The sequence below is a fragment of the Culicoides brevitarsis genome, chromosome 2, assembly GCF_036172545.1.
Source record: "Culicoides brevitarsis isolate CSIRO-B50_1 chromosome 2, AGI_CSIRO_Cbre_v1, whole genome shotgun sequence".
Classification (NCBI taxonomy): domain Eukaryota; kingdom Metazoa; phylum Arthropoda; class Insecta; order Diptera; family Ceratopogonidae; genus Culicoides; species Culicoides brevitarsis.
This window is the reverse complement of record NC_087086.1, coordinates 40,069,821-40,191,213: the sequence shown is the minus strand read 5'-3', so window position 1 is coordinate 40,191,213 and position 121,393 is coordinate 40,069,821. Positions and strand designations below refer to the sequence as shown.

The 121,393-nt window shown below is 25.4% G+C and overlaps 18 protein-coding genes across 28 annotated transcripts; 6 read left to right on the top strand and 12 right to left on the bottom strand.

The window, feature by feature from the left end:
- Positions 1 to 3,367: 3,367 nt before the first annotated feature.
- Positions 3,368 to 4,233, bottom strand: LOC134829144 (alcohol dehydrogenase 1-like). Its single transcript, XM_063842140.1, has 3 exons — positions 4,141 to 4,233; positions 3,879 to 4,091; positions 3,368 to 3,823 (listed from the first exon to the last, which is right to left on the bottom strand). Exons 1-3 carry the CDS (start codon positions 4,231 to 4,233, stop codon positions 3,368 to 3,370), a joined length of 762 nt encoding a protein of 253 aa, XP_063698210.1.
- Positions 4,234 to 4,777: 544 nt separating this feature from the next.
- Positions 4,778 to 7,762, bottom strand: LOC134829143 (alcohol dehydrogenase-like). Its single transcript, XM_063842139.1, has 6 exons — positions 7,594 to 7,762; positions 7,304 to 7,534; positions 6,907 to 7,244; positions 6,766 to 6,856; positions 5,370 to 5,495; positions 4,778 to 5,236 (listed from the first exon to the last, which is right to left on the bottom strand). Exons 1-6 carry the CDS (start codon positions 7,687 to 7,689, stop codon positions 4,778 to 4,780), a joined length of 1,341 nt encoding a protein of 446 aa, XP_063698209.1. The 5' UTR covers positions 7,690 to 7,762.
- Positions 7,763 to 12,133: 4,371 nt separating this feature from the next.
- On the bottom strand, positions 12,134 to 18,096 carry LOC134832076 (kinesin-like protein KIF18A). The gene is made up of 4 exons (XM_063845975.1): positions 16,657 to 18,096; positions 15,280 to 15,527; positions 13,059 to 14,004; positions 12,134 to 12,657 (listed from the first exon to the last, which is right to left on the bottom strand). Exons 1-4 carry the CDS (start codon positions 17,828 to 17,830, stop codon positions 12,554 to 12,556), a joined length of 2,472 nt encoding a protein of 823 aa, XP_063702045.1. The 5' UTR covers positions 17,831 to 18,096; the 3' UTR covers positions 12,134 to 12,553.
- On the top strand, positions 14,394 to 15,278 carry LOC134832080 (ribosome-recycling factor, mitochondrial). The gene has a single exon (XM_063845978.1). It carries the CDS (start codon positions 14,432 to 14,434, stop codon positions 15,221 to 15,223), a length of 792 nt encoding a protein of 263 aa, XP_063702048.1. The 5' UTR covers positions 14,394 to 14,431; the 3' UTR covers positions 15,224 to 15,278.
- A 1,270-nt stretch (positions 18,097 to 19,366) lies between the features above and the next one.
- On the bottom strand, positions 19,367 to 20,487 carry LOC134832079 (small ribosomal subunit protein mS35). Its single transcript, XM_063845977.1, has one exon. It carries the CDS (start codon positions 20,431 to 20,433, stop codon positions 19,426 to 19,428), a length of 1,008 nt encoding a protein of 335 aa, XP_063702047.1. The 5' UTR covers positions 20,434 to 20,487; the 3' UTR covers positions 19,367 to 19,425.
- A 75-nt stretch (positions 20,488 to 20,562) lies between these two features.
- Positions 20,563 to 24,049, top strand: LOC134832078 (protein FAM76A). Its single transcript, XM_063845976.1, has 5 exons — positions 20,563 to 20,722; positions 21,207 to 21,271; positions 21,334 to 21,453; positions 21,736 to 21,823; positions 23,016 to 24,049. The coding sequence occupies exons 1-5, from the start codon at positions 20,633 to 20,635 to the stop codon at positions 23,913 to 23,915; spliced, it is 1,263 nt and encodes a 420-aa protein (XP_063702046.1). The 5' UTR covers positions 20,563 to 20,632; the 3' UTR covers positions 23,916 to 24,049.
- Positions 24,050 to 24,771: 722 nt separating this feature from the next.
- LOC134829141 (zinc finger CCCH domain-containing protein 13-like) lies at positions 24,772 to 26,561 on the bottom strand. The gene is made up of 2 exons (XM_063842138.1): positions 25,009 to 26,561; positions 24,772 to 24,937 (listed from the first exon to the last, which is right to left on the bottom strand). Exons 1-2 carry the CDS (start codon positions 26,559 to 26,561, stop codon positions 24,892 to 24,894), a joined length of 1,599 nt encoding a protein of 532 aa, XP_063698208.1. The 3' UTR covers positions 24,772 to 24,891.
- A 1,715-nt stretch (positions 26,562 to 28,276) lies between these two features.
- On the top strand, positions 28,277 to 29,356 carry LOC134829140 (basic helix-loop-helix neural transcription factor TAP). The gene has a single exon (XM_063842136.1). It carries the CDS (start codon positions 28,277 to 28,279, stop codon positions 29,354 to 29,356), a length of 1,080 nt encoding a protein of 359 aa, XP_063698206.1.
- A 14,865-nt stretch (positions 29,357 to 44,221) lies between these two features.
- LOC134832075 (cadherin-23) lies at positions 44,222 to 54,457 on the top strand. The gene is made up of 6 exons (XM_063845974.1): positions 44,222 to 44,339; positions 45,792 to 46,213; positions 46,646 to 47,831; positions 48,809 to 50,952; positions 51,769 to 53,192; positions 54,204 to 54,457. Exons 1-6 carry the CDS (start codon positions 44,243 to 44,245, stop codon positions 54,331 to 54,333), a joined length of 5,403 nt encoding a protein of 1,800 aa, XP_063702044.1. The 5' UTR covers positions 44,222 to 44,242; the 3' UTR covers positions 54,334 to 54,457.
- Positions 54,458 to 54,878: 421 nt separating this feature from the next.
- LOC134829139 (retinol dehydrogenase 12-like) lies at positions 54,879 to 55,973 on the bottom strand. Its single transcript, XM_063842135.1, has 2 exons — positions 55,162 to 55,973; positions 54,879 to 55,101 (listed from the first exon to the last, which is right to left on the bottom strand). The coding sequence occupies exons 1-2, from the start codon at positions 55,971 to 55,973 to the stop codon at positions 54,879 to 54,881; spliced, it is 1,035 nt and encodes a 344-aa protein (XP_063698205.1).
- Positions 55,974 to 62,463: 6,490 nt separating this feature from the next.
- Positions 62,464 to 81,686, top strand: LOC134829340 (mitogen-activated protein kinase kinase kinase 13-B). 2 transcript variants are annotated; one of them, XM_063842379.1, is made up of 5 exons: positions 62,464 to 62,757; positions 75,870 to 76,316; positions 77,340 to 77,531; positions 77,591 to 79,309; positions 80,519 to 81,686. In XM_063842379.1, the coding sequence occupies exons 1-5, from the start codon at positions 62,588 to 62,590 to the stop codon at positions 80,934 to 80,936; spliced, it is 2,946 nt and encodes a 981-aa protein (XP_063698449.1). In that variant the 5' UTR covers positions 62,464 to 62,587; the 3' UTR covers positions 80,937 to 81,686. The 2 variants fall into 2 exon arrangements, with proteins under 2 accessions (XP_063698449.1, XP_063698450.1); XM_063842380.1 differs by lacking the exon at positions 62,464 to 62,757 and adding an exon at positions 72,506 to 72,971.
- On the bottom strand, positions 62,785 to 69,686 carry LOC134829940 (PDZ and LIM domain protein 7-like). 9 transcript variants are annotated; one of them, XM_063843245.1, is made up of 7 exons: positions 69,572 to 69,686; positions 68,898 to 69,088; positions 65,976 to 66,127; positions 64,866 to 64,924; positions 63,130 to 63,449; positions 62,971 to 63,074; positions 62,785 to 62,910 (listed from the first exon to the last, which is right to left on the bottom strand). In XM_063843245.1, the coding sequence occupies exons 2-7, from the start codon at positions 69,039 to 69,041 to the stop codon at positions 62,847 to 62,849; spliced, it is 843 nt and encodes a 280-aa protein (XP_063699315.1). In that variant the 5' UTR covers positions 69,042 to 69,088; positions 69,572 to 69,686; the 3' UTR covers positions 62,785 to 62,846. The 9 variants fall into 9 exon arrangements, with proteins under 9 accessions (XP_063699315.1, XP_063699319.1, XP_063699318.1 ...); XM_063843249.1 differs by lacking the exon at positions 69,572 to 69,686 and having other exon boundaries at positions 65,976 to 66,068; positions 68,898 to 69,033; XM_063843248.1 differs by lacking the exons at positions 68,898 to 69,088; positions 69,572 to 69,686 and adding an exon at positions 67,015 to 67,133.
- A 1,077-nt stretch (positions 81,687 to 82,763) lies between the features above and the next one.
- LOC134831254 (monocarboxylate transporter 12-like) lies at positions 82,764 to 84,918 on the bottom strand. The gene is made up of 3 exons (XM_063844934.1): positions 83,987 to 84,918; positions 82,974 to 83,406; positions 82,764 to 82,915 (listed from the first exon to the last, which is right to left on the bottom strand). The coding sequence occupies exons 1-3, from the start codon at positions 84,845 to 84,847 to the stop codon at positions 82,800 to 82,802; spliced, it is 1,410 nt and encodes a 469-aa protein (XP_063701004.1). The 5' UTR covers positions 84,848 to 84,918; the 3' UTR covers positions 82,764 to 82,799.
- Positions 84,919 to 86,198: 1,280 nt separating this feature from the next.
- On the top strand, positions 86,199 to 87,255 carry LOC134830966 (ATPase inhibitor mai-2, mitochondrial-like). 2 transcript variants are annotated; one of them, XM_063844587.1, is made up of 3 exons: positions 86,199 to 86,339; positions 86,726 to 86,781; positions 86,842 to 87,255. In XM_063844587.1, exons 1-3 carry the CDS (start codon positions 86,290 to 86,292, stop codon positions 87,054 to 87,056), a joined length of 321 nt encoding a protein of 106 aa, XP_063700657.1. In that variant the 5' UTR covers positions 86,199 to 86,289; the 3' UTR covers positions 87,057 to 87,255. The 2 variants fall into 2 exon arrangements, with proteins under 2 accessions (XP_063700657.1, XP_063700658.1); XM_063844588.1 differs by lacking the exon at positions 86,199 to 86,339 and adding an exon at positions 86,409 to 86,484.
- A 721-nt stretch (positions 87,256 to 87,976) lies between these two features.
- Positions 87,977 to 91,095, bottom strand: LOC134829670 (carboxypeptidase B1-like). Its single transcript, XM_063842876.1, has 3 exons — positions 90,871 to 91,095; positions 89,142 to 89,657; positions 87,977 to 88,755 (listed from the first exon to the last, which is right to left on the bottom strand). The coding sequence occupies exons 1-3, from the start codon at positions 90,969 to 90,971 to the stop codon at positions 88,023 to 88,025; spliced, it is 1,350 nt and encodes a 449-aa protein (XP_063698946.1). The 5' UTR covers positions 90,972 to 91,095; the 3' UTR covers positions 87,977 to 88,022.
- Positions 91,096 to 92,205: 1,110 nt separating this feature from the next.
- Positions 92,206 to 93,280, bottom strand: LOC134829138 (carboxypeptidase B1-like). Its single transcript, XM_063842134.1, has 2 exons — positions 93,093 to 93,280; positions 92,206 to 92,896 (listed from the first exon to the last, which is right to left on the bottom strand). The coding sequence occupies exons 1-2, from the start codon at positions 93,278 to 93,280 to the stop codon at positions 92,206 to 92,208; spliced, it is 879 nt and encodes a 292-aa protein (XP_063698204.1).
- A 1,522-nt stretch (positions 93,281 to 94,802) lies between these two features.
- Positions 94,803 to 97,422, bottom strand: LOC134829136 (carboxypeptidase B1-like). The gene is made up of 3 exons (XM_063842133.1): positions 97,384 to 97,422; positions 96,486 to 97,063; positions 94,803 to 95,595 (listed from the first exon to the last, which is right to left on the bottom strand). The coding sequence occupies exons 1-3, from the start codon at positions 97,420 to 97,422 to the stop codon at positions 94,803 to 94,805; spliced, it is 1,410 nt and encodes a 469-aa protein (XP_063698203.1).
- A 16,206-nt stretch (positions 97,423 to 113,628) lies between these two features.
- LOC134829135 (tabserin-like) lies at positions 113,629 to 114,463 on the bottom strand. Its single transcript, XM_063842132.1, has 2 exons — positions 114,243 to 114,463; positions 113,629 to 114,184 (listed from the first exon to the last, which is right to left on the bottom strand). Exons 1-2 carry the CDS (start codon positions 114,461 to 114,463, stop codon positions 113,629 to 113,631), a joined length of 777 nt encoding a protein of 258 aa, XP_063698202.1.
- Positions 114,464 to 121,393: the final 6,930 nt, after the last annotated feature.

The following is a 121,393-nucleotide window of genomic DNA, read 5'->3' as shown; positions in this document are numbered from 1 at the left end:
AAAATTGACACTTTCCCTTTCATCAACGAGAAAAAAAGTGTCAAAAAGTTAAGCAACTCGACAACATGCGCCCACAAGTTGCAAGCAGAGAATGAATAAGCAAATAAAAAGCGGCAATTAGGTAAGCGTTGTTATACATTTCAGTAGTTAGATCAACTTTTTATTACTTTTTTTGTTATTTTTTTAGCAGCAGCAGCATGACACGACAATTCAATGCTAATTTTTATTATCAAAAAATTACGTGAAAATCTGATTATATCTCGTTCGAAGTAGAGTGCGGAGATTACTGTGATTAGCATTACAGGCTATGATTTTACAAAATTGTGCTTTTTATGACTGATGGCGACGATGATAGTGTTTGACACATTAATTAGAGTAATAAAATGTAATTGAAGGCGAATTGGAGCAAAGAAACGACGAGATTAAGGACGAAGCGATGTGAGATGAAAATAACAAGGCTGCTCCATTGAGGAACTTTTTCTACAAATTTTCATAAAATACCGAAAATAGCCTACAAATTATCATAAAATACCGAAAACAGCCTAAAAATCATCATAAAATACCGAAAACAGCCTAAAAACTTCTAAAACAAAAATTTCTTTTCAGCATTTTTCGTATTTTTGACATAAATTCGTAAATGTCAATTCAAAAATTGACCGTTAAAAATTTATTTTTTTTTTTAAATTTAAAAAAACTCAAAAAATCTTTAATTTTTTTTTTATTTTATTCAAAAAATAATTTTTCATCACTTTTCAATCTCTTAACTTTATAACTTTTGTAAAAATGACCGTTAAATATTTAAAAAAAATTTAAAAATATTTAAAAAAAAACTCAAAAAATCTTTAAAATCGTTTCAAAAAAATTTTTTCATCACTTTTAAAGCACTTACTTTTGTAACTTTCCATCGTCTTATCATTCGTAGATCGCGTTTGCTAAATACAAAACATCGTAAAATGCCTCATAAACTTTTATCATGTTCCATTAAAAAAATTTTTTTGAGTCATCATCTCAATTCCATTTTCTGACACAATTTCTCATGGAATTTGTTGAAGAAAAATTACAGAGCGTTAAAAAACTGCAATTCGCGCTCATATTTATTAATTTAATTTCCTCCAGCTCATAAATTAACTGTCTATGTTGCGGTAGGTCAGCTTTTAACTCACAGAACGCGTACACTTGCGTCGTTTTATGTTACGGTCTTGACTGACTTTTTGACGTAATATTGATAAAAAAAAATAATAAAAACATTAAAAACAACACACGAAACCAGTTGCATTGTGAGTCAGTCAACAGAGAAAGGTACATTTTTTCGTAAAAGTAGACAGGAACATTTTTCTAAAAATTAAAAAAGTTCTTATTTGTCTAAAAAAAATAATTTTCTAAAAAATTTTTTTTTTTAAATTTAAAAAAATTAAAATTCTTTCACGAAACGTTTCTGTCTACTTAAAAAAAAATCCACACATGATCAACCACTTTCACAACATATACAAAAATTTTTAACACTACTACATGGCTCGATGGTAACATAACACGAGAAGTATTTAGCAAACTTAACTTACAATTAAACATCAATGAATTTTATGGAAATTTGGCCTCTAATTCACTTGAAGCCCTTCTATTTTTTTTTCAATTTGTCTATTTTTGGTCAACTTTTTTTTTATTTATTAAATTTTTGCACTCAAAAATTTACATTACTTTGTTTTGACCAATTTTTTCGTATTTTAATTTTTTTATTTTATTTGTGTTATCAAATATTTAAATTAATTTCAGGCAAAAAAAAATCGTCGCAGACACTGATTCATGTAATTTTTAATCAATTTTTCCTTTGTGATTTTTTTTTACAATTTTTTTTCTTCAGCGAACGAAAACACGTTTGTTTGTTTGTTTTTTAATTTTTAGATTATTTTTTTTAATAAATATTTATTTATTTTGTTATGAAATGAAATTTAACGTCTGAACATTAATGAGTCTCGACATAAACTGAGTGGTTTTCTTCCAAATAAAATGCTTTTCTATGTTTTGTGTGAGCGACGCACGCTGTTGATACGATCGATGTGCGATGGAAAAAAGAGAGCGTTGAGCAAAAATAATGAGTGTGAATGCAGTTTTTGGATCGTTGAGAGATCGTGTGTGTTTCTATATATTTTATTTATCAGTTGTTTTGGACAAGAAAAAAAAATATTAAAAAATTTCGTACAGGTCTCTTGATAAAATGTGAGCATAAAATATGGGTTAGAGAGGGAGTAATATTTTAAAATTTTTTTTATCATTTTTTTTGACCTAATTTTATTTTTTTTATTTTTAATTAATTTATTTATTTTAATTTAATTTTTAAATTATTTTAATAACTATTAATTTTTAAATTTAATTTTTTGAAATTAATAATTTTTTTAATAATTTAAAAAATTAAATTTATTATTAAAATAAAATTTTTTTTTAAATAAAAAATAAAAATTAAAAAATTTAAATTTAAATTTTTTTAAAATTTTTTTTTTTAATAATTTAATAAAAATTAATTTAAATTTTTAAATAATATTTTAATAAATTTTTAATTAATTTTTATTAATTTTTTTTAATAAAAATTAATTAAATAATAAAATTTAAATTTTTAATAATTTTTTAATTAAATTATTTAAAAATTTAAATTTATTTAATTAAAATAAATTTTTTTTTAAATAAATTAATTTTAAATTAAAAAAAATTTAAATTTTTAAATAAAATTAATTAAAAAAAATTAAATAATAAAAATTAATTAATTAAAATAATTTAAAATTATTTTAAATTTAAAATTAATTTAAAAATTTAATTTTAAAAAAATTGTCTAGACTTTTACATGGAAAAATAATAAAAAATAAAATAAAAAAAAATTAAATTAAAAATAATTAAATTAAAAATTTTAAATAATTTTGGTAATTAAAAAAAAAATATTTTTTTATCCCTCTCTACTTTTTGGTGAGAAATCAATGGACAAGACTACCCCTCAAAATGATGTTGCAACGAAATTCGCTCAAGTTAAACATTACCTACTACAAAAAAAAAATTTTTTTCTCTACTTCTGGAAGTTTCTTCGATAAAATATGTGCAACTACGGATCAACGACTCGCGTGCTCATTAGATTGCTCGCTGTCCAAATATGTTCGAGTGCAGTATTTTTCCTCGCGCTGCGCGGCAACTTAATAAAAACTAACATTGACATACAATAGATCAAAATAAATGCCATAAGTTTTGTGCAATGCGCGCAATCGCAAAATCCAAAACGTGACAACATTTTTTACGATCAATTATCGAGTCATTTATGATTTTATTCAAATAGTAAAAACATGTGCATTTTGTGCGCGCCGCTCAAACAAATGAGGTCACATCGCGATTATTCGAATTCAGAAAAATCTTGCAATTCAATTTTTTGGTAACGACTATCCTGAACGCGCCAAACGGCGCCATTTTGGGCATCATCCAAAGCAGCGAGAATGCATTTTCCCACGAAATCCGCTTTTTGCATCGGAAGACGATTCCAAATTGCAACTGTCTCTTCTGTCATTTCAGGAAAATGATGAACAAAGTCATTATTGCTAACCAAAGGAGTTTCTGTGGGTCCCGGACAAATTGTGATAAAACGTAATCCAGTTTTTTCAATGAAACCCGAATTATTGAAACTTCTCGTGAATCCAAGAACAGCATGTTTACTTCCCGCGTAAATTGGACACATAAAAAATCCTCCCAAGGCAGAAGTTGATGCAATATTGATGATAAAGCCTCCCGTGTTGCCATTCTGATCTTTGCGCATCAGTTTAATGGCGGCAAAAGTTGAGTTGACAACACCGCCCTTGAAGAAAATTTTAAATTTTAAAGAAATTCTCGCAAAAATTCATGAAACTCACGTAATTGATGTCAATAAGTGCCTTTCGGTTATGTTCATTGCTTATTCCAGCAGAATTAATTACAATATCAAGTCCTTCCATTTCATCTTTGAGACTTTTCATGGCGGATTCAAGTTCAATCTCGTCAGTTACTGAACATTTTTTGTAAAAAACTTCAGTTTTGAATAATTTTGAAGCTTTTTCTTCTTCTAACATGTCAATTACAGCCAATTTCTGTTAAAAAATTGGTTATTGAAGAGTTAAAATTAATTTAAAATGTTACCTGAATGCCTCGTTGAACTAAATTTTCAACAATGGCAACTCCGATGCCTCCAGCGCCCCCTATAACGATCGCTTTTTTGGTTGAAAGATCCATTTTTAATATTTTTTTAAAATTAGATTTTTTAATTATTAATATTTATTTTTAATTTATTTTTAATTTATTTTTAAATTATTTTTTTTTAATTAAAATTTTTTATTTTCTTTTTTCTATTTTTTTTAAAATTCATTTTAAATTAATTTAATTTAATTTTTTTTCAAATTTTTTTTTATTAAAAAAAAATTTAATTTAATTTTTTTATTTAAAAAATTATTATTTTAATTAATTTTTTAAAAAATTTTTTAAAATATTTCAATGAAAAATTTAGAAATTTTTTGAAAAAAAAAAAAAATTTTTTTTTTTATTTAAAATTTTTTTAATTAAATTTTTAAAAATATTTTTAATGAAAAATTAAAAAATGATGCTTATCGGTTGAAGTTTTACAATAAAATGATTATTCTAAAGTCGATTTTCGATCATTTATGGAGAAAATTCAACAATTCTAAAAAGATTTCCATACAAAAAATTATTTCAATGTCAAGGAATTTTACAAAAATGGATAAAAATGTAATTTATTAATGAAATTCAAGCGAGAAAATGTTCATTTTAAAATCGGAAATTGTTTCAGCTCAACTTTTTCACTGCGATTATTCTCAATTTGCCACACAGCGCCATTTTCGCCGTCATCTAATGCCGCTAAAATGCCTTTTCCAACGGCATCAGGTCCCTGCGATGGATACGGACTCAAAATATTCTGCACTTCATCCAACATTTCTGGAAATAGATGATCTCCAAAGAGCGAATCTGGGTTTGTCATTGGAGTTTCTGTCAATCCGGGGCAAATTGTGATGAATTTCAAGCCAGTTTTCGCGTAAAAAGCTTCATTGCACAAACTTTGAGTGAATCCAAGCACGGCATGTTTGGTCCCGGAGTAGATTGGAAGGAGAAAAGTTCCGTGTAAGCCAGCTACGGATGCGATATTGATGATAAAACCTCCGTTTCCTGAATGATCTTTGCGCATTAGTTTGATCGCAGTGAGGGTAGAGTTGACAACACCGCCCTAAAAAAAATTTTTTTATTAAATAAAAATAAAAATTAAATCTTATCTTAATTGAATATTGATAAAAATGACAAAAAAATTGCCCGATAAGCGATTTTTTGATATTTTTATCAATATTTTGACTTAAACTCACGTAATTGATCTCGATCATTAATTTCGGATTTTGTTCCTTTAAGACTCCAACAGCGTTAATGACGATATCGAGACCTCCCATCTCAGATTTTAAATTTGTCATGAGAGTTTCCAACTCATTTTTGTTCTGTCACGGAACATTTTTTGTAAATCACGTCATTTTTGAATAAATTTTTGGCTTTTTCTTCGTCTATCACGTCAATAACAGACAATTTCTGTCAAATTCCATTAAAAAATTTATTATTAAAATTATTTTTTGTAAATTTTCTTACCTTTATGCCTCGTTGAGATAAATTCTCGCAAATAGCTTTGCCAATTCCGCCTGCGCCTCCAAGTACAATCGCTCTTTTGGTACGAAAATCCATTTTTAAAATTTTTTAATAAAAAATTTGATGTTTTTAGCTTGAATGATACTCAAAGAATGACTCGCAAGATAAGAGAGAATAAAAAAAAACAAACAAAAACGACGCGAATTTTTTTATGTGTTCGTTCTCATATATTCGGAAGCGTAGATAAAAAATTAAAGGTCAAGAAATTCTACTTTGAATTAATTGGATGTTAATTTATTCGCTCTAACAAACGAAATTCTCTCAAAATTGTCTTGTTTTAGAATATTGGGAAGTCTTTTACTTCAAATTTTTCACTTCGATTGTTGTCAACTTGCTAAACGGATCCATTTTCGCTAAGAAAAGGAATAAAAACCATTAACTCTAAAAATAAAAATAAAAATTTGTTTAAAATTCGAAAATTGACGAAAATGAACTCTAAAAATATAAAAAAATTTTAATTAAAAAAAAATTAAATTACTTTTTAGGAATGAAACTAAAATAAATTAAATAAAAAAATAATTAATTGAATAAAATTATGGGAAAAAAATAAAATAAAAATAAAAATTATTTTAAAAAAATTATTTTTTTTTTATTTTTTTTTTAATAAAAAAAATTATTTATAAAAAAAATTAATTTAAAATAATTTTAAAAAATAAAATAAAAAAATTAATTAAAAATAAAATAATTATAATTTAAAAAAATAAATCTTTAAATAAAAAAAAAAATTTAAAAAATAATTTAAAAAAAAAATTAAATTTTTAAAATTTTTAAAATAAATTAAATAAATAAAAAAAATAATTTTAAAAAAAAAAAAAAAAAATTAAAAAATTTTAAATTTTTTGTAGATTTTTGTTTAAAATCCATTTTTTATGAGAGTCAAGTATAAAAAACGAAAAAATCGTTTTTTTTATTTTTATTTGATTTTCTTATCGAAAAAGGGGCTTAACTGACGTTACAAAATAATTATCAGTGATAACTTATCACAAAACCTCTAAAAATAACTAATTTTCGGTCGTAATATTTTTTATTGATTCAAAATTAGAAGAAATTCAAAGAAAGTTTAATCACTTTTTCGATGCGATTATTCTCACATTGCCATGTTGATCCATTTTCGCCGTCATCTAATGCTTTAAGGACACATTTTCCAACGCAATCGACACTAAAATATAAATTTTTAATTAAAAATCGTTTTTAGCTCGCAAAACTTACTCTTGAACCGGATAAGTATTAAGAATTCGTTCAACTTCCTCTTTCATCTCGGGAAAGCAATGTTTATCCACGAACGCTTCTCTCGTCGCCAATGGAGTACGCGTCACGCCGGGACAAATAACCATAAATTTAACTCCTGTCAGTTCGAGGAACTTGTCATTCTTCAAAGAACGCGTGAACCCTAAAACGGCATGTTTTGTTCCCGCGTAAACAGGAAGCCAAAAATGCGCGCCAAAAGATGTGATCGACGCGATATTGATCACAACGCCGCCATTCCCGCCATTTTTGTCTTTGCGCATCAAATCGATCGCCGCAAATGTTGAGTTAACGACGCCACCCTGTGTCATAAAAACAAATTAAATGAAAAAAAATCAAAATTTGCGAGATAACCTCATACATAGTTGATATCAATTGTTTGTTCGGATCTCTGTTCATCCAAAATGCCAACGGAATTGATGACGATATCCAAGCCATCCATCCAGAGCTTTAAGTAGTTCATGACTTCGGCAAGGCGTTTCTTGTCCGTTACTGAACATTGTTTATAGGCGAAGGAAACACTGTTGAAATTTTCGTCAATAAAAGTTTTCTTTGCTGTAGATTCGCAAATGACGTCAATTACTGCTAATTTCTATCAAAAAAAAAATATTTTTTAAAAAAAATTCAAAATTTCTAAAAACATAACCTCACTTTCAACCCTTGTTGAATCAATTGAATGCAAATTTCCTTGCCAATGGCTCCAGCGCCGCCCAAAACGAGCACTTTCTTGTCCGTCAAATCAAACATTTTGCCTCAGAATTTCGTTTTAGACTGAACTTTCTCGCCAAAGTCTTCGCGGCAAACATCTGTTGATGCCTCTTATCGCGCTTTCGTTATAAATATTTGTTTATTTTTTGGGGCTTTGATAACGATAATAAATAAATTTGAGTGAACTTTGCCATCGAATGAGTTCTCTCTCTCTCGATTGTCGTGTCGTCTTAGAGTTGAGCAATAATAATCAAGTGAGTGCGCTTCGATGTAACACAAAAAAAAATAAAAAAAAAGTTACGTGTGAAAATAAAAATATGTTAAAAATTACATATTATTTTGTTATTACTTACAATATCTTCCTCATTAAAGACCTTTTGACCTGTAACACAGCAAAAAACAAAAAAAAAAAATTGAAGAAACTACAATAGAATCATTACGCATACGGTGCAATGTTTAGAGCTGTGAGTTAAGTGTTTAAGTTGAATTAAGTGAAATTAGCAAAATTGGTAATTTTCCATTAGAAAATTGAAAGGTTTCTTATTGAAGGTATTTTTAGTGCTAATTTTATTTAATTTGATATGAAATCATTTTTTAGAGAATTTAAAAAAAAATAAAAATTTAGTGAAAAAGTTTTATTAAATGTTTTTAATTAATTTTTGCAAGCCTTTAAAATATTATTTCAAAAAATTTTGATACTTTAAAAAAAATAAAAATTTTAATTAATTAAATTTTTCAAAATCATTATTAAATTAATTTTTTTTCTTTTTATTTAATTGAAATTAAATTATTTAATTTTATTAATAATTAAAAATTCATTAATTTTTTAGAGGCTTTTTAAAAAATTGTTAAAATTTTCATTTTTTTAGAAAAAAAAATTATTAATTGTTTTCACTTTTTTGCTTTCGAAAAAATATTTTCAATATTTTGATTCATTTTTCAAAAAAAAAAAAAAAATCAAATCAATAAAATAAAAAATTATTTTTTTTTAATTAAACAAATAAATAGTTTCTACAATAAAAAAATTAACATTTTAATAATTTAAATTTTTCAAAATTTTTATCAAATTTATTATTTTTTAATTAAATGAAATTTAATTATCTAATTGAAATAATTAATAAAATTTTAAAAAAGTTCTGATTAATTTAAAAAAAAAATAATTAAAAAAAAAATAAAATACTTTTTTAATTATTTAATTAATGAAATTATATTAAAGTTCATTTAATAAATAAATTAATAAAAATTCCCAAGAGTTTAGTTTAAAAATTTTAATTTTTTCATTAAAAAAGTTTAATTTATTATTTTCAAATTTTTAATTAATTTTTGCAAAAATTAAAATAAATAAAAAAAATTAAAAACTTTTATTAATTAATTTTTTAAAATTAAATAAATAAATAAAATTAAAAATAAAAAATATGTCCCAAAAGTTTTAAGTCAGTTTAAAAAAAATTAATAAAAAATTTATTTAATTTTTTTAATTAATTTTTAAAATTTTTTTTTTAATTTATTTTTAACTTTTTATATTAAATTTAGTCAAAATAAAATATGAAACTTTTTAAACATAAAAATGATAAATAATTTATTATAAAATGAACGATTCGAACTCTTTTTTAAAAAAATACTTTTAAACTAATTTTAATGGAATTTTTTTTAAACTTAAAAAAATCTTAAAAAATATTTTTATTTTAATTATTAATTTTTTTTATTTTGAAATTCGAAAAAAAAAATAATAAAAAATTATCTTCATTTCAAAAAAAAATTTTGAAATTCGATTTTTTTTATAATTTTTTTATTTTAAAATTCATAACTTTTTATATTAAAAAAAAATAATAAAAAATTATCTTCATTTCAAAAAAAATCTTTAATAAATTTTCAAACAATTACCTTAAAAATCTCCCATGAACTCCAACAAATTCGCACAAAAAGGTCATCCATCAGGTTTTTCTTCACTTCTCAATCGTTCAATACTCAAATAACTAATATTTACTTTAAATCTAGCTTCAAACCTACTTTAAACGGTTCAAAATCGACCCAGACACAAAATTTACAGTTTATTAACACCCCGAAAATTATTTGTTGTTACAATTAACGGCACCATTACTCAATATTCACAACATTCACGTGCATTCTTCTCCATATACTGAAATTTTTTTCACCTGTTTTCTGCGTCATTCTTGAAATTTATTACAGCAGCAACTTAAAAAAAGTGTTTGTGGCTGGCATGGCGCCAAATTACGTAACAACTTCTTGTTTATCTCGCAGGTATGAGCCGTCTCGTCTCGTCATAAAAATGTGAGAGTAATGAAAACCAGTACAACTTACTCTCGTTTTTAATTTTTTTTTTGTTTGGTTCATGGCGTGATCCATTTTTTCTGCGCAATTGACTTTTTTTATGGTGCGAGGGGAGACCCAGTTTTTTTTTTTTGACAAATTTTCGAGTTAATCAAGGTTACTGAATTAATTTCAGATGCAAAACAGAAATTTCTTAATAATTTTTGAATTTTTTGACATCCATTCACCTCTCGATGCGTCGTAAAGATGACAGTGCACTTCACTTCTTTTTACGAAAAATATTTCAATGCCAAGGGTAATCAGCTTTAATTGGTTGCATCGTTAGATGCTCTTGACCTCCTCTCATAAATTTATAAAAAAATTAATTTTTTTCGAGAGGCATCTTCGTTTATTGCTCTCTCTTCGCGCGTTTTGTAAATAAATAAATAAACGATCGTTACACCCATCGACGAGACAGTGATAAAGTACAATTTTATACCGGCTTCAAGGTCATCCGAGATATGTTTCAAGAGCATTTACATAACTTTTTATCTCTCGTGTAAATAACTTGTAAATTTTGTCGCGTGACCAACACGGGACTCGATTTCAACGGATTACTGCAATAACCACAAAAAGGGTCTGTCTCGTTATTTTTATTGCTTTATTATTACTTTCTATCTAAAAATAGATTTAAAAAAAAAAAAAAAAATTTTTTTTTTTTCAGAAATTTTTCTCGAAACTTCCTTCTTTCATCAAAGAAAAAAAATCAGGTCGAGGTTGAGACGACGAGCAATTATTACATTCCAACATAAAATAAATCGATTAAGCCGATCAGATTGCATGTTGATCTAAATATGCATAAATATAAAAAAAAAGTTAATAATAATAATAAAATCTCTGTATAAAAAAAATTAACCGGCATCGAATACGACGACAAATGGAATGCGGCACACATTGCTTAATTTTCTTCGATATTTTTTTTTTCTTTTTATTATTTTCAATAAAATTATTTTTTTTTTGTATGTTTTATTAGTTTAGTATTGTGACAAGACGGCATGCGGCGGTAATTTAATGTTTATTTGAAGCATAACAAATTGCAGTTTTTGGACGACCTGTTTGTGTTCAGCTCATCAGGTTGGTATGTTGTATGTTAATGTGACGCTGGAATTGAGAAATTTTCTTTATTTATATAAATTTTTGTTTGTACAAATGATTTATAGGAGGCAAGAAATGTAAAGTTAATAACTTAATTTTATAAAAAAAAATTGATTTTGTAAGATTTTTTTTTATTTTAATATTTTCTTAAAAGAATAAATTAAAAAAAAACATAAATAATAAAATTTTTAAAAAAATTAAAATTGATTTTTTAGTGAGAATTTTTTTAATTTAATTTTGTCAAAAGTTTTTAATTTATTTTTTTTTCATCAAAAATATTTTTTTAAATATTAAATATTTAATTTATTCTCAATTTTTTAACATTAATTTTTAAATTAATTTTAAATTTTTTATTTTTATTAATTTAAATTTTTTATATTTTCTTGAATTTAAATTTTCAATATTTTCCGAAGAAAAATTTTTAAATATTAAAAAAAAAATAATATGATAAAAAAAATAAATTTTTAAGATACGTAAGTACAAAATTTCTTTAAAAAATAAAATAAAAAATAAATTTTATTTAAAATTAAACGTTGATTAATTAAATAAATAATTTTTTCGAATGAAAAAATGAATTTGCTTCAATTTAAAAAAAAAAATTAATTTTTCTTCAATTTTAAGTGAAATATAAAAAAAATAATTAATTAGTTAAAAATTTTATTTATTATCAAAAATATTTAAAAAAAGTTATTTTTTTATTTGTATTAAAAATACAAAATAAAATGAAATTTAAAGATTTTTTGAAAAAAAATTAAATTTATTAATTTAAAAAAAATTAGAATAAAAAATATTATGAAAAACATACTTAAATAAAATAAAATAAAATTTTATTTATAGTATACTGTTGATTAAAAAAATAATTAATTCTTTAAATGAAAAAATACATTTTCTTCAATTAAAATAAAAATTATAAATATTTTTAACTTTTTTTGTAATTTTAGGTATTGAAATTTTTTTCCAATATCACATAAAATAAAAAAAAAAATTATTTAAAATATTTATTATACCTGCCTGAAAAACTCTAAAAAATCAATAAAAAAAATCAAAAATATTTTTTAAAAATTATAATTTATTTAATCTTAGTCATTTTTTGTGTTTGTTTCTAATTCTTGAATATACATTACATTTTAATATTATTAATACAATATAAAATACAAAAGTTCCTCAAATTAATTTTGAACAAACATAAAGCTTGAGTATCATTCCCAAATATAATTGTTAGTGCAAATAATTTTCTTTTCTTTTTGTTTGTTTGCGATTAGTGAGAAAGCTTGCGTTACTCTTCCTCATCGTTATCCTAAATAAGTAAAAAATATAAAGGTGACCATTTAAAAATTTACAAAAGTCGTGCAAAAATTAAATTTAAAGTTAAATTTCGTGGTTTGTTCGTCCGAAAAAGCAAAAAAATCTAAAGTACTATTAACATAAACTGGGCAAGTTTCATAACAAAATGTACAAATTGTTCAAATGAAGCGCTTTAACGGGGAGGGCCTTTGTTAAAACGATCATTTGTCGCAACAATGGGCTTAACACGTGCCTTGTTGATGACGCCGTTGTTGTTGTTGATTGTATGAAGAGCCGCTAAAATTAGAAAAAAAAATAATTAATTTTAATTAAAAAAAATTATTATTTTTAATAAAAATTATTTTTAATTTAATTATTAATTAATTTAAAAAATTTTTTTTTTAATTAAATTTTTTTAAATTTAAAATTAAAATTAATTAAAAAATTAAAAAAATAATTAAAATTATTTTAAAAATTATTTAAAAAAAATAATTTTATTATTTTTAATTAAATTTTAAATTTAATTAAAATAAATTAATTAAAAAATTTTAAATTAATTATATTTAAAAAAAAATTTTTAATTATTTTTAATTTAATTAATTAATTAATTTTTAAATTTAAATTAAAATTAATTAATTAATTAATTAATTTTTAATTTAATTAATTTTTTTTTATTTTTTAAGAATTTTTGAACTTACTTTTCATTCCAACTTTTTTCGGAGTGAATTTTTTATTCTCCTTATTCAAAGTAATCGCAGCTCTGTCAATTAATTTTTTCTTCGTTTGAGCCTCAAGTTTTGCTAATTTCACATCTGTCTTGATATTCAGTTGATTTTCGGACAAAGCAGGCGGAATAATGTCAAAAGTTGAATTCAAGGCATCCGTATTGATGGTGTGCGTTTCATTCAACGCGCTTTTCTGAATGGGAGCTACTGTGGGAACTTTAAATACTGATGACTTTGCTTCCGTTTTGTTGTTGAAATTGATCGATTTGACAGCTTTTGGTTTGTTAAAAGTCGGAACTGGGGGTTTTTTGTTGCCATTTGTGATTTTTGGCATTTTATTCGCTTGAACGCGTGGATTGCTGTCACTATTGGGACGTTTCTTGCCGGTACTTGGAGCTTCAGGTACAATCGTCGTTTTCACAGGAGAGTCTGTAATGCTGTTCATTGTGCCAAAACTCAAGTCAGCAGTCTCTTTATCACCATTTTGCGCCTCATCCTCGAGGAATTTGACGACTTTTTGACGTCCTTGACAGAGTTTGTACAAACGCGCGATTTGCTCTTGCATTTCCTTGTCGGCATCGCCGTTCGAGCGAAGCAGAAGGTAAAGTTGGTTCAAAAGCGCGAAACCGGAATTTGTCATTTCCTTCCAATGATCGAACTCCATGTTGTAAATTGAGTTGATTTTCTGCATGTGAGCGAATTTCAAGTTGATTTTATTTTGTGTCAACTCAGAATCCTTCTTTTGGAGGTAATAACTCAACACAAGATCAGCACTTGCATTTTCCTCAATTTCCTGTTTTAACGCATTTAGCGATTTTTCAGCCTCACGATAGCGTTTGGCCCATCTATTGAGATCTTCCTTCTGTTTTTGCAACATTTTCGTCGATTTATCGATAGAAGCTTCAACACGAGCGATTTCCTAAAATGAGAAAAAAAATAACGGTTAAATTTTTTGAATTAAAATTCGAAATTAAATTTAAAATAATTTTAATTTTTTCATAATTTTAATTTTTTAATTAGTTTTTTTTTATTTTTTTATTTTTTTTTCCTAAAATTATTTTTTTTAAATTTTAAAATATTATTTTTTTTTTAATTTTTTAAATTATTTTAATTTTTTTAAATTTTTTTATAATTTTTAAATTAATTTTAATATTAAATTAAAAATTTTTTTAAAAATTTTTTATGGGTTTTCAGAGGCTCAAAAAAATTTAAGAGAAAAATTTTAAGAGCAAAAAATTAATTAACGGTCAAAATTTTTGAAATTAAAATTCGAAATTCGAGAACTGTCACTTCCATGAGGCAAAAACAAAAACAAATCGGCAGCAAAAACAAACAAAATTGGAAAAATGGATCAAATTCGTCGCAAATTTATCCAAAATTCGATTTTTCTGTGGCGAATTCGAGCATCACAAGTTAATTTTTCGCGAAATTTTGCAAATTTATCATTTTTACGTGAAAATCCTCGCTTTCAAGTACCTTCTTTACAAATTTTGCCGGCGAGAAATTACGCCAAAGACAGAGGAGGCAACAAAAAAGACCGAAAAAATGCGACAAAAGTCAAGCCAAACCCGGATTTCTTGAATACTTATGTAAATTACGACCAAATCGTTGGCGCCATGCAAAAATCTCTCGACACGATGAAAGATGAGTTCATCCGAAATTTATCGCTGCGTTCAACTACGGGTGCCATTGAACAACTTCTCGTCAAAGTCGAAGGAGACGAGCATGAACTTCAAGAAATCGCGGTCATCGTTCGAAAAGACCCCAAAACGATCGTTGTTAATATGATAAATTTCCCTCAGATGATCCCCGATGTCCTGCAAGCCTTGAGAAAAAGTGGCATGAACCTCAATCCGCAACAAGATGGCACAACGTTGTTCATTCCTGTGCCAAAAGTCACGAAAGAGCACAGAGAAAGTCTCGCAAAGAACGCCAAAGCACTTTTTATCAAGTGTCGCGACGCGATAAAGGAAATCCAGAACAACGCTGTGAAAAAGCTGAAGAAAAAGGAAAAAGTTCCCATTGACGAGATGCACATGTGCATCGCTCAGCTGGAAACAGTCCGCGATAATTTCATTGCTGAAGCGGAAAAATTGCTTGAAACGAAGCGAGTTGAGTTGATTGGAACAGAAAAATAAATTTTCCCAAAAAATTTTTAAAAAATGTAGAAAAATAAAGAAAATTCGTTACTTACATCTCCCATGCCTTCTATGTCGAATAAATTTCGAATTGATTCCAAATATCCCTTCATTTTGATGCGACACGACAAAATTTTTTCTTTGCTCGTGATGCTGAAGTAGTGTTCTTGCGTGCTGTTGAGTTGATTATAGACCTCGTCGATTTTGGAGCTCCATTCGTCAATAGCTGAGGTAGCGGTTACAGGGCTTCGGGATGTTGTGTCGGCATGCGCTCGTATTGGTTCTGCTTTGGGTTGGCGTTGTTCTGAAAAAAAAAATAAAAAATTATTTTTTTAATGAAATTTTTTTGAATTTAATTTGCTCAAAAATTTAAAATTTTTTTTTTTTTTTTTATTTTTTTTTTTTATTTTTTTTTTTTTTAAAAATTTTTTAATTTAATTTTTTTTATCTTTTACTTTTTAATTTTTTTTTCGATTTTTTTTTATAAAATTTATATTTTTTTGAATTAAAAAAATTTTTAAGTGAAAAATTGAAAAATAATTTATTTAATATTTAAATTAAATTTTTAAATTAACAAAAAGTAAAACTCCATTTAAAAATAAAAAAAAAATATTAAGCGAAAAACCTTTCAAAAAATATTCTCAATTTATTTATTATTTTTTTTTAATAAAAATCATTTTCAAATTTATTTTTTTTATTTTAATTTTTTAATTAATTTTTAAAATTTAATTTTTTTTAAATATATCATTTCAAGACGTAAAAAATAAAAATAAATTTAATTTAATTTAGGAATTTTTTTAGCTAACAAGAAAGCTTTTTTAAACTGAACAATCTTTCGCAATTTTTAATTATTTTTTTTAAATTTTAATTTTTTTGGTTTAAATCATATTTTTTCAAATTTAAAACAAAAAAATAAATAAAAAACAATAAAAAAAAATATTAAAAAACAGTCTTTAAAATATTTATTTTTTAAATTCTGACATCTTTTTTGAAAAATTTTTTCAATGTATTATTTTTTTCTTTTTTTGATAAACTGAATAAAGATTTTTAAAGAAAAAAAATACAATTTTACACAAAAAAATAAAAAAAAGAAATTAATTTAAAAAAAATTTAAAATTAATAAAAAAAAAAATAAAATTAATAAAAAAGGAATTTAAAAAAATTAAAGACAAAAATTAAAGGCAACTTTTCTTTTTTTTTTTTTAAATATTATTTAAAGTTTTAAATATATCGAAATATTGTAAAGATTTTTTATATTAAAATTTAATTAAAAAAATTCTAAAAATTTTAAAATATTTAAAAAAAAATTTTTTTAAATGATTTTTAATTTTTTTTTTATTTTTTTAAATATTTGTTTAATTTTTAAAATTTTTAAGTGAGACAAAAAAATATAAAAAAAAAATTAAATTTAAAAGATATTATTAAAAACTTACCCATTTCCGTAAGTCGCGCTTCCAACTCCTTAATCTTCGCCTTAAGTCGCTCATTCTCGTTCTGTTGTTCAGTAACCTTCTTAACGAGATATTCCTTCGGCAAATTCGATTGCAACAAATTCTGTTTCAAGCTATGCTTAATTTTCTTCGCACGTGATGCATATTTGAGGGTATTATAGGTGTCATCATACGTGAGTGACGACGGCGAAATATTAGCGATCATCACGGTTTTACAATTGCCTCCGAGACTGTCTTTGAGAATTCTCGTGAGTTTCGAATCGCGATACGGCACATATTTGCTCCCGTCGGCGAGTTTGTTAATGCAATTTCCCAGCGCCAAAAGCGACTTGTTGATGTTCGCGCCTTCCTTGAACCGCATCCCTTTGCATTGTGTGCTCGCAGCTCTTTCGCTGCCTGCCAAATCGATCATACTGAGTTTCACCATTTTCTTTTGGCTCGTTTTCTTGTCTGTCATCCGGATGTGAACTTGGAAAATCGCGTGACTTCGACTACTTTCGGCATTTGCATCGGTTGGGTGTTGGGTGCGATTTTTGTTGCCCTCAGCTAAGAGATTGAGGAGTTCTGTCGCACTGTGAATTTGTTTCAGGACCAATCCGCTGACAATTACGCCGCTTCCATCTTCGCGCAAGTTCAGGGGACCCGATTTTTGGAGCAAATTCATCACTTGTTCGTTATAAACTTCGAGATACGAGATTCCAATGTCGAATTTTCGGTCGTCTTCGAGCTCTGACATCTTCTCGAACAAGGCTTTCATCGTCAAAAACGTAATTCCGGGCGTATCTTCGCTCCCGAGCATCGTATAAGTCTTCCCGGCACCCGTTGCTCCGTAAACAAACACACTGCAATTGTATCCCTGCATCAAGCTGTCAATCAGCGGATACGTCGAGACCTGAAAAACATCCGGATTCTGAGCATCCCAGTCAAAAATGTCGTCATATTCCATATTGAGCTTTTTCCGAACGCGTTTTGTGAGATCGCGATGCGTTTGTTTCACGCCATGGTAGAAAAATTCCTCTTGGTCGTCTTCTGGGTCAAATATCAAATTTGACTTATCCAACACTCGGATGATATTCCGTTGATTTTGCTCCAATTCTTGCCGGTTAAAGGGCCGCACACGAATTACCACACGAATATTCGTTGAAGTTCCTGCCATTTTTTACTTAACACAAAATTTTTTGCTTTTTTCTTGCCACAAACAAAAAAATAATAAACACAGTTTTATCAGTCACACAGAGAAAACCGTTAAAACGGTGAAGAAAATTATTATTTCACGATTTATTCGGAGATTTTGTCTTTTTACGTTCGACTTTCGATTACAAGTGGTGCATTTTGCACACACGAAGCGATTTTCAAGCTTTTTTCGAGGGTTTTACGAGTTGCTGTGCTGATTTTCGCGAAAATTTGTGACGAAATGGTTCGTGGTCACCGCTTGTTTTTCTCACATTTGACGTAAATGAACGTTGAGACTTTCGACAAGATGGACGCCCTTGTTTTGACGTTTACATGGATTTGAAAAAGTTGTGAAAAGTTCGTTATTTTTTTGAACGACAAATTTTTTAATTTTTTTTTTAATTAAATTTTAGAAAAATTAATTAAAAATTTTTAAAAATTAATTTCAGAATAATTAATCAAAAATTATTTTAATATAAAAATTTTTATTAAATTTTTTTAAAAATTAATTTTTATTTATTAAAAATTATTAACTCTTAAAAAATAAAATTTTTAATTTAATTTTTTTTAAATAAAAATTAATTAAATAATTAACTTTATTTATTTTCGTTAATTTTTAAATTCAAAGTTTTTTTTTTACATAAAAAATAGTAAAATTCAATTAAATCTTCAATTTTTCCATAAAATACATTTTTAAAAATTTAATTAAAAATTAAAATTATTATTTTAATTTTTAAAAACAATTTACAAAATAAATTTAGTCAATTAATTAAAATAAAAAAATTAAAAAGGAATAAAAATTAATTCAACAAAAATAATTTATAAATTTTTGCATATAAAAATTAATAATTTTTAAAAAATCATTTTATGATAAATTATTTAATTAAATTTATTATTTTTTTTTTACTTTAAATTTTAATTTAAAATATTTAAATAATTTTTTTAAAAATAAAAAAAAATAAAATTTCTCAAAATATGAAATTTTATAATTTGATAAATTAACTTTATTTATTTTTATTGTTTTTTTAAATAAAAATATTTTTTTAAAATAAATAAAAAATAAAGAAAAAAAATGAAATAAATTTTTAAAAAATTAATATTTCATGAAATTTCTTAAAATATGAACTTTTATTACTAAATAATATTTTTTTTTTATAAATCAATATTTAAATAATTTAATTAATTAATTTCATTAGTTTTTATTAATTTTTTAAATTAAAAATTAACTAATTTTTTTTAAATAAATAAAAACTAATTTAATTCAATTATTATGCATTTTAATTATTTTAAAATTAATTAATAATTTTTTAATTCTTTAAACTGTAATTTTACTATTTTTTTCATTAAAAAAAATTAAATTTTATTAAAAAAAAGAAAAATAGTATTCAATTCAAATATAATTTTTAAATTAATTTATTTAAACAAAATAAAATATTTTTAAATTATTTAATAAATTTTATCTTGAAATTGCAATTATTTTTTTTTAATTTTAAAATTGTAAAAGAATTTAAAAAAAAACACATTTTTTATTTTTAATATTCATTTTTTTATTCTACATAAAACTAAAAATGTAATTTTTTATCTATCCCCGCCCTGCACAGCGACAAAATCAGTTTCTGGCTTCAGTCCGAGCATTTCCAACACACTTTCCTTATAATCCCGATAATTTTGGACATTTTCTCCCTCATTCATGAGTCTCTCGACAGCTGCTCCATACTTTTGCGGCACTGCCTTCTTCTCATTTTCCCCTTTGCCCCAATTAACGATCGCTTCGGAGTTTTCTTTCGACTTGTTATCGTTCCAAATGTAAATTTCCATGTCATCCAAGGTCTTTTGCTCCTCCCACGACTCAACTGTTCGACTTTCGTGAACCAGCGCAGTGAGCAAATACATCGCATAGTCATAATTTTGCCTTTTCAACGGGCAACGATCCGCTACAATCGTCACTTCATCCGTTTCGGGGTTGTAACGTTCCTTTACGAGACGCAAAAATTTATCTTTCGCATGATCATCCAACTTCAAGGAAGCTAATTTGAACTTTAGCGCAGCTACTCGTGCCAAATTATTGCGAATTGTGGGCGAAGAAAGGCAATAATCCGAGGTAATGATTCGCAACGGGAAATGTTTCTCCATTTTTTCCTCATTTTCAAGCCCTTTGGGCCAGGGGGAGCAAAATTGCTTGATTGCTTCGCATTGACGCTTCACAACGGGCGGCGTCAAGTGCAAAAAATTCGGAATTTTCATCAATTCTGCGTTGGCGAATTTACCGGGAGGCGCTTTTCCTCCCTCCGTGAATCCCTGTCGCAGCGGCAACGGAACACTTGCTGGATGGAACGTTTTCGGGCCCGGCCAAACATTTCCCCAATCCTGATCTGTTGCCATTTGCTCGTAACGGGGCGGCATGACGAGTTGTTTCTTAAAAGTCTTGCGAACCATGGCTTTTCTCGCGTTCGGGCGAAGGTTCAAGACACGAAATTCCTCATCGTCGTGCTTGACGGCGTCTTTTGAGCTCGAAGAATAAGAAGCGGCGCCATAACGCAACGATGTGACGACAAAATTCCGCGAAACACGAGATTGCAAAGCCATTTTTATCAAAATTTTTAAATTTTTTCGAGTTTCACGTTTTTGTTTTGACTCGAATTAGCGTGAAACGAGTTGAAAATTCATGTCGAACGAAGTTTCGGGCGAATGTCAACCAAAATTGCTCATCGAACGCAAATCAACAGACGCGAAAATTCGAAGCGATAATTTGTAGTTGGAAATTTTTGGTGAAAAAACACGAAAAATGAATACACAAGTGATGTTATTTGCATGTTCAAAGTGTTTCTCGCGCCATCCATTCGAAGAATTGAGTCATGGGCAGCAGTTGTGTAAGGTAAGCCAAGTGCAAAAAGTCCTCCGAGACAAAGGTTCGATGGCGTTCCGTGAAAAGTGATGACAAAGCGCCTTCAAATCCTCCAAAAAATCTATTTTCAGTGCAAATTTCGCGGAAAAAATGACCTAAAACGAGAAATTTAAATGAAAATTAGTGAAAAATCCAAAAATGCGCGTTTCTCAGTACGAAACTTCCCAAATGACGTCAGAATCGGGTCCGTTCATAATGGTTGCCCTACATTTCCATGCAAATTTTTACCGGAATTTATCCAAAAATATTTTTTTTTGATGAATTTCTTTAAAAAAAAGTGCAAAAAAATAAAATTTTAAAAATATTTAAAAAAAAATGAGTCACCTGAACGCGAAATTTCATTGTCAAGGACGTCTATTTCTAATACGTTGACGATAAAGGTCATCCGGCGTTAAAATATTTGCGACGTAATTGAAACTTTCTCTCATTTTTTGTGTTTTTTCTTTTTTTTCAGGAGTGTCGAGGCGCATATCCCATCGTTAAATGTACATATTGTCGTTCAGAGTTCCAACAAACGAGGTAATTTTCTAATTTTTTTAATTTCTATCAAAATTAACAATTTTTTTAAAATATTTCTTTAGCAAAGGGAGCACATCGACGATCTGCAAGAAGTGCGAACAGAGTGTCAAGCAGTATGGAAAACCCTCAGCATGTGAGCTGTGTTGTCTTTTAGCCGCCTTCATCGGGAATAAGTGTCAAAGGTTTGTAAAAAATCATTTTTTTTATACATTTTTCTGTTGATTGATGCGAGTTTCGTGTCTCAGTTTATCCTGAAAATCAAAATTTTTCGAAAAAAATTAAAAAATTTTAAAAACTGAGACACGAAGCTCGTTTGGTTTTTGTTTTCATTTATCGTTCACACGAATTTTGAACTTTTTTTGAACAAAATCAACAAAAAAACGCAAAAAAACACAAAAAATATTAGAAACAAATGAGTGACGCAAACAAATTTTGTTGCCCCTTTCCTTTTCTCACAAACACAGGTGTACAAATTCGGAGTTAAAATATGGACCGGCAGTTACGTGTCAACAATGCAAGCAACGCAGTGCTTTTAATAGGCCTGATCATAAGGTGTGTGTGCGCCAAATAACGAAAAAACGCTCGAAATTTCGCAAAATTTCATCCATCGAACAGGCATCGATGCTTTTCGGATTCAAAAAAAATATTAGATTTTAAGAAAAATTTGTAATTTGTAAAGAAAAATATTTTTTTTAATGAGAAAAAGACAATTCTCGATTTTTGTACCTATTGTACTGAAAACAAAAGAAAAAAATGAAAATAACCGGTTTAAAGGACCGTTTCATTTTTGTAAATTTTTAAATTTTAAGTTAGGGTCATGACCGATTTTATGAAAACCTGTTGCGTCACTCATTTGTGTTGGTTTTAAATTTTTAATGCTTTTAGTTCAATCCCAAAATTTAAAAAAAAAATAATTTTATTTTTAAAAAGAAAAAAAAAATTTCTAAAATTTTTATTAAAATTTTATTTGAATAATTTTATAAAACATTTTTTAAAAAATTATCTAAAAAGTTAAAAAAATGAATTTAATTTTTTTTTCAAACCAAATTTAAATTAAAATATTTTTTTTAAATTATAAAATTTAATTTAAAAAAAATTAAATAAAAATTTTTAATTTTTTTTAAATTTAATACAAAAGAATTTTTTAAAGTTAATTTTTTGAACTAAAACTAAAATTTGATATACATAAATATTTTTTGAAAGTTAAATTTTTTAAAAAAATTGGTTTAAATCAAAAATAAAAAAATAATTTAAATATTGAAGAAAAAATTATTAAAATTTTCTTTAAACAACCTTTAGAAAATTAAAAAAAAATAAGTAAAATACTTTCAAAAATTAAAAATTTTAAAATTTTTTTAAATCACATTTTAATTAAAAAATTAAAATTTTAATTAAGAAGAAAAAAAAATTAATTTTAATTCTAATTTAAAAGAATTTTTTAAAAATTTTTAAAAATTTAAATTTAATTTCAAAATTTTAAAACAATTTTTTTTAAATCAAAAAGTAACAAAAAAAAAAAAAAATTTAAATTTTTAAATTAAAGATTTTTTTTTTAATTTAATAAATATGAATTATTTTTTTTATTATTTTTGAAAATTAAAATTAATTATTTTATTTTTTTTTTAAATTTAAATATTCAAAAAGAGCTAAAAATGAAAATTCAATGAAAAAATGAAACAAAAACTTAAAAAAAAATTTTTAAGAATAAATTAATAAAATTTTTAATTTTTTTTTCCATTTTCAGATCGATGGAAAGCAACTCTGTTGGCTTTGCACCAAATCTTACAAGCGTGCGTTAGCAAAAGCCCGAATAGTTCATCAAGGAGGACATCATGCATCCAAAAAGCGTCCCTCAGAGGACAACGCCGCCTCGGGACAAGGTCAAAAGGTTTCAAAAACGAGTCAAAGTCAATCGATGTCGTCGCATCATCCGAAGAAACATCATTCGAGACCGCACGATCATGCCCGCAAAGAAGGCGGCATCATGGAAATTCCCGATAAAGTCGTCAAAGCATCCGCTGTCGTCGATCCTCACAGCTCGGATCACGTCGTGGCAATGACACAACTCAAAGAAACCATCGCCAGCTTGCAAAAACGCCTCGCGCAAAAAGATCGCGAACTCCTGCAAAAAGACAAAGAAATCACGGAGCTCAAGGGCAAACATTTCACGCTGGAAAACGAGTTACGGAAGAAAATGAAGGACGAGGAACGCATTTCGCAGATGAAAATTGAACTTTTGAACAAAAAACTCGCGGGTCAGCTGAAGGAAATTGCGCAATTGACGAAAATGAGCAAGAAAAATGTCGCGTCGCCCACAAATGGCGAAGCAACGAAGGAAGTTGGCAATGGAAAAGAAAAAGCAGCGAGTGAAGCGGATGAGAAACGATCAAAAAGTGGCTCGAAAGAACGTTCAAAATCGCGTTCACGATCGAAAAGTCGCAGTCGAAGTGCAAGCAAGAGCCAAAGTCGATCCAAAAGTCGAAGTCGCTCCAAGAGTCGCAGTCGAAGTCACAGCAAATCCAAAAGTCGTTCACGTTCCCGCGATTCCTCAAAGGAATCAAAACGATCAAAGTCTCGTTCGAGCAGTAGATCGCGTTCTCGTTCCCGATCCAGATCACGCTCAAGCAATTCCGACTCGGAATAAGCGACGAAAGACAAAAAACCAAGAAATATATTTTTCTATCATTTTTTTTTCGTTTTTAGACGTAATCGACCATCGATCAAAAATTATTCGAAATTATACCACTTTTTTATGATATTCACACAAAAAATACAAGACACACACTTTATTCATGCACGTTGTACAATTTTAAAGCTATAGAAGTGATGTCGACTTTATTATTACCTATTCTAATTACTGTAATATTTTAAGCATATGGAAGGAACATAATTTAAATAAATAAAAATATTTTTTTCAAATAAAATAATTTTTTCATTAAAAGTCCCAAAAAAATTTTTTTCAAAATTTTTTGCCATAAAAAAATTAAAAATAATTTTTTATTAAAATAAAACTTTGAAAAATTTTAAAAATCGAAGCTCAAATTTTTTTTTAAAACTTTTGTAAAAATAAAATTTTTTTAAAAATTTTTGTTAAAACAATTTTTTTTTTAATTTTTTTAAAAATAATTTTTTTTTTAATTTTTGTAAAAATAATTTTTTTTTAATTTTTGTAAAAAAAAGGTTCATTTTTGATGAAATTTTCATTTTTTTTTATTTTGCCACATTTGATTTTTGGTTTTTGTAATGGGGCATGGGAAAAAATGTTCAAAAAAAATTTGGAGTGGCTTAAAATATTTTTTTTCATTAAAAGTCTTAAAAATTTTTATGAGAGAATACTTTTGTATATATTTTTATTTTTTTTCGATTAAATATTTTGGATAAATACATTTATAGAGGTAACAACACTTTATTTTTTATAATAAATATATTTTAACATTGAATTCCTTGAACAATCACAATAAGTTAGTTGCCCATTTTTAAAGATGATTTGGAGTCACAAAAATACGTTTTTGCTGGTTAAAATGTTGAAAGCATTTTTTGTTTGATTTTAATGCAAGGTTCATTAAAGATTTGGTTATTTTATATTTTTTGATTATTTTTTATATTTTTCTTTATATTTTTTAAGCAAATATTTGTTTTTGCAATTGTTGGATGGGTTGCATTAATCTGAAATTTAAAAAAAAATTAATTAAAATTTATGAAGAATTTGTGATAAAAAATATTTAAAAGAAACTTACTTTGCTTTGGTTTTTAGATCCATATCGTAAAATGCTTTGGAAAGTAATGCAACAACCAAAATAGTTTCGTACAGGTAGGGAATTCCATTATTGTCCTTCTTTGCGGGTATATTGCTATCAATGTTTCGCGTGAAAGAAAGTTCTCGACGAATATCGGATCGATCACGGGACTCTTCACGTCTTGCCGAATCACGTTCACGACTTTCTTCTCGTCGAGCATCTCGAGTCTCTTCACGTCTTGCTAAATCACGTTCACGACTTTCTTTTCGTCGAGCATCTCGAGTATCCTCTCGGCGTGTTAAATCACGTTCACGATTTTCTTCTCGTCGAGCATCTCGAGTATCCTCTCGGCGTGTTAAATCACGTTCACGATTTTCTTCTCGTCGAGCATCTCGAGTCTCTTCACGTTCACGATTTTCTTCTCGTCGAGCATCTCGAGTCTCTTCACGTTCACGATTTTCTTCTCGTCGAGCATCTCGAGTCTCTTCACGTCTTGCCGAATCACGTTCACGACTTTCTTCTCGTCGAGCATCTCGAGTCTCTTCACGTCTTGCCGAATCACGTTCACGACTTTCTTCTCGTCGAGCATCTCGAGTCTCTTCACGTTCACGATTTTCTTCTCGTCGAGCATCTCGAGTCTCTTCACGTTCACGACTTTCTTCTCGTCGAGCATCTCGAGTCTCTTCACGTCTTGCTGAATCACGTTCACGACTTTCTTCTCGTCGAGCATCTCGAGTCTCTTCACGTCTTGCTGAATCACGTTCACGATTTTCTTCTCGTCGAGCATCTCGAGTCTCTTCACGTTCACGATTTTCTTCTCGTCGAGCATCTCGAGTCTCTTCACGTCTTGCTGAATCACGTTCACGACTTTCTTCTCGTCGAGCATCTTCACGTCTTGCTGAGTCACGTTCACGACTTTCTTCTCGTCGAGCATCTCGAGTCTCTTCACGTCTTGCCGAATCACGTTCACGACTTTCTTCTCGTCGAGCATCTCGAGTCTCTTCACGTTCACGACTTTCTTCTCGTCGAGCATCTCGAGTTTCTTCACGTCTTGCCGGTTCACGTTCACGACTTTCTTCTCGTCGAGCATCTCGAGTCTCTTCACGTCTTGCTAAATCACGTTCACGACTTTCTTCTCGTCGAGCATCTCGAGTATCCTCTCGGCGTGTTAAATCACGTTCACGACTTTCTTCTCGTCGAGCATCTCGAGTCTCCTCTCGGCGTGTTAAATCACGTTCACGTCTCTCTTCATCTCTAAAATCTTCTCTGAATCGTCTCGTATTCCTCTCATTGTCCCTTGAACGAATGCGCAAGTCGTCGCCGTAATCCATCCTTTCCATCTCCTCACGATGTCGCACTGTAAGCTTTCTTTCCTCTCTTATTGGGACTTTTTCCGTTCGAATCCTTACATCTTCTCGCAACATTCCATCTTCACGTTCCTCCAATTGCCTTGCACTTCTAATCCTCAATTCGTCGACGTCACGTTGCTCTTTTGCTTCACTCCATATGGCAAAGACAGCAACCAATAAAAGAATTATTGCACGTTTTTCCATTTTTTGGGTTTTCTTTTAACTTTTTTTCCTTTGGAATGTTTTCAGTTTCACTTCAAAAATATTACTGAAGAAAATCCCCGAAGAAATCTCCCTTTTATAGTTGGAAAAAAGTGTCGTTCATTCATAAAAATGTGCGACACTCGCTCAAAAGACATCGCTTCTGGTTGATTAAATCCCGTAAATGAATTTTCTTATCGCATCTGAGCACTCTTTGCGGTGCGTTCCTGAGCATGAAAAACCACACTTTGACGTCATCAGAGACATCGATTGAAGGCTTGAATGAAATTGCGTTCAACATGTGTTCGATTAAAAAATGTTGATATTTATGGAATTTCGTTATTTATTGACTGAGCATTTCCTTTTTCGAGAAATTTCTTTTGACGTCACAACGTTTTGGTCTGAAAGAAAGTTTCAACTTGAGAAAAATAGTTTGAAATATTTTTTTTTTTTTTTTTTGGTTTTGAATTTATAATAAAATATATTTTTTTTTAAATAAAACTCATAATTTTATGCAAATAAAATAATTTAAAAAAATATTAAATAATAAAATTTTTAATTTTTAAATGAAAAAAAAATTGTAACTTTAAATTTCCTCATCCAAAATAATGAAAAAAAAATATTTCAATTAATAAATTCTATCCAAATAAAAAATTTAATAAAAAAAAATAATTAATTTAATAATTTTTAATTAATTTGATTTTAATAGTATTTTTCAATATTTATCTTTTTTTAATTTATCAATTTTTTTTAATACGAAATTTAATTTTTTTATTAATTTAAAGGTCAACTTAATTTTTTTTTTCAAAATAGTTTGATTTTAATTAATAAAATTTATTTAAGTAATTAAAAATTATTTTTAATAATTTTTTAAAAATTAATTTACTTAAATTTTATTTAAAAAATTATTTAAAAAAAATCTTACTCAATTAAATTTAATAAAATTTATTAAAATTAATTAAATAAAATAATTAAAAATAATAAAATTAATTAAAAATTGTTATTTATAATAAAAAAAAATTAATTAATTAAAAATTGATATTTATAATTAAATAAAAATATTTTATAAATTGATCTTAAAATTAATAAAAAAATAATTAAATTCCGTATTAAAAAAAATTATTAACTAAAAAAAATAAAAAATATTATTAAATTAAAATTAATTGAAAATTATTAAATTAATTTTATTTTAATTTTTTTTTCAGAAATTATAAAAATAAAATTAAATTAATAACATACCTGCTTAAATTCACTTGCAATTGTTTACACAAAAAATTACAACTATTGGCTTACCAAAGACTCGCTTGAGGGTGTTTCTGTACGAAAGTTGTTCTAAAACTCAATTAAAGCACCTCCCTCTTTTCTAAGTCCTTTCACTCAAATTTGTACTAAAATTCGATAGTTTCAACGTATATTGTGTAAGTTCTAAAAATTATTTAGGGGATGAACGTGTTTCTATAGAAGCAGAATGCAATTGCATTTTTGATGAGGGTGAGTTGCCTTAAATTTAGAAGTATAAGGATCGCTGCATTGAACAAGTTGAATTTAGTTGGTGAACAGCGATCGCAGGGATAACATCATTTTTAAGTGAAATTTTTTTTAATAAAATAAAATAATAAAAAAAGACATTAAAAGACATGAAAAATTAAAAACTGAAAAAACAAAAAAAAATAAAATAAAGTGAAAAAAAATAATTAAAAAATAAAATAAAATAAAAAATGTCTTCAACTTACAGTGGCTTTGACGATTTGGATGGCGATACATCATCCGATAGCGGTTTCGAGAAGAGCTATGAAAGTCCATTGAAATTCCCAACTCATCAGGATCCGGTTGTTAAACGTCTTGATTTCGGCATGCCGCACGAAACGTCATCCTCGTGCATTGTTTCGCCCATTTTGCCGCCTGACCCTGTGACAGAATTGGATTTTACGCCCAAATTAGGAGTTACAACATCGACTCCCGTGAAAAAATCGCCCAAAACCCCAAAGGATCCAAATCGACCAAAGCGCAAATATGCCCAAGGCAAGGCACGGATCACACGAGCTCGAAGTCCAACGCAAGTGCAAAAGATCAAGAAGCATCGTCGAGCAAAAGCGAACGATCGGGAACGCATCCGAATGCATACCTTGAACGATGCTTTGGAAAAATTGCGAGTTTCGCTTCCAACGTTTCCCGAAGATACAAAACTCACGAAAATCGAGACGCTGCGGTATGCGCACAATTACATCTTTGCCTTGGAACAGCTACTTGAGCACGGAAAATCCTTCCATCTCGACATGGAAAAGCTCCAAAATTTCTCGTTGAGCGGCGATCGATTCACGAAGGAGAGTTTCCATGCGATTTTCATCGATCCACAGCCGCAATATCAGGGCGCCTACACAAACTGCCATTTTTATGGCAACTACCAAAGTCCTTCGTATCCGAATAATTTCGCAAATAACAATTTCGCCGCAAACCCAAGTACCTCACAGTACAGCGAAACCCCCTATTTCAACGAACAAAAGTACGAAATGTTCAACAAAGCCTTCGAAACAGCCTCGGGAGGCACAAAATTGCAACAATACCCAACGCCGTCGTGTTATCAGGAACGCATCACGTCGCCTTGTTACGCCGGCGCCGCAGGAACATCCCAACTAATGGACCAAACGACGTTCAATAATACCTCGGGATATTATTCGCCATCGTCAACGACGTCGGAGGAGACACAACTGCACTACAACTCGAGTTTCTTCACGCATACGCCGCCATGGAGGGAGCCAGCAACCGTAGATGCGGGTTTTACGGGATTTCCGATCTAACGGTCACTTTTTGTGAAATGTGAAATGATTTGTGTGATACAAAACCGGTAGAGCTTATAAGTGATAAAGACAGAAAAATTGTGGAAAAGAACGAATTTTTATGTGAAAAAAAAACTGAAATGAAAGAGAAAAGTACAAATGAAGCTGGAACTTATGAAATTACGTGAAAAGTGCAAATTTTATGTGAAAAATTATATTCTACTGTTATTTTAAGGGTTAATCTTTACTAAATTTTTATTTTTTTGTAAAAAGAAAAATCTAAAGACATTTTTTTGTGTCTTTTGATTTTTTTAAAAAATATTTCTTGACCAAATTTCAACGATTTATTTAAAAAATTAAATTAAAAAAATTAATTAAATTTTTAATTTGAAAAAAAAAATAAATTTTTAATTTGAAAAAAAAAAAAAATTAATTTTTAATTTTAAAAAATTTTTAATTTTTAATTCAAAAAAATTTCAATTTTAAAAAAAATTTAATTTTTAATTTGATGTTTAATAAATTTAAATAAATTATTTTTTTAAATTTAATTTATTAAAATTAATTTTTTTAATTAAATTTATAAAAATTAAAATTTTTAATTAAATTTATTAAAATATTAATTTAAATTAAAATTAAAAAAATTAAAATTCAATTTAAATTTTTAATTTAATTTATTTTTTTTATAATTTCAAAAAATAAATCGTTGAAATTTGGTCGACAAAAATAAAAAAAATATTTTTCATGTTATTTTTCCTTCCGTTCAAGGTCGAAAAATAACAAGAAAAATATTTTTTTTAAAAAAAGATTTAAAAAAATTGCTCCTAAAAAGATTAAATTCGTTCAAATTATGCGACGAACCCCAAATTCACGCACGTGACTTTGTCCATTTAATCCTTTTACGAGCAATTTTTGTACGAATAGCAAATATTTGCTATTCAATTATTCTTGTAATTTTCCTTATTTTGTAATTTTCTTCAAATATTTGTACAAGAATCACATGAATTCACTTAGAACAAAAATATTTTTGTTCTAACTGGATTCGTCTGATTTTCCGAAAAATGTATCTTTTAAAATTAAGAAAAATTATAAAAACGAAGAAAATCCAAATAAAATTTAGTAAAGTAGAAAAAATTTTCGATTTTTTTTCTTATCAAAAATTTTTCAGTCACCTTCGTCGAGGTAAGTTTAACGGTAAAAACGGCACGTTCCTGACCTGCTTTTGAAAATTTTTTTCAATGCCATTCATCAGAAGAGGGAGATTTTTATTATACCAGCAGCGAAGAAAAAAAATAAAATTAAATGGACCAAAAATACTGACGTGACGTAATAAAGTACGAGTTGTGTGTGTGTTTTTTGATAACGAGTAGAGACGTTTAGTATAACCCCGTTATAGAAATCAAAATAACAAATAATTCATAGCTTGACACCTCAGGGGGTCTTTTTTCTGTTCTGCTGAATACAATAGAGAGGTTATACGATATTGCCGAATGCTATTTATTTTTCTATTATTATTTTTATTGTGTTTGTGTACTTGTAATTGCAGATGAAACTTGCATCGTTGATCGAGAAAGATGGATTTGAAGGTGAATGAACTGATTTTTTAAAAAGAATTTTATTTAAATCTTAATTTATTATTTTTATTTGTTTTAAAATATTAAAAATTTATTATTTTAAAGGTGAAGAAAAATTAAAATAATTTTTAAAAAATTACAAGTAAAATTCTATTAAAGCGCATTTTGCTGAATTACAAGTTCTTTTTTTTAATTCTCAAAGAAAAAAAAATAAAAATAATTTAAAATAAAAAATATTAAAAAATAATAATAAAATAAAAGAAATATAAAAAAAATTTAAAAAAAATATAAAAAAAATTAAATTAAATTTATATTCAGCAAATTTTTTAATTAACATTTTCTCAAATTTAGAAAGTATCGCAATCAATTTTACAATTTTTTGTGAAAATAAAATACATTTTAATTTTAAAATATAATAAATTTATTTTCAGCTAAATTCAGCAAATTTTACTCAGCAAAGAATATAAAAATAAAAAAAAAATAAATTTATTCAGCAAATTTCAATTTTTTATTCAGCAACTGATCAAAAGCATTATTTTAACTTAAAATTATACAAAATTCTAATTTTGTGACAAAATTGTTTCTTTTAAGAACAAAAGAAGACTTTGAAACCTCCAACTACAAAAACGGACCAAAAGTGAATTAATTCTCTCGAATTCCAACAATGCAATAAAATATCTCAAAATTCTCCCTGCTTCATATTTCTCTTAGTCTCCGTTCATATTTCATATCAAAAATCCTGCCAGCGCAAAAATTACTGTTGTACCTTCTCTTTATTTATTGTAATATTTTTTTTTTTTGTACAATGTTGATGTTGTTTGTTTGAATATATTCGATTCGATATGGGGTGAGTTGGAACAATAGATGATTTCACGTCACCTGCCAACTAAGTTGTTCCATGTCTCTTTCAATGCGTGTACTACAAACTCTGATTTCTGATCGTACAAAGCAGAAAAAAAATAAATCGAGAGAGGAACTTTTGATCAAAAGCAAACATAATAAAAATTCATATGCACTTCTATTTTTATAGCATACGAACAGAGGCAATTTACAGTTTGATAAGCGCCCTTTAAATAGGATTTAAGGTTTTAATGTTTTGTATTCGATCGGAGATTTAAATGTCTGGCTGTTTTATTACAAAAAGATGCCGGATCAGATAGAAAAAGGTGCAAAAAATCGTCGAAATTTGATTTTAATGAATTCCAAATGGATTTTATCGCAAGGTTGGATCAACTTTTTTCTCGAAGCTCGTGTTTAGTCCCATAAATCAACCGTTTACAAGGCAAATTGTGAGCTTAATGAGATATAACCACGTTACGATCAGTAATAATTAATTAACAAACAATTTATTACTCGTAAGCAAAGTTCGAGTTGCTCAATTGTCTCATGGGTCCAATAAAAAGTGCCATAGTTTTGAACGAATCCCGTTATGACAATTACTTGTGTGCATTTAGCGTACATGAAAATTGAATGAGATATGAAAATTGTCGCCATATGGCCAAAAATTAACTATTTTAGGACAATTTTTATGATGAGTGACACATTTTTTTGAATGAAAGTTCATTAAGACTCGAATTTGATTATTTTTTTGAAAATATTTTATAATTTTTTAAAAATATTTAATAATTTTTTTAAAAATTTTCAAAGTTAATTAAATGTATTCAGCAAATTTTATGATTTTATTCAGCAAAATTTGAAATTTTTACTCAGCAAATTGATTTTTTTTTCCTTTTTCTTATTCAATTTCATATTTTTTCAATGTTAAGAATTTTGATACAGATTTTTGATCCATTTCAGAGAAAATTTTTAGAATAAATTTTTTTTTCAGCAAATTTAAAATTCTTTTCAGCAAATTTTAAATTTCTATTCAGCAAATTAATTTTTACTTTTTTTTTGCTGAATTGGATTCATATTTATCGATTTTGAAGTTCAAATCATATTTTTTTGATCAAATTTTGCTGAGTTAAAATTTTCTAAAAAAAAATTGAAATTTTTAAAAAAAATTTTTTTTTATTCAGCGAATTTCAAAATTTTTTAAAGCATAATTTTTTTTTTAAAATTTCATTTTATTTAAATAAAAATTTTATTTTTATTGAGCGTATTTCATTTTTAATTCAGCATATTTCAACTCAGCAAAATATTTTATTTTTTTTTATTCTAAAAATGTTAAAAAAATATTTTTATGATTTTTTTCCGAATTTTTCACAAAATTTCAAACAAAATTCATTAAAAACCAATTCCAGCTACTCTTTTAGCAAACACAATTCATCGATATATTTAATGATCGCATCAAACAAGATTATCCCCTGTCTCGCAGTGCCCTTCTTTCCCCTATAAATACAAAATTTATTGCCAAAATCTCTACATTTTTATTATTATTCTACATTTTTGTGTGCAAAACCTGAATAAAAACCCAAATTTTATCGAATGTCATTAACGTTGACAATGCAAGTATTCGATCGCAACAATTAACGTTCATTTTTTCGTCGAATCTGGGGTAAAAATGAAAAAAATGAAATATTAACAAAAAATTACACGAAAAAAAAACGTCGTTAGTGTTAAAAAGTATTAAAAATCACGCAACAATGCTTGAACTTTACACCTTCGACTGAAATGAAACAATAAAAGTTCGCATCTGTTCCGGGTGAATTTGTAACGGACAATTTTTTTTTCCGTGATTACTTTGGCACTTGATTGTTTATGGTAGATATTGACTTTGCAGGACGTTAAAAAGATAAATATTGCATGCATGGTTAATTAATTTGTTTTATTTTTATATTTATTTGTATTTTGTTGAATAATGAGGGGAAGCTACATTTGTTAAAAAAAATTTTTTTTAATGTTTGGATAATTCGAGTGTTAAAAAATGATTTTCACACGAAAATTATGAGAAAAAATGCATTTTCAAGTACCAAAATGCAACTTTTTTAATGACACTCTTCAAATTTTTTAAATATTATTTTCATAAAAAAATTGTTAATAACCATAATTTATATCCAATCAACTTCCTCTTCATATTTCCTCGAATTCAACAACACAAGACACGTGTCTTCAATCACAACGCAACGCCTTCCCCGATTGTTGTTATGTTAGCAGCCAATAATTTAATTATCTTGTTTAAATGTTGCGGATTATGATTAGCATGTCCGACAAACTTTCACACTTGGCGTCATGCGGCATGTCACGTGACTTCGTTTAGCGCTTCCAAAGTGTCAACACGTGAGTGGGTGATCCGTTTTTGTTTGTCTTTTCTCTTGAATGCATTTTTTATTGTGACTAAAATGTTATTTTAATGCAACCGGTAATCAAATCGAGCATGAAGGGGATCATTTTTTTACTAATTTTTATTTTCATTTTTTGAAGATGAAGAAAGGTATCATTATGAAGTGTGAACACGTGAACTAATTTCAAGCATCTGTGCTTCTGAATTGAATTATTCGAGTGTTTCTTAATACTTTTTGCATATTTCTTTTAAAAAATTGATTTTTCTTAAAAAAAAATCTTGTCGGCATTTTTCTTGACCAAAAAAATTTTTCAAAAATATTTTGACAAAGCAATTGAAATTAAACAATTGTTAAATCCACTCACTCCTGACACTTTTATCAAAATATCTCTCGAGCCATAACTCGTAATCCAATCAATTTCCAGCGTCATGAGTTCGAGCAAAACACTGCTGTGCTTTGTTCTTGCAAAGAAAGTCACTCATGCAAAAGTTGTCACCACCAAAGAACAAATGTTGTCGGTATAATAGATTATCTTTTTTTTTGTGGTTAATGCATTTTTATTTTATTTTATATTCATAATAGTTTGGTTGATTGAATGGTCGAAGCGAAAAAGGGAGGAGAAGGATAGAGCAAAAAAAGAGGATGGATTTTGAATGCATTTCGTTAATGGAAAAAAGGAATTATCTGTTGTTGATGTTTTTATGGAAATATTAGGAGATGCTGAAGGATTCGTTTTTACGAGTTTTTAAGCTCAATTCATCACTTTTCAATCGAAGATATTTTTTGTTGTTGAACCTTGAAGCTTTTCGTTTCACTTATTATAGCACGTGAAAGTTGCAACAATTCTTGTAAGTAACGTCCGAAGTTTTCAAAATACAGTCGACCAACTCCGTGCTAAACTCCAATTTTTTTGTAGTCGACTCCGAGTCGACTCTATCAAAACTCATGGAAATCATCTTCAGAATGACTTTTTATTCAGTTTCAAGCTTAAAATTTCTCAAAAATTGACTTGCAAAATTTATCACGATTTTAATTCAGCATGAGGAAGAATCGTGAAAAATTTTATTTGTTCGAAAATTGAGAAAATATGAATGGAAATCATCTTCAGAATGACTTTTTATTCAGTTTCAAGCTTAAAATTACTCAAAAATTGACTTGCAAAATTTATCACGATTTTAATTCAGCATGAGGAAAATTTATCACGATTTTAATTCAATGAGGAGAATCGTGAAAAATTTTATTTGTTCGAAAATTGAGAAAATATGAATGGAAATCATCTTCAGAATGACTTTTTATTCAGTTTCAAGCTTAAAATTTCCCAAAAATTGACTTGCAAAATTTATCACGATTTTAAGTCAACATGAGGAAGAATCGTGAAAAATTTTATTTGTTCGAAAATTGAGAAAATCATATTCAGAATGACTTTTTATTCATTCAGCATGAGGAAGAATCGTGAAAAATTTTATTTGTTCGAAAATTGAGAAAATATGAATGGAAATCATCTTCAGAATGACTTTTTATTCAGTTTCAAGCTTAAAATTACTCAAAAATTGACTTGCAAAATTTATCACGATTTTAATTCAGCATGAGGAAGAATCGTGAAAAATTTTATTTGTTCAAAATTTATTAAATTTTATTCATGGAAAGAATTCAGAATGACTTTTTATTCAGTTTCAAGCTTAAAATTGCTCAAAAATTGACTTGCAAAATTTATCACGATTTTAATTCAGAATGAGGAAGAATCGTGAAAAATTTTATTTGTTCGAAAATTGAGAAAATATGAATGGAAATCATCTTCAGAATGACTTTTTATTCAGTTTCAAGCTTAAAATTACTCAAAAATTGACTTGCAAAATTTATCACGATTTTAATTCAGCATGAGGAATCGTGAATCGTGAGAAAAATTTTACTTTTTATTGTTTCGAAAATTGAGAAAATTTATGAATGGAAATCATCTTCAGAATGACTTTTTATTCAGTTTCAAGCTTAAAATTACTCAAAAATTGACTTGCAAAATTTATCACGATTTTAATTCAGCATGAGGAAGAATCGTGAAAAATTTTATTTGTTCGAAAATTGAATGGAAATCATCTTCAGAATGAATTATCAAGCTTAAAATTGCTCAAAAATTGGCAAAATTTATCACGATTTTAATCAGCTTCAGAAATGACTTTTTATTCAGTTTCTTGCAAAAAGCTTAAAATTTATGAATGGAAATCATCTTCAGAATGACTTTTTATTCAGTTTCAAGCTTAAAATTACTCAAAAATTGACTTGTAAAATTTATCACGATTTTAATTCAGCATGAGGAACGTGAATCGTGAAAAAATCTTCAGAATGACTTTTTATTCAGTTTGACAAAAATTTGCAAAATTTATCACGATTTTAATTCAGCATGAGGAATTGAGAAAATATGAATGGAAATCATCTTCAGAATCGTGAAAAATTCAGCATTTATTTGTTCGAAAATTGAGAAAATATGAATGGAAATCATCTTCAGAATGACTTTTTATTCAGTTTCAATTTCAAGCTTGAAATTGTTCAAAAATTGACTTGCAAAATTTATCACGATTTTAATTCAGCATGAAAAAGAATCGTGAAAAATTTTATTTGCTTAAAATTACTCAAAAATTGACTTGCAAAATTTATCACGATTTTAATTCAGCATATGAATGAAAATATGATGGAAAATCTTCAGAATGACTTTTTATTCAGTTTCAAGCTTAAAATTACTCATGACTTGCAAAATTTATCACGATTTTAATTCAGCATGAGGAAGAATCGTGAAAAATTTTATTTGTTCGAAAATTGAGAAAATATGAATGGAAATCATCTTCAGAATGACTTTTTATTCAGTTTCAAGCTTAAAATTACTCAAAAATTGACTTGCAAAATTTATCACGATTTTAATTCAGCATGAGGAAGAATCGTGAAAAATTTTATTTGTTCGAAAATTGAGAAAATATGAATGGAAATCATCTTCAGAATGACTTTTTATTCAGTTTCAAGCTTAAAATTACTCAAAAATTGACTTGCAAAATTTATCACGATTTTAATTCAGCATGAGGAAGAATCGTGAAAAATTTTATTTGTTCGAAAATTGAGAAAATATGAATGGAAATCATCTTCAGAATGACTTTTTATTCAGTTTCAAGCTTAAAATTACTCAAAAATTGACTTGCAAAATTTATCACGATTTTAATTCAGCATGAGAAAGAATCGTGAAAAATTTTTTAAATTTGGATTTCAATAGAGCAGACTCAACTCTACTCTAATAATTATTAGAGTCGACTCGGAGCAAACTATGAAAACTCCGAACGTTTCTTGTAAGAAAGAGAAATCTTTTAGTATCTTTTTAATGAGTTAAGCTTAACTCCAGCATCTTTGAATGTTACAATTTCCTTCCTAAGTTTATCTAAAAAGCCTTCTTGCCCTTGTATAAAATCTAAAAATAAAATTATTTGAATTTATACATCAAAACCTTAAAAAAAAGTTACTTACCAAACATTGATGAAAAAGTCAAAACTTACCAAATTGAGATGATAACTTCAAAAAACTCTCCATATCGCAAAAATTGCACAGATGCATCTCTCCTCGTCAACATAAAAAAAGTTGAGCCTCCGGGCATGGAATCCTACGGTGTCTTATTACAACTGGTAATGCAATAATTGAATCCATTAAATTACCATTCAAACCTACACTTGCCATTAACACAATGTCATCTATTATTAAAATTACCCGATAACAAAAAAAGAAAGACGTCAAAAAAGGCAAAGTGTGAAAAGTACTCTTAATTTAATGGCTGTAATACAAAACCTTCCATTTTTACTCTCTCTCTCTTGAATTCAGTAGATATTGGTGCTAAATATTCATGATTTCCAATCATTTTTTTTCGTGAAGGGGACTATCTCAACGTGAAAGATGTTCAATGTTCAAATTAAAAGCGACGAAAAAAACTATGAGGAAAAACAAACACGATCTGCCTAAGGGAAATATTTCTTGTAGTAGAATAAAATTATAACAGAATTTTCCTCCATTTTTCCGTGGATTACCATTCCCTCGAATTGCGTTTAATTTAGGGTCCGTAATTGCAGGTTTTCTGCACAAAGACCAATGGATTTCTAATCGTATGAATAAATTAACGGATGATCGGATGAGCAATTATTTTTTTCTTTGGTACAAACGGAAATTATCAACTGCTGATTTGACATCCGAACTCATCAGGAGTTCTCTTTGAAAAACTCTTTGATATTTTTCTAAAGGGATCATAATCTAAACACGACAGATTTTTAAATTTACCAAAATTACGTAAAAATTTTTATTGGTAGGATTTGTTACACTACCGCAAACATATAAATAACACAGATTAGTCACAGAAATTTGATCGACACAAATCTCCTGTTCAAACAAATTTCGGGTAAAATTTTTGTGTTTACTTAATGACATCGATTATTGACCGATTTGCCATGCATGCCATGAAATGTGATAAATTTAAGTTAATTTTATGCTATGTCCTTTCAACTTCCTTGTTTTAATCATGTCCTAATTTAGTGTAAAATTAAATTTTAATATTTTTCGAAAAATTTATGAATTTTATTTCCTGTCCTGTGATTTTTGCTTTTGATGTTGCGATTCAATTTAAAATTACACATGTTTTAATAAATTCAAGAGCTCTTGAACAAATTGAAACATAAATAGGATGTTTTCGTTGCACAGATGTAACGCGATAGACGAAGAACCAACAAGGGTGTTGAATTACTCCGGAGCAACAGCGGGAGAATGATTGAAATGTGCAAAAAAAAAAGTAGAGACGGAATAATTCAATGCCTATTAGAATCTATTCTTCTTATCAGAAATCTGTTACAATTTTATTGCATGTTCGATTGAGTGTACTGTAGTTCATATTGTGGCAGGGAATGTGACGACAAGCAATTATTCTGCGTAAAATAGGCAGGAACTGTTATCAGGTAAGATTTTTTTTTATGAAAAACTTGAATTTCAAGTTTCATTAGATTTTCATTTTTTTACATTTTGAAGACTAAAGCAATTCTTTTTTTAAAAATTTCAAATATTAGCTCTTAAAAATATAAAAAAAAATAGTTTTGGTCTTTAAAATTAAAAAAAAAATAAATTATGATGAAAATTGAAAACTTCATTAAAAAATCCTTGAAATATTTGAACAACTGTTCCTGTCTACTCAACTAAAACTGCCTTTCGCGTCAATTCTTCTTCGCCAACGCACCGCGATAATACCATCAAATTACAGTGTTGACATCTGTGATATGATTACACATTTATTGTTTTCCTTTTGATCATACCAAAACACAACAAACTAATGGTTCTTTGATAAGAGAGACCTTTAATTCGCTTTCATCTTGTCCCATCATGCCTTTCACTCCATTAAGGGTTTCTTTTTAACTTTTGTCCCCTTTCAAGATACATTTCTTCCCGAATCAATTTTAAGTACTATTTATCCGCGTACAAGTGCACGACTTTTAAAAATAAAAATAATCGTTATTTACTTAAAGGATTACATGCAATTTTTAGTTGTAACAAAAATTTTAAATAATAGATAAAAAATTCAGTGTTGTCATTATTAACCCCCTTGAAAATATTTAATACCAACATTCCATCCTCTTTACAACAGATTTAGAACAAATAACAAAAGAAAATTTTAACCAGTGCAGATATTTGTTTATTGTTATTGATCGTGACGAGAATGATTCGCGAGAACGAAAACCATAACGTGTAAGCTCAAAAGTTATAAAAATTAAGTGTAACTAAAAAAATAACAATTATTACAATTTTTTTTTGTGATGCGTTCGAACCCTTAAATGTTTCATTTAAATTTAAAATAATGATATAAAAGTTTAGTACTATTGTTGTTGTCAGCATAGTTGAAAAAAAAGGTTACCGGGTGTTCCGTGCAAACCAAAGAAAATTTTTGATGTTGATCTGGTTAGTATTTATATTTTGAAAAATGCAACAAAAAAGGTTTATGAAAGGTAGGCAGTGACGTAGAGTTTGAAAGGGGGTCTTCTTAATAGTTTTTTTCTATAGAATTTTTTTTCAGTTAATTTTTTAAAAATAATTTAAATTTGATTAAAAATAATTAAATTAACTAACTAAGATCAACATTGACTGAAATTATGAAAAAAAAATTAAATGATGAAAAAAATTTTCTTAAAAAAAGTTAATTAGCAGAATTTTGTTCTTTGTTTTAACCATAGGAAATTTTGTAAATCAAGGCATATATCAAGGGCATTATTGTATCAGTTCCAGATTCTCTATTCCATCTATCGAGTATTCAGCAGTATTTGGTAGCATGTTAAACTCTTCACATTGAGCAAAGTATTCTGCTTAAACGATTTATCGTCAGTCATAATGTACTTTTAGTTGTCGTGCTTGATGCCTTCGTAAGTCTCTTTCAATAGTTTCGAAAATGCAAATAATGATTTCGTTTATGCAACTCTTCTTTCGACTGACTGTTGATTAACAAAGCTTTTTGTGAACTTTTATCGCAAATAGTCTTTTTAGTTCGGATAAAACAAGATGAGCTTCGTAAAGATTATGAGCAAGAGGCTTCCTTTTAGCAAAATATGCATTCTGTTTTGACTTCTCAGCTGTGAAAGAATTAAATTTAATATTTAATAATTCAGAAAATAAATGTTTCAAAAAGTATCAAAAAATTTTAAATTAAATTTAAAAATTAAACTTAAAAATTTTTTTTTAATTTATTTTTAAAAATTATTTTAAATTAGGTATTAATTAAATTATTAAAAAAATTAAAAATTTATTAAATTATTTATTTAAATTTTTAAATTAAATTACTAAAAACTAATTTTTTTATTAATTTTTTTTTTATTTTCAATTGAAATTTTTATACTTACCTTAACATATCGCTGTTGACCCTTTCGATGTTTCAACTACGTCCCTGTAAAAAATCCTTCCTAACTCGAAATAAACGTTAAAGGGGTGGTTTTAAGTACTGAATTAATAGTTACACTAACGCACACGAATGAATACGCTCAAACAGAGAAAACGTTACTTAGATTGCGATTTCCTCTCCTCTTACTTTGATGGCTCTGAAAATAAAAAATTATAGGGGAAAGTAAAAACAGAGAGAGGTACGATCATAAAAGGAATTTCTCGTTTGTTCATAACAAAATTTTATACATAATATCCAATTTCATCCCTTTTATTATTAATTTGTGTGTTAGTTTTGGCTGGTTGATGCAGCGATTGAAAGATTAAAGGTATGCACAAAATTTAAATAGAAAAAAAACTTTTAAAGGCCGACTCGAGGGAGTTCTGACAATAATTTAATGTGATTTTTAACGGCAGATAAGCGCTTTAATTGACAAATAACAACGAATTGATTGCTTTGACGGGTAATTTGAATCGCGATAAAAAAAATGTCCCTCGCCGAAAATTTCGACCAAATGACAAAAAAATAATTTTAACCTGAAATTCGTTTCGTTGCAAAAAATTTAATGATCCAAAAATTGATTTGTTTGACTTTTAACCTTTTTTGTTGTTTTTGCTAACCTCGATTCTATTCAACGAAAAACACACAAAAAAGGGTGCAAATTTTTTTTTATCGATCAGACCCAATAAAGGGGTAAAGATCCATCCAGATGTGATCCTCGTTGCAATTTTTCTAAACGAACCGTAAAAAGTGCAATATTTATCACGTTTCGAAGTGTCATAAATAAAATTTTTATAGAGCATGAAAAACAAATAAATAAAAAAATTATCGATTTGACACGAACACAAAAAAAATCTATCAAAAACCCTTTTTCTGTTATCAGTTCAGAAAAATTGCAAAAAAAAACCGTTGACCAGATTTCTTGAATAATTGCAATTAAATATGTAAATTTAAATGTCGTGCATCAAGTTTTTTGTCGTTTGTTTGAAGGACCATGTAAAATTTTTGTTTATCATAATGAAAAGGATTCTTCACAGTCATTTAAGGACGATCCAAACAACTCGTTATCTTCTATTATCTGCCATTTAATTTATGACCGTGTACGAGATTTTGTAATAGTTTCAAGTTTTTAGCATGAGCACCTAAATGTCATCGTGTCACATTAATCACTTACTGATTTGCATATTTTTATTGTTGCTCATATGCATATGAAAGAAATGCACAGAGGGACTTGCTACTGTGTTCTTCCAAAGGGGTGATAATTTTATGATGAAGTTACTTTTTTTTGGCATGTAGGAAGCTGAAACGAAAAGATGAGGGTTTATATTGAGAATCAGGTAAGAGACCTTTAAATTTTTATTTTTAACAAAATTAATTGAATTTTGTAGAAATTTTATTTTTAGTATTAGTTGAAAAATTGTCCAATATGCTATTTTTTTACTTTTTTATTCGTCAATGTCAAAAAATTAAGATTTTTTTGGCAAAAAAATTTTTTTCAAAATATTTAGTTCGAATTGAAAGATTTCTGAAAACTTTTCAATTGAATTTTTTTTCCATTTTAATTTAAAAAAAATTAGAGATCATGTGACATGTAAAAAAACAAAAAAAAATATAAAAATTATATTTTCGAAAAAAAAAACGCAAATAAATTTGAAAAATTCGATAAAAAAAATTTTCATGGTAAGTTTTATCAATTTATTTTTTGTTTTTACATATAAAATAAAAATTTAAATTTTATTAAAATTCATAATTTTTTTTTTAAATTAAAAAATTTATCAAAAATATTTTCAATTAATTCAAAATACAAAAATTCAAAAAAATTTTAAAAATAAAATAAAATTAAAAAAAAAAAAAAAAAAAAAAAAAAAAAAAAATTTAAAAAAAAAAAAATTTTTTATAAAAAAATTTTAAAAAAAATTAAATTTTATTTTAAAAAACATTTATTTTTAAAAAAAATTTAAAAAAAATTAAAAAAAAAAATAAAATAAAACCCCTCTTTAAAAAAAAAAAATTCAATTAAAATTAAAATAAAAAAAAAATAAAAAAATAAAATAAAAAATTTAAAATAAAAAAAATTAAAAAAATAAAAAAAAATAAAAAATAAAATAAAAAATAAAAAAATTAAAAATTAAATAAAATGATGAAAAAAATCTTAGGATAAAAAAAGAAAAAATTAAATTAAAACCAAATTTCCAAAAAATTTAAAAATTTCCAAGAGGGATAAATTTCGCGATAAGAAACAGCTGAGAACCAAACCGGCGTTAAAAATGTAAACAAACGAAACTCGTCAAGCAAGTTATCTATTCGACTCTGTCTTACCTTCTTTTTCTCTCTCACTTCATTTCACGCTGTCCGGCTTCTTTTCTTCTACAATTCACAACTGAATAACTCAACACATGCCGAGAGTACTCGCCATGAGATCATTCAAGCGATGCATACGTTTCGTTCTACCTGCGCACGTAGAGAGACGATCGTCGACGAGACAAACAAAAGAAACGAGCAACTTGCGAGAAAAGACTCGAGAAAAAGGTGAGTTAGTCTTTTACGGTGAACGGTTGAGCAAACATGTAAATTTTTTCTTTGCATCGCGTCTGTTTCTACACACCGCAGAAAAAGAAGAAGTAAATAACTGTTCGTTCGTCCACTTTCTGTGCGGTGCCTACTTACATTGCATGCGAATGTTATGTAAAATAAGACGGGAAAAGTGTATGAAATGTGTAAAGAATTGCCCGAAAACGAGAGAAAGAAGAGGAAATTGAACAGAAAGTGCAACGTCACATCGAAAAATTGCCCAATTTTTCGCCTAAAAAGATAATTTTTACCTGAAAAGTCGAATTTGGGAGTGATAACGGACCAAAAGTGAGAAGTATGTCACCTTGATTCATCGAAATTTGGCAAAAAAACAAAAAATTACCTGAAATACCTCTCACTCATCATTAAATAATAACAATAAAAAGTGTGTGAAATCGCATTGTCTTAAAAAAAAAGCTTAAAAAATAATCTGAATGTAACGAAAACGCAACAAAACAAAAAAATAATTAATCAAAACAGAATCTACATAGCACCAAGCGAGAAGAGAATGGAAACAATTGACCTAAATTTGAACTTAAATCGCCGATATGTGCCACAAATTTTATTTTTTATCTCCATTTTGGCACAAGTGCAATGCCAAATCTTCAATTATATGAACAGAGCGCCGCAATTTATCCCCGGACAGGATATGACGAGGTTCAGTTTGCCCGAAAATACGCCTGTGAATAGCCCGGTGTATCAATTGAGAGGTAAAAAGTCTAAAATTCTTTGTTTGTTTAAACAAGAGACAGGTTTCCTGTTACAAAAGGCGTTTAAATCTTTCTTTTTTGTTTATTTTTTGTGTGTTTCTATGGAAAAGATGTCACAAGATGAATTTTTTGTTGTTTCTGAATGAAACGCATGACGTGATAAAAGTTGTTAGAAGATCGTGATGTGAATTCAATTAATATTAGTCATGGGTTGGGCACGAAGATTGTTTTTTAAAGTGTTCTCATAAGTCTTCGTTGATGAAGTTATTAAGAATTTAACAAATTTTAAGTTATTATGGCTTGAAAATTCATTTTTTGATTAAATTTTCAATTTTTTAAATAATTCTTTCAAAATTTTTAATATATTTGAACATTTTTTAATATTGAAAAAAAAAATAATATATGAAAATTCTTAATTTTGGTATTTTTTGAGCAATTTTTCAATTCATTTATATTAAATATTTATTAATATTAAAAATTAAAAAAAATAAAAATATTTAGCTTAAAAAAATATTTTTTTCTTAAAATATTTATCAATTTTTTAAATTAATTATTAAAAAATAATAAATCAAAAATAATTAATTTTATTAAAAATAATTTAAAAAAAAATAATAAATAAATTATTAACACTTTTTAATAAAAATCTTAAAAAATTACAAAAAATTAAAACATAAATTAAAAAAAGTTTACTTACTTAAAAATTTTTAATAAATTATAAAATTCTTAATTTTGATATTTTTTGTGCAATTATTTAACAATTTTCATTTGAAATTAATAATTTAAAAAAATTAAAAAATAAAAAAATATGACTTCAAGTTCATAAATTTACCTCTATTTTTTTTAATTTTTTATTGTTTTTTAAAATTATTTTTTTTTTAAAAATTAAAAAATCTTTAAAAAATAAAAAAAATAATTTTAATTGAAAAAAACAAATTTTAAAATAATTTAATTTAATTAATTTTGATAATTTTTTTAAAAATAATTTCAAATTCTTAATTTTTTTTTTTGATAAAAATCTTTAAATACCTAAAATATAGAATTTTAATTTAAAATATTTAGTTTTAACATGTTAAATAACCATTTATTTTTTGTTAAATTTAAAAAAATAAAAATTCTTAATTTTTTAAATATTTTGTGATAAAAATAATTAAAAAATAAGATTTTAAATGCAAAAAATGACCTACCAACAAAACTTTTCTGACATAATCCGCTACTAATTTGCATTTTTCTCACGCCCATTATGTCTGTTGTTTTCATTTTTCTGTTTACATTTTTAATTTCTTCTAGTTCACATGCATAATTCAACGTCTTACGCCAAAAATGGAACCAGACTTCATTAAAAAAAATCATTAAAAATGTTAATTAATTCACTTTTTTACGCTTTTTATCTCTTTCTTTCTCACTCAAAACTGTCAAATAATTCACTAAAATTCTATTTTTTTTATTTTTCAGGCATTGACCCTGAAGGAGGCAAACTGCGATACAGCATTTCCGGTCCTGTGTTCAGTGTGGATCGCGATACAGGTGTCGTTCGTCTCCGACAAGAGCTGGATCGTGAACAACAGGATATTGTTGAAGTCATTATAAGCATTACGGATGAAGCGCAAGGCGATGCTGAGCCAAATACGGTTTCGTTGCGTCGAGAAATTCCGATAAGGGATTTTAATGACAATCCGCCGATTTTTTTGGGAAGACCTTATAGTGCGACATTGAGTGAGGCGACGCCCGTTGGAAGTATCGTGAAAATTACGCCGCCTGTTGAAGTGATTGACAGAGACGAAGGCATCAATTCGGATATTACGTTCAGTTGTTATGTAGATAAGTCGAAGGAGGGAGATGAAACTTGCGATTCTTTTGAAATTGAAACTGAAAAGGTAAAAAAAAATTAAATTTTTGATCAATTTTTTTTTATTATCATATTTTTTTAATTTTTAAGCTTAAAAATCATCAAATGGACTTTTGAAAATTTTTTTTATATTTTTTTTCTTATTTTCATATTTTTTAATTTTTAAGCTTAAAAATCATCAAATGGACTTTAGAAAATTTTTTTTTTTTTTGAATTTTTTTTATAATTTTTTTAATTTTTTTTTTTTAAGAAAAAAAATTTTTTTTTTTTGAATTTTCTTCGTAATATAATTTTTTTAATTTTTAAGCTTAAAAATCATCAAATGGACTTTAGAAAAATTTTTATATATATTTTTTTAATTTTTTTCGTAATTTAATTTTTTTTTAATTTTTAACTTCAAGCTTAAAATTCAAAAATTAACAAATTATTGAAATTAAATTTTTTTAATTTTTTTTTGTAGATCGCTGAAGGACGATACAACGCCTCAATAAAACTCGTGAAGCAACTTGACTTCGAAACTCGTCCTTCTTACGTCTTAACATTGCTCGCGAAGGATGGAGCCAACACAAATCCTCTTTCAGCATTTGCTACAATTTCCATTAATTTAATCGACATTCAAGATCAACCTCCTGTTTTCATAAATGCTCCATATTCCGTCACTCTACAAGAAAATACGCCTCCGGAAGTGTCTGTTTTGACAATTAAAGCTAAAGATGGCGACACGGGAAACCCTCGTCCCGTTCAAATAACTCTCGAAGACGACATTCGGGGGCATTTTCGCTTGGAAACGGTAAATTCATCGGATATTGGTCACGTGAAGCTCATCACAACTGACATCCCGCTCGATCGAGAAACGACAGAAGTCCTTCAGAATGGCGGCGTTTACATTTTTCACGTTCGAGCAACGGAATTAATCGACGGAAGCCTTCCCGGAGACACTTCTTTAACACAAGTTACTGTCGTTTTGCTCGATGTTGATGACAATCTCCCGGAATTCAACCAAAATTTCTTCAACGTTTCAATTCCTGAGAATTTGGAACTCAACACTTTACTTCCGGGACTCTCAATTTACGTAACTGACTCGGATTTGGGCGAAAATAGCAAATATGACTTGACTCTCGTGAACGTTCACAACTCAGAAGACACTTTTACGGTTCATCCAACGCAAGGCGAAGGTCGAACTCCGTTAGTTGTGAGAGTAAAAAACCCCTCAAAGCTCGATTTTGACGTCGATGATCCAAAATTGCGGGAATTTATGTTCGACATTGTTGCTACAAGTCAGAAAAATAGCAGTTTATCGTCAAAAGCGAGAATTGTGATTAATTTGCAAGACATGAACGATAATTCGCCCGTGTTTGAGGAGACAAGTTACGGGTTAGAAGTTGCGGAAAATACGGAAATTGGCACAAAAATAGCAGATATTAGTGCAAGGGACAAAGATTCATCGCGTTATGGGAAGATTTCGTACGTCATAAGGGGATTTGGAGCGGATTTCTTTAAAACTGATCGCGATCATGGAGGAGTTTATGTGAAGAAGATGCTCGATTATGAGGTTCAGAAGAGTTATATCTTGACTTTGGTAGCAATTGATGGCGGAGGAAGAGAGACAAATGCGAATTTGTATATTGAGATTATGGATACGAATGGTAAGTTTTATTTTTATGTCAAAAATTTCTGAAAAAATTATTTTTAAATCTAATTTATTTTTTTTTTAATTTATAAATAATTTTTAAATATTATTTTTTCTTTTTTTTACAATTTTTTATTTTTTTTTTTATTTTTAAAAATGTTATAATATTTATATTTTTTTTCATTTTTTTTTATTCAAGTCAAAAAATGTTTAAAAAATTATTTTTATTGTATTTAAATTAAAATTAATTTTTATGTGTTTATTGACGAATTCAATTTTTAAATATTTTCTAAAAAAAAATATTTTTTTCAAATGATTTTTATTTCAAATTTTAATTTTTTTTAAATGAAGTCAAAAAATATTTTTTAAAAAAAATTAAAATTTCAGTTCTTAAAAAATTTCTGATGCTTGTATTTGCTAAATTATGTATTTTGATCCAAATTAAGGAAAAAAAAATAAATAAAATACAATTTTAAAATAATTTTTTTTTTAATTTTTTAAAAATTATTAATTCAAGTCAAAAAACAATTAAAAAATTTCATACAATACGAATTTTCAAACAATTTTTCAACTTTTCTAAAAATTTTTTTTTTTAGTTAATTTTTTTAAAACAATAAAATTATTGTTAATTTTATTTTTTTTTTTCGAATGAAGTCAAAAAATAAATATAAAAAAATAAAAATTTTATTAAAAAAAATCTGATGCTTTAAGGTTAATTTTCAGTCAAATTAAACAAAAAAAAATTAAAATAATAATTTTCTTAAACCAATTTTTTAAAAATTTTTATTTTATTTTCTTTTATTATTTTTTTTTATTTTTATTTTTTTAATAATATCAAAATAATTATTAAAATATTTAAAATTAAATTTAATTACCTAAGAATAATTTTTTTAAATTATTTTTTTTTAATTTTTTATCTTTAAAATTTTTTTTTAAACTTAATTTTTTTTTCAATTTAATCTAATTAAAATTATTTTTTCAATTATTTTTCAGACAACGCTCCATCATGGGAACAACGCGAGTACGTTCGCACCGTTCGCGAAGGCGCCACAGAATTTGAGCCTCAATTTTTCGTGCGTGCAACCGACATTGACGGACCTTCGCAAGGCGCTGGCAAAGTCACATACAGCATCGAGTCCGAAAACAGCATTTCCGGGCACGTTTTCACAATAGATCCCGTTTCCGGAGAGATCCGAATCTCCTCTATCGCTAAATCAATGGATACTGAACGCGGCGAATACGAATTAAAAGTCTTGGCAACTGACGCGGGATCGCCTCCTTTAACGAACGAAACTTTAGTTCGCATCCGCGTTGGCATCTCAGGCAACCAACGCCCGATTTTTAAGGGACATTTCAACGCAAAAGCTGATTTAACAATTCCTGGACCTCCTAACTACCGAGTTAGCATCCCCGAGAACGCAGCTTCCGGCGATAAAGTTACAAAAGTTCAAGCAATCGATCCTGATGGCATTGATTCGTTGTTAGTTTATCGCATTGTTGGCGCGAACGATAATTTCGTAATTGACGAGCATTCCGGGTTAATAACAGTTTCAGGACATGCAAATTTGGATCGCGACACAAATCCCGATAGTTATTCCGTGGTTGTTAACGCCGTTGACGCCGGTTTGCCAATTCCTGAAACTGCAACGACGACCGTTTACGTGAATATTCAAGATGTCAACGATAAACCGCCAAAATTTGAAAAAAGTTCATACCTGGCTTATGTTTCGGAAATTGCTGAAAATGGCACGGAAGTGATAAAATTGACAGCAACTGACACAGATCTCAATTCTGAGTTGAAATATTCGATCGTTGAACCGATAAAAGCGAATTCAAAGACAGGAATTCAACTTCCGATCGGAGCTTTTAACTACAAGGAAGCTTTTCGAGTCGATCCTTCAACAGGAGTCATTTACGTTAACAGCTCCTTGAACTACAACGAAGTTTCTTCGATTATTTTGACAGTTGAGGTTCGAGATTTGAACGCAGCTGTCAATGTTGAGGAGCAATATGATCGAAGTGAGGTTATGTTATATATCCAAGCTTATAAAAACACTAACCCCATCTTCCGGAACAAAGGATGGTCTCCTACTAATCCAAATATTTACTTTGAAGTCAATGAAGAGACGTCAATTGGTTCAACTATCCTCCGACTCGAAGCTGAAGATCCCGTTTCTCAATCAATTATTACAGATTTTGAACTTGTAAACTCCGATTCAGGTTATATTACCATCAATGATCGAACTGGAGACGTTTCTTTGAAGAAAAGATTGGATTATGAAGCGATCGGGAACAAAACAACGTTCGTTTTTGAGGTTAAAGCGATGACAAGTAGCGGGAAACGATCTTCTTTAGCAAATGTCAACATGACAGTTGTCAATATTAACGATTTTAGTCCGGAATTTGATAAAAATTCATATAAAATCACGATTTTAGAGTCCGTGAAGTATCCTGAGCCGATTTTAACCATTCATGCTACTGATGGCGATGCTGAGATCACTGAAATTGATAAAAAGTTAGGTTATAACGAGATTGTTTACAGTTTGGCGGGAACAAATGCTCCGTTGTTTACCATAGATAACCGCACCGGCGTCATTCGAGTTGCTGAAGGACAATCTTTGGATCGAGAAAAGCAATCTATGGTCAAATTAACCGGAGTTGCCAAAGATTCTTTCGGTAAAATCGCTTCTGCGGCAAAAACAACGACGAATATCTTAATTGAGCTCTTGGATGTCAACGATAACGCGCCAAAATTCGTTCAGCAAGTCTTCACAGCGGTAATTCCTGAAACAGCAGCTGTCAATTCGCCCGTTATCACGATCGAAGCGCAAGATCCCGATGATGGACCCGGCGGAGAAATTCTTTACGATCTCTTGAACGAAGGCGAAGCAAGCGGATTGTTAAAAATTAACCAAAAAACAGGAGAAATTCACACAAAAAAATCTTTAACGGGCAAGGGACGATCTGAACCTTATGAAATTGTGATCCGAGCACAAGATCGAGGCAATTTAGATCCGAAACAGAAATCGTTGTATAGCGATACGACACTGCTGTTGTATGTAGGCGACATTAGTGCGAATGATGGCATTCCGTTCTTCATTGCGCCTAAAATTGGACAGGTGGCTCAAGTATCGGAGGTAAGTTTTACTGACTTTTGAAAATATTTGAAACTTGTAACGAGTTACAGTCACTTGAACATACGAGAGGACTCTTGAAAAATTATTTTTTTTTGGCATGTTATCAATCATTGCGTTACAACGAAGCGGGAAGAGGGAATTGAATGGACTTAGGGGAATAGATTTTTTTTTGAACGAACAAAAACATGAATAATGATCGTTTAATAGTGTGTTTGCGCTGACTTTCGAGGGATGTAAAAAAAATAAAATAATATTTTGATTCAATGAATTATCGAAATTAAAAAAAAAATCAAAATTTAATTTTTTTTTTAATTTTCTTTTAAAAAATTCTCGAAAATTAAAAAAATTAAGCTTTAAAAATTTTTAAAATTTTTTTTAATAAAATTTTCTTACTTTTCTTTAAAAAAAATTCAAAAATTAAAAAATATCGAGCTTTGAAAATTTTTTATATTTTTTTTTAATAATTTTTTTTTACTTTAAAAAAACTTGTCGAAAATTAAAAAAAATTAAGCTTTAAAAATTTTTAATGTGTTTTTTAAATAAAATTTTCTTACTTTTCTTTTAAAAAATTTCAAAAATTAAAAATAAATTAAGCTTTAAAATTTTTTATATTTTTTTAATAAAATTTTCTTATTTTTCTTTTAAAAAATTTCAAAAATTAAAAAAAAATTTTTTTTTGTTCTTTAGAATTTCTAAAAAACTTTAAAAATTATTTTTTATTAAAATTTATTTTTAATTTTTTTTTTAAGTCAAAACTTGTCTCAATAAATTTCTCAATTGAACTTTCTACCTAATTTAATTTATTTTTTCTTTCAGAACGCAACAATTGGCTCTCCCGTGTTCCAAGTAATCGCCAAAGATCACGATAACCCGTCAACTCCTTCAGGCAAAATCCGTTATCGCATCCAAAGTGACATTGAAGACGCCAAATCGTTCCGTATCGACTCCTTATCTGGCTTAGTTACTACCGTTCGTACCTTGGATCGCGAAACAAAAGATACGTATCACATTATTATCGAAGTTTCGGACATGGGCGAACCTCCGCAAGCAGCAACTCGAGTTTTGGTCATCAACGTCATGGATGTCGACGATCACAAACCCCGATTTGAGCGAGAAATCGACGCAAATCCTTTGGAATTGCAAGTTTTGGAGGAACAACCCGTTGGCACGATAGTTGGAAGTATCGCAGCGATCGACGAGGATATTGGAGAAAATGGCGCCATTGACTATGCCTTCATCGATGGGAATGAACAGAATTTGTTTGCAATTAATCGCACGGAGGACAATAAAGCGGTAATTACAACAGCAAAGCTTTTGGATCACGAGACGAGCGAATCGTACATTTTGACGGTGAAATGTTACAAAATGAATAAATTGAAGCAATTTGACTACCGGAAGCCTTACAATCCGCATGAAAAGTCAGAAATTAAGGTTTTGATCAAAATTTTGGATGTTGATGATCATTTGCCGGAATTTCAATTGAAAAACGAGTCAATTGGGGTTCATTCTCACATTCCAATTAATTCTGTAGTTGCAACTGTGAAGGCAACAGATGTCGATAGTTCAGCATTACCGATCAATATTTCCATCGTAGACGTGAATTTCGTGTCACAATTCCATCGGAAGGGAAATAAATCGTTTATTGACTTGACAAATATTTTCCATTTGAGTCATGGCGAGATCAGAAACTCAAAATCCTTGTCAAATTACGTCGATGGATATTTCGAATTGAAATTACGAGCGAATAATTCGCAAATCGCTCGACGTCACACCGATACAATGCTCAAACTTTTCGTCATTCGAGACAAATCCTTGCTTCGTTTCGTTTTTTCCAAACCTCCAACGGAAATTACGAACGTTTTGTCCGAATTCACGTCAAAAGTTCGCAAAGTCCTGAAGCAACATGACCTGGAATTGAGTGTTTTCGATGCCCAAGTGCTTCACAAGTCGGATCATAGTTTAGATTTTTCCTCAACTTCTTCCTGTTTTCAATTAACGAGGAACGGAGCAGTTTTGTCGCCGCATGAAATGAAGAAAATTATGGATTCAACGGAAATTCGGGAAGCTTTGATAGAGACTTATGTGGCGTATTCTGTCGATGAAGTCGAATCTTGTGTCGGAACGAAACTTAATACGGCAGGAATTGGAGGAGCAAGCGGCACGTGGTTGGTTATTCTCGCGGGAATGATTGGATTAGCTTCGTTGGTTGCGTTGATGTCGACTTGTTGTCTCTTTAAAAAGTGAGTTTTTATTTTAATAATTTTTTTTTCAATAAAAAAATAATTTAAAGGATTAAAATTCTAAAGAGGTTTAAAATAAAAAAAAAATTAATTGCGAAAAAATTTAATTATTTGAAAAAAAATTTTAAAAAATTATTAAATTAATAAAAAAAAAAATAAATTAACAAATTATTCAATATGATTTTATTTTATTTTAAAATTATTTTTTTTTATAGAAAAAAAGTTTTTTTTTATAAAAATTAAGTTAATTAATTAATTAATTATTCAGTTTTTTTATAAAAATTTTTTTTACTAATTTTTCTTTTAATTAATTTTATTATATATATTTTTTTAATTTTGAAAATTAAAACTTAATTTATTATTTTAATTATTTTAAAAGTTTTTAATAGATAAAAATTTAAAAAAAAATTCTCATAATTACAAAAAAAAATATTTAAAAAATAATAAAAAATTTAAAATTAATATTAAATTTGATTTTAAAATAATTTTTTTATAAACAATTTTTTTATTATTTTGAGTAATTAATGTGAATTTCCAAAAAATATTAATTATTTTTTTATTTTTAAAATATTATTAAATAATTTATTTTAATTAATTTTCTAATTTTTTTAAAGTAGTTTAACTACTTTCTGAAGATTATTTGCATTCATATTTTCTTAATTTTCGAACAAATAAAATTTTTCACGATTCTTCCTCATGCTGAACTAAAATCGTGAAAAACTTTGCAAGTCAATTTCTGTGAAATTTTAAGCTTAAACCTGAATAAAAAGTCATTCTGAAAAATAAATTTTAAAAATTTAATGAAAATAAGTTGAAACATTAAAAAAAAATATTTTAAAAAAATTTAAAAAAATATTAAAAATTTGAAATTCAATGAAATTTTCAATTAATTTCAATTAAATTTTTGTTAAAACTAAAATTGATTTAAAAAATTATTTTTTTATTTAAAAATTTTTATAAAATATTTTTAAATTAAAAAAAAAATAATTTTTTTTTCTTTTTTATTTTCAGGAGAGAACCAAATTTCGGCAGCACAGCGATATTAACGCCTCCTCAATTGGTCCCTTCAGACATTGATATTTACGCATCGCAGCCTGTTTTGGTATCAAATAGCGGAGAACCGATGTATGGACCTCTTTAGTCAGCTCATAAGACATTTTTAAATATTTATTATTTATAAAATTTTAACCCATCCTAAAGAATTGCCTTAACATAAACCTAAATTTTAAGATATTTGCCTTAAAAAATTATCCCTAAGTAGTTAAAAATTTTAAAAAAATATTTAAGGAGACTGTTTGTGATAAAAATAAACATTTTAAAATACTCGAAAAAAATATTTTAAGAGAAAAAACGCGAAAATTTGAAGGTTTCTTAACTAATATTAATTTTTAAAAAATATTTTTAACCGTAAAATCGAAAAAATAAATTTAGTTCACAAAAATTACAAGAGATGGCGCTGTTTGAATAACTGAATTAGCAGGTTTGGCAATTTTTTAATATGACAACGACTTAAAAAAATCAAATTCATGAAAATTTGAACTTTATTTCCTTAATTTTTCTATTTTTTCTTACAGATAAGACGTTAATTGAACTGAAAACCCTTAATTTTACGTTATTTTTGAGTATTTTTGTGGCACTGATAAGAAATTCTTCACTAAAATTAAATTTCTAACAACTAAAAATCTTTTAAGCAGCTTGATTTGCCGCTACAATTTTCTCCGTTTCATCCCATAAGTACTTTGCAAGGTCACAACTCGCCGATTTTTCGCACAAATCTTTCACGGAACACTCTTGAAGGTATTTCCCTGTGGTATTTTTCAACTCTGGCTCCAATGCTCCATATAAAATTGTTTGGGCGCCCGCTGTGGGTGTCTTGAAAAATGTCCAAAAGTAAGGTTTGAGGATCAAACTGCGAAGAAAAAAATTTTAGGTAAGAAAAAAATTTTTTTTTTTAAATAAAAAATCTCACTTTATAACGTAATCTCCAATTTTTCCGGCAATTCCTTCAATTTCAGGTTGAACCAATCCCGGATAAACGGCATTTACGGTAACATCGCTTTCCTCAAGTCGTCGAGAAAGTTCCCGAACAAAAAGTAAGTTGGCAAGTTTGCTTTGGGGATATGCCTTATGGAAGCTGTAGGATTTTTCGCTGTTCAAATCTTCTTTGTTGATCGCGCCGCAGTGATAAAGGATGTTTGAAACGACTAAAACGCGAGCTGGAGCGGATTTTTTGAGTGTTTCCAACAACAAATTCGTCAACACGAATTGTCCGACGTGATTTACGCCAAAATGTAACTCCAAGCCGTCCTCAGTTTTGGTTTTTGCCCATTTCAAGACACTTTCGTCGTGAATGAGGACATCCAAACGTTGCTGTTCCGCCAAAAAGGAGTCGACAAATTCCCGGATGGAAACGTGAGATCCCAAATTTAATTTTTTAACGAAAATATTTTTATTTTTAGTCGAGTTTTGAACTTCTTTGACGAAATTTTCGCACTTTTCGACGTCAGTTGTGCCGATGTAAATTGTGGCGCCACGCGTCGCAAGCTCTCGAACAACTTCTTTGCCACGACTCGAATTTCCGGTTATAACAACGACTTGCTTATCGGCTTTAATTGGGTTTGTAAAAGATTTTCCCTTGATGAAAAAGTGAATTGCGGTTAAAACAAGAACGCCGCCGACGGATCCTGCGATGCCAAGAAACCATGGATTTTGTAAGAAATCTAAAAAATCGAAGCCCGGAGCAGAAGGCGTTGATGGCGTCGTCGGAATATTCGTATCCATGATGAAGATCTGGTTGTGTCAAAGCCCCATTCAGCACTAAACGAGTTTAGGTAAAAAAGAAAGAGGCGAAGTGAAAAAAAAATATCACAAAAATTTGGAGAGAACTAGAATGCGGTTCGAGAAACAGGTATTTTTTATTATGTTAATCGTTCTTTATTATTTCTCTGTTTTTTACATTTGTAGCTGCGTTGTTTGGATGGGCAGGCGAAGAATTGCATAATTATTATTAGTTTGTTTTTATTTATCTTTCGTTTTAGTTTTATATTTTTTTCGACTGTGAGTGTGAAATTTGTGACAATTTACAAGTTTTTTCAATGAAAAGCAGCAAAAATGGAGAAATTTTCAACTTGAAGATCTGAGATGAACAAATTATTGAAGCTAATGATGTGTTAAATGATAAAATTTACTTTGGTCATGTCAATGAAGCAATCGAATTCAACCAAAATCTCAGAAGGCAACGTTCTTTTCTTGAAAAGAGGTCTAAAACTAACTTTGAAGCAAATTCTACTTTAAATCGTTGTATCAGTATCTTTAATTCAACCTGTGATATTAATGACATCAAGATGCCAAAGATTAGTTTTAAGAAAAAACTTGCAGCTCGTTCCAGAATTTTTAATTTAAGTTTTTTCGACTACTTTAGGCCTAACTAACACAAAACCATCAAAAAATCTCATGCTATTTATTTTTCGATGAAATGCTAATATCAAGTGATGTTTCTTTATTTTTATATCGTTTCACATTTTTTATTTTTTTCAATTTAATTTCAATTTTTAATTTGGATTTTGATTACAAAGTCAAGTTTTAAATAGAAGAATCAGGCGTTAACTTCACACTAAATATTTTTTTTTTACTTTTTTTTTAACTCTCTTTCTTGATTCTTGTCACATATTATCGGTAAACATTCAGAACTTCAATATTGGATAGATTAAATTTCAAACATAACTTTTATAGAAGCTTTGAATAGAAAATTTTTAAAAGAAACTATTGAAGTTTTATGAAAACTTGCATCATAGAAAAGATAATTTATTAATATTTTAGTCAATTTTTGTAATGAAGCTGTAATTCAAACCTGACTTTTACTGTTATTGACACTTATTACTTCAATATTAGATGTCGTAAAAATCGTATAGCAAGTTTCATAAATTTTTGATTGATTGAAAAATTATTCTTATAATTTTAATAGGAAGCTTGTGAGAAATTTTTGTTCATGATATTTTCATGTTTTTAAGTCAAGATAAAAGGTAAATTTCATAAATTAAAAAAAATTAAATTAAATAAAATATTTTAATTTAATAATTTATTTTAATAATTTTTTTTTATTTTTTTTTAACTTTAACACTTTTTTATTACAAAAAAAAAAATTAAAATTAAAAAATAATTTATAAATAATTTATTTAATTTAATTTTAATTTTTTTTTTAATTTATGAAATTTACCTTTGATTAATTTAATTTTTAAGTATTTATGGAAATACATAAATTTTTGTTGAAAAATTTTTATGATCATAATTTTAAAAATTTTAATAAAATAATAATTAAATTAATTTAAAAAATTTTGCTTGAATTTCATATATTTTTTTTTAATTTAAATTTTTTTTTTAAATTTTATATTTAATAAATTTTTGAAAAAACTTTGAAAATTTCTTTAAAAATTAATTAAAGAAATAAAATATTTACAAAAATTCCTTCAAATAATTTTATTTTTTAAAAATTTTAAAACTAAGACGCAAAAAAATTTGCGAATTAAAATAAGAATACAAAAACTAAAGAAACTCCTGAAAACAAGAAATGAATGTCTTTTAGTAGCAAACACGTGTTCTCCTCATTATTTTGATTGTTATTGTCTCCCGAAAAAAAAAACACTTCTAATGTTGTTGACCATTTTTGAACACATTTTAATAGTATTTATTTACCTTTACATCGTGATTTTTTTGTCGTTCCCCATCTAAATAAGCCGCTCATAACATGTATCGTCATGTACGTAATGTGATAATTCCTCTTTCGTAACTTTGTCTTTTTTTGTACCTTTTTCACTTGATTCACTTAATATTACGTATGGAAGTCAGTTGTTTGTATATGTTAGAGATAATGGAAGAAGAAGAAGACAAGTGATCGTTGAACATAACATTCTTAACAGGTTCCATTGGGATGACTCATGATCATGTTTTATAACATTTATTTACTCAGATGGACTGTAGGTAACCCATTTTTTTTTTGTTTGAACGAGGTTTTGTTATGGTTTGATAATTTCTTGATTTTTTCAAGATTTAATTTTAATAAAAAATAAAATAATTAATAAAAGTTTATTTAATTATTAATAATAAATTTAAAAATAATTTTTTAAAATTAAATAAAAATATTTGGTGAGAATTATTTTTTTAATATTTTTTTTTGTAAATATATATTTGTTCATTAATTTTTTATTACCAAATTTATTTTTAATTTATTTTATTAATCCATAAATAATTTGAAAAAAAATTTTAAATTTAAAATAAAATAAAAATTTTTTAATATTTTTTTTATAAAATATTTTATAATTAAAAATTATTTAATTAAAATAATTAGGTATATATTAAATTATTTTTAATGCATTAAATTATTATTTAAAGTAAAATTAAATAAAATTAATTGATTTTAAAAATTAAAAAAAAATATTTAAAAAATTGATAAATTTATTTTTATTTTAATTTTTAAATTATTTAAAATATTTATTTTCAAAAATTATAATTAATTAATTTATCATTTAAGTATTTTAATTTATCAAAAAAATTATTAATTATTTAATTTATAAAAAATATTGAACATTAAAAAAATATTAATTTTTAATATAAATTAATTAAAATTATTTTTTTTATTATTATTTAAATAAAAAAAAGAAATGTCATATTTTAATAATTAATATTTTTATAAAAATTATTTATTTTATTTTTATTTAATTTTTTAAAATTATAAAATCATTAAAATAATTTGATTGAAATTTAATTTTTAACTTATATTTAATTTCAAAGAAATTTTATTAAACATTAAAAAAAAATATTTTAAAGACTTTTATTAATTTATTTTTTTTTTTTATTATTTTTTCAAGCAATTTAAATAAAACTCAACAACACGAAGGAAACAACCGTTTAAAAACCTCATAAATTATTTCCCGGAATGTTATTTGTTTTCATGAGTGACGTCAGATGCGGATCCGTTGTCACGTTATGTAACAAAAATACATAAGCCTCAGACAGAAATCCTTTCCAGGACTTGCGCGATACTTTTCCTCTGTAAAATCGTCATTTTCAACCAATGACAAAAAAGACGCCGATACAGCGACCGTCGTAAAAACAGGAAAATTTGTTTGTTGATCATTTATTACATTCCCAGAAAGTTTTAGGAGGGTTGGAAAATGCTCATCACCCTTCGTCTCTAACTTTTATTTATCTTGGGAGCGCGGAAATTTGAATAAACTTTGTCTTGTTGTTGTTTATTTAGTAACAAAATCGCGCCAAATCAACATCAAAATGATGAATTATGAAAAAATATCAAAATTGAGAAAAAAAAGCTTTGCTCACCCCTAATTCACGCGATTCTTATTAGATAAAAAATATTCAACGTACACACGCATGATGTTTTTTTTACCATTTTTCTCATTCCATTTTGTTCTTTCTTTCCGCATTTCGCTCTTACCCATTGTTGATATGTGTGCATGTATGTGTGTTAACATCGGACTGGAATAGACACAAAAATATTGTTGTACAAGTGGAAAAAAGAAGGTGTTTAGCATTATATGTTTCGAATATCGTTCAGTCAGTCAACCTTACGCGATTCTTGTGACTGGAAGTCGAGACTTGACGCTTCGAAATCATTTTATTCTGGATTTATCTCCGTTAAAAGTGAAAATAATTCAAAAAAATCAAACAAAAACCTAAAAAATAATAAAAAAAATTATAAAAAATTAATTTATAAAAGGTAAAAATTAAAAAAAAAATAAAAAAGTGATACAAATATTCTCGAAATTGAATAACAAACGCATAAAAACCAGTTTTCGTATTTAATGTTGTTGATTCATATGCAAAGTTAGGTACTTACACCTTCACATTATTATATAAATAAAAGAATAACGCATAAAAGGGATAAGAAAAAAAAGTTAAAAAGACGGCAGGTAAATTTTGTGGTGCCAGAAGTCCTGCTACATATTGATTTTTGCGTGCGATACGGAACAAAACCCGACAAGAAAGACTATAAAAAAATAAAATATGCAATTTTTCGTGTGCATTTTTACGATTCTAAAGTGATTTTTTCCCTTTTTTGATATTTTTTTTTTAAATTTTATTTAAATTCTGAAAGAAAAAAATTTTGTGAGTGATAAATCTAAATAAAAAGGCATGACAGGTACAAAAATATTTTGGATTTATTTTTGCATGGAGATGAATTAAGTGATAAATTGTATTTTTAAATATTTATTTTGTGAAAAAAATGAAAAAAAGTGAAAGAATATTAAAAAAAATGGAAGAAAATTGACATAAATAAATAAAAATCAATGGAACCATTGTTTGAACGCACGACGTACATGTCCATTAGATGTGTTGAAATCTTGAAATGGATATGAAAACAATCCTATAACAAATATAGAAAAAAAAGGACATGCGCAGTGGTGAAATTTATGAAGAAACGCATTGCATATGGGGTTACATTGAATTACAAACGGAATAGAATTAATGACAGATCCTTACACGAGTTTAGTGAATGATTTTTTTTTGTTGTTTTCGAGTTATTTATAGCTCACATGGAAAATTCTGACGTTTTTACTGAGCGACGTAACTGATTTTGTAACAATTTCTCTATTTAAAAAAAAATTATTCAAGAAAAAAATTTTTTTTAAGAAGATCGAATCGATTTTTCGGAGATGTGAGCATTTTTTGTGTACAAATACAGAAAAAATTGTGAATTGTTGCCAAAAAAATATCACGAGAAGCCTTACACAAAAGAGATTTTTATTATTTTTTACACAAATATGTGTTCAGTGCACAGTTCAAACAGAAAATGAGGAGCCCGGTTAGTGTCATTGCCAATTTTTCGAGCGTGTTTTACGAGTTTTACGGCAATATTGTGCTTGACAATGTACTTTATCGAACTTTAATGACCTCCAAGGGACTTTCACGTGTGCTTGTGAGTTAAAGATATTAAATGCGCAATTCATAAGAGGATTTTTTTTGCGAAAGTGTGAAGCTGTTATGAGAGCTGCGGGATATTAAATGCATTAAAATTGTTTTTTTTTTGCATTCACGGGAGGTTTGATGATTATTTGGAGCAAAAAAGTTGATTTAAATGAAATTTAAAAAAAAATCATATTTTTGAAGGAACAATTTTTTTTAAACTTTTTTATTATATTTTTTTATTTAAAAAAAATATTTTTAAAAATAATTATTATTTTTTTTTATATAAAAAATTATTTTAAATTGTCTTTTAAAATAATTTTTAAATTTGTTTTAATTTTTAATTTTTTTTTATTTTTAAAGTTAAATTAATAAATTAAAATTATTTTAAAATTTCGTTTTTAATTTTTTTAAATTTTTTTTTTTTAATTTTTTTTAAATTTTTAAATTTTTAAATTTTTTTTCAAAGATTTTTAAAATTATTTTTCAAATTTTTTAAATTTTTTTAAATTTTTTTTTTTTTTTTTTTTATTTTTAAAATTATTTTAAAATATTTTCCTTTAAAATTTTTTTTTTAATTTTTTGAAATTTTTACAGACAAAAAATCTATTTTTTAGATTTTAATTTTTTTTTAATTTTTTTTTTTAATTTTTTTAAATTTTAAAAATTATTTTAATTTTTTTTTAAATTGTCTTTTAAATGATTTAATTTTTTTATTTTTAAAAAATTTTTTTAAAATTTTTAAATTTTTTAAATTTTTTTCAAATTTTTTTATTTTTTTTTTAGTTTTTAAAATTTTTAAATTTATTTTAATTTTTTTTTCAATTTTTGAATTTTTTTAAATATTTTATTTAAATATTTTTTATTTTATATTTTTATTTAATTTTTATTGAAAGAAAAAAAACATAAAATTTAATTAAAATCATAAAAAATCTCAAATCAGAAGAGAAAAATACAACTTTGGTCATTTTTGATAAAATTTTTCTTATTTTCAAACAAATAATCTAACCTAATTTCCATTTTTTTCTTATTTCAGGAAACCCCATAAAAAGTACTTGCTGATAGTTAATCTCCTAAATTAAAAAATCTATTTCAAAACGCAAATGATCTCATAAATGCAAAAGTCTAATAAAATAATTGTTAAGTAACACAAGCAAAATTAAATAATAAATTAATTGCCATTGCAAAACAAAGCAAATTCTGATAAAGAAAAAAAATTAAAAACAAACCAACCAGGAAAAGTGCAATATCGAGCCAATTGTTTTCTTTCACAAAAGTGCGTCGATTGTGCTAAAAAAGGCTAGAATTTACATTCGATTGTTGTAAAAGGCGTCCGTAAAAGGAAAATAAATGGCGTCGTGTTTGTCGTCGTCGTCGACGAAATTTATTGCTTCAAATGTGGTGCAATAACAATACAAAAAGTCATTAAAAAAGTGTTTCTGAGTGAAAAAAAATAAAATAAAAAATTTTTTAAAATGCATCCATTGAGCGGAACTTTGGAGAGACACAAAAGCAAAGAAATTCTCAATGAAGACTTCAAAATTGTGAGTTCCATGGAGGAATTGGCGATGAATGGAGCTGAAACAGAAGAGGAAGTTGACACAAATTTACCGACGATGAACAATGAAGAACTTATCGGCAAAAGGTAAGAATTTTATTTGAAGTATTTTTATTGAAATTTCTATGAAAACGGAAAAAAACGTAAAATAAGTAAAAATTGATGCAATTTCAAGCTTAAGATGGAGTTCCTTTTTTCTTGTACAATGAAAGTACTTCCGATTGGTTGAGTTGTTTGATCCTAAAATTGAATTTTAAAAATTTTTTAAAGAAATTCTTGAATAAAAAATATTTTTTTTACCGTTTCTCGATGATATCATGACTTGAGCTCAACGTGTAGTTCGATATTTTGTGCACGGGTTTTGCTTGATCGCCCCATGGCCATGATTTTTCCAATTTTTCAACCTAAAATTATTTTTTTCATTAAAAATTAAAAAAAAAAATTAAATTTTATTTTTACCCTTTGCAATTTTGCGATTCTTTGTCTTTCTTCCTCCGAAATTTCGGGTTCAGCATCTTCTTCGGCGGATTCTATTTGCTCCTCTTCGTCCCAATCTGCTTGCGAAATGACATCCATTACCTCAGATTCGTCGAAAAGGCTTTCAACAGTAACTGCATAGTCAGATTCATCCTCGGAGGGTTCCTCAACTTCCGGTTCGGGAGGTATGAATTTCTCGAGGACCTTGGCAACTTCCTCGATTGCCATTTGAATGACGGAGGGGATGTTTGAGATAGCGGCGAGTTTTTTCTGCATGTTGCGGAGTTGGGTGTCGATTGGCTCTAAATTTAATAAAAAAAAAATTTGAATTTTTTTTAAAGTAAAATTTGATAGTTTTGTCCAAATTTCGAATCAAGAAAAATTTTTGAGAAATTAATATTTTTTTTAATTTTTAAAAATTAAAAATTAATATATTTTTTTTAAATTCTAAAAAAATTTTTATAAAAATTTTTTTTTAAAATTTAATTTGAAAAAAAAAAAATAAAATATTGGAATAAAATTTCAAAAAAAAAAAAAAATAATAAATTTAAAAATAAATTAAAAATAATTAAAATTTATTTAAAAAAAAATTAAAAAATTTTTTTTTAATTTTTAAAAATATTAAAATATTTTTTTATTCAATAAATTTAAATTAAAAAATATTTTTGATTTTTAAAAATATTCAAAAATAATTCTTAATTAAAGTTTTTAAAATTAAATTCAAAAAATTAAAAAAAAAATTTAAATTATTTAAAAAATATTTTAAATTATTTTTTAATAATTTTTTATTTTTTTTTTTTTTTTTAATTTTCGATCCAATATTTAATTTTTTTTCTTTTTAATTAAATTGAAATTTGAAATTTATATAAAAAAATATTTTTTTTATAAATTAATATATTTTTTTTTTTAATTTTGGACAAAACTATTTAATCAATTTTCAAAAGCCAGATAATTAAAAAAATATTTTGATTTTCCTATTTGAGGCATTTCAATACTTTGTGGGCACTTTATTGGATTTTCGGGGCAAATAAATATACAAAAGTTAACATTTAATAAAAATTGGTCAGGAAATAATTTTCAGAATAAAAATTTCTTTTTGGGAAAAATTTTTTTGTTAGTAATGAAATTTGTTAGAAAGACGACTTTTTTTTAATCTTCTTGAATTTCTCCACGCATCGCAAGAGACAAACGACGTAATTCCGCCAATTTTTGACGTTCCAACTCCTCTTCCTCCGGATCATCTTCCTTTTGTTTGCTGGCTGCCGGCAAAGCGAGAAACATTCGTTCAATTATACGTTGGCGCTCTTCCGGGTCTTTGCATTCCGTCAAGAAACGTCTTTAATTAATGAGAAACATTAAGAGGAAAAATTCGCATGCAACACAAAAAAAATACTGACCTGACATTCCGCACAATGCGCCCGTGTGGCTTGTCATTACCGAAATCTTCGACTTGATTCGGTAACGGAGGCGAATGCCACATAACGGGATGCCAACATTGCTTTTGTTTCTCGGGATTTACGACTGCACGAAGTTTGCGATGCACGTGGAGATTCAATCGGAAAAGTTTCGGAAGAAAAATGCGGAAAAAGAGAAAAAAAAATTTTTGTTAATGACAAAAAACGGATGACAATGTAGTCACGGCATACCACGCTTTAAAACAGGTTTTTCAATTACAATGGGTGTCTCTGGAGGAGGCGGTGTCGGCAATTTAATTTTACCTGCAAGAATTACTTCGCGCATCTCTTTTGGCGGGGAATCGTTGTCATCGTCATCAAAGCTGAAAAATTCAAAAAAAAAAAATTTTTTTTTTAAGAAAAATTTCCATGAAAAATATTTTCATAAATTTTTTAAAAATTTTTAGGGTAAAAAATATTAAAAAAAATAATTAAAAAAAAAATAAAAAAAATTAAGAAACTGAAAATTTTAATATTAAATTTACTAAAAATTTAAACAAAAACCAAAAAAAAAAAGAAAAAAATTATTCAAATAAAAAAAATTATTCCAACAATACAAATTTTGATGAAAATTAATAAAAAAAATTTTTTTACAAAATTTTTTTATTAAATTATTGAAAATTATTTTTTCTGAAAATTTTAATATTTTTTTTATTTTTTTTTTTAAATTTACAAGAGTACCTATTTTATTTTTTTCATATAAAATTTATTTTTATATTCAAAATAAAGCTAAAATATTTTTAAGATTTATTTAAGATTTTTAATTATTCGAGCTTTATAAAAAAAAAAAAAAAAAAAAAAAAAAAAAAAAAAAAAATAAATTAAAAAAAAAATTAAAAAATTTTTAAAATTTTAAAATTAAAAAAAAAATTAAATAATTTTTTTTTGCAAAAATTTCTTCAAATTTTAGAAAAATAATTAAAAATTTTATAAAAATAAATTAAAAAAAAATTTATAAAAATCTAAATTATGGAGAAAAAATTTAAAATTTTTGTTCAAATGTATTTTAAATAAATTTTTATTTTTTTTTAATAGTTTTTTTTTAGTTTGTAAGAATAATTTTTTTTTGCATATAAATTTGGTTAAAAATTATTTTTTAAAAAATCATAAAAATTTGAAACTACTGAAATTTTTTACTTAATATTAAAAAAATAAATTTATTTAGAAATAAATAAATTTTTAGTTGAATTTATAAATTTTTTTATAATAAAATTTTTTAAAAAAAATTAAAATTTAAAATTAAAAAAAAATAATTAATTACAAAAATTAATTTAAAATTTTAAATAAAAAATAAAATAAATTCCTTCAAAATTTCAGAAAAATGTAAAAAATTATTTAAAAAAAAATTATAAAAATTTTAATTAAAAAACTTACTTGGAAAGGGTCAATCGCAAATCATCTCCCGCATATTCAAGTGCCCGTTGTGCCTCGTTGAGTGACATGCCCGCAGTCGGTATGCCGTTAATCCTAATAATAGAATCACCTAATTTAATGCCCACACTTTCAGCCCGACTTCCCTCTTTTACCTGTACGGATGACGACGACATGGTTGAAGTGGATTCCGATACGGATTTTTTTACCGAAGACGACGACGAAATTTTTGTTGAGGAAGAAGAAGAAATTTTAATTGAGCTGCTTGACGATTGGGAAATTTGGCTAGATTCAACTATCTTGCTAGCTTGCAAATTAGCACTTTGAAAGTCAAGTGTTTTAGCGACAGGTGCATTCAAGATTGACTCAACGAGACTACTATTGTTATTGTTATCGGCCATTCTCAACAAAAAATTGTCTGTTTGTGTTTTTTCTATTTTTTTTTTGTTATTTGAATCGTGTCACAGAAAAAAGATGGAAAAAAGAAAGAAACGTGCAGTTAAAAAAAATAAATTTAAATAAAAAACGCGAGAAATCACGAGAGGAAAATTGGAAACTCTTCACGTAAACTATTTATAGAGCAACACATTGTGCCGTCTTAATGAGAAAACTTTTCGAAAACATGCGGCGAACGTATTTTTCGTATTTTCGGTAATGATCCAACAATTTTGCGCTGCAGAAAATTTATTAACTTTCATAAAATATTTATCTATGTGTCACTCAAGTGATTCACGAAACAATTTTCCTCACAAAAAAATTTCTTTTTATTTTTTTTTTGAAGGTCGTTACACTAAAATTCTTTAAAAAAATCGACCAAAAATTTTTTTTTTATTTTTTAATGGAAAATTTTAATTTTTTATTGCAATTGAAGGTTAAATTAGGTCAAATTTATTTTTTTTTAATTTTAAGCTTTCTAACTAATTTCTTCAATTTGTCACATGAAACATTTAAAAATTAAAAGCCAATAAATTATTAATTTAAATATTGAAGAAAATTCACATCAAAAATCAAAAAAATTAACAAAAATTCAATTAAAACACACTTTTTGCTGTTGCTAACGAATTTTCTTGAACTAAGCTCGCGACTTGTTTTTACGTGAAATATTTCTTGAATACTATGGCAAAAATATTTAAATTTGAGTAAAGATGTAAAAAAATCATTGTTCCTTTTTTTTCACGAAAAATGAACAACGAAAGAGAAATTAATTTTACTCGCAGTGACGGAAAAAAGGCCCTCAATTGAAAAAAAAAATTTTTTTTTCGTGCTCATTGTTAAAAATTTTAGTTTTGAAATAAAAAATTCTGTCAAAAGGAATTTCTTGTTAGTTAATTACATTCACGCGAGACGCACGGCGCGACACCCTTTTTTTTTGCTGCAGAATAGAATTTTGAGTGAATTTTACGACACATGCTAATAATGATGTTCTGTTTTTCTATCGAGAGATCAAAATTTTTCGTGAAAAGTGATAAGTTGGCAAAAATTCACGTTCATGTAGATTTTTTGTGAGGTTTTTGGATACGTTCATTGATGGGCTACTAATGGACTGTTTGATGAGAGACGTTACAGTTGTTGTTAGCAAATGTGTTGTTGCAAAAAAAAAAAATTAAAAAAAAAAAATATAAAATTAGAAGACAATGCGACTAATTTGAAAATATTTGTTTACACTTGAAAGAGAATTGTGGGAGGTTTTTACAGGATTTTTATGTGAAATTATTTAGAAAAATCGATAAAAATCTTTAAATATTGGAAAATTGTCGAAAAAATGTCGAATTTGATGAGATTTTAATTTAAATTTTAAAATTTTTTTGTATATTATTAAAAATAAATTTAAATAAATAAAAATAAATAAATAAAAAAAAATCATAATAAAAATAAATAAAAAGTAAAAAAATAAAATTAAAATTTAATTAATATTTATTTTTTATTTTTTTCCAATAAATATAAAATTTTTAAAAAAATTTTTAATTAAAAAATTTTACTAAAATAAATTCTTAAATATAATAAAAAAATTGTTAATTAATAAAATTTAAATAAAAAAATTAAATTCTATTAAACAAAATAAAATTACAAAAAATTAAATAAATAATTAAAAAAATTATATATTTTTTTTATTAAAACATACAAAAAAATTAAAATTAATAATTATTAATAAATTTTTGATATTTAATTATTTTTCTATTAAATTTAAATTCTTTATTAAATTTATTTTAATGTAAATAATTTTTTATTTTCTAAAACGAAAAAAAAAATTTTTAAGCGGCAAAATTATATGAAAAATTTTAAGAAAATATTTAATTTTTTATAAAAAAAAAATATTTTTTAATAAAAAAATACAAAAAAAAATCTAAATTGGAGCATTTTTCAAACTTATGCTCCATAATTTAAATTGAATTAATATTAATTGTAAATAATTATTAATTAATTATATAATGAAATTTAATTAAATTAAGTAAAATTTTCTCTAATTTCGAAGATTTTTAGTAAGTTTTAAAATTTATATCTTTCAAAACAATTTTAACGACTTAAAAATAAAATTACAAATTCATGCAATTTTTAATAAAAAAAAATTAATTTTTAAGCTTGAAGCTTTTTATTTCAATAAAAAAAAAATTAATTAAATTTTTATTTATTTTTTTAAAAAATTTTTTATCGAAATTTTCTCTCCAAAAGAATAAATTAAATTTTTTTTTATTTTTTCATGACAAAACAAAAAAATTTTTTCTCCTAATTTTTTTTTTTAAATCACTTCTCAAAAATTTTAATGAGGCGCCAATCCGCTTTCTGAACAAAATTCCTACTAATACATTGTAAGTCACAATTCAAGACAAAAATATTGATGTCACGTCAATCAAACACAAAAAATACCGTCGTTGAATCTAGCAAATTTTCAATAAAAAAAATCAATAAAAAAAAATTAAAACTCACTTGAAACACCGTAACAGGCATCGAAAATTCCGATCCGCCCGTTAGCCGAAAGCCCCATTTCTCCTCCGCCGGGAGAACAATCGTTTCCGTGTCTGCATCGTTCGCCGAGAGATCCATCATGCCTTTTATCAGTGCTTCCGGCATTTTTAATGTATTTCTTGCACAATTCTCGTTTTTTTTTCGCAAAATATCTAAAACACAAGAAAATAAATAATAACAATTTTTTTTTTCACTTTTTTTTTTGTTGTTGATGTTTTCTACAAATAGATCTCGTTTTAATGGCGCACTCATTCAAAAAAATACTCTCTGAGAGATGAATTTTCGCGACAATGACGACAGCGTCAATTTTTCTTTCTTTCTTTATTGCATCAATGCATCAATTTTTGTGCACAGTAGCATTACGTAAGTCCCTTAAAAAATGGGAAATGCAGCGAAAAAAGCAATATTTGGGTCACTTTTCACTTCCGCTCAGTCGGAAATTAATTTTTTCTTTACTTTGTGTTACGCGACACGCGTCTTTTGGCACCTGTGCTTATGTTTTGGCACCGTTTCGTCTAATTTTTCGACAAATTTATTAGAAGAAAAGTTCATTGCTTCCCAAATTTTTGTTTTTTTTCTTGTTTTGACAATCACTCGCGATGATTTATGATTCAAAATAATTTTTTTGTACTAACCAAAGAGGTGAAAAATGAATTAATTCGAATTTTCACAATAAATTGCACTTCAGATCAATTAGAAAAAATGACAAATTGCCAAGAAATGAAAAAAAAAAGACTTTATTACTGAATACAAAAACTACAACTGATCGTGTGTGCAGATCTAGAAGAGTGACGAAGTGTCTTAATAAATTTCCGAGTGTGTCTGTGTGCGGAAAATGAATCAAAAAGTGTTGTTGCTCTAAGACATTAACACAAATCGATAGGGAAAAGCAGAAGCGGCAATTAAATGTTTGATTTTTCATCGGTTCACGCACAAAACATGGCAAAACAGAGCGATAAACAACAGACGTCACGATAATTTCTATTAATAAACTTGCAAGATTCTAACAATGAACGACGAAAGATGAGTTTATTTTTTCATTGACAGATTTTTTAATTTTTTTGTTTCTTTTTGACGCAGTTACTGATTGACTCGAAAGAATTTCTTTAAAAAAAAATAGAAAAAAAATTTTTTTTTTTTTTAAAAAATAAATTTTAAAAAAATAATTAATAATAATTTAATAAAAAAAAAATAATTATTAAAATTAAAAATTTGAAATACAATTAAATAAAAAATTAATTAAAAGTTAATTATTAAATATTTTTATTAAAATATTAAAATTAAATTAAAATAATAAATAAAAAATTCAAATTAATTATTTTTAATGAGAATTTAAAAAAAAATATTTATTTTTTTTTGCAATTAATTAATTAAAAATAATTAATTATAATTATTTATAAAATTAATAATTAAATTTTAAGTATTAAAATTTTCAAATAAATAAATAATTATTTTTTTAATTCTCGAAAAATAATAAAAATTAAAAATTTTTAAATAACATAAAATTTCGAATTAACGTCACATTTTTTCATATCTTTTCAAATTTCCTGTAATTTTTTTCACTTAAAAAGGATGTTGTTTTGTCCGTTATGATAAATAATTATTAATGAATTAATGACGTTAATAACGCTTATCAATGGAAATTTTGTTGCTTGGCAAGAATTATCTAAAGAGACGTGTAAACGTGACTTTTTAATGTTTGTTAATCTTTGCTAATTGAAAACTTATATAAAATAAGGAAAAGATTTTAACTTTTTTTGAGAAAAATTAGTATAATAACATTATTTGTATGAATTTTGTTACACGTGTCAAAAATTTTCTTAAAATAATTTTTAATTAATATAAATTGATACAAAATTGTAAATTAAAAAAAATAAATAAAATTTTAAAAATATTTAAAGATTTTAATTATAGCATTATTTAGTTAATTTAAAAAAATAATAATTTGATATAAAATATTTTAAATTAATTAAAAATGGATAAAAAATTAATTAAATTTAAATTTTACGAGATAAATTAATTTAAAAATTATTAAAAATTTTTTATATTATAAATTTAAAAATTTTATTAAATAATTATTTTAATTTTTAAAATATTTATAGGTATCATTTATTATTTTTCTTTTTTTTGATTAATTTTATTTTTTTTACAAGACTCATTATTAATATAAATTAAAAAAATAACGTATTATTGATAAAAATATTTTTTTTTAATTTCTAATTTAAATTTTTAAATTAATTAAATATTAATAATAATTATTAAAATTATTTTTTTCAATTAAAAATTTAATAAATTAAAATTATTGACTTCATTTTTCTCAATTTTTTATAACAAAAAATATTTTTTTTGTTAAAATTATCTTCTTTTTTCCAATTTTTCAAGAAAAAAGTTACCCTTTTAAAACCTTTATGGCGCGCTTTTGACACTAAACCATAAATTTTCGCATGCATCGCTACAAAATTAATCCAAAAAATGCATTTGCAAAAAATAAATTTAATTAATATTCACCCTTTTCCTTTCATTTCAAAAAAGTACCTTTTAATAACTTCACGCAAATATTAAAAATAAAACATGAATGATAAATATTTGACATTGAGTCCCGTCCCGTCGTGTACGACTTCAACGCAAACAAACACCCGAAATATGTTACTGATATTTTTTTTTTAATTAAGAATTCACCCTTCGTACTAATTAAAAAAAAAATTATGTCTCAACAATGGAACATCTGTAGAGGAAAGAATATTTTAAAGAAGACAAAGCTTGACCGGATATCAAGACGATAATTTTTTCATCCATTGATCGAGCGAAGGTAGATCCGTTAAACCTGTAAAAAAATTAAAAAGTCATAAATTTCACGAGAAATCATGGTTTTTGTGACTTTTATGCATACGGAAAAAATTTAATCACATAAAAATCCAACTGAGTGCCTTTAAAAGTGTTAAAATTTGAGTACTGTACACGCGACGCGAGTTATTCTTGTTTACCCGATGTAAATGTGTATGTCGCATGTGAACGCAACATGCTTTGTCTGAGTCGATTGCGATGTGTTAGTGCTTTAGCAAGCAAGTAACGAGCATATAAATGACTTCGCGACATGGGAACCCCGAATTTTTTGATGAACAGGTGAAAATTAATTTTTAAAAATTATTTTTTAATAAAAAAATTTAAAAAAAATTAAAAATTATTTTAAAAAATATTTTTTTAAAAATAAATAAATTTAAATTAATAAAAAAAAAATTTTTACAGGTGAATTTTTGCCAAAAAAAAATTATTAAAATTTTTTTAAAAAATTTATTTAATTCTAAAAAATTAAAAAATTAAATTTTTCATAATTTAAATCAAAAAAATTTATTTTAATGAAAAAATTTAAAAAAAAAAATATTAAAAATTCACTCACCTGAGCTCCATGGCAAATTCTCACCTTGTTCGAATAAGTAACGATCATCACACTTCACAGAGCTTGCTTTAAGCCAACCACACACAAAAGAAGTAAAAACCTACTCTACAAAAATAGGCACTGGAAACGTGTAGGTAAACAACTGAGTGGTTAGTTGGTAGTGAAACGCGTAATTTGACGGTCATTTTGTAGTAAAAAAATAAATAAATTTATCGATAGAAAATTAAATGTTCGAAATTTTCACCCATCTCTACTAAAATTTAAGCTCAAAAATGCATCTGTACCTCTAAAAATCCCAAAAATCGTAAAAAAAATGTTAAAACCTGCAAAAAAATAAAAGAAAAAAAAAATATTTATTAAATAAATAAAATTCATACGTAAAGGTAGTTGTGAAATAAATCGCACACACGTAGAAAAAAAAAATACAAAAGAAAAAAATTCGAATGGGATAAAAAATTTTATGTGCAAATCTGTCCAAAAAATCATTAAAATTAAGAAGAAAAAAATTAAAATTTAGCAAAAAATCATAAAAATCGTAAAAAAATGGTATTTTTCACGTCGTTCTTCGCTTTTCGTGAGCCTCCAGATAAAGTTCCCGTCGCAGAAAATATCTCTGCGCAAACAATTGGACCAAATGGGTGAGTGTCACACACCTTTTGACGTGCGCGACGACGACGACGATCGATGTCAATACACTCGGGCTACGCAAAAAACGGTAGTAGAAGTCGATTCGGAGTAGCGAGAGATTAGATTCTCGGTTAAAATGAAAAAAATAATTTTATTGTTATTTATTTATGATTTTAACCACGTTCACGGCGACATACGACGACGGAGAGAGAGGTGTTTGTGTCTGACAAGCATTCTGAAAGCACCTTGAAATTGAGTGTTGATTGGTACGATGACGTCTCCATACGTGGTTGTTGTTGTTTTTCTACTTTGATCGACCGATGTTGCTTCCAGAAATATCGCTAACCTAATTTTTTTCGCAATTCTTCCTTTTGGATAAGAAAAAAAAAATTTTTTTTTACATAATAATAATTTTTTCTGAGTAAAAAAAATTATCTTTATTGCTTGGAAGTGTCTTTCCTGCTAATTTTATCTATTTTTTCATTGACGCGAAGGCTTTTTTTTAATCTTTGACTTCCTTGTGATTTTTTTTAAAATTCTGAGAAATTATGACGTAAAAAATTTTCTATCAAATAAATTTTAATCGCACGTGCGAAAAAATCACAATTTTTCTTTATTTTTTTAAAAAAAATTCTAATCTGCGTCAAAGGGAAGTTTATTTTGTGATAAAAAAAAATTTCAACACTAAAAATTTACGAAACGATCTCAATATTTATCACAAACTAGTTAAATTACCAACAATGTCAAAGTTAGTTTTTCGATTGGGGTTGCTCGTGTAAGATCTCAGTGTTACTACTTGGCAGCAGAGAGAGATTATTATTTATTTTGCTATTGGATAAAACAAGTTGTTGAAGGGGAATTTTTCTGCTTGTGACGTAAGTCGGTGCATTTCTTCTAAATAATGAATTTTCTTGCGAGTTGAGACGTGATCATGTAATCGTGTTGTTGTCGGTGCGAAAAGTTGGCTGATGGGACGTGATTTGCGTGTTTTATTTGTTTATTGTTATAAAATAGAGGGAAAAACCTAAGATTGGCATTTTCCAGAATGGTTTTTGCGATTTGCGTTCTATTTGGAGATTTTCGAGGATTTCTTGAAAAATTTAATTTTTTTCAAGGATTTTAAAGGAAAATTTTAAATAATTTTCTTTTCTTTGACAAAATTCTTTAAAAATTTAAAAAATTTTTTTTTTAATTTTTATTATTTTTTTTGAAATTTAATTAAAATTTTTCTTAAGACGTTATATTCAAATTTATTATTAATTATTGAAGGATAAAAAAATATTAAACATTTAATTAATTTTTTAAATTAAAAAAAATTAAAATTTTAAATTATTTTCATAAATTTTTATATTTTAAAGTAATATAAAAAAATTAAAAAAAAAATATTTTAAAATTAATGTTCATGAATATTTTAAAAAAATTAAATAAATTTAAAATTATATTTAAGACAATTTTTTATTAAAAAAAAAATTGTTTTTTTTATTTTTCCATTTTTTCGAAATTTATTTGAAAATTTCCTATGTTTTAAGGAATTTTTTATTAATTTTTAAAGGATTAAAAAAAATTCAATCAATTTTATTTTTTTTTAATAAAAAATACAAATTTTTAAAAAATAAAAATTTTAAATTATTTTCATAATTTTTTTAGCTATTTAAAACTAAAAATATCAAAAATGTTTAAATTTTAAAATAAAATTATCTTGAATTAAATATTTAAATGATTGGTTAACATTTTAACTTAAAAAAAAATTTAAGACAATTTTTAATTAATTTAAAAATAAATAAATAAATAAATTAGTTTAATTATTTTTTTTTGTGAATTAAATTTAATTTATTTTTTTTCGATTAATTAATTTAATTTTAAAAATTAATTTTTTAATTAATAATCTTTGATTTTTCAACGTAAAATAAAATTCAAAAATTTAAATATTTAATAAAAATAATTTCATGTTTTAGATAATTTTTCAATAAAACTTGTTGAAAATTCATTAAAAATAATAATAAAAATTAAAAAAATTAAATTTATTTTAAATAATTTTTTTTATTATTAATATTTAATTTTCTTTTTTTTTTAAATATTTTAATCAAATTAAATTTTAATTAATAAATTTTTTTCTTTAATAAAATTAATAATTATAAAATTTAATTTAATTTAATAAAATTTTAAAAAAATTAAAATTTCATAATTTTTAATATTATTTTTAAAAATTTGTCAAAATTCTACTTAATGAATCAATTGAAACGAGCCTCCAATAAAATTCATAAAAAATTAAAACACGCAATTTTCATAACAAAAACACATCTCGGAAGACGAAAAAATAACAAAAAAACAGTAAAAAGAGATCATTCGTTTGTCAAATATTTAAACAACTGGATTTCTGTTTGACTTTTGGACTAACAACGCGTCGTACCATGCATTCGTTCCGTGAAGCTTTCGAGCTTTGTGTAAAAAAAAACTTCTTCACATGTACGAAAAATGCTCATGTTGTATCATGTTTTCTACTTCTGATCAAATACTGTGCCCATTTTTGTCGTTCGAAGCAGAATTGCGGAGCCTCACATGCACATCGGAATGTCTCGTCTGATGAAATTCTTCAATTTTCTTGGAAATATCGACTGTTTATTTGCACTTTGGGAGATAAGGAAACACGATTTATCTAAAAAATAAATAAATAATGATGTTCATGAAAATATTTTATACGGAGGCATGGAATGTCTATGATAACAAATTTCGTATTTACAGTGAATCAAGTGGCAAAAAAAAATTTCTTATCATCAAAAATTATGATACGCGTAAAAAAAATCTGACCGCAAAACTGATGGTTCGTCGCGTGCTTATCAAACTTTTTTTTTAATCGACGTCATTGTAACAAAATTTTTAATTTTTTCTCCAAATTTTTATCTTTTCAGCGTACTTTCCATCCATCATTCGGGCGTTCCGAGTCTCAATCCCATCAACCAGAATTGCGCTGCGATGAATGGCGTCGCGCAAACCAAAACACAATCCGACAGCAGTGTCGAGCAAGGCATCCCGTGTTCGAATCGTTGGCATCCGGGAGGTCCTTCGCTCAGTGGTCGACCCTGGATGGAGGGAATTTTCGGATGTATGAGACCCGTGCTGTCGCTGATCGGGAAATCGCACATGATGGATCCGCAAATGCGACGAACGGGCGACGATTGGGAGATTCCCTTCGAAATTATCACAGATCTCGAATGGTTGGGATCGGGAGCGCAAGGCGCTGTGTTTAGCGGCAAGTTGCGCGGGGAAATGGTTGCTGTGAAAAAAGTTCGGGACGTCAAAGAGACGGAAATTAAGCATTTGAGGAAGTTGGACCATGAGAATATTGTTAAGTTTAAGTGAGTATTTTTTGTTTAATTTTTTTTTATTAATTTTTAACTGAAATTCAAGAAATTTTTTAAAAAAATTTTAAATTTCGAATTTTTCGTTTTAATTATTTTTTTTCATTAAAAATTTTAATTCAAAATTTCTCAAAAAATATTTTCAGAATTTTTTTTTGTTAAAATTTAATTTTTATTTTTAAAAATTTATTCAAAAATTTTTTTAATTTATTTTTTAAATTTTTTTATATAATTTTTTATATTTTTTAATTTTATTTTTTTTAATTTTTTTAAATTTATTTTTTTAAATTAATTTAAAAAAAAATTAAGAAATAATAAAGAAATAATTTAAGAAAAATTTAAAAAAAAATAAATTTTATTAATTTTTTAAAAATTTATTTTAAATTTATTTTTAAAATAATTTAATTAAATTAAAATAATTAATTCAATATTTTTCCTTACAAGATTTTTAAATTTTTTTATTATTTGAATATTTTTTAATTTAATTATTTTTGTTTTATTGAAGAGATCATAAAAAAATACTTTTCTCAAAAATTAAATTATAATTTATTTAATTTTTAAGAAAATAATCAAAAAATAAAAAAAAATAATTTTTAAATTTAATTTTAATTTATATTAATTTTCAAAATAATTAAATTAAATTAAATAAATAAATTTAATTTTTTTTCGATAAAATATTAAATTATACAAAAGTATATGAAAAGTAAAGTCAAAAATAATTTTTTAACCTACTTTTTAATTTTTTAAATTTTATTTTTTTTTTATTTTGAAAAACTCTTAAAAGACGAATTTGTTTAGATACTTTAAAATTTTAAATTAGTTTAAAAAATTTAAAAAAATTAAATTAATTTAAAAAAATTAAATTAAATTTTTAATATATTTAATATTTCAAAATAAAATAAAAGTTTTGATAATTTTAATAAAATTAAATTTATTCAAAAATTATTTTTTTTTCTATTTAATTTAAAAAATTTTTAAAGATTTTTTTACTAAAAATTTTATTTTTTTTTTAAATTTCAGGGGTGTTTGTACCCAATCGCCAGTTTTTTGTATTATTATGGAATATTGTCCTTACGGACCTCTGCACGAAATTATCAAAGAAGATGACATTGTACCTCCAATCAGATTCGTTACATGGGCCAAACAAATAGCGCAAGGCATGCAATACCTTCACCAACACAAAATTATTCATCGAGATCTGAAGTCGCCAAAGTAAGTTTTTTTTCATTTTTCATTAAAAAAAAAAAATTAACTTAAAATTTCTTTCACAGCATCCTGATTGGCAAAGAAGAAATTGTAAAAATCAGCGATTTCGGCACAAGTCGCGAATGGAACGAAATCAGTACAAAAATGAGTTTCGCCGGAACAGTTGCCTGGATGGCGCCCGAAGTCATCCGAAACGAACCTTGTTCGGAAAAAGTCGATATTTGGTCATACGGCGTCGTTCTATGGGAACTCATGACATGCGAAGTCCCGTACAAAGACGTTGACTCCTCGGCGATAATTTGGGGCGTCGGAAATAATTCACTTCATTTGCCAATTCCAACGACAAGTCCGCCAGGCTTCAAACTTCTCATTGAACTTTGTTGGAAACCGAAGCCACGAAATCGTCCCTCGTTCAAAATCATCTTGAACCATTTGGAAATCGCGGGAACGGAGTTGTTGGAACAAAGTGACATCACAACCGAGGAATATTTCGAAAGGCAAAAACGATGGCGTGAGGAGGTTCGAGGTCATATGCTTACGATGGCAAGTAACAGCTCAAATATCCACAAATACGAGCAAGATTTGATCAAAAAACGCGAAGATGAGTGGAAACATGCGAAAGAAGTGCGCGAAATTTACGAAAATCGACTTGCGATGGCGAACCAACTTTTTATGAAGCTCGAACAGCGGGAAAGGGAAATTGCGGAACGTGAGAAAAACCTTCCGGGGTTCAAGAAACAATACAAGCGGATCGTAAATCCGATAAAAAATGCTCATGAACGTCATCGGAGAAAGTGTGCGTCGCAAACGCAACTTCCCGTGTCGAATCTCGTGACGCAGGACTCGACAAGTACGCCTTCGCCCTTATCTCCGGTCGCTCCAGTTGCCGTAACTTCTCCCAAAACCTCCAAATTGTATGCTCAAATCGACTCTCCGTCGTCAGTGGCGCCCCCAAAATCCGTCGTAATCACGACAAACGGCTCGCATCGCACAAAAAAGCTTCGTCATCGTCGCACAGGCAGCGGAACAGGCTTTTACACCCCAAAATCCAGCCCCTCACGTGATCGAAAGACTCATAGCGAACCAAATGACACAAAAGTACTCGTTAGTACGGAAACCCAAACGGATGCCATGGATGTGAGTGAAACTGATGCAAGCAGTCCTGTGCATGGATTACCTGCGAAATCGACAACAACGACGGGACGACGCATCACAATGTGCTTGTACGAAGACGAATCCACGCAAAAAACGACAATTGCCTATATTAAGCCCATTAATGAAGCTCCAACGACGGAAAAAGACGAAGTTGATAAAAAACTCCAAGAAAATGAGGAAGAAGAAGATCGCCCGGCAACTCCTTCCCTGATGAATGGCAACGTTTCCATGACAAACAGCGGCGTAAGTGTTTATCGCGATGCCTGTTCGAGCCCCGATCTCTTGAATGATTTGATGAATAGTAACGAGAGACTCGATACGAGGGAATGTAGCGACGGAGATAATTTGGAAAGACTCGAGAAAAAAGTTCAGGAATTTATTACGGATAAAAGTCGGGAGAATGGCAACTCGATTGACGTACAGCAAAAGTACAGCGGGAAGAAAAGGAGCTTCATAAGTGTCACGGAGAGTCCCGACGGTGCCAAGAATTTTAGTCGCTCGAGCAGCGGGAGACACAGCCAATCAAGACTCGAATCTCATTATCATCACAAGGATGAGCAATGTAATGACAGTTGGACCGATGAGGAGGGAGAAGACACTTATGACTCGTATGTGTTGCGGAGAAAGAGGTAAGAGTTAATTTTTATTTTTTTTTATTTTTTTAACCAAAAATTTTTCAATATTTTTTTTTTTTCTACAAAATTTCAAAATTTTGATGAGATTTAAAATTATTTTTTTTTTCTAAATTGAACTTTTAATTTAAAATTTTATTTAATGAATAATTAAAAGTATTTTAAAAAATTATTTAAAATTTTGTATAAGCAAATTAATTTTCAATCTGGAAAAAATTAATCTAAATTTATGAAAAATTTTAATTTATTTTCAAAAATATTTTTTTAAATTTTAAAATTAAAAATTTTAAATTTTATAATTAAAATTTTTTTTATATTTTAAAATTGAAACTGAATTTTTTAAATAAAATTAATTTAAATATTTTATTTTTGATGAAATTTATTTTTTTTAAATTTAAATTTCGTTCATTTTTTTTATTTATTTTTAAAATTAATTGAATATTAATATTTATTTATTTAATAAATATTTTATAATTTTTTAAAATATTACGATAATCATTTAATATTTAAAAAATTTCATTTAAAAAAAAAATTTTTCAACTCTAAAAATTTTATTTGGAAAAATTTATACTAAATATATGAAAACTTCAAATTTTGCTTTAAAAAAAAAAAATTAAAATTAAAAATTAACTAATTTCAAAAATTTTTTTTAAATTTTGTTTAAATAACTAATTTCTTTTTCAGTTTTTTTAAATTTTTTTTTTTTATTTAAAATTTTTTTAATTTTTTAAAAAATATTTTAAAAGAATTAAATAAATTATTTTAATTTTGGAAAATTTAAACAAAATTTAAAAAATTAAAACATTAAAATATTTAATGAATAATTTTTTTTATTTATTTTTATTCATTTTTATTTAAAAATTTTTAATATTTTTCTAATTTTTTTAATTTTAAAAATTATTTAAAATTTTTTTTTTTTAAATTTTAATTAAAATTTTTTTTTTAATTTTTTAAGGTTCGCATTTTTTAAATTTGAAACTTATTTTTTTTGATTAATTTAAATTATAAATATTAATTTTAGTATTTTCATTGAAAAATATAAATTAAACAATTTTAATATTTTAAGAAGAAAATAAAAAAAAAATATTTTTAAAATTAATTATACATATTTATAAAAAATTTTATTTTTTCACTTTTTGAGCAAAATTATTAAAATTTTCTAATTTTTAACAAAAACTAATAATTTTTTTCAATTTTCCATTTCAGTGTCGCCCGCCTTCCAATTCGTCGTCGCTACAAACATTCCTCCTCCCTCATCGCAGTATTAAAGAGTTCGCGGCAAATTCTCATGTCTGACGAAGAAAACACCTCGGAATACAGCCATCCGCCCTCTAGTCAACACTCGACGCTCGAAAGCAACCCCGAAGTCTGCCTGAAACAACTGAAACGTATGCAGGAACGGAAGCGGATGCGATCGAAGAGTGTCGACGACGCAAATCGCCTAAACGCCATGACGAGCAGCAGTAGTGTCATGATTTCGAGTCAAGAGAACGAATGTGAACACGAAACAAGCTCCGCTTCAGATTCGGATGACGACGATCTGGACGATGGAAAAAACTGCAAACGAGACACGTTGAACGGGAACGGCGGCATGGAACGAAAAGAGGAAATAGTTTCGTATTAAAAAAAAAAAAAAAGTTATGAACTTGTAAAAAAAATCGTATTTTTGTATGCTGTAGATCAGTAACTAAGACAGAAAAAAACATTCCGTTGCAATTTTTGTGTATTAATTTATTATAAATAATAATTATTATTATAAAAAATTAAATTAAATTAAAAAATGTTAAATTTAAAAAAAATATTCATTAAGAATGAATGAAAAGAGACATTCCTTTGCTGCCATTTATTATTTAAAATTTAATTAAAAAATTATTATTATTTAAAATTTAAGCGAAAACGAACATTCCAGTTCTTCCTTCATTAATTTCAATTTTTTTCATTTTTTTTTTCTCAAGCAATATTAACATTTAATTTAAAATTAAGCGACAAACGACAAAAAATAACTCATTTATGTACTTAAAAAAAACTTAAAGGTACAAATATTCATTACGTAGCAAAATCTCATTTTAATAGATAGAACTAAGGAAGCAGTACTTATTTTTCGCCCATTTCGCGTTTCATTTATTGACATAAGTCAAGTCAGCAGTAAACTTATTTTTTTCGACGACAAGCAAAGGACTTGTAAAAAAATCGTATTTTGTCCAATTATTATTAATTAATATTAAAAAAATTAATTATTGTACGAAAAAAGAGAAATGAAAAAAGACTAGCATAAAAAATTATGTTAAACATGTAGGATTTTTGTTTTAAGTTGAAAATATGTATTGTGAAACATTTATTTGAATTGTATAAAAAATAAGATTCTGTGAAACAATTGTTAGCATTATTTTTTGTAATAAAATTAATTATTATAAAAATTATGTGTAGGAAATAAAAAAAGATAATAATTAATTGAAAACATTCCAATTTTGTGTATATTAAAATAATTTTTTTTAAGCAATTAAGTTTAAGAATGTGAAAATTGTACTTATAAAAAAAAAGAAATAAAAGAGAAAAACGTTAATGATGATGAAAAATTTTCGAATTTTTTTAATAAATTTTTTTTTCTTAAAAATTTTTTTTTAGGTAATTTTTCGAATAATTTATGAATATGAGAAAATTGAAAGAAAATTTTTTTTTGGTAAGGAATTGCAAAATTTTTGATGAAATAATTTAATTTTAAATCTCCTTAATTTTTTTTTTCTAAAGATATTTGCAATTTATAAAAAAATATAAAAAATATTAAAAAAAAATAAAATTAATTAAATTCTTAAAGTAAAATTTAAATTAAAAATTTTTATTTTTAATTTTTTTAAAAAATTTAAATATTTTTTTTTTTAAATTCTATTTAAAAATATTTTTTTCAAAAATTATTTTAAATTAAATTAAATTTTTATTTAAATTAAAATAAATTTAATTTTTTTATAATTAAAAATTTTAATAAAATTAATAAATAATTTTACATAATTTTTGAAAAAAAATTTTTCAATAAAATTTTAAATAAAATTAAAAAAAATTTAAATTTTTCTTTTGTAAATGTAAAAGTAATAAAATAAATTTAAAATAAAAAAAAATAATTGAAAATTTAAATTTATTTATAAAATTAATTTCATTTGCCTATTTTTTTCAAATTTCTTGAAGTCAAATTTTCAAAAATTTAAAAAGCATTTTAATGAATTTTTTTAAAATTAATTTAATTAAAATAGAATAAAAGTTGACTAAAAATTAATTAAAATAATTAAAATTTTTGATTTTTATTAAATTTTCAATTAATTAATTTTACGAATTTTAACTGAAGAAAATTATTTTTTTAAGTTTTAATTTTTTTAATAGAATTAAAGTAAAAAACTTGAAAAAAATTAAGAAAAAAAATATTTTTTTTAAATGCAAACATTTTTCTTTATTTCTTTGGAACATTCTTTGGATTCAGCTCATGAATTAAAATTAATTATTTTGTAAAACATTCATCACATTGAGTAGTTTCATAGCAAAGCTCTTCATAACTTTCTCTTCTTTTATCCAATATTTTTTGGTAAATCATCTCAGGTACCCAAATCGCAACAACTAAAAATAAATTTAAATTATTTAAAATTAAAAATAAAAAAATAAATTTTTTTCTCACCAATCAACAAAACAAAAGCCTGCGAATACAAAACCATTTCATAACTTCCCGTAAAATCTCGAACATATGCCAGCAATTGTCCCAAAGTTATCACAAAAATCGCTTTTGCTGTCATATTCAGCCCGAGAGCATTTCCAAATAATTCGGGATTTTTGTGACAATATTCTGAAACTGCCAGATTTTGATGAACAACTGTCGAGGCACGAACCAATCCATAAATTATTGAAACGCTCATCACGACATATTTATCGGAAATTTGAGCGAGAACCAAACGAAGACTTCCAAGTGAGATGATTCCAATGAGAAAGATGAGTTTGCTCGAGAGATGGAGACGATCCGTGAGTATTGGTAGAAGTAAGCGTGATGCCAAGTCAGCGCCTGCTAACATCGACATGCTGAGCGCCGTTTCGGATTTTGTCATATTTGCTACGTTCTGAAAAGGATTTATTACATTAAAAATTTATTTTTGGTTTTAAAAATTATTTAAATCTTATGTTTTTAATTTCTTTAAAATTTATTTATTTTTTTTTAAAATTAAATTAATTTTTTTTAAATAATTTTAATTTTTTAAAAATATTTAAATTTTTTTTAAGAATAATATTTTTAAATTATCATCGAAAATTATTTTTTTTTATTTTTTGCAAAATTTTAATATTTTAAAAAATTATTTAATTTCCTTTAAAAGTTTTTTTTAAAGTATTTCCTTCAAAAATTTACTTTAAAATATTTTTTAATATTTTTTTTTAAACTAAAAATTATTTTCTTTAATTTTCTTAAAATATTTGTTTTAATTAATTTTGATTTAATAAAAAAAAAATAAAATAAATTTAATTAAAATTTTAATAATAAAAAATAAAATAATTAAATTAATAAAAAATATTTTTTCAAAATTATTTTTTTTATTAATTTTCATTTAATTATTATTTAATTATCTAAATTTTAATTAAATTTAATTTTAATTTAATTAATTTTTTTTAATTAAAAATTAATTTTTTTTTAATTTTCAGGCTTACCTGTAAATAATATGGAAAAATCATGGAAAAATTAATCGATGCCGTGTAAGCGAGAGCCAATCCAACTGTCAAGGTCAAAAACGACGGATCTCTCAGTAATTTTAAATCCAACAATTCAAACAACGTATTCCCCAAAGAACAAATTTCATCCCACAATTTAAACTTTTTTGTCACTTTTTCTTCATTTTTTATCGAATTTTTTCTTTCTCCATTAACTTTTATCGTTCGCAGCTTCGTCTTCTGCTTTCCTTTTTTCTTCAGATGCCATTCGACGGGATGAAAAAGACTTCCTCCAACTAATCCATTCCACGCTAAAGCTCCCATTATCATCACAGTGCCCGAAAATCCATAAAATTCGAGTAAATATCGCACGACATGAGGCATCAATGCTTGTCCCGTGCCTGTTCCGGCAACAGCAATGCCCACTGCACATCCCTTTCGTCGTCTAAAATACTGATTTATGGCATTGAATTGCGCTTGAATTATCACGCCGAGTGCAAATCCGACGCAAAACGAGTAACAAAGCAACAGATGCCAAACTTTTGTACTAAAAGCACTCGCGATGAGTCCAAATCCGCTCAAAAAGCTCGCAAACATCGTCAGTGCTCGAGGAGAGTAAAATTTCAGCAAAGGTCCCGTGAGTAAACCGGAAAAATTGAGAAATAAGCTCGAGACGTTCATGACGATGGCAGCAGCTCCGGTACTCGGGGTTATTGATGTGATTTTGTCGCCGAACAATAAACCGAAGAGCGAGACGAGACTTTGGTTGAAGATGTTCGTTAAACTGGCGCCCGCTACAATTATCCATCCGTAACCGCCATCGGGCGCGTTGTTGTTGAGATTTCGGTAATTTTTTGGCATTTACTTTCACTTTTTGAGAAAAAATTGTTTAAAGAGAGACGCAAAACTACTAAAGACGTCTAACTACAACGTAAGTTTTCTAACAAATGATATCAAAGCTTATCTCTGTTGAATCAAGATTTTTTTTTATTTTTTATCGTAATCCAGACATTTATACATTGTACGTCGGAATTTATATAGGTATGTATTTTTTGATATTATTTTTTTATAATTTTTTTTTTAATTTTTTAATTAATTTGTTTATTAAAAATTTTTTTTACGAATTTTTTAAAATTTTTAAATAAAAAATTCAAGAAAAAAAATTAAATTAAATTTTAAAAAATTCGTAAAAAATTTTTTTAATAAAAAAATTAATTAAAATATTAAAAAATCTAAAATTTATCAAAAAAAATATTTTTTTGTCTCAAATAATATTTTGAACCACATTTGAAATTAATTAAAAAATTTTCTGAAATTTATGAAAATTTTATTTTAATTATTTGGTCTTAATTTTGTGAAAATTTTAATGCATGAAAGGGTTAATACGTGAAATTTGCAGTTTTCTACTGATAAAAATTCATTTGTTTGACAACTTGTCATATGATTAGATGAATTTTGTTTATCAAAAGTCTCATCCGGAAAACTTAAAAGATAATAAAATGAGTCATAATTTAATTTTAGAAAATTTTTTAGAGATGAATTCAATAAATTTTGAATAAAATTAAAAACTAAAAAAATTAATTAAAAAAAATAAATAAAATAAAAAAAATTAAATATTTAATATAAAAATATTTTTAAAAAATTTATTAAAATTTTTATTTCAAGTTTTATTTTTTTTAATTGAACAATTTAATAATTTTATTTTTTTCTCTTTTATTTAATTTTAAAAAAAAAATTTTTTTTTGTTTTATTTTTAATTTTTTTTTTTTAATAAAAAATAACAAAATATTAATTTTAATTAATTTTTTTTATAAAATTTTCAACTCAAATTTAATAAAAAATTAATGGAAATAATTATTATCAAAAATAAATTATTTTAAAAGTAAATTATGAAAAAATTAAAAAATATAAAATATCGAAAATAATAAAATTACTTTGTTTTTCAAGTGTTTTCTTAACAAAAATTAAAAAAAAAATAAAAATTTGCAAATAATAAAAAAAATTAAAAATTAAAAAAAAATATTTTTATTTTATTTTTCTTAACACAAATTTATAAAAAATCTAAAAATCCTTAAAAAATAATTTAATTTGAAAATTTTATCCATTTTTAACGTTCAAAACTTTCAAAATTACTCTTATCATCAAAAAAATCACACAACCCTACATTAAAAAAAATAAATTCCCACAGGGTTGTATCCGTCAAATTATTTTTGGAAGAACATTCACGTCACATCACAGACCCGAGCATTAAAAAATTAAACTTTTGCATTTAAATCGTACAAAAAATCTACTTTTGCCTTAAAATGTTACCTGTAAATCGTCAATTGACTAAATTATATCCAAGTTGCATGCGGTAAGTCACTATTTTTCATGAATTTTTAACTTTTTACGCATAAACAAATTACGCACCGGCTAAATTTGTTGATTTTCTATTTGAACAAAAAATGTTACGTAATTTCTAATTTAAAAATATTCTAAACAAAAACAACAACAAGAAGGTGAAATTATCTTATCTTCGTAAAAATAAAATTTTTTGGTGTGAAAGTGATTAAAAATCCATAAAAAAAGTTCAAAATGGATTCTTTGTGTAAATAAAGAACAAAGAAAAAAAGTTCTCGAAAAAATTTCTTGCGGTGTGATGATAATTTGTGGCGAAATTTTTATTTCACAACAACTTATCATAAAATTAGGTTTCTTATGATTCAATTTTTTAATTTATTTTCATTTTCATTCGAACAGCATCGCAAAAATGAGCCAAGTTGGAGAATTCGGAAGCGGCGCCGGCAAAGGAGGCGGTAAATTTTCATTAAAATTAATGAATTTCCTCAAAATAATTTTTAAAAAATTTCTTCAAGGCGGCGGCGGATCAATTCGTGAAGCTGGCGGAAGCTTCGGCAAAATGGAAGCTGCTCACGAGGAAGAATATTTCCACAAACAACGTCAAGAGCAATTGCGAAAATTGAAAGAAAAACAAATCCATGAGAAGAGTTTCCGCGAAGAAGCCATCAAGCAACATGAGGATGCCATTAAGCGTCATGCTGAAGCCATCAAGGAGTTGGAAAAGAAATGAAGTGAACGTTAAAGTCTGAAAAAATGCGACAATCGCGTAATTTGTGCATTAATTTTGTTGAAATTTAGTCATCACAGTAAGATTTTGAATTGTGCAAAGAGACTTTTTTTTAATTTTAACAAATTTTTTACTTATTTTTCTATTTTGGTTGAACAAATTTACTTAAAAATGAAATAAATTGCATGTCATAAAGTGAAAAGCTGAATTTTCCTTGATGAATTTGAATATTTCCTTATAAAAAATTAATTTTTTTGATGAAATCTCATTTTTGTGGTTCAAAAAAGGTAAAGCGTTGCTTTAATTTGATAAAATTATTTAAAAATTGATTTTTTATTCAATCGTTTCAGTATTTATAAGAGAAAAGAATTGAAATTTACTAATTTTCTTTAAATTTTTATTTAAGAATTTCGGATTTTATATAAAGTTTAGGAAAAAAAGTAAGGCTTCGCCTTAATTTTATGAAATTATTTGAAAAGCCGTCAGGAGAAAAGTGATGTATAGCAATGTTTTTCGACGAGACAAACATTGCTGCATCATTAGATTTTTGAAATTTGCACTGGGATTCGGTTTAAATTTGAATTTTCCGTTTATTAAACAAAAAGCCGTTTTAGTCTTTAAATGGAAAAAAATTATGAAATTCTTGGAATCATAAAATAAAGTTTTGCCTTAATTTCATAAAAAAATTAAAATCAATTATTTTTTTTTAAAACTACAAAAATAATAAAAAAAAAACTTTCGATATTAAAAAAAAATATTAAGCTAAAGTTAAATAAATTAATTAAAATTTTAAAAATTTTCAAAATCATATAAAAAATTAATTTAATTTAAAAAACATAAAAAAAAATACTTTTTTCATAAAAAATAAAACAAAAATTTTTAAAAATTCATGAAAATTTATTTCTCAATTTTTTTCATATTTATTATTTTTTTTTTCGAAGAGAATAAATTAAAATTGCCTTAAAAAGTCTAAAATCGTTCAAACGTCATTTCATTTTTCGACTCATTGCCTCGAACCGAATAATATTTCGCAAGATGTCTCGCCATCGCTTCAATTCCGATCCACGTTTCCGACACAAGTCCCGCAATTGCACTTGGCGGCGGATCAAATCCAGCAACTCCGCCGCGTGGCAATTCCATCGTGATCGAAAACGGAATTCCCAAAGCTCCCAACGCATAATCGTCACTGCCTCCCGCTGCGGCATACAAAACATTTGTCGACGATCCAATTGTGTATCGCGTGCCTGTCGCTTCACGAATTGCTTTTCCGCCTGCTTGCGCGAGATCGTCAATTTCCTTCCAATTTTCGGGCAAATCGCTCGTGTAACCCCATGGATACAACAAATAATTGCCGTACGAGTGCAAAGTCAAGTAGAATTTCGCTTGAGATTGGAAATTTTGGAGAACGTTGCGAACAGTTTGCGCTTCGTATTCGGAAAATGCCATTTCGCCGCGATACGTGTCGGAGCAAGGGTCTTTGCTTGCGCCAACGCCGCCCCATTCGAAGCCGAAATTGCGATTTGCGTCGGTGCCGAAGCAAGAACTTGATGAGGGTTTGCGAGTTTTACGCCACATGCGAGCTGTTTGAGTATGGGCATAACCATCGGGGTTGACAATTGGCATAATGACCCAATTGAGGGTACGGAGGATGGCGTCGTGAGCAGTTGCGTTCTCAGCAAGTTGACTGATCATGTAAAGAGCTCTGTGGAAGAAACGAATAAGAGACTGTTAAAAATTTTGACCCAATGCACATTTTAAAATTTTTAAAAATTTAAATTTTTTTCTCCCAATGCAAATTTTAAAAATTTTCCCCAATGCATAATTTGAAATTTTTTACCCAATGCACATTTTAATATTTTTCCCTTATGTAAATTTAAATTTTTTTCTCCCAATGCAAATTTTAAAAATCTCCCCAATGCATAATTTGAAATTTTTTACCCAATGCACATTTTAAAATTTTTCCCTTATGTTAATTTAAATTTTTTTCTCCCAATGCAAATTTAAAAAATCTCCTCAATGCAAAATTAAAATTTTTCTCCCAATGCACAATTTAAAAATTTTCTAATATAAAAAATAAAATTTCCTTACTCTGCAGGTGCAATCCATTCTCGAGCATGAATTCCAGCATCAACAACGATCGTATTTTTGTTCATATTGCCATCGCCGTTCGTAATAATGACAACTGGGATATCCCGATCTTCATAAGACTTTCCGCCGGAGTAAACTTGAACAGTTTTTGGATATCTTTTTTCCAAATCCACGATCCAATCCATCATTTCGTTGTACTTGTAATATTTCGTCAAGTCCAATGAACCAGATTTCTTGTTCAAAGTACGTCGAAAAGTTGGTTTGTTATTTTCGAGTTCCTCCTCATCCAAAGCTTTTTGCAAATTTTCAATCGTAACTTCAAAATCGATGTGATGCTTATCCAAAACTTCCTCAAAAGGCTTTTGCGAATCCGGTTCAACCATAATTTCCGCTGGATGTCCTCGAACTTTGTCGTGTCGGAAGAAATCCAAGCCGTAGAAATCAGCATTTTTGTCTAATTCGCTCAGAACTTCGATATCTTCGTCGCTTTGGGGAACGATTTTGTACACTTTGTAGCTGAAAAAAAAAGAAAAAAATAAATTTTTTGTTAAAATTTTAAAAAATTAATTAAGACCCTTCATATTTTCGACCTTCTTTAACAATCATAGGTAAAGAGAGGCAAGTTAGCAAAAGCCCGAAGCAATTGATTATTAAGGCGAATCTAATCATGTCGAATGTCGCGGATCAACTGAGGACTGAATCAATGTCAAATGAGAAACAATGGAGCTTTTTGATAAAAAGAACAATTGTTTTGATATTAAAATCACAGCTTGATAGTTGAAAAAAAGTTAGAATTCAATTAATTTTCAATAGAAAAAGTCACGTTTTTGTCGCGGGGAGCTTTTGGTCGATTTTAAATTATTTTATTTGTGTCGAATGAACCTTACATAATTTTAGGAAATCAGTTTTTGATGCTTCTTAATAAGATTTCTACATTCAATGAATTAAAATTTGTTTTAAATGACGTCTGATATTCGTTATTGATTCATCGCAAGTGTTTTTTTTCAACCTATTTAATAAAATCATTGACGTCATATTAATATTTTTTTATTTTTAAATATAAAAAAATAATTATTTAATTATTTTAAAAATATTTTTAATATTTAATGTTTCATAATTAATTATTTTAATTAATTTTTATTTATAAAAAATTATTTTTAAATTAATTTTAATTTATAAATATTTAAAAAAAAATTTTACTTAAAATAATATTTAAATTTAATTTATTTTTTTAATAATTTTTTAATTTTTTAAGTAATGAATTTTATTTTAAAAATAAATAATTCGAAATTTTTTTTTTCATTTTTTTTTTAATTTTAATTAAAATTTTTTAAATCAATTTTTATCAATTAATTGACGTTAAACTTTTTTTTATTTGTTAAAAAAATAAAATTTAATTAATTTAAGTTTATTAAAAATTCTAATTTAATTTTATAAAAATTTATTTATTCATTTTTAAATTTTAAATATTTTTTTATTTTTTTCATTTTATTTTATTTTACTTTTTTAATTAATTGAATTCCATAATTTATAAATTTAAATTAATTAATTTTTTTTAAATTAATTCACTTATAGAACAAAAACAATTTTTTTAATAATAAACTTTAGTAATTTTCCACTTTTTTATGCATTAAAATATTTTTTTAAAATTTTATGAATGATTCTTAACCATTATGTGAGAATATTCACAACAATTTTTTATCACTTTAATTTTTTTTCAATTACTCACTTTTCATAAGAGACTTTTTCCTTTGTTGATTTAATTGCACTGCCCAACACGCAGAAGCTGATCGACAGCAAAGCGACCAATATCGTTAATTTTCGGTTCATTTTTGTGTCTTTTCCTCACTTTTTACAATTTTGAAATTAAATTGAAAACAGAAAAGGCAAATAAAAAAATTCAGCTGCTAATTTGTCACAAAAACAGTAAAAAGTGACGACTGACGGTTGTTACTCTAATTACAACCTTATTTATACAGTTTCTTCCGAAAGATAACATACGCCACGATATTATTTATACTAATCAATCTCGATCTCATCAAGTGGTTATATCAGAAGCAATATACGACGCACGTTTCAGTGTCTTATCGGTTGGATCGGGCGATAGCGTAATAGAAGCAAATAGGTATGAGGCGTTGGTTAATTAATTTTATTATTAATTTTGAAGTGCAATTTAGAATTTCCATTGTGAGTGACGCAGAAAGAAAGAAATTTCGAGTGAAAGTTTTTGATTTGTTGTTAAGGGTATTTTTTGCTTTGCTTTAAAAAAATTTGAAAAAAATTAAAAATAAATATTTATTTATTTTAATTAATTAATTGAATTAAAATAATTTAGTTTTTATTAAATTCGAATCAAAATTATATTTTAAAATTTTTTAAAAATTAAAATAAAAAAAATAATTAAAATTATTAATTGAATTAAATAATAAATTAAAATAATAAAAAAGTTTAAAGTTATAAAAAATTAAAAAAAAATTTAAATAAAATAATTTATCAAAATAATTGAATTAAAATTTATTGAATTAATTATTTTTTAAATTTTTTTTCATCGTATGTAATTATTTTTTAAATCAAATTTTTATTATAAATATAAAGAAATGAAGTATTAAAATTTTTTTTTTGAAAAAATAAATCATAAAATAATTTTTTAAATAAAAAAATTAAATTAAATTAAAAATAAAATTTGATTAGAATTAAAAAAAATAATTTTTATTTATTTATTTAATTTGTTTATTTTTAATTAATTTATTAAATTTAATTAAATTAAATTATATTAAAAAAAATATTTATTTTTTAATTAAATTCATTTTTTAATATCATAAAAACTGAAAAAATTAAAATAAAATTCTGTCCCAATGCACAATTCGTAAATTCAATACAAAATTTTCTTTTTTTATCTTTTAATATACCTAGTTTTAAATTAAAAATAAATAATCTCCTTATTTTTACTTTTTTAATTCAATATTAAAAAAAATAAATTTGGTAAAAATGAAAATTCAAAATTTTATCTCGAAATTTTTAAAATGTGCATTGGGCTTAATTTTTATCAAGAATTTTATAAATTTTATTTTTTTTCAGAATACTTTTCAGCAACATATTTCGCCATGGCACGAATTCCAATCCAAGTTTCCCTTAAAATTGGTTCAATAAAACTCGTTGGCGGATCAAAACCCGTAATTCCTCCGCCGGGCAATTCCATCCCAAGCGCAAATGGAATTTGAAGTACTCCCAATGCATAATCTATGCTTGCTCCTGATGCGGCATACCCTATTACGCTCTCGGGCGTTCCAACACGATATTTTGTGCGTGTTGCTTTGAGAATTGCATCTGCTCCGATTTTAGCAAGAAATTCAAGTTTTTCACTTGAACCAACATTTAAAGGATAAAGTAAGATATTTCCGTAAGCATGAAGTGACAAATAAAATTTTGTTCGTTTTCGGTAAATATTCAGTACTTTTTTAATGATTTTTGTTTCTTTTTCAGAAAAAGCCGATTCGCCGCGATAAAGTAAGTGACAAGGATGATCGCTTGCTCCTAATTCGCCCCAATTGTAGCCGAAATTGCGATTTAGATCTGTGCCGATGCAAGAACTGTTCTTGGAAGGTCGACGATTTTTGCGCCAAAGACGATCATCGGTTTGAGTGTAAACATAACCATCGGGATTGGCGATCGGAATGATGATCCAATTCAGAGTTTGTAAGAGATCTTGATGATTTGTTGAGTTTTCAGCTAGTTGGGAGATGATAAAAAGTGCTCTGAAGAAAAAAGAATAGAAATAAGGTAAGTTGAAATTATTTTGACAGCTGTCAAAAAGTGACAAATGTCAATTTTTGAGTTGAAATTTCAATTTTTCAACAATTTTGAGGTTAGTTTTTTTTAAATAATCAAAAAAATAACTAAAAATTGTTAAAAAATTGAAAATTTCGATTAAAAAAGAAAATTTTTACTTACTCTGCATGTGAAATCCATTCCCTTGCATGAACTCCTGCATCAACAACTATCGTATTTTTGTTCCTATTTCCATCTCCATTTGAAAGTACAACAACTGGAATATCACGACCCTCATAACTTCGTCCCGCGGAGTAAACATAAACATTTTTCGGATATTTTCCTTGCAAATTCACGATCCAGTCGATCATTTCATCATATTGATAATATTTGGTCAAATTAAGAGACCACAATTTGCTAATTTTTTCATTATTTTGAGATTGCGATAAATTGATCCATAAAATAATTATAAAAAAATTAAATTTTATGAACATTTTGAGATCCTAAAGATTTTTTAAGGTCCTTGGCCGAATTGATAGTTTAATAGTAATAAATAAATAAACAAATGATAAGCATAACAATGCACGAAATATTTCTAAATAATCGCTTAATCAGCTAATTTCCGGTTTTATTGCGATTAAAATAAAGTATTTAATGGTTAAAAGTGCGCTTAGAATAGTGAAGAGTCGACTGAATTAAATGTGAGATTATTCAAAGATTTTATAATAAAAATAAGAAGAAATTTAATTGAGAAATTGCATTTGATGTGAATGTGATATGAGATGAAATGAGAATGAATGAATATAATTTTTGCTAATTTTAAAATAATTGGAAGTTTTCAAATGAAAAAATTTTACTAAATAAAAATAATAAAAAATTAATTAAATAAATTAAAATTGTTTTTTTTAAATAATAATTTATGTAAAAAACTTTAAACGTTAAAAAATTAATTCTTAAAAAACTAAAATTTGTTTTTTATATTTTTTTTAATTAAATTATTTTGAATTAATTTAAAAAATTTCGAAGTTTAAAAAAATTAAATTTTAATTTAAATTTTTTTTTATTTTTGAAAAATATTATAAAAATTATTTTTTTGCAAATTGAGAAACAAGAAAAAAAATTAAATTTTATCAATTAAAATTTTCTAAAATTTTTTTCATTAAAATATTTAAAATTAATTTAAACTAAAATTTATTTTTTTTTCAAATTAATTAATTAAAATTAATTTAAAAATTAATTTAAAACTTTCAAAAAATTAAAATTAAAAAAAAAATTCTAAAAATTTTATTTTTTTTTTTTACAGTTACAGTTACAATTAAGAAGTAAAATAAAATTCTATGAATTAAAATTTTAAATTAAATTTAAAAAAAATTTCTCATTTAAAATATTTTTCAAAAAAATTATTTGATATTTTTATGTTAATTTTTTTTTTCAATTTAATTTTTAATTTAAAAAAATTCAGTTTTTAATTATTTTTCAATTAATTTATTTTTTTTTATTTTAAGAATAATTTTTTAAATTATTTCTATATATTTCTTTGCTTTTTTAAAAGTATTAAACTAACTTTCACTTGTCATTCTTACATTTTATTAAAATATTTCAATTAAATTCCAATCGTAATCTCAATAAGTAGCCGCCTTGATCCGCAATCAACAATATAACGCGATATCATTTTATTGCTCTTATTATCGCAGACAACTTGCTAATATCAGCAATAAATCAATGAACTTTTTGTTGATGGGAAATCCGGTCAAAGTCATAATCTTATCAATTGCAAGTAACTTATTAACAATCTAAGGCTTTTGTTTGATAACATTTTACGTCTATTTATTTGGCTTGAAAATTAAAAAAAAATTTAAAATAATTTTTTTTTTTATTTTTAGGTGGTTTTCGTTAACTCCAGTCGTAATCGTCTTCGTCATCGTCGCCATCGACATTTACTGATTTCTCATCTTCTTCATTTTCATCGTAATTCGTCTCAATATCGTCATTTTCTTCGCTGTCGTCGTAATTTTGATCGTTTGCGAAGACATTTAAATTTTTGGAATATTTTTCGACAACGCGAATTGCCATGGATTTAATTCCTTCCCATGTTTCTTTCACCGTATGATCGATACTGCTTGGCGGCGGATCAAATCCTTGTCTTCCTCCGCCCGGCAACTCCATCGTAATGGCAACGGGAATTTTCATCACTTCGTAGGCGTAATCTTGACTCAATCCCGAAGCAGCGTACAGCACATTTCGCGAACTGCCGATTTTGTATTTCGCTCCTGAGTATTTTCGGATGGCATCAGCTCCGGCGCGTGCGACATCATCTTGATCCTTCCAATTTTCGGGTAATTTACTCGTGTGTCCGTAAGGATAAAGGAAATATTTTCCGTACGAATGCAGAGAAAGGTAAAGTTTGCAAGTGTCGGCAACGCTTTCCATTACATTCTTCACGGCGCGCGTTTCAGGCTCGGAAAATGGTTCGTCGCCGCGGAAAGTTTGAGCGCAGGAATTTTTTGAAGCGCCTGTTGAACCCCACATGTAGTCGTAATTGCGATTTCCATCGACGCCGGCACATGTTCCGACTTTTCTGCGAGTTTTGCGCCACATTCGATCTTTTTCGTGCGAATATTCGTAACCGTCGGGATTGACAAGCGGCATGAAAACCCATTTGACACCATCTAACATGTGATCGTACCTTCAAAGATAAAAATTGAGATCAGTTAAAAGGTAAATTAATAATTTTTATAAAAATAAATTTAATTTAAAAAAAAATAATAATTTTCTTAAGATTTTTTTTCACCATATTTTTTTTTCTATTTTTTTATGAAAAAAAAAAAAAATTAAATTAAAAATTATTTTTTTTTGAACGAATAAAAAATTAAAAAAAAATTTAGGGAATTTAAAGAAAAAAAAATTACTTAATGCTTTAGTTTTTGAAATCTAAAGTTTTATAATTTTTAAAATTTTGTTCAAAAAAATTAAACTATTTCATTAAATTTAACTAAATTTTAAATTATTTAGCTCTAATTAAAATTTAATTTAATTTTATTTAAAAAATTTTAATTTAATTTATTTTTTTAAATTCAATATTTTGAGTATAAGTTTTTATTATTAAAAATTTAATTTAAAATTTTAAAAATTTTATTTTTAGAAAAAAATAATATTTTTTTTGAGAATTATTGAATTTTTTTTATTTTGAAAAAATAAAATAAAATAAAATTTAATTAATTTTAATTAAATTAAATTAAATTAATTTTTAATAAATTAATTAAATTTTATTTTATTTTTTTTTTTTTAAAAAATTCAATAATTCTCAAAAAAAAAAATTATTTTTTTTTCTAAAAATTATTTTTTTTAAATAAAAAAAAATTTAAAATATATAAATTGATTTTTTTAATTAATTTGAATTTTTTAATTTAAAAATATATTTTTAAAAAAAGAAAAAATAATATTTTTAATAATAATTTAAAAAATAATAGATTTTTTTTAATTAATTTTTTTAGTAACTTTTAATTGACATTAATTCATTTTTTTAAAATTCTTTCATTTTAGGTTCAAAATTAAGTCTCAAAAGTCATTAAATACCTTCCTTTATTCGTTCCTTCTACAAGTTGCTGAATCCCATACAAAGCAGTTGCCGGCGTGATCCACTCCCGAGCATGAATTGCGGCGTCAATCATCACTGTAAGCACTTCCGACGTATTTTTCTTCGGCAAAATCGTGACACTTTTAATATCTCGTCCTTCATGCGACTTTCCAACTGTTTCAACGACAACTTTTTCCGGGTGAGTTTTTCCCAAATGGTTCAAATATTGCATTATCTCCTTGTAACGATAATATCTCTTGAATCCGATCGAAGTGACGTCATTCAAAGCATAATGTCGCAATTCTTCCTTCTCATACAGGAAAACATCTCCCAAATTATCAATAAAATCACGAAATTTAATTTTATTTCGAATCAAATCTTTTTTAAATTCCGATTCTTGACTTGGCGGAACCATGACTTGCGCTGTACTTCCCACAAATTTGTCAATTTTCCAAAATTCGATCCCGTAATATTTGGGATTGCGTCGAAAACTGTAGATAAAGTTGACATCATCCACGGATTCCGGGAAAAGTTCGAAAACTTTGTAACCGTCGTATGACACGTAATTCCCGTAAAACTTTATGAAAAACGAAAATTATTAAAAAATTTCTTAAAATCATCTCGAGACTTTTAAACTATGAGACTTGTAAAAACCAACTAAAGTCACGATTGAAAATTTATGTCATTTTATAAAAAAAAAAATTAAAAAGAAATTGTGGAAGTGGAAGTTATGTAATTTTATATCCGACTTACCTATTTCCAACTAATAATTTGATGTTCGTGCATTTTAATTGCACGTAACTGTGTCAGCGGCAGCAAAAGTGTCAATCATTATATTCAATTGACAAGCAGCGACGATTTTTTTTTTCATTATGAGTTAATTTAATTTGAAGTTACGTTTTGTCGATCATCGATTTGTGTGAGTGATTTGCTCATTTAATGACGTCTGAAGTATGGTTTGTTTGTGAGTAATGTTGGTTTAATGATTGAATTTATAATAAAATGCTAAAAAATAAAATATTTTAGTAAATTTTAATTTTATTACTTTTTAAATTTTTTTAAAAAATAAAGTCGTAAAAAAATATTAAAATTAATTAATTTTTTTAATAAAGTAAAGTTAAAATTTTAATACTTTTTAATTAAAAATATAATTTAAAAAAATTATTATTAAAATAAAAAAAATTAATAAAATAAAATTAAATTAACTAAATAAATTTAATAATATAAATAAAATTGAGTGAATTTAATTAAATAATATTTATCAAAATCAATTTAAAATTTAAAAATCTTTAAAAAAATTTAAATAATTTTGTTTTTAATTTTATCTTAATTCTTAAAGTTTTTTAAAATATTTTTTACCTTTAAAAATTATAAAAAAAAAATTCATTTAAAATTTATTTTAATTTAATTGAAAATCTTTAAAAAAATTATGTTTTTAAAAAAAAATTATATTTTAAATTTTAATAAAATTTTTTTTTTAAAATTAAAAAAAAATAATTTTAATTTTAAATTATATTTTATCAATATAAAAAAAAAAATAAATATTTAAATTTTGTATTATTTTTTTAAAAATTTTTTTATCTCGAAATGAAAAATTAAATAACAAAAATTATAATATTTATAAATAAAAAAAAAATTAAATAATTTAAATTAGAAATAAATAATTAAATAATTTAGTTCAATTTAATAAATTATTTTAATTATTATTTATTAAAAATTATTTAAAAATTTAATTTAAATAAAAATTAATTTCTTATCTAAAAATTTACTTAGAAAAGTAAACTTCGTTTTTTTATAATTTTTTCTTCATTAAAATTTTTTTTTAATAATAATTTTTATCTCTTAAAGAAAAAATGTACAAAAAAAATGAAATATAAATAAAATATAATCTAAATTATGAGAGTTATAAATCTGTCAACGCAACATTTATGACTAATTATGTCACTCTCAGGTGCTTTTTCTCTTCATTTTTCTCTCATATTAGAATATTACAGAATATTACAACAATTTTTTTCCCTTTTGACATTAAGGAGAACACATATCAGTAATAATCACACACAGAGAAAAAAATAAAGAGGGCGATAAAATTTCCTCTCACGTAGTCAATACAATAAATATGATAATATTTTCTGTTATTTCTACTTCTCGATTACAATTTTGTTGATGACTGTGATAATTTCTAATTTAACATAAGACTTTTTCCATTAAATGAGAAGTTTTACGTGAAAATTATACCATTAAAGGATCTCCATCTGAAAAGACAAAAAAATTAGGTCTTTTAGGTAAAAAACATGTCCTTTGATACAAAAGTCAAATAACGTCGTCTGTGTGTGTTTGTCATGTAAGTCAATTTTATTTACCTTTTGAATTTCAATTGAAGTTGATCAGATTAAATTTCCCATCCATGTCCTTTTGTGTGTTCTCTGTCGCAACGAGATACTTCTTTGTAGCTAGAATAAATAGAAAAACGGAGGAAATGTTAGACAAACAGAACTCACAAAGCATGAAAACCAATGAAAAACGACACAAACCGACTGACTTGTTGCTTGAATTTTTTTTTAGAATTTTTTTTCAATTTTTTATTTTTTTTCTATTTTCATGAAAAAAGTTTCTCTTTAAAAAAATTATTTACTCCATTATTTTCTCATTATTTATCGCTAAATAATAAATTATAATAACTTTCAGTTTTTGGGATGGAAGGCGAGAACAATGGAAAATTAAGTAAAGCACGCATTATAAAATATTTAGTCAACAGCAGAAGCAGCAGCGCGACGACAGCTATAATTAGACGTATAACGCCGAAGCAAGACAATGCTCGTCTGGAAAATTTTCATTGTCTGAATTATTATGCAATCTTCGTGTGGATTTGTCTCTGTTGATAAATAAATACGAAAGGTTTGAAAAAATCACAATAAAAGGATCTAAAAGGGATTTTTATAAATGGAAAAGAACAATAACGCGAGACAATACGGGAGAGAAAAATATTTTTAATCTAAACAAAAGGATTTTATTATTTAAATCCTTTATTTCTCGCACGCAGTCACGAATTACTTCGGAGACATGTTTATGGAGAAAGTTTTTTTTTTTTGGAGCAGAAAGTTGTCGGAGACAGATAGTTTTTAAAGTTTTAAAATTTTTTAAAGAAAATTTTCAGCTTTTTTTTTAATTTTTCACTATAAAAAAAAGTAAATAAAAATGATATTTTTATCTAAATAAAAAATTTAGAAAAAAAAAATAATATTTAATAAAAAAATAAATAAAATTTAATTAAAAATAAATTAAAAAAAAAAAAATAAAATATTAAGGAATTTTTTTTAAAGTAAGAATTTATTAATTTTTATAACAAAAAATTTTTTTTACCATAAAAAAAAAAAAAAACTCATCATAAAATTAGTTTTATATTAAAAAAACAAAAATTAATAAATAAATAAATAAATAATTGAAATAAAAAAAAAAAAAAATAAAATAAAAAAATAAATAATAAAAAAATTAAAAATTAAAATAAAAAATAAAAATTAAAAAAAATATTTTTAAAAAATTAAAATTAAATAATATAAAAAAATAATTTTTAAAAAAAATTAGGAAAAGTTAATTTTATTGATTTTTATCAATTTTGCCTCAAAAACTTGAAAAATTCATGTAAATTTTATTAAAAAAAAAAATAAAAAAAAATAAAAAAATAAAAATAATAAAAAAAATAAAATAAATATTTAATTAATTAAATATAAAATAAATGAGTTCTTATAATTATTTAAAATTTTGAATTTTTTTTTCTGAATTTCTTCAATAAAATATTGAAAAAATAAAAATATGTCAAAATTCCATAAAAAATCAATAAAATACAAGTTTCTATCATGTCACAGGTCAACACTTGAATAATCAATTCCCGAATTCGTGTCTCAACTTCGTTACCAAAAAATAATAATGAATGAGAAAAGTTACTTACGTGCAATAATTTCGACAAAAATGATAGATTACCTCGATCCAGTTGGATACTCGACTGCCCAAAAATGTCACATAAGAAGATAAAACGTCTTCTCCGAAAAAAAACATCTGTTTTACGTGACACAGTAACTTTACCACAATTTTTTTTCTGCTACCCAAGCAACAAATTAATTATATCAACTGACGACGTCTTATCTATGGCGAAGCAGGGGAGGGTCATGATTATTGTTTTCCATTACGGGACGCAGTGTTTGTTTGTGTAATGTTTTAATAATTAAAGTTGTGAACGTGCTGACGATGCATTCTCCGTTTCTTCGCTTCTGAAATGAAAATTAGTCAATTTGTTTGAAAATAATGATATCACGGTGACTTTAAACCTCGTGAACAATAAAATAAATTATTTAAACGACGTTGGGCGGAAATGCATGAAATTCGTCTTGAAAGTTAATCCTTTCGTTTCGTCATAAATAATTTATTTAGTTGATGAATGCAGTGATAAGTTGATTCTTTTACTTGTTAACTTGAGGGTTTGACATGCGATATCTTAATTAACTGACCTTTTATTAACGATGTGGGTTTTTTATGAAGTTCTTTACAAATTAAAACTGAAAAAAAATTAAATTAATTTATATAAAAAAAAAAATTAAATTATTTTGAAGCATAATTTGACAATTTAAATTTAATTCTAATTTAATTAAAAAAATTTTTTTTATTTTTTATTTGAATTAAAATTAAATATATTTTTTATTTATTTTTTTTTTTATAAAATTGTAAATTTTTTTTTTTTAAATAATTAAAAAAAATATTTTTTTTATAATTTTTAATTTTTTTTAAAATAATTTTTTAAATTTTTTTTTAATTAAAATTATTATTAAAATTATTTAATTTTTATTTTAAATTTTTAAAAATTAATTAAATTTTAATTTTAATTTTTATAATTTTTAATTTATTTAATTAATTAATTTTTAATTATTTAAAAAAATTAAAAATTTTTTTAATTTTTTTTTTTTTATTTTTTTTTTAAATTAATTTTTTAAAAATTAATTTTTTTAAAGAGAAAAATAAAATTAAAAATTTTTCACGCCAAAAAATAAAAAAAACCAACCTCTGATCCCACAAAGACAATTTTTCATTATTAATTATCATTCAAAAATATGGACAAAGCTTTTACTTTTTCGTTGCTTAGCATCCCTTTTCCATATAAAATGCCAAACAGGTCAACGAGCCAACAAAGGTATCATAAATTCTGTGTTAATTAATAATTTAATCTAATTAAAAGTTTTCTCGTTATAATTCGAGTTTATAAATCGAACGATGAAACGCACATTTGAACAAAGGAAACCAACAAAAAAAATCCAGAAGGATAGCAAACGATGGATTTATCACCAACGTTAGCGATGGAAGTTGAGGAACGGTAGGTAAGTGAAATTTATTGTTGAATTCAATAAAATTGTCAAACTTTTACTTACCTGTGTGAAAATTTTTCCTCATAAATGGCATCGAAAATGAGTTTTGGCCTAAAAAAATAGAAAAAAAAATTATAAAAAAATTATTAAAAAATTATTTAAATTTTAAAATTAAATTAAAATATTTTTTTTCTTCATTTTTCAACTTTAAAAAAAAATTATAATAAAAAAAATATTTAAATTTTAAATTTGAATTAAAATATTTTTTTTTTAATTCTTTAATTTTTAGTAAAAAAAAAAAAAAAATTAAAGTATTCTTTCACAGCGATTCATGTAAAAACGCTGGATGCTAAAAAAGGAAGTGCTGACAGGAAAATCAATGCAAAAGAAATTAAAATTCAAGCAGATACAAATGTAAAACAGACATACAAATTATATGCCCGAGCAAAAAAAAAAACATTTCCATACAGACATCAATTAAAAACGTTATTTTCCGCTTCATTTTCCAGCTCATCCATTAACACGATGCTGCTTTCTTTCATTACACATTTTTTTTTCGCATTTGAATAGAAAAATCGTCTGATGTGAAAGGATTGAAGAGCGGCGCATTTCGCTTCAAGGCTGTGGCTGCGGAATTTTCACTGCGAGAAAAAGAGGCGAAAATCAACAGGCAAAAAACTCGTTTTTGTTTTTCTCTGACAATTGCAAAAAGTGAGATTCAAGAGTTGACTATGAAGTCGAGCAAAGTAAATAATTGTAACAAACATTTTATCTGCATATTTAGAAAATTAAATTTTAATTCTTTATGTTGTCTTTGTAGCAGTTGTACGAGTGGATGGCGATGGAGTTATAAATAAAATCATGCAGTCATGTAAAATAATAATGCGATGGTGCACAATGTACCTTCATTTGGTTAGTTTTGTTGCTTCGTGATGGTTGAAAATGCTTTGGAGACAATTTTGTGTTGTGTGAAAAATAAAGTTTTGTTGCTTTTAACCTACTTTTTAGAAAAATTATTTAAAGTCAAATATTTTTTAAAAAAAAAAAAAATATTTAAAAAAAAAATAAATTAAAAAAAATATTTTAAATTTTAAAGAAATAATTTAATTTTAAAATTTTTTAATTATTTTATTAAATAAAAAAATTTTATTTAATTTTAATTTAATTTTAATTTAATTTTAATTTAATTATTTATTTAATTTAATTAATTAATTTTAATTTAAATTTTCAATTTAATTTTTATTTTAATTTTAAATTTATTTTTTTTAATTAATTAAAAATTTTTTTTTAAAATTAATAATTTTAGAAATTTTTTATTAAAAATATTTTTTTTAGTTTTAAAAAATAAAATTGAAAAAAATTAAATTTAAAAATTTTTTTTAAAATTTTCAAATTAAAAAAAAAATTCTAAAAATTCTCTTTGAATTTTTTCAACTTCAGACTTCAAAAATGCACAAACAAATTTAAATTTTTTTTTTGTATTTTATTTTAAATTTTTTTAATTTAAAAAGAAAAATTAATTTTATTTAAAAAAATTATTAATTTATTTTAAAATAAAATTAAAAATTGATTTTTTTTTTATTTTCTTAAAATTATTTTTTTTTAAATTCGAATTAAGTAGGAGGAGTACAAAAATGTGAAATTTGTGAAATATCTTTTAATTTTCTTTTTTAATTATTTTTTTTAAATTTTTATTTATTAAAAAAAATAAGACATCAGGATGAAATAAAAATAAAATTTTAACTCAAAGCATTTATAACAATAATAATTATTTTTGTTGAAAAGTCATTGCATTGTTTTAATTTATATGAATGTTCTCATTTCGTTTGTCAGAGAAAGTAAAAAGTAAGAGAAAATTGTTATTTTTTTTTTGTTTTTTGTAAATAGAAAAGTACGCTTTTGTTCCTTTAGTGTTCATTTATCTGCTTGGAGTGCTGTTCGTTTAGATGACGTGTTGTTGCATCTACTTGTTTTCATTTGTTTCAACAATTGCACAAGAAAAGTGCCAGCATGTGAATTCCTCTTTCACAGGAGGAAAAATTTTATTTTCTACATCAACAGCTTTTATTGTGAATTTTTTTTTAAATGAACAAAAAACACAAATGAAGTTATTATTCTTTATTTTTCTCATGAAAAGAAATGACTTTTACTTTCAATAAAACTTTTTTCCTTTAAAAAAAAATTAAAAATAAAAATTTAAATAAGCGCGCGAAAAATTTCCCGCCAAAACGATGATCATCATCAATTTCCGTAACTAATTAAAACTGATTGACACAAAAAGTCAGTGCAGTGCGTAAATAAAACATTTTCATGCCAATTAAAATAAAATAAAACACAAACAACGAAAAATGACAAAAAATATGAAGTAACGTCAAAAATTATCAGTTTGCATTACTGACGCGCTCGTTATTCGACGATACGTAACACAACAACATAATTTATGATTAATATTTAATTAATGAAATCGATACGTTCGCATTCGCGGACATTACATGAAAACCAGATTTTTCAGGTTTTATCTCGAAAAAAAAAAATATGCGGTTCCCCTCATTAAAAGTGTAATTATTTCATACTTGCGACGGAATAATAACAAAAATAATGAAGGAAACAAAATTTGACATTGTTATCCCCTCATTGGGATTTTCGTGTGGATTGGACATGGGTAACTTTTTGTTTGTTTTTATTTCTCTCCCTCCATTGTTTTTGTTTCATTCTCGTTTTGTTATGGTTTTTCTGCTATTTTTGTGATTATACGGAAAATATGTTGACGCTAATTAATGAATTATCGGCTCATTAATAATTTAATTAATGTCAGAGTGTGTTGACTGTTGATTGAGTGTAACATTAAAGTTTCTTTCTTATTTTTAGTTTTTCGATAGATTTTGTCGGTTGTATAATATTGAAAAATAATAATTAGAAATTTTTTCAATTAAAAAATATTTCATATCCTAATGGAAAACAAATTAAATCGAATTTTGATCAGATTCGAATCAGATAAAAATGAGGGAAAAGAGAAAATAATAACGAAATAATTTTATTTTAGTTCGTATGAAATCCATTTTTAGCAAATAATTGAACCTATAGTCGATATTATTTTTATTTTTGTTTGTTTTAAAGTTTTTAGGCATGTCAAAGTTTTAATTTTTTAAACGTGAAATTTTTTATAATTATTTTTTAATTGAAATTTATTAAAAATTCTAGAATTATTTTATTTTAAAAAATTTTAAAATTTTTATTTGAATTATTTTTAACGAAAATTAATTAAAATTATTTTTTATTATTATTTAATTAAAATTATTAATCAAATTATTTTTTATAAAAAAAAAAATATTTTTTTGAATTTTCCTGTATTTTTTTTTTCAAGAATTATTTCATAAATATTTTTGAACAAAAAAAAAATTAATTTTGAATTTTGAAGAATAAGAATTTTTGATAAAAATTTAATTTTTTTAAAATATATTTTTTTTAAACATTAACTTAAAATTAAATAATTTAAAAAATAATCATTAAAAAAAAGAAAATTTGAAAAATTTAAGAAATTAATTTTTTTAATGTTTTGTAAAAAAAATAATTTCTAAAATAATTTATTAAAATTAAACAAAATTTATTAAATTAAAAATTTAATAATTTTTTAAAAAAATCTAAAAAAAAATTATTGAAAAACTGAAAATTATTAAATATTTTTATAAATTTTAAAATTATATAATTTAAAATCAATATTTAAAAAAAAATATTTTGAAATTATTAAATTTAAAAAAAAAATTTAAAAAAATATTTTTTATAATATTAAATATTTTTAAAAATTATTTAATAATTTTAAAAATTTTAAAAAAAATATTTTTTTAAAAAAAATAAAATAAAAATTAAAATTTTTTTTTATATTTTTTTATATAAAATTTAAAAAAATAATTTTTAATAAATTAATTTAAAAAATTAAAATTTAATTTTTTTAAATTTAAAAAAAATTTAATTTTAAATTAATAAAATTAATTTAATAAATTTTAATTCAAATCTTTGAAAACATTTCCGATTATTTCTCATGCCTAAAATTTCATTTCAAATAATATTTTATCCCGTTTCCGGATTCATTGAACTCATTATCATCATCATCATCATAATGATAAGTGCAAAAGGAAATCTGATTAATTTAAATATGATTGATACAAATTTCGAAACAAAACAGACAAACCCAAACGAATTATTCTGATTGAAGAATTTCCTCCCAAATAAAAATTGTTTGTCCAAGAATTTTCCTCTAAACGAAAATATTAATTGTTTCATTTCTCATAAATAATAAAAAATTCTTTAAATTCCTCATTTTTGAATCCTTTTATTCTTCCGTAGATTTTGAATAAAATTTCATTGTGGCAAAAATATTCAAACGACAACGATGGAAACAAAAATAACAGACAACTTTTGCTTGTATCATTTGCATTTTACATAACCGCACTCATACAAAACACCGAAATGGATGGAAGAAGGGTGTATTATGGCAACAAACTCAGTGCCCAGAACCGCACAATCGTCATTTGCGGGGCGTAGTCGTAAGCCACTCGACTAAACAAGACAAGCATAAAATCAAATTTTAATTTTCGTGCGGTTTGAGTTTGAATTTGTGGATAATTTTGCGGCTCCCGAACTTTGGAACGTCACTTTTTTCCAGAAAAATCATCTTCTAATCGTGTTATGAAAAATAAAAATCAGTGCTGGATGTGCTTGTCATTCATTATTTGCGACATGAATGTATGCAAAATGCGACAATAAAAGTGTGACAAGCATTGTTTCATACATTTTCATCCTGTTATCTAGCCAATTTGTGTCATGTATCATATTTTTAACATTATTTCACGTCGCATCGTTGCTGGTTATTGTAAAATATTTTTGTCACATATCAAATTTGTGTGTAATTCGATTTAGTTCTAATTAAATAATGAGTAAAAAGTGTCGCTCGTAACGCTTTAATGGCAATGTTTTTCACAAATTTATCCGAATGACGTTTTTTTTAATTAAATTTCTTTCGAAATTTCTTTTTTTTGGTATTTATTAAATTGAAATTAATTCCGGCGTCTTTTGTCGAGACTCACAAAGGCACGTCCTGCTGATCATCTAATCATAAACCAATTTAATTTCATTTTATTGCCTTTTATTTATTGCACTCAGTATGGATTATGATATTTTTATTAGTTATTGAATGTCTCGTTCCTCGATATCGCTCCAGAAGCAAGTTTAGTGTGTGAATGATGATTGCTTTTGGTAACCAACTGACAGCAACGCAATAAAATATTGGAAAAAAGAGGACAGATGATAATGCCAATAAAAGTCTTGCTGTGAGGAAATTTGTGTTGCTGCATCTTTCTGAAGGGTGTTTGATGTTCATGATTATTTTTTTTTTATGAAAAAAGTCAAATTTTATTTATTTATTAATTTTCGTTTGACAAAAAATTATTTTTTAACTCTTATTAAGAAAAAAAAAATTAAAATATAAATAAAATTAAATTGTTTAAATTAAAATTATTTTTTTTTAATTTTTCAATAATATTCTTTTTAATTTTTAAATTTTCAAAATTCAATTTAATTTAAAAATTTTTAAAAATTAAAATATTTTTTGAAAAATTTGAAATTTTTAAAAAATACCAAAATCACGGTTTTGATTTTTATTCATAAAAATTTAATTTAAAAATTTTTAAAAATTAAAATATTTTTTGAAAATGAAAAATTTTGAAGTTAAAAAATTTTTAAAAATCCGTGTATTGCCTCATAAGGTCAAAATTTCAAGTTTATTATTTTAAACCAGGATTGTTTGTCATCTAGTAATAAATTTTATTTGGAAACGAATCAGAATATTTTTAAAAAATTTACAATTAATTTTCTAAAAAAAATAAATTAAACTTTTTAAATAATTTTTTAATTTAAATTTAATTTAAAAATTTTTTTAAATTGAAAAAAAATTTTAAAATGAAAATTTTTAAATTAATAAAAAAGTACAATTTTTTTTAACTAATTTACTAATTTTACTATTTTACAATTTTCTAAAAAAATAGTTTTGAATAATAATTTTTTTTTTAATTTAAATTTGATTTTATTTTTTTTAATTAAATTTAATTCTAAAATTTTTGAAAATGAAAATTTTTAAAGTTGATAAAATATTTTATTAAAATTAAAAAATAAACAACAAAAGTTTAGAAAATTAGAACTTTTTTAAAAAAATAAAATTTTCTTGCTTTAAATTTTTTTTTCTTACTTTAATATGAGAATTTTTTTTTAATTTTAAAAATTAATTTTTTAATTGTTTTTATAAATTAATAAGGAATTTAATCTTAATTTACTTTAAACAAAATAAAAATATTTTTTATTTGAAAAATAAAAAAATATTTTTTAAAAAATTAATTTAAAATCTTTTTGAACATTTAATTTTTTTGTGAAATATTTTTTATCCTGAATAATAAAAAAATAAATTAACTAAAATTTTTAAATTAAATAAAAATTATAAATTAATAAAAAAAAAAATATTAAAATTAATTAAACTAAAATTAAAAAAAAATATTTTTTATAATTTTAATTTCATTAAATTTGAAATCGTATTGTTTAATTTAAAATATTTAACAAAAATTCAATAAAAACTCAAAAATTAACTTTACGATAAATTCTTCACGGTCTACTTAATTTAAAAGAAAATGCAATAAAAGATAAAAATTCCTTACCTTTTCACAAAAAATTAACTCAATCGACATTTCATGCCACTTTTCTTCATATATAAAATATTTTTCCTCCAAGCGACTGCAGCAAAAAATTGAGCGATCAAGTTTTTTTTTCCAATAAATTTATTTTATCTCGTTTCATGTTGCGCTTTGCTCCAAAACGATAGCGACACAGAGACAGAATAAGAGTCATGTTCTTGTAGCGTGTCCTTTTTATTACAACATTTATCTTCCATCGGAAGAAAGTTTATAGCGACACGAAGGTAAGTGTGCATGAAAACTTATGAATTTTTAACTTATTACAGGCGGGACAAGAAAACCCCGATAAAATGAAGAAAGTTGTTGTCATTTGGGAGCAATTCAATATAAAATTGTCATTTTCCATTTCGATTTGGGTCCAGTTTTTCATTTTTCTCGAAAATTTTATAAAATTCGCATGACAACAGAGCTTTCTTAATTTATTTATATTTGTTTAGCATTAAAACGAATTATTTATTGAGTTGTCAGCAATCAGTTGGTAACTACTGCGCGAGGTACATTAACTACCCCATTTATTTGCCAACCAATTTTACTTTGTGTTTGTTCATGTCAGTCAGTTGCTTCACGGTAAATATTATCGGTTTACTCTATGCTCGTTGGCTGTTTATTAATTAAGGGGAAAATAATAATAATTTAACAATGATAATGGATTGATGGTCATTTGTGTGGCTTTACTCGGTGACACTTTATCCGCTCTCTCGATGCACTCCGCGTATCACGAACGGATTATATTAATTATTTAATTGACAATTTTATCAATCCGTACAAAGTTTCGGACTATCACATGTCAGTCTGGTTAATTTTGATTGAAAGGGAAAATAAAATGCTTTTACGGCAGTAAACCCGTGGCAACGTTACAGTTGATGTAATAAGACACCCGTGAAAATGATACAATCATTAGCGATAATCTCATAATCCGATCCTATCGCCCCTCTCTCTTTTTCTCTCTTGCTAGTTTGCCGTTAAAAGTTGTCTCGATATAATGTTCCTGCTAATTTATTGCTAAATTGACATTCCCAAATGACTGCAACGACACATATCATGATTTTCGTCATGTCATGGTTTTTGCAAAATGTAAAATTAAAATAGACACTTGATATTTTGTAAAATAATATTTGTCTGACATTTAGCTGAAAATGACCTCTTACCCTTATTCGGAGCTCGCCAGTTGGAAGGAGACATGAATTAAGCTCTAAAATGATGGCAATAATCCTCTTTGAAAATATGTCGACTTATCCAAAGGGAAGGAAAAAAATTCTTTAAAACATTAACGTTTACCGAAAAAAATGTCATAGGCTATTAACAGTTACTTACCAAGGCAAAACATATAGAAGTTGTCTTCACTTCTCCCTATAATCCTTTTACCTTTCACATGATTTCCTCAGATTATGCTTGTCTCTGTCCTTTCATTTGGTCAAGTGCATGAAAAAAAGTGAAAGAAAAAATCTTGAATTAGCGGGCGATTTTGAAAGTGTTCATTCAAAAATTTATTTTACAGGTTATGGGCATCGAAGGAACTGCTTTCGAATACAATTCTTATGTCTTCTGAATGAACTTTAAACCAGGTAAGTATTTTTCATGTATCTTAAGCTATCAAGTTTTTTTTTCTTTTAGGAGCTTAATGGGCTATTTAAACCATAAATGTCATAATTTTTTTTTTCAAATCTTGCTCCAAATGGATTGAAATTTGTCAGAGGGCTCTAATTTATCATTTTTAATCATTTTATAACTCAAAACTGCCAAAAAATTGAAACTGAAAAAAAATTTTTTCTTTGACATAGTTTTGTTTTAAAAACTAAATCAAGAGCAAAAAAACTGTGTCAAAAACTGTGTCAAAGCTATTTTATCAAATCTTGCTCCAAATGGATTGAAATTTGTCAGAGGGCTCTAATTTATCATTTTTAATCATTTTATAACTCAAAACTGCCAAAAAATTGAAACTGAAAAAAAATTTTTTCTTTGACATAGTTTTGTTTTAAAAACTAAATCAAGAGCAAAAAAACTGTGTCAAAAACTGTGTCAAAGCTATTTTATCAAATCTTGCTCCAAATGGATTGAAATTTGTCAGAGGGCTCTAATTTATCATTTTTAATCATTTTATAACTCAAAACTGCCAAAAAATTGAAACTGAAAAAAAATTTTTTCTTTGACATAGTTTTGTTTTAAAAACTAAATCAAGAGCAAAAAAACTGTGTCAAAAACTGTGTCAAAGCTATTTTTGTCAAATCTTGCTCCAAATGGATTGAAATTTGTCAGAGGGCTCTAATTTATCATTTTTAATCATTTTATAACTCAAAACTGCCAAAAAATTGAAACTGAAAAAAATTTTTTTCTTTGACATAGTTTTGTTTTAAAAACTAAATCAAGAGCAAAAAAACTGTGTCAAAAACTGTGTCAAAGCTATTTTATCAAATCTTGCTCCAAATGGATTGAAATTTGTCAGAGGGCTCTAATTTATCATTTTTAATCATTTTATAACTCAAAACTGCCAAAAAATTGAAACTGAAAAAATTTTTTTTCTTTGACATAGTTTTGTTTTAAAAACTAAATCAAGAGCAAAAAAACTGTGTCAAAAACTGTGTCAAAGCTATTTTATCAAATCTTGCTCCAAATGGATTGAAATTTGTCAGAGGGCTCTAATTTATCATTTTTAATCATTTTATAACTCAAAACTGCCAAAAAATTGAAACTGAAAAAAAATTTTTTCTTTGACATAGTTTTGTTTTAAAAACTAAATCAAGAGCAAAAAAACTGTGTCAAAAACTGTGTCAAAGCTATTTTATCAAATCTTGCTCCAAATGGATTGAAATTTGTCAGAGGGCTCTAATTTATCATTTTTAATCATTTTATAACTCAAAACTGCCAAAAAATTGAAACTGAAAAAAATTTTTTTCTTTGACATAGTTTTGTTTTAAAAACTAAATCAAGAGCAAAAAAACTGTGTCAAAAACTGTGTCAAAGCTATTTTTGTCAAATCTTGCTCCAAATGGATTGAAATTTGTCAGAGGGCTCTAATTTATCATTTTTAATCATTTTATAACTCAAAACTGCCAAAAAATTGAAACTGAAAAATTTTTTTTCCTTTGACATAGTTTTGTTTTGAAAACTAAATCAAGAGCAAAAAAACTGTGTCAAAAACTGTGTCAAAGCTATTTTTATCAAATCTTGCTCCAAATGGATTGAAATTTGTCAGAGGGCTCTAATTTATCATTTTTAATCATTTTATAACTCAAAACTGCCAAAAAATTGAAACTGAAAAAAAATTTTTTCTTTGACATAGTTTTGTTTTAAAAACTAAATCAAGAGCAAAAAAACTGTGTCAAAAACTGTGTCAAAGCTATTTTTATCAAATCTTGCTCCAAATGGATTGAAATTTGTCAGAGGGCTCTAATTTATCATTTTTAATCATTTTATAACTCAAAACTGCCAAAAAATTGAAACTGAAAAAAAATTTTTTCTTTGACATAGTTTTGTTTTAAAAACTAAATCAAGAGCAAAAAAACTGTGTCAAAAACTGTGTCAAAGCTATTTTTATCAAATCTTGCTCCAAATGGATTGAAATTTGTCAGAGGGCTCTAATTTATCATTTTTAATCATTTTATAACTCAAAACTGCCAAAAAATTGAAACTGAAAAAAAATTTTTTCTTTGACATAGTTTTGTTTTAAAAACTAAATCAAGAGCAAAAAAACTGTGTCAAAAACTGTGTCAAAGCTATTTTATCAAATCTTGCTCCAAATGGATTGAAATTTGTCAGAGGGCTCTAATTTATCATTTTTAATCATTTTATAACTCAAAACTGCCAAAAAATTGAAACTGAAAAAAAATTTTTTCTTTGACATAGTTTTGTTTTAAAAACTAAATCAAGAGCAAAAAAACTGTGTCAAAAACTGTGTCAAAGCTATTTTTATCAAATCTTGCTCCAAATGGATTGAAATTTGTCAGAGGGCTCTAATTTATCATTTTTAATCATTTTATAACTCAAAACTGCCAAAAAATTGAAACTGAAAAAAATTTTTTTCTTTGACATAGTTTTGTTTTAAAAACTAAATCAAGAGCAAAAAAACTGTGTCAAAAACTGTGTCAAAGCTATTTTTATCAAATCTTGCTCCAAATGGATTGAAATTTGTCAGAGGGCTCTAATTTATCATTTTTAATCATTTTATAACTCAAAACTGCCAAAAAATTGAAACTGAAAAAAATTTTTTTCTTTGACATAGTTTTGTTTTAAAAACTAAATCAAGAGCAAAAAAACTGTGTCAAAAACTGTGTCAAAGCTATTTTTATCAAATCTTGCTCCAAATGGATTGAAATTTGTCAGAGGGCTCTAATTTATCATTTTTAATCATTTTATAACTCAAAACTGCCAAAAAATTGAAACTGAAAAAAATTTTTTCCTTTGACATAGTTTTGTTTTAAAAACTAAATCAAGAGCAAAAAAACTGTGTCAAAAACTGTGTCAAAGCTATTTTTATCAAATCTTGCTCCAAATGGATTGAAATTTGTCAGAGGGCTCTAATTTATCATTTTTAATCATTTTATAACTCAAACCTGCCAAAAAATAAGCCTTCGGTTATGGCATACTTTTAACATATTCAAGCTACTTTTTATTATTTTATTTTAAAAAGTAGAAAAAGCTACTTATATTGTTTTAATATTTTTTTAATTGAAAAATTTTCTTTGAAAAATCGCATAATTCAAACACTTTGATTAAAACTTAACATTTTTACTTTGAAAATTTTCCATGATTATTTCAAAAATTTTAAAAATTATTTTATGAATTAAAACAAATTTTTAAACACCAAAAACAAAGTTTATCTTCTAATAACTGACCAACGAGAAAAAGAGAAACCGTATGCCCAAAAAATGACATGATAAAACATAAAAAGGCATTATCCGTGAATTTATATCCACACACATGTTCAACCAATTGACTTTGACTCTACTGAACGACTTATTATGATTTTTTTTTTAGATAAACCTGAAAATGGAAATAAATGTCGATTAGATAATCTTTCGACTATACTTAATAGCTTCTTGTTCAAAAGTCAACTTTTATGACAAAATTGTCAAATTCGGTACATATTTCGTTATCCACGGAATATAATCGGAAAGCCTTTCCGCTAATGACATATCCAAAAACTCCGTACTATTGAATTGCGGAGCTTGATACTTTGCTTCCATCACTCCAATGATTTTAATATCGCGCGATTCAGGAAACATTGGACCTGGACCATAACCTGTAATGAATCCTGATCCAGAATCGCCTTCCATGGGAATTGTGCCATCTACAGGTCTAAAGCAAATGTTATTCGCCGGATAAGGACAAGCCCAAACATTGACGTCATTTGTCGAGTACAAGAGATATCGTGAAATCACAAAAATTGGATGTCCTGTTCCGCCCCAACTATGATAAACAGCTCGAACGTCTTGAGGACATCGTTTTCTGCTCAATTTTGGAATAAATTTGTCTGGAACATTGATTCGCTCAATGTTAAGTAATGCCAAATCGCCTTTATCGTGAAGAATGATTTTGTAAACTTTGTAACTGATGGCGTTGTAAATGTAAACGTCTCCGTGAAATACAGCGACATCACTTGCTGAGAGTTTTCTATAAAAAAAAATGAACAAATTTTTGAAATTCAAGTTTAAAGTTAAAAAAATCTCACGTGTAACAATGTTTCGCACTTATGACCCATGTTTGACTGAGCAACGTTCCCATACATTTGTGCTGATAAAATCCGCCAAGTAAGTCATAATTTCGAATATCGACAACGTACAAAGGATATTCATCAGCTTCGTACTCAATTGCTCCGATTTTACGATAATTTGTGTGATTTTTACATAAAACAAAGTTAATTGCTATAAAAAATATCAAAAGTCTCTTCATGACTTCGATTTTTATTTAAATAACTAAAAAAAAAATTAAGTCTTGATATTTCGATAGCTAAATTTCATTAGTTTCGCATTATTATAATTTTATAATCAAATTATAGCAAAAAATGAAGAAAGTTTCGTTACAGTTACAATTTTGTCACTCAAACAAAATATTTGAAAAGTATTGCGGTACCATTCGTTTCTTATCATTCCTTTGGCTTGTTTTAGTAATTTAAATAAAAAAAAAGAAAAAAAAATAAATTAAACTGTAACAAGTAAAAAATACTGCATAACAAAGAATAAAAAAAACTTAAATTAGAATTATTTAAGCTGGTACCGAAAAAGTTAATGAGACATCTGCGTGTTTTTGGGCAATTTGTTACAAATTTTTTTCAGGTATTCTTTAAACACAAATCAAGTTACTTTTAAAAAAAAAGAAAATGAAAGAAAATCTTATTCAAAGTAAATTAAACGTTTTATAGTTAGATTGAAGAAACAAATTTTTAATTTATATTGTTTATAAATTCTCATTTTTTTTATTGTTACTTTTGTACTGAAATTTAAATTACATTTTTTTTATAAAAATTTAGTTTTGAGTGTGAAACTTCACAAAGCTCATATTTTTTAATATTTTAAATATTTTTTTAATTAAAAAAAAAATTATAAAATTATAATTTTTTAAAATATTGAAAAATATTTAAGAAATCAAAAAATTTTTTAATTTATTTAATTTTTTTATCTTAAATTTTTTGAAAATTTTAAAATTATGTTTTTAATATTTTTAATATTTAATTATTTTTAAAAAAACCATTTTAAAAAAATATTTATATAAATAAATAAATTTTAAAAAATGTAAAAATATAAAATAAAAAAATTTATTTTATTTTTTCTTATAATTTTTTTAAATTTTTTTTTTACAAATTTTTTAAAAATTTAAAATTTAATTTAAAATTTTTTTTCTTTAAACGAATTTTAAAAAATTTATAGAAAATGTTTTTTTATCAAATTAATTAAAATCAAAAAAAAAAATTAAAAAAATTCTCCTCCAAGTCGTCAATTAATAAATTTTTTCATCTACTAATGAACATTTCCCTGCTAAAAAAATTCCAAAAGACAACTTCACACCTCATTAAGACGACATTTTATCGCCAACATCCATCTGTCTTACTTTTTTTTTCTCATTTTATATTTTAAACACCAAGTTCATGTGTCGCCGCTGGAATGGCGACGACGATTACACGACGCGATAATAATAATAAATTCCTTAATTATAAATTAACACTTTGTACTGTCTTATTTTTTCATTTTTCTCTTAATTATAATTACTGCCACAGAAAAATTATCTCGAATCAGCAACGAGGGAACTTAATTTGTAATTGGGGATCAAAAGTAAAAAGAAAAATGTTTAAAACACTCTGACAAATCGCCGAAGGACATTAAATTATCCGAAAAAAGTGAAATTTGAGACACTTCACGAGAGGAGATCATTTCACAAATTATCATACATAATTAGAACGCCGCCGCAGAATTTTCCATTTATTTAATTCTCCTTGGTCGAGAAACGTTCTTTGGCATGTTTAAGACATTTTTTCTTGTTAAGTAACAATTTTTTTTTCTTTTAACAACGAGAACGAACTGAAAGGCATCTGCTTATTTTTTATCCACAAAATAATCGACTGTTGCCATTTTTTCTCTCTGTTGCTTGTCTCATTAACTTTGTTTGTTTGTCTGAGTGTCCTTTTCAGCTACACATCCACGCGAAATGGCACAAGAAGAGCAGTTAATGAAATTAGTATTCATAAAAAGTAATGAGCGTCAAGGGGAAATTTGTCTCTTTTTTACTACAAGATTGTAATGGCTTTTTTGTTTAATTTTTTTTTGTCTCAAGAAAAGAAATAAAAAAAAAATAAATTAAAAAAAAAGAAAATTATCAGGTTGTGTCAGATTTTTTCTTTAATTTCGAGAAAATTGTTAATTGCCCTGTCAATAATCGAGCACGACCACAAAATTTCAAAGACTCGTAATCAATTTCGATTTTTAAGACAGATTTTCTTTTTTTTTTGCAATTCAATTTTTTAGACACGTTCGCTGCAAAAGTTGAAAATCACGTATTTCATCGTCTTTTCAAGTCAAGGCAGTGCAAGAGGCAAAAGTTTTCTTCTAAATTTATTTAATGTTTAATGCTATATTGGAAATCTGGCGATTTTGCTGCATTGAATTTTAACGAACAAAACTGTTGAACATGAAAGTTTTATTGATAATTGCCTTGCCTTGCGTTCGTAAAATTCAGTTAAAAAATTTTAGGTAAAAAAATTTATTGAGTTTTTTTTAATTATAAAAATTTATGAAAATCTTCAAAAATTAAAAAAAAATAATTGATAAAAAATAAATTAATTTAATTAGTTTTAATTAATAAATTTATTATTATTTTTTTAAAAATAAATTAATAAAAAAAATAATTAATTAATTAATTTAAAAAAAGTAAAAATAAAATTTGATAAAATAAATTAAAATAAAATAAAAAAATAAATCAAAATAAAATTAATTAATAAAATTAAAAAAAAAATAAAAAAAGAAATATATAATAAAAAAATTAAATTAAATTGATTAATTCATTTAAAAAATTTTAATTTAATTTTATTAATTAAATAATAAATAAATTAAAATTAAATAATTTAATAAATTGAAATTTAATTTAATTTAAAAAAAATATTAAATTAATTAACTTTTTTTTATTTTATTTTATTTAATTAATTAATTTATTTTATTTAAAATAATAAATTTTAAAAAAAATAATAAATGTTAAAAATAAAAAATAATTAATTTTTTATTTATTTAAAATTTTAAATAATTTTCGCATAATTTACAAATTTTCTTTAATTTTTAAGGTATTTAAAATAATTTATTTAAAAAAATAAAAATTTTAACTTTTTTTCTCCCGTATATTTTTAGTTGGGTAATGCGAACGATAATTACTATCAAGAACAAATTTTGTAATCGCTATGACCTTTTATTTACGCATCAATGCAAATATGTAAATAAAGATTCCTGTCTTTCTTATCTCAATTCGATTTACTAAACAATTAGTATTCATTTTGCTCTTTAACGACTCACTTAAAAATTAATTTTAATGGAGAAATTAATTTTTTTTATAATTTTTTCTCTCATTTTTCTACTAAAATTCTCAAATTGTGCGGAAAATGAAGAAATTAAAGCAGAAATTTCCTCAACAGAAAAAACTTTTGTAACTCCCGAAGATATTCCGACATTCGAAGCTTTAGTCAATCTCATGAAAGAAGACGATCCGATGCAAGATGGCCCGAGCAAAGACGCAAAACGCGTGGAAAAACTCACAAAATTCCTCAGCAACTTCCGCGTTCAATACGACAAAGTTCAGTATCAAGCGCGACGATTCCGGGAAACAATTCAGAACAAAGGGCAAAATTATCAGGACATGAAAAATTTGCTGAAAGACATTTATCACAAAATCTGGCAAGATGCGTTCGCCTGAAACGATTGATTTTTGTCACAAAAGTAGTTGAAATAAAGTTTTTTAATATTCGCAAATGAAAAAGTTGTGTATTGCCGATGGGGTTGTGTGTCGTCTGTTTGGAGTGAAAAAAATATTTTAAATGTAAATAAATGTAGAAGAGACTCCTTAATTGTTTGATTCAACGATGCAAAATACGAACTTTGCACTTTACACATTGGATTGGTCAAAAAACGTAAGAAGGGGGAAAGTGCCATATGGATGACCGGAAATAAGCAATCCTTTTCATTTCATTTCCTCGGGGCAGTCTGTTGTCAATAATAAAGTCGATGTTGAGTGTTAAATGTTGAATAATTTGAATTTTTGGCATGAATCATCAATTGGATGGATTTTCATCAATTTTTTATTTTCAAATTATTTCCTAATGCAGTCATTTTGTCATTTCCTGATGATTTTTGTTCATCCATGAAATTAATTGATTTGAATTTTATTTTTAGATTTTGTATGAAAATTTTTAAATTTTATATTAAATTAATTAAATTTGAAAAATTTGTTAATATTTTGATATACTTAGAAATTTTAAAAAAAATTATTAAATTTAATTTAATTATTTTAATTTTTAATTTAATATTTTTTTAATAATATTTCGCATAATAAATATAAAAAATTATGAAAGTAAAGATTTTTATGAAAAAAAAACTATTTAAATTTAAAATTTATATTTTAAAAAATTTTTTTTATTGTAATTTTAAACATTTTTGTCAAAAAAAAAAATATTATTAAATTAATATTTTTTTTTAATTTTTTATAATTTATTAAATTTTTCTAATTCTTTATTTTTTAAATTAAATAATTTAATTAAATTAATTAAAAAAAATTAATTAACTATTTTTTATTATTTATTTATTATTAGATTATTATGTTTTTCGCAGATATTTTTATTTATAGAATTTTAAAAATAAATTTAATTAAATTTAAAAAAAAAATTTTAAATTAATATAAAAATATATTCAAATTAAATAAATTAAAAAATTATTTAATATTTTTTATAATTTATATTTAATTAATTTATTTAATTTTAAATATATTTTTATATTAATTTATTTAATATTTTTTTTAAATTTATTTAATTTAATTAATTAACAATTTTAATAATTTTTGTCAAAAATCAATAATTAATTTTTTTTATTGAAAATTCATTTTTTCAAGCGAAATAATTTTTTAAAAAACTTTTTCATTAAAATTAAGCAATATTTCTCAATATGTTCAACCACATATGTGCAAAATTTTGTGTGTCAATAACATTTAAAGGGATTTTATTCTAATTCCTTTTAATAATGTACAAATAAATGTTTGAAATATTTACTACGACGACGACGACGCCTTTCAATGAAAAGTTTTAAAGTGTGAATAATGAATAAATAAAATATGTAGAAAGATGAGAATTTTCAAGTCTTTGTTTTCGCACCGTAGACACCACACAAAGGTTTGTTCCGAAAATATTTAGAGATACGGTCCCCATTGTGGTTTCTGATGATGATGTCGATGATGAAAATGTTCGGGGTACCGTTCTAATGCCACAAATAATGGAAACATTTGGGAAATTAATCTACCATAAATGTTTGATTTTTAGGGTTCAAACTATTTTCTCCTCTGTTACTACTTTCGACGCTTGAATAGAGAAATTTAGTTTGCATTTGAATGAAGCAAGTGTCGAAATAATTTCGGACAATTTTGATGAAAATTTAAACGTGAAAGGTCAAAATCCTTCGTGCAAACTTGGCTGATTGGATTTCAATGTCATTTTTATCTAATCTTCGTGCCGTGCAACCAAGATGGGAGAAATTCAATCAAAGATAATGCAAAACTGATGTAAACAACGAATGTCACGTACGCTTATGATCATGAAACTATGTGTGTCATTATCATCGTTTTTTCTGCTTTTCCCATGATTTAACTTCAAAATCTGGGAAAATTCCAAAGTTCTTGCAAATAAATTACTCGCATGGCTATTAAATACAGGAAATTATAAACCATCCTTCGAACGGTCGAGAATCGGTAAAATTGTTGTTGTAAAATTTTCAATTAATTTCATGTTTCACTTCATGTCCGGTTAATAAACTCACATGCAAGAGTCTTAATAAATGGTGTTGATTATAAATAATAACAACGAAATAAAATGAATGAAAGTCGTTTTCAAACTTTCCTTTCAATTGGGGCTTAGTTGAGCGAAAAGTTTTGTAAGGTACGGTAATTACACAAACTCTGCCTCTGTTCGTTCTGTTTTTCTCGTTTTTTCATATAAAAAAATGAAATTCGATGTAAAAAGTCCTAAAAAAGTTGAGGACAAAATTGATTTTTATTCGGAACAAAAAAGTAGTTGATTGAAGCTGGAATGAGGCTGAAAGTAAGATTTTTATTGAAAAAAATTAAACTACATGAAATAGGAAATAATTGTCGTTTTTATGGAGAAATTGTAAAGGAAAGTTTTTTAAATGGGACATTTAATGTTCATTGAGTTCTAAACTTTTGTATTAAGTTCATTTTGGAATTGGTAGAAAAGTAATTTTAGATAGTCGTTATTATGAAAAAAAAAAAAATAAAAATTTTTTTAGTGAGTGTAAAGTTTGTACATTTTTTTAGTGAATTTTTAATGAATTTAGAATTTTTTTTAGTTATTCATTATTTTATTTAAATAATTAATTTAATTTTTAATTAATTTTATTTATTTTTTTTTTTTTTAATTTTTTTTTTTAAATCTTTTTTTTAAATTTTTTTAATTTTAATTTTTAATAAATAATTACCTAATTGTTAATAATTTTTAAAAAATTAATATTTAATTATTTTAATTTAATTTTAATTAATTTAAATAAATTATTTAATTTATATTTTATTATTATAAATAGAATTTGTAATTTTTAAATTAAAAAATTCAACAAGATAATGTTGAACATGGAAATACTTGTTATTCTATATATTGTCTTACATTAATCTTAAAATGTATGTTAAAGAAAATTATTTTGAACAATAAGAAAATTTTACAATACAATAATGGTTTATTTTAAGGAAATAATTAACATGGATCAACTATTGAGTAGTTACAAACATAATTTTATTAACGTTCATACTTTCAAAGAAATACTTTAGGTTAATAAAACAAAAAATATAAAATAATAAAATTTAAAAAAATAAAAAAAAATATTTTTTAAAAATTCAAAAAAAAAAATAGTTCAGAAATTATTTTTTTTTTAAATAAATTTGATGCTTTAAATTGCAAAATTAAAAACTTAAAAAATTGAAAAAAAAAATAAAATTATAATTAAAAAAGCATTTTCAGTTTTAAAATTTAAAACTTAAAACAAAAATTTACTTTAGTAAATTTATTAAAAAAATATTTAAATTATTATTTAATTTTTTTTTCGAGTTTTGAATGAAAATTTAAAATTTTAAAAA

What these genes read in the sequence shown, in the direction of transcription:
- LOC134832080 (XM_063845978.1), top strand. Translation starts at nt 14,432, where the DNA reads ATGGATCAAATTCGTCGCAAATTTATCCAAAATTCGATTTTTCTGTGG.
- LOC134831254 (XM_063844934.1), bottom strand. Translation starts at nt 84,847, where the DNA reads ATGCCAAAAAATTACCGAAATCTCAACAACAACGCGCCCGATGGCGGT. An exon ending in TTTTTCCATATTATTTACAG is followed by an intron (nt 83,407 to 83,986) that starts GTAAGCCTGAAA and finishes AATCCTTTTCAG; the next exon opens with AACGTAGCAAATATGACAAA. An exon ending in GGCTTTTGTTTTGTTGATTG is followed by an intron (nt 82,916 to 82,973) that starts GTGAGAAAAAAA and finishes ATTTATTTTTAG; the next exon opens with TTGTTGCGATTTGGGTACCT.
- LOC134829136 (XM_063842133.1), bottom strand. Translation starts at nt 97,422, where the DNA reads ATGAGCAAATCACTCACACAAATCGATGATCGACAAAAC. An exon ending in AAATCGATGATCGACAAAAC is followed by an intron (nt 97,064 to 97,383) that starts GTAACTTCAAAT and finishes TTTTTCATAAAG; the next exon opens with TTTTACGGGAATTACGTGTC. An exon ending in GAAGGAACGAATAAAGGAAG is followed by an intron (nt 95,596 to 96,485) that starts GTATTTAATGAC and finishes TTATCTTTGAAG; the next exon opens with GTACGATCACATGTTAGATG.
- LOC134829138 (XM_063842134.1), bottom strand. Translation starts at nt 93,280, where the DNA reads ATGATCGACTGGATCGTGAATTTGCAAGGAAAATATCCGAAAAATGTT. An exon ending in GAATGGATTTCACATGCAGA is followed by an intron (nt 92,897 to 93,092) that starts GTAAGTAAAAAT and finishes TTTTTTCTTCAG; the next exon opens with AGCACTTTTTATCATCTCCC.
- LOC134829670 (XM_063842876.1), bottom strand. Translation starts at nt 90,971, where the DNA reads ATGAACCGAAAATTAACGATATTGGTCGCTTTGCTGTCGATCAGCTTC. An exon ending in GAAAAAGTCTCTTATGAAAA is followed by an intron (nt 89,658 to 90,870) that starts GTGAGTAATTGA and finishes TTTTTTTTTCAG; the next exon opens with CTACAAAGTGTACAAAATCG. An exon ending in GAATGGATTGCACCTGCAGA is followed by an intron (nt 88,756 to 89,141) that starts GTAAGGAAATTT and finishes TTTCTTCCACAG; the next exon opens with AGCTCTTTACATGATCAGTC.
- LOC134832076 (XM_063845975.1), bottom strand. Translation starts at nt 17,830, where the DNA reads ATGGCAGGAACTTCAACGAATATTCGTGTGGTAATTCGTGTGCGGCCC. An exon ending in AGCGCGACTTACGGAAATGG is followed by an intron (nt 15,528 to 16,656) that starts GTAAGTTTTTAA and finishes TTTTTTTTTCAG; the next exon opens with AACAACGCCAACCCAAAGCA. An exon ending in ACATAGAAGGCATGGGAGAT is followed by an intron (nt 14,005 to 15,279) that starts GTAAGTAACGAA and finishes TTCTCATTTTAG; the next exon opens with GAAATCGCTCGTGTTGAAGC.
- LOC134829139 (XM_063842135.1), bottom strand. Translation starts at nt 55,973, where the DNA reads ATGGATACGAATATTCCGACGACGCCATCAACGCCTTCTGCTCCGGGC. An exon ending in ATTGGAGATTACGTTATAAA is followed by an intron (nt 55,102 to 55,161) that starts GTGAGATTTTTT and finishes TTTTCTTCGCAG; the next exon opens with TTTGATCCTCAAACCTTACT.
- LOC134829141 (XM_063842138.1), bottom strand. Translation starts at nt 26,561, where the DNA reads ATGGAAAAACGTGCAATAATTCTTTTATTGGTTGCTGTCTTTGCCATA. An exon ending in GATCTAAAAACCAAAGCAAA is followed by an intron (nt 24,938 to 25,008) that starts GTAAGTTTCTTT and finishes TTTAAATTTCAG; the next exon opens with ATTAATGCAACCCATCCAAC.
- LOC134832075 (XM_063845974.1), top strand. Translation starts at nt 44,243, where the DNA reads ATGAACAGAGCGCCGCAATTTATCCCCGGACAGGATATGACGAGGTTC. An exon ending in TTGAAATTGAAACTGAAAAG is followed by an intron (nt 46,214 to 46,645) that starts GTAAAAAAAAAT and finishes TTTTTTTTGTAG; the next exon opens with ATCGCTGAAGGACGATACAA. An exon ending in TGAGATTATGGATACGAATG is followed by an intron (nt 47,832 to 48,808) that starts GTAAGTTTTATT and finishes ATTATTTTTCAG; the next exon opens with ACAACGCTCCATCATGGGAA.
- LOC134829340 (XM_063842379.1), top strand. Translation starts at nt 62,588, where the DNA reads ATGCATCCATTGAGCGGAACTTTGGAGAGACACAAAAGCAAAGAAATT. An exon ending in GAGAATATTGTTAAGTTTAA is followed by an intron (nt 76,317 to 77,339) that starts GTGAGTATTTTT and finishes TTTAAATTTCAG; the next exon opens with GGGTGTTTGTACCCAATCGC. An exon ending in TATGTGTTGCGGAGAAAGAG is followed by an intron (nt 79,310 to 80,518) that starts GTAAGAGTTAAT and finishes TTTCCATTTCAG; the next exon opens with TGTCGCCCGCCTTCCAATTC.
- LOC134829144 (XM_063842140.1), bottom strand. Translation starts at nt 4,233, where the DNA reads ATGGATCTTTCAACCAAAAAAGCGATCGTTATAGGGGGCGCTGGAGGC. An exon ending in TAGTTCAACGAGGCATTCAG is followed by an intron (nt 4,092 to 4,140) that starts GTAACATTTTAA and finishes ATTTTTTAACAG; the next exon opens with AAATTGGCTGTAATTGACAT. An exon ending in CACTTATTGACATCAATTAC is followed by an intron (nt 3,824 to 3,878) that starts GTGAGTTTCATG and finishes ATTTTCTTCAAG; the next exon opens with GGCGGTGTTGTCAACTCAAC.
- LOC134829135 (XM_063842132.1), bottom strand. Translation starts at nt 114,463, where the DNA reads ATGAAGAGACTTTTGATATTTTTTATAGCAATTAACTTTGTTTTATGT. An exon ending in AGTGCGAAACATTGTTACAC is followed by an intron (nt 114,185 to 114,242) that starts GTGAGATTTTTT and finishes TTTTTTTTATAG; the next exon opens with AAAACTCTCAGCAAGTGATG.
- LOC134830966 (XM_063844587.1), top strand. Translation starts at nt 86,290, where the DNA reads ATGTTACCTGTAAATCGTCAATTGACTAAATTATATCCAAGTTGCATG. An exon ending in TTATATCCAAGTTGCATGCG is followed by an intron (nt 86,340 to 86,725) that starts GTAAGTCACTAT and finishes TCATTCGAACAG; the next exon opens with CATCGCAAAAATGAGCCAAG. An exon ending in CGGCGCCGGCAAAGGAGGCG is followed by an intron (nt 86,782 to 86,841) that starts GTAAATTTTCAT and finishes AATTTCTTCAAG; the next exon opens with GCGGCGGCGGATCAATTCGT.
- LOC134829140 (XM_063842136.1), top strand. Translation starts at nt 28,277, where the DNA reads ATGTCTTCAACTTACAGTGGCTTTGACGATTTGGATGGCGATACATCA.
- LOC134829143 (XM_063842139.1), bottom strand. Translation starts at nt 7,689, where the DNA reads ATGTTTGATTTGACGGACAAGAAAGTGCTCGTTTTGGGCGGCGCTGGA. An exon ending in TGATTCAACAAGGGTTGAAA is followed by an intron (nt 7,535 to 7,593) that starts GTGAGGTTATGT and finishes TTTTTTTGATAG; the next exon opens with AAATTAGCAGTAATTGACGT. An exon ending in AGAATAATCGCATCGAAAAA is followed by an intron (nt 5,496 to 6,765) that starts GTGATTAAACTT and finishes GTTCCGTGACAG; the next exon opens with AACAAAAATGAGTTGGAAAC.
- LOC134832079 (XM_063845977.1), bottom strand. Translation starts at nt 20,433, where the DNA reads ATGGCTTTGCAATCTCGTGTTTCGCGGAATTTTGTCGTCACATCGTTG.
- LOC134832078 (XM_063845976.1), top strand. Translation starts at nt 20,633, where the DNA reads ATGAATACACAAGTGATGTTATTTGCATGTTCAAAGTGTTTCTCGCGC. An exon ending in ATCGGGAATAAGTGTCAAAG is followed by an intron (nt 21,454 to 21,735) that starts GTTTGTAAAAAA and finishes TCACAAACACAG; the next exon opens with GTGTACAAATTCGGAGTTAA. An exon ending in TTAATAGGCCTGATCATAAG is followed by an intron (nt 21,824 to 23,015) that starts GTGTGTGTGCGC and finishes TTCCATTTTCAG; the next exon opens with ATCGATGGAAAGCAACTCTG.
- LOC134829940 (XM_063843241.1), bottom strand. Translation starts at nt 66,373, where the DNA reads ATGGCCGATAACAATAACAATAGTAGTCTCGTTGAGTCAATCTTGAAT. An exon ending in TTGCGATTGACCCTTTCCAA is followed by an intron (nt 64,925 to 65,975) that starts GTAAGTTTTTTA and finishes TGAATTTTTCAG; the next exon opens with CTTTGATGACGATGACAACG. An exon ending in CATGATATCATCGAGAAACG is followed by an intron (nt 62,911 to 62,970) that starts GTAAAAAAAATA and finishes ATTCAATTTTAG; the next exon opens with GATCAAACAACTCAACCAAT.